Source organism: Patiria miniata, unplaced genomic scaffold, assembly GCF_015706575.1.
Source record: "Patiria miniata isolate m_02_andy unplaced genomic scaffold, ASM1570657v1 HiC_scaffold_1, whole genome shotgun sequence".
Taxonomy (NCBI): Eukaryota; Metazoa; Echinodermata; class Asteroidea; order Valvatida; family Asterinidae; genus Patiria; species Patiria miniata.
The window spans coordinates 770,762-908,372 of NW_024037047.1; the positions used below are offsets into that span (position 1 = coordinate 770,762).

The 137,611-nt window shown below is 41.2% G+C and overlaps 8 protein-coding genes and 1 non-coding gene across 9 annotated transcripts; 6 read left to right on the forward strand and 3 right to left on the reverse strand.

Moving 5' to 3' along the window:
• Positions 1-4,132: 4,132 nt before the first annotated feature.
• LOC119734378 (galanin receptor 2b-like) lies at positions 4,133-5,356 on the reverse strand. The gene has a single exon (XM_038207906.1). It carries the CDS (start codon positions 5,338-5,340, stop codon positions 4,294-4,296), a length of 1,047 nt encoding a protein of 348 aa, XP_038063834.1. The 5' UTR covers positions 5,341-5,356; the 3' UTR covers positions 4,133-4,293.
• An 11,875-nt stretch (positions 5,357-17,231) lies between these two features.
• LOC119734465 lies at positions 17,232-26,458 on the forward strand. Its single transcript, XM_038208021.1, has 3 exons — positions 17,232-17,386; positions 20,313-21,586; positions 22,016-26,458. The coding sequence occupies exons 2-3, from the start codon at positions 20,342-20,344 to the stop codon at positions 25,964-25,966; spliced, it is 5,196 nt and encodes a 1,731-aa protein (XP_038063949.1). The 5' UTR covers positions 17,232-17,386; positions 20,313-20,341; the 3' UTR covers positions 25,967-26,458.
• An 8,656-nt stretch (positions 26,459-35,114) lies between these two features.
• On the forward strand, positions 35,115-45,365 carry LOC119734556. The gene is made up of 3 exons (XM_038208124.1): positions 35,115-35,422; positions 39,366-40,657; positions 40,917-45,365. The coding sequence occupies exons 2-3, from the start codon at positions 39,392-39,394 to the stop codon at positions 44,796-44,798; spliced, it is 5,148 nt and encodes a 1,715-aa protein (XP_038064052.1). The 5' UTR covers positions 35,115-35,422; positions 39,366-39,391; the 3' UTR covers positions 44,799-45,365.
• A 6,961-nt stretch (positions 45,366-52,326) lies between these two features.
• LOC119723457 (cholecystokinin receptor type A-like) lies at positions 52,327-53,842 on the forward strand. The gene has a single exon (XM_038194160.1). The coding sequence runs from the start codon at positions 52,327-52,329 to the stop codon at positions 53,578-53,580; it is 1,254 nt and encodes a 417-aa protein (XP_038050088.1). The 3' UTR covers positions 53,581-53,842.
• Positions 53,843-57,763: 3,921 nt separating this feature from the next.
• Positions 57,764-60,898, forward strand: LOC119723539. Its single transcript, XM_038194283.1, has 2 exons — positions 57,764-58,100; positions 58,663-60,898. The coding sequence occupies exon 2, from the start codon at positions 59,834-59,836 to the stop codon at positions 60,896-60,898; it is 1,065 nt and encodes a 354-aa protein (XP_038050211.1). The 5' UTR covers positions 57,764-58,100; positions 58,663-59,833.
• A 9,246-nt stretch (positions 60,899-70,144) lies between these two features.
• On the reverse strand, positions 70,145-70,890 carry LOC119723619. The gene is made up of 2 exons (XM_038194406.1): positions 70,684-70,890; positions 70,145-70,546 (listed from the first exon to the last, which is right to left on the reverse strand). Exons 1-2 carry the CDS (start codon positions 70,888-70,890, stop codon positions 70,145-70,147), a joined length of 609 nt encoding a protein of 202 aa, XP_038050334.1.
• Positions 70,891-74,307: 3,417 nt separating this feature from the next.
• LOC119723694 (trissin receptor-like) lies at positions 74,308-75,552 on the forward strand. Its single transcript, XM_038194526.1, has one exon. It carries the CDS (start codon positions 74,308-74,310, stop codon positions 75,550-75,552), a length of 1,245 nt encoding a protein of 414 aa, XP_038050454.1.
• Positions 75,553-80,668: 5,116 nt separating this feature from the next.
• On the forward strand, positions 80,669-103,719 carry LOC119734657 (elongator complex protein 4-like). Its single transcript, XM_038208220.1, has 10 exons — positions 80,669-80,850; positions 82,513-82,548; positions 84,354-84,475; positions 86,979-87,110; positions 89,180-89,292; positions 93,025-93,109; positions 93,676-93,867; positions 96,818-96,926; positions 101,044-101,150; positions 102,368-103,719. Exons 1-10 carry the CDS (start codon positions 80,694-80,696, stop codon positions 102,491-102,493), a joined length of 1,179 nt encoding a protein of 392 aa, XP_038064148.1. The 5' UTR covers positions 80,669-80,693; the 3' UTR covers positions 102,494-103,719.
• Positions 88,369-88,441, reverse strand: Trnas-aga. Its single transcript has one exon. It is a non-coding gene; the product is annotated as a tRNA-Ser (tRNA).
• Positions 103,720-137,611: the final 33,892 nt, after the last annotated feature.

A 137,611-nucleotide genomic window follows, 5' to 3' on the forward strand; every position in this document is an offset into this window, starting at 1 on the left:
AATTTGTATGTTTTGTTAAAAAAAAAAAAAAATCCGATTTGGGGCGTCTGCAACCCTCTGAAAAAGGACATCATTTTGCGCAGAAACGAACCGTCATGTTCTCTGGCAGCCAATAATTCGATTTTGGTGACGAAATAGTTCAACAGCTTAACGTCGTTGGATTTGTTTCGTTCAGTGTCTCATTCAAAAGCGAATAACTTTGATATTTAAAACAAAAAAATAGCAATTGAAAACAAAAACAAATCTATTTTCGAGGTGCAACTCTAAAATAGCAGGAGGAATATGCCCTACATCTTTAACAAGTAATGTGTAGCCGCATTAATTACGTTCTGATTGTGGGGCGCTGTGGTGCAATGGTTACGGTGTTCGACTCGTGTGCCTTGGTACACGGGTTCGAATCCTGATCGAATCCTGATCGAATCCACATGGTGCTTGTGCTCTTGAGCAAGGCACTTTACCATTATTGCTTCGTCCTTCGGATGGGACGTAAAGCCGTAGATCTCGTGTGTTGTGTAATGCACGTTAAAGATCCCAGTGTACACATGTCGCTAATAGAAGGGGTTTGCCCCGGTGTTTCTGGCAGTGGCAGCAATATGCGCCGCAGCACCTAGCAAAAAGGTGCTACATAATGGGTCTCATATGTTCATATACTTCATTTACCTGTCTGTGGTTGCATTCTCCCCCAGCGCCTTGTATCTTTGGAAAAGGTGCTATATAAATACGGTTATCATTATTATTTATAACAGTCTTTGCACCACGTGAATCTCAACACAGGTGTAGCATGAAACTGTATCTCAATAGCTCAAAATACACTTGCAGGCTTCAACCAAATATATTAACATTTTACATTCTGGGTGAAATTTTGTCACTCAGTACTGATTCAATTGAAAATGCGTTGCGGCAGTCATCACCTCCGACCATCAACCGTTAACTTGGTTACTACAAGGCTGACCGCTGCACATTTGGGCTATTTTTAAGTTTAATTGTTTTTCCTATAGGCCTACAGACATTCTCGAGTGACTTCAATTAACAAGAGCTATAATAGCCTGCAGTATTCGTAGACGCAAAACCAGCCGTCATTGCCGACGGCAGCATCATCTGGTGCTTTTTCTTCCCCGCTCACATCCATCGATTTGTTCTCAATTTTCCATTCTCGCATTTTGTCGACAACTTTTTAAAAATTGCTTCAGGGAGACTTCATGCTTGATAAACTAACGGGAGACATTTGCTTGAAAGAGACGTACGATGGTTAAATAATATCTTGAGACTGTCTGCCAAAATGTGACGCTCGTTGGTTTATATTTTTTCATCGTTGAAAATTTTTCAGTTATACAAAAGACACGAAATCGCCTATCGCTATAAATTGATTCCATTATAGGCCTACGGTTAAAACCTGGATTAATCGCAGGAAAAAAAGTGTCTTTTGCAACTTTGCTGAAAAAGATCTACAGAGTGTATCAAAAAGAAGTTTTCACTTAGAAAAATGTCCCCAAAATGAAAACTTAACATTTATGGAATATCGCTTCATACATATGGGTAGATAAACCTAGGCTTTAAATGAACCCATGATCACTGTGGCACTTTTATGCATGACTGTCAGGGGTTACATATGAAAAGTTTGTGATTTTTTTACAGGTCTTTGTGATTAAAAAAGTCACATGTTGGATTTGTCTCTTATTGCCTTTGATCCAGTTAAAACACCGCATTTTGTGTGCGCAAGCCGTTTTTCAAAAAGTTTGCAAATGTAGCCCCCGAACAGTCATGCATGAAAGTGCCAGAATGATTATGGTGTCATTTAAATTCTGAAAGGTATATCAACCCATATGTATGGAGCGATATTCCAAAAATAGTTGGTTTTTTTTCATTTTAGGGACATTTTTCTGAGTGTATATTTCTTTTTGATACACCTGTATATAAACAAAAACATAGAAAAAACGAAAGCACATTATAAACACAAAACAAAACAAATTTATTAAAAGAAAAATGTTAAAACAAACCATAGAACAACTCAAATAAATAGACAACTTTGTTTTATTTATTAACAGCATCTTTGATACGGTTACAATGTGCATAATTCCAGAACAGGAGTCGGGTGCATGCGACAAGAAACAAAACTAAAAGCGCCCTCTGGTGTTCTAACGAGTACAATGACCACACTTACCTAAAATATAACTATATTTAAGCTACAATTTTTAATTAATTAATCTGAACTGTCGATTCTAAATCACTCTCAACAAATTAATGCGATTATAAACATTGAAAACACTTGGAATTTCTACAACATGCTTGACAAAATTGAGCCATTTGCATTGACTTGTCTTGGTTGAGGGCGCCCTACAGTTTCACCATAGCCCCAAACAACTCTGCTTTCTACGTACTTGAAATAAATGTACGAGTTTATTGCACTGAAAATGATCAGCCTTACAATTAAAAAAAATTGGCAAAGATTCCACTATATAGTAACTGTCGGGTGCATACCGCAAGACTAAGCACAATAACATACAATTTGACGTTACACTAACAATTTCACGTTACACTAAATCAATGGTAGTAATCCGTTTAGTAGCGTAGAATTTGAATTGTATGCCTTAGTATTGCGCATACCTTAGTACGCCATTTTTTCTTTCAGCTTCCGGACCCCTCCGTGACCCTTCTATGGGCATTTTATACGGGGTTGCTCTTTCTCTTGTTATATTTTAATCACCCCAAGAAACAGTCATGTTGGACTTTTATCTTGGCATTCCACAAGAAAAAATGATGAGAAATCAGCTGGAGATGTGTACAAACGATTTTACTTACGACCTTTCACATCCGGATTTTCGTACCTAGGTCTCCTTGTTCGATCACGTTTGTTTTCACATCGCGTACTTGCATGAAAACGAAAATTATAACGAGTCGAAGATTTACCTACCTACACCCGATGGATTCTAGATTTAGTCAGGCTTGCTTGAATACAGTTCTTATCCACGGTCATTTTAGATTTGTTTGTAATTGAGAGTTAGTCCTTCAAGTTTATTACAAAAAAATTGCGTGTCCCAAAAGACATTTTAGTCTCCTATTTAAGCTTCAGTTTTTACCCAATGACCGCCACAACATTATTTTATAAAGTTTCATCTTTGTACGAGTTCTCCGAGTTCCCCTTTTTTTCATGTAATTTACATTTTCGGAAGTGAGAGGTCAATTTTTGGCACGATATTTCTTTCACGTCATGCGATTGTTCAGCTTCTATAAATTGAGATGCTAGTAACAATGTCACAAAGGCCTTTTCCGAGGGTGCTTTTCTTAAGAAATCATTGTACCAAATATAATTTTTAAAAACTCCGACTTTTACACGCTAATTTTCCTATTCGAGGGGTCCAGAAGCGCGCCACCAGGGAGCAATTTTCAGACTCTATATAAGGACAGTGACAGGTCACGTGTGAGGGTAAGCGTCCATACAAAGTAAAAGTGACCAGAGTCAAAATTTCATGTGACACCATTTACAATTTGCAGTTAATGATAATCTGAACCACTTCGACATATTCTTAAATGTTGTAATGATTTTTCAGAAGCAGTCGGGTCTTTGTCCGTGCGTCGTCTGGGTTGTCATGTCAACGTGCACAGAACACATGCACAAAATCTCCCTGTATGGAACAGTTTTGACTACCTTTGTTCAAAATGTTTAAACTTGTTCTAACCGTTTCTTCAATGTACCCTCTTTATCTATTGTTACCTCCACCAAGGAGGTTATGTTTTCACCGGCGTTGATTTGTTTGTTGGTTGGTTTTTTTTTGTGTGTTAACAAGATAACTCAAAAAGTTATGAACGGATTTTCCTGAATTTTTTTGTAGGGGTGGTCCTTGGTAGAAGTACAAATCGATTAGATTTTGGAAGTGATCCGGATTCGGTCTGGTTGCATGATTTTTTAAAAAGGATTCTTCACCTTTGGGAGATGGGCAAAATTCCTCAATTCTGCTGTCAACTCCACATTAACCCCTTGACGCCGGGATCATAACGCCTCACGGCATACTACGGCTTAAACAACATGCCAGGACGGATTAGCGGAAAGCTGCCAACATTTTCGATAAATTCAGAAAATGTGCTTTTGGGTGTACTGACAATATGGCGGGTAATGGTTCAGCCTTGGCGGAGGTTTGCGCTCTCTGATTACTTTCTAGTTGTCAACAACAAAAAATACGGATCGAAGAAATCGTATTACGAGCAGAGCACATCTTCTGTGTTGTGCTTAGCAAAAACTTTGGTCTTACACTATTTTCTCTGTCCATGGTTTCAGTCAGATAAGGATCTGTGATCTTAGCGCATGACGCTTGGTCCCTCTTGATCCGACCCAGCTTGGGTTCGAGCCGTGACGTCGATGATATTGGAATCGCCCACCCGGTTCCTTCGCAGGACGATCCTCTTCAGTTCCACCTGGAACCGTTCATACTTGAAAGTGTATATGATCGGATTCACGCACATGTTACCAAGCACCAAGGCGGTAAAAATCCGATGTAAGGTGCTTTCGAAGTCGTACTCTCCTCCCAGATTGTACCTGATGTAGGCGATCTCTGTAGGCGTCCAGCAGGCGGTGTAGGACAGAAACACCATGCACAGTGTCAGCGTGACGTTGCGTTTGGCGCGATGGAACGTGTTCGCGTGTGTCGTGCTGTTGCTCTTCTTACGCAGCATGATGACGATACTGGCGTAGCTGAAGGACATGATGGAGAGAGGGATCAGGTACTCGCAGCAGAAGAAGAACACACCGCCGATTTTTTGGATTGTCGGGCTGGGCCAGTAAGGGTAGCATCCTTCGTGGGAGAACGTGTGCAAGGCAGCCCAGTAGGATTGGTAGAGGAATCCGACGATCCAGACGATGACGCGGCCGATGTTAGCGCGACGTGGAGTGAACAGTTTGCGGTGTTTGACGGCGTGACAAATGGCGAAGTATCTCTCCAGGGACACAAAGAGAAGATTGACCGTCGAGGCGACAAACAGAGACCAGATGATGTACTCGGAGAACCATATCCGACAGGCCAACTCGCCCCAAATGTCGTGCTTCTGATCAGACATGTGGGGGCCGAATCGAAGAATGAGAGTCAGGATCGAGTCAACCAAATCAATCATGGACTGGTTCAGGATGAGGAGGTTAGTGGAGGATCCGAACACCTTACGTCTCATCAGGAAAACAGTACACACTAAGCCGTTACCTAGGATACCGAGACATCCAATGATACCATAGACGACATTCAATGCGTACTCATCTGGGGAGCCGTCAGAAATGGTAGACAGGGAGGACTCTGGTTGATCAGTAGTTTCCATGGCGACTGATGTCTCCGTTGAGAAAGTTGTGTTCTCTTCCATGACGTGATCGGTTCAGAGTAACTGGTGATCTAAGAGTATGTTGATGTTCCAACAATATGAAATCAGTTTCAATACGGATTAAAGTTACCACTTAGACGTGTTCGTCACTGCCACCTCTTCAAGTGTTATTAGTAGCGGTAGCTTGCTTATGAATGGAAGTCCTGATAGGTAAGGATTTTTTGGCTAACGTCGTGTTCTTATGTGATCTTTCGAGCTCGTTGTAAATCGCGTGAGTACACGTCTCACAAGGGACACAGTGATGGCTTCTCGTGTATTGGAGATCGGTGCTTCAAAGCGGTGGCCTAATCGAAGTCAGAATCGTTGTACAAAGAGGCGCACTTTGCAGCTGTGTGTGGTGTTAGTCTCGCTTCAAGTAGCACACTGTTTGCGGCGAATTCTCTGAGGAGTCTAGTCTCCACTCCAGCATCATTTAATTTATGATTAGTCCATAGTTGAATTATCAGTCGTAGATTCTGTCTCAGGTGGCACGGGTTTTATTTGATAATGAAACCGCAAAAGGAGATGATGAACGCGAATACATCTTTTTAAAGTTCAGGTTCCGAAGTTAGGAGATTGAAAGAAAGTATCGATTCTTTGAATTTGACTTATTCGTATCTGCTTGAAGGCGGTTTAAAAAAAACAGTCGATTCCGAAGGCTTGTTCGCCGTTTGCGACAATGTTCCCGTCCGCCCTTTGGCTGCCCGGACTTTTGTTCCTGAAATCTGAGTCTAGAACATGCAATAGCGATGTTGGTTCCACTTCTTGGTAGACTAGCCGTGTGATTATTTGGTTCAAGTAGTGCTCGAGTAGTCCAGTCGATCAAGAGGACTCGAATCGATCAATTTAATAGCAGACTGTTCATGCAATTGACAATTGAACGATGACCTTTACGCTCTTAATATATCAGCCATTGTGTTGAACTGAGTGGTGCTGCCAAACACTCAGCGGTGCATCCAGTGAAGTAGCCGTAAAGAAAAGCAGGGTTTTTTTTTACTTAGAAACAATCTAATTTCTGTAACCGGTGTAAAAACCTGTCGCCAATTCACGGTGTGGGATCTTAATTACCAGCTGTTTGTTGAAGGAAAGTTTCTCAATTGACTTGTAGTTGATGCGGAGCTGCTCTTTAATTATTAACGTGGAGTTCGTGCCGTCAATATCCTCATGTATCTGTCAACAACAAAAAATTGGAAAGAAAAAGATTTCTAGACTTAATAACTCTGTGGTGGGTATCCAGGGAATAAGGTCTTAAAATTTAATATCAAAACCCGGTGTTTGCCTCTTATCGAAAAAAGATTCACATTTTTGGTTTCGTGCAGAAGAACAACACTTGTTATGGTCAACTAAAACAACATTAAAGTCACGCTGATGATATTCTTAGTGTACATTTATCAATTAAATTCTGTTATTAACACTGCTTTAATCTTTGTGTCCATTGATGACTATTTCGAAGTTCAACAAAGAATCGACTGGAGCGGGGTTTGAACCTGCGAGTATGGATTACCGTTCCAGTGCTCTATCAACTATCCGGCCTATGTTGGCGGTTCCCCAATTTGTCAATTAGACTTGAAAGCGTTACTTCCAAAACATGAAGGGTTCAATTGATAACTTTGTTTTGAAAGACAATGATGCTGATACACAGTAGCGAGTTTTACCAAAATGGAAAATTACTATCATCGTTCAACTTCGTCATCTTGAAACTGTGGTTCTTTTCGTTCGTTCGTTTGATCATGTTCTTCAGATATTTGGGTTTTTTTTCAGTCGTCATCGTCAAAAGCTAACTTGACTGAAATTACAAAATACAAACATTTTGTTTGTTTGGCCATTTCGACCCTCTGGTTAGACCAACGATGTTATAATTAGTTCATTGGAATTACTAATTGCTGGTTAAACTTGACGGGAAATTTACACGGAAACCCGAGAATAATGTTCGGTTCGTGTAGGACAATACGAGGCTGGCACGTTTACAACTTCAACCGTCGCCAGTGATGGGGTTTTTTGGGGTTGGTTTCTGTTTGCTGTTGCTAAACAGTCTATACGGAAGATACACATTGCAATACCAAGTAAACATTACTGACATTCTCTTATAAAAACTTTACTTAATGTTCGCAATGTGTCGTATCTTCACGTCATCTCATGGCGTGGCAAGACTCATTAGTGGTACTTTTTTTGCGTCGCAGCTCTGGGCACGATGTCGGAGCTGTCAGGAAGTAGGCCTAATATTCGCAAATTAAATTGTCTAGGCCTTTATTGTATGATCTCTCCAAACTCCATCCAATGAAGGTGCAATTGTGTATTTTACAGACAAAATCGAACGTTGCCGGAAATTTGAGACTAATCAAATTTGTTTTTTGGCTTACAATAAACCATTTCAATATTCCAAATGCGCATGCGTACAACAAAATCGACAATGCATTTCTCTTCGGGATAAAGAATCAGATAATTGTATACAGTTCTTTGAATGAAAATGGTTTTCAACTCTGCACTCTGTAATCCGTTTAAATTTTCATGAAACCCAAAACAAGATGGAATTAAAAAGCTTTGCAATTTTTATGTTACTCTCTAAATGCCGAAGAGTGAAAATTCACTCCATTCGAATGAACATTCACCCTCCCAGTTGGAAACTAGGGACTAGACGTTTTAGAGTGAAATTTCTTCAATCGTAAAAATCGGGTTTTTTCATCGGAAATGAGTGTGATTTTTACTCTAAAACGTCTAGTCCCTAATTTCATTGTTTGGAATTTAGAGAGTGGAGCATAAAACGATCTCATTTCTGTCATGTCAGACGTTGTGGGCATCTTTGTCATGGGAACATGTGGAGCCGGCCTGAGTGCCATCACGAGTTTGGACACAAAAAAGTATTTGGGCACAAAATGGACATCATTCTGATGTTAAACTGCATTCTTAAAGATATAGTCCATCATTTGTATTTTGTGCATTTTATTCGTTTGAAGCAACAAAAGTATTCAAAATCTAATGAAAGATACTGAACAAACTAACCTGATGAAGATTCAGCTCAGCTTCAGCTGTATATTCAAAAAAAAAACGCATTCTAGGATCTCAATTTCAAATCAAAGGTTGCTGAATCATGTTTTGAATTGTTTTGAATTGCAGTAGGTGTATACGCGATGTCATGCACTGATCCGACGAATTATAGCAACCGCGCGCGCCTGTGCGTCGTGCCAATGCTTGCGCGCGATGCGCCGAATAACAAAACGAACTACTAATTTAAATTTTCGTACGGTGCGTCTTAAGACGCACCGTTGGAAAGGCCTTCTTTCGTTGATTACTTCAAAATGATAGCTTGCCAGAAAGATTAATTTCACAGGGAGTTTAGTCCACTTAGTATCTTTCAACCAAGTATGTTTTTCAACAATAATACGCCAGTTACTTTTTCGGATGGCTGCAAATGATGGACTATAGCTTTAAATACCTGAGACAGTTTACCCCATAGATATAGAACAAAAAGACTAGATCGGCAGCGCGTCCACACGCGCCCATTCACAGTGCGATAAATCTCCGCCATTGCGATAAATCTCCGCCAATTAACGTAAAGTAATGGAGCTAAATGCACAGATCTATATATAAAGAGATCAGTGGCTAAATGTATCTTTCCTCCAGCACGTGACCTAGCTCAACGCGCGCGAAGCTAGAAATGCGCACCGAGTATTTACGCTAACACGTTGGCGTGCCGCTTTTCATTTCGGCTACGGGATAATTAGTTTACTTTCTGCAAAGTAAACCTGTTTTAAGACAACCAATTTTGCTAAGTAGGCCCTAGTCAAAATCATAAGCATCCATGCTCAAGAGATACTGATTGAAATAAACAAGAGTAGACTGGGGTTTCAACATTATGGGAACGATGTTATCTTATTTTTTCTCTTGTGTATAATTATTAGCATTGAAGGTCTCAAGTAACAGAAAATAAACTCGCAATGTGCGCGTAAACGGCGTTGCGTTCGTCACGTCTAGCGCGCAATTTGTATCTTTCCTCCAGTACGTGACCCTCCAGGCAAGGCCCTGCGCATGCACGCGCTGCCGATCTAGTCTTTTTTATTCTATATATATGGTTTACCCATCAAACACCGCTTCGTTATGCGCTACATCGCGCGCAGTACAAGCCGCGCGCGACAATCTCCATATTATAAGGCAATTTTTAGCACTTCATGGGCGAGGCACATACCATACACTTTGCCAGCGGGATGTTAAAAAAAAACATTTGTAACTTGCGTTGTTGCCTCCAAACCAACGGACTTTGTATACCCGGTGGGCTGGTCATCTTACAATACTGGATGTTCCAGAACATACATCATTATATTATGAAGTAAAATTGTCAAACAAAAGCGTTGGAATGTTGTCATTTTGATGACTTATTTTGACCTATTCACAAAAAAATGTATTCATGAATGGGACGAAATTATGTGCTTGGCCGGTTTTAAACAAGTACGTTTTAAACCGGCTAGCTAGGGGCCTGTACGCGGATATGACCTTCCCACCGGCTCGGGCTATTATCGGCAACTGAGGCCCCTACAGCCAGCTTTAAACGTACTTGTTTAAAACCGGCCAATCACGTATTCCCTTTATTGTTCAATCGAATTTACTATCACTGCATGGCGACGCGTAAAACATGCAACCCCTGGCTCACTCATCAAGACTGACACAGAACATCTTTAAAATTACAGAGAAAGAGAGACAAGGCCAAAACTAAGTGCATTTTTTCCCCTCAGCACCCAAGGAACATTAACGCAAATGTGACTTAAATGTGTTTCCCAAATCTTAATGGCGTGTAATTGGCCGTTAATTTGTCTGCAAACATAACAGTCAGTGCGTGCGTCAGGATATGACCGTGCACGCTGTGTAAATTTGTTCATCACTAATGACATCTATGCCTCTCTGGAATAAATTTACACCGAAAATTGTGGCAAGACAATTTCCAGAGCCGGGAGGCGGTGGTATATGAGTGTCTCTAGCAACACTCCTCAACTAAACAACGTATCAGTGGCGTAACTAAGTTGGCGCATGGGTGCGCGTGTCCACTTTAGGCCCCTCACCTTTGTAAACCACTCCCCGCTCAGAATTTGAGGAAGGCAAACAAAAAAGAGTTGTTTCTTTTATTGTTTAAAACCTATTAAAGGCCCAAATTGCCCCTCCACTTAAATGAGTCTCTTTAATAGTGGCCCCTGTATTAAAGGGATCCCAGTTGCCTCATTCGCTGAACATGGTAAAAATGGGGTCTACCCGATGTTTCTCAATACGGTTACACACCTATGTTCCGACACACCCATGTACCGACACCCCTGTGTTCTGACTTCACATTCATATCCCTAACCTTATAACCCTAACCCTTTAACCCTAACCTAGCCCCATAAATGTGGCCAATTTACTGGACTACCTCCGTCAATAAAGGCCACACTTCCACCATGTACAAAAACATGTCGAACTTTGTCAAATTTAGATTTACACATTTAGGCTTAGTTTGTAGGTTTGGTTTTTTTTGCTTTAGAAGCATACTCACCCTCTTTATAGGCTAATCAGAAAGTGCTGCCTTTTCCAGATGTCTAATTTTCGTGAAAAATTTCCAGATTCGTTTGCACATATTTGCGTATCAACATTTCAACATGAAATTTCACGAAAATTAGACATCTGAAAAAAGGCAGCACTTTCTGATTAGCCTGTTAAGAGGGAGAGTATGCTTCTAAAGCAAAAATAAACTACAAACTAAGCCTAAATGTGAAAATCAAAATTTGACAAAGTTCGACATGTTTTTGTACATGGTGGAAGTGTGGCCTTTATTTACGGAGGTAGTCCAGTAAATTGGCCACATTTATGGGGCTAACCCTAACCCAATCCCTAACCGGGGGTAACACAATCTCATGTGCGGGTTATCGAAACAAAGGGGTGTCCGAACATGGGGGCGTCGGAACATAGAGCAGTCAACCCCAATACGTATGCTCCCTTGATGGTTAGGGTTAGGGTTGGAGAACATAGGTATGCACCCGGTCAAAATACCCCAAACTGATTTTTTTAGTTCTCAATTACTGACTTGAAATCATGTTTCTACGGACATGATTACTCTTCTGCAATCACACGCGTACGAAGCATTGTCCTTGTTTTCGGTAGTGTTCTGTAAATAGCAGAGGCGCAGATACGATCCGACGCAATACAAATTTAATGTATCAGTTCTTAGTATTAAATTGTCCAGCCCACCTGCGCCCCCGTACGCCGATTGTTGTAACTGCGTGTCCCATGAGAATTAAGACTGGCATACCTCTACTTATGTTAGTGATTCTTTCATTGACCAAACTCGCTTTGTTTATTTATTTCGTGAGAATTTAATTTAAGCAATCAAACTGACCACAGTGACTATTTACTGATACTTTTCTTTACCGTCAAACAAAGCATAATGTAAAATAATCTGTATTTGAAACGGTGATCGATGGCTTAACTTTAAAGTTGATCTCTTCATGCTGGTTGCGAGCTTCAACCCCCCCCCCCAAAAAAAAATTCTTTTGAAATTTGCTAATTATTTAGCAATAAGTTATTCACTTTTGAGTGAGATTTCGAGCACAAAAACCCACCCAGATTTAGTTATGGATCAATTATTTTACATATTCCGATTGTTTTGCGGCCCGACAGTGATTCACCCTTTGTGCGCTGTTGGCGCAAAAGTCACCAAAATAAGATCCTTTATCCAGTGGATTTCAAATGTTCAAAAAAGAAGGGAAAAAAAGGAAACTTCGTGAGGAGAGCGAAAATTCAGATATGCTGAACACCACGCGGGTAGAGCAGCTTTGAAGATAACTCCGACAACACCTGTGTTATATCGCACTGACAGATTTGAAGAATTTATTTCCAAAACGCGATAAACTCTCTCTTGGATTCCCAAAAGCAATGTTGTATACTTCAACACAACTTAAAGGTAGAGTACATCATTATTTTGTAGCTATATATAGCTTAATTGGTGTATAGATAGTAATCATGGCACTAAACTGAGTTTGACGGATTTGAACGTCATCTCTGAAATGCGACAAACCTTCCGTAAAATTGATAAAACTATAAATACTTACCACTTTTCTCCTGAAATGTCGCGCAGAATTTTAGCAGATTGTGGTCGTAGACAACATTCAGCCGCAACACCCACATACACGACACGGGAACGAACATCAATGATGTGCCAAGCGTCTTTACGGTGTAGATCGTATCGGCAGGCCAATAAAACAGATACCGATCTGCCAACACACGGCTAATGAAAGTCCAAAGCATCCAGGCGCGCGCTAGCAACTTGGTTTTAAGCGAAGCCGTGTGTCTAGTGGTTTACGATCTTTCCCTCGATACGCCCTCACTTATAAAGCCATTGAGATCAGGTGAATTCCGGGGTCGGGGACCTGTGACAATTACACGCTTTTATATCAGTTCGCTTGGTTGGTTCCCTTTTATGACATTTTTACCACTGGACCATGATGCAATGCTGGGGCTGGTGTTAATTGCATTATTTTGAAGGCTGCGGCACGAACACCAGTCACTGTCCCTATATCAGTGCATTGGCCTATGAATTGATCGTGAAGACACTTATAAAAAAAAATACCAGAATTTCGCATCTGGCAACAAAATGAAATTTGGTACGAAATCACCAGTGCTGATGTGTTTTTTTCTTTTCTTTCCTTTTTTAAAGAATCGTACATTAAAGGGGCATTACGGCCTGAAATCCCCGAAAATTGAATGTTTTGTTACTTTAAGTATCCTATTGCAAAAGTCTGGTTGAAAGGGACAAACCTACTAATGTCTAAACGTTCCCGAGAACAGACAAAAAAAACCTGCTGTTTACATCGGACGCGGCGGACATTTTGTGGCCTAGGTAAACGTATTTACAGCCATGTCCATTCGATGTACGGTACACGTTGTGTGTGTGTGTCACATAATACACACAGCACCAATACACAAATACTGTTTCTCGCACGTCCGCAGAATGCCAAACACTGTGCGGCAGTATTCACAACTAGCACCCCGCAGCTCGATTTGTGAGAGTCAAAATGTTGACCCCCGAAATTCGTTCTCGCATGGTTCTCGAAAGGATAACACAACAACGCCCAGTTTTTAAAGGATGGTTGTGTGGACGTCTATATCCTGCTTTTAAATACTCATCATTTTAACATCATTTCGTTTAAAAGGCGTCTAGTAGCCCAACTTGGCGCATTCTAGGACGTAATCTTTCTTAAAGAACATGATTCGGGGAAGGGTCTTTCTTTGGAAACTCCTACTTGGAATTCGCTCGCCAATAAAACACACACTTTCCTATTGGAAAGAGTAAAGGGCTTTTGATTAGCTAAATTAAAGTCGCGTTCCCCGTGCTTTTCAACATATCGATTTTTGTCTATTAATGCATTTTCAACTTGTATGTTTTATTTTAACCCCCAAAACGTTCATATTTTGACGTCTGAAACCTCTTCAGAAAAGGTTGTATGTTGGGCTTAAACAGATCCGCGTAATTTGCGAGCAGACTGTCCCCCGGTCCGTACATTATCGATACTGATTGTGGGGCGGGAACCAGCCTGACACGCGAGAACGGAATTAGCATGGCAGCTAATTACTCGAAATTAGTCATAATTCAATAACTAAACATGGGCTTATTATTTGTTTTTTTTTGTTTTTTGGTTGATGTCTCATTCAAAAATGATCAGTTTTGTATTGCTTATATCTATTTTGTGGATGCGAAATTAACACAAATAGCTCGGGAACGTAACGTTCAGCCATCTTGAAAGCTTTTGGCCCCCGTATATCGAAACCTTGTGTACGTTCCCGCGCATACACCTGTGGCCAAGTTCATTGATTACTCCACGAATTCGATACGGTCAGTCTACTGTTAAAATGTTGATACAGGGAATTAAAATATGAAAGGCAGCCCTGTTCAAATAAATCGATTGCCCATAGCAAATCGGCCACCGGTGCTGAATTTCACTCTATAGACATTGAAATAACGAAAGGGTTTTTGAATAATATGCTTCATGAAGTGAAATCGAACAATTGAGCAATCATGCACAAAGTTCAAGAAGGTTTGCAAAAGGTCTGTCAGAATTATAAAATTCTAAACCAGAAACTACCGAACGGTTTGTTAATGTGGGAAATTATTCTCGAAATGTGGACTCTGTGAAATACAGATCCGCTGGTAATATTCCCATTTGCGTCGCCAGGATTTTTTTCAGGAGGGGCAAAGTTCTCAAAATCGTTGAACTTTCTCCAGCACATTCTCAATTTATCTCTTTTTTTCGAGGGGGCGAATTGATTCCGTTTTACCCCAATCACCGCATGCAAACACAAACACTGATTTAAAGCACAACCAGACACCAGACTATTCCTAATTTAATTGCATATGCATGTTAAAGGAACATGCAAATGATCCAATACCAGGGTGAAAAAGCAGGTCGTGGCGGGAACGAGGTTGCCCTGGTATACACTGAATCATTTCATGTTAAAAAATCTTGCACACTAAACACACGCACCGCGTTCGATTACTTCCCTCGCGCTTACCCGTACTTTCGTCTTGTGCATAGATGCACATGCGCAATCGAACGGTCTCGGGTTACTCGAGGTCGAGCCATAGCCATCGAACCAGGTCAAGAGGTCATGTGGATGTTAAATACCCTTTGCAAAATGGATTCGATCCGTCAACAGCGAGCCAGAATACGTGCTCTTTAAAAGTGAACAAAAAATGCCGGGTAAAAAAATAACCTTTCTCCAGTGGTCTGGTACTAGTGTGAAGTGAAGCTGAGACATGATTAAATCCCCCGCCGCCGCAGCGTTCGACTTAGCCGACATGTTTTCACATTGTATTGTGGGATACGTTCCCGAGGGGTACACACCGGTGCATAGGCCTAAATCCATCCGCCGAGCTATTTTGCCATGTGGAGTGAGGGATCGTTTTTCAAAATACTCTTCCGCTTTTGGGAAAATATGGGGATCGTCTTCTTTGGGTGAGAATATCTCGAAAAGTCAATGGTTTACACACCAAGAACATGAAAAGAAAATGAAAGGTGACATGTTGATCATCATTTTTCTGTGCAGCTTAAATGCCTGTGAGAGTTCTGAGTATTTTAAAAAGAATTTTGAAGTATGGGCATTTAGCACGGGTGTCTATGGGAATGTTAATACAGTGTGCGCCCCATAGAGACTAACAAAAATGGCCGCGCGCCGTGCATGCGCTATGTCGCGACAGTGGTTTTTCAGTGGGCAGAACCTTATGGGGAGGGGGCAAAAGCTTTTTAAAGCTATCAACAAGGGCTGTTCCGCAACAGATGCTCCCAAATCGTAAGGATGTTGTCGGCCATCAGCCGATTACAGCAAATGCGAATTAAAAAGGGGGTATTTTGAGCTTCAAAGTAGCTGAAACTCGATTTACTGTCGTTGGGGGCGCTCTACAGCTAGCAGGCGCCAAAAAGCCGCACTATTTTCAGGCCCCATATCGACCTCGAATAATGTTTTTCCTTTCTTTTTTTTCATGGAATTTTAATTACCAATACTATCTCTCTTCCCTAAAAAATTTTTTTTTTGGTGGGGGTGGGGGGCATTGCAAATTTTCGAGCCTTTTAAAGGGTGCACATCGGTAAATAGGCCCAAATCCATCCGCCGGCTGAGCTCATGAATACAACTTATACCCTCAAAAATTGTATATTAGAGAGTTCTGAGAGCCATAAAATTGGGGAATTGATGAGATATGGCAATGAACCTCTGGCCCGAACTTGGGGCATCCAGTTCCGAGCATTTTGGTTGCAATTGGGCTCGCAAAAGTGGCGCTATTTTGCCATGTTGTGGAGGGATCGTTTTTCAAGATGGCTACTTTTCCGCTTTGGGGAAAATAGGGGTCGTCTTCTTTTGGTGAGAATATCTCGAAAATTCAATGATCAACACACCAAAATATGAAAAGAAAATGAAAGCGGACGTGTTGATCATCATTTTTCTGTATTTTAAATACCTGTGAAAGTTATGAGTATTTGTAAAGAATTTTAAAGTGCGGGCATTTAGCACTGGTGTCTCTGAGAATTTTAATACAGGGTTACACCCCCTAGTAACCGGCTCATGCAGGGCCAAGTTTGAGTAAGCGCGAGAAGTCACATGAGAGTTAAATCGAACGCAACCGCGCCTGTACGAGTAAGCGCGTGAGAGGTGATCAAACGGGGATTATAATTATTGGTACGGAAGAGTCTGGTGCCTAGCCGTGCTATATTTGTCCTGTTAATGGCGCACAGGCGGAATTAATGCGTCTAGCGTGGGATCAGAAGAAGAAAAAAAGGTGTAATGTGATGACTATAAACCAATCCAACAGTCAGGTCGCCTTCCACTGCTACGACCCGGATTCGAACCCCGCCTGGGCCAATATGTGGATTGACTTTTCAGTCCCTGCCTGATATGCAGTGGTTTTTTCCCAAGAATATCATTCTGGGGTTTTCCTCCCATCTCTAAAACTATAATCTCCTTCCACATTCTACCAAGGGACCTCTGGTCGGCGTTAAGGGGTAATTAAAAACAAACAATGTGTTACTATAAGCAGAATGGAAAAGGGATGGAGGCTTGTTGTTTGTGAGGATTGTTAAAAGACGTAAGTTCTATTTGTTGGAAGTCATAGCACCAAGTACATGATATAAATTGTAATCCGTTGCTGCATGGCTTTTACCGGATCGAATCGGAACACGGGAAGCAAGGTTGCCACCAGGGTCAGGAGGTTGAAAGTAGACCCTGGAATGAGGTATAGGCTACGACCTTGATCAGACCAGGTATATTTAATAATAGCCTTGCTCGTTCCTTTATTCAATCCGGACACGTGATGTCGTACGTGACCGGATTCCCCGGCGCAGATAAGCCCCACCCAAGGATAAGTGGCATTCTTCTTTCACACGAATCCAATAATACTATCAACGCATGAGTGCCCAGATGCGTGTAATAGTACAGCAGCCGCGGACTCAATCCACAGTGTGTGTGTGTCATCACATCACTGCAGACATCCAGTCGATGTGTGGAGGGAATACCACTGAGAATCCATTGGCAGCTTTATAAACAGGTCAGTTATCAGCTCCATAAATGTGGCCAATTTAATTGACTACCTCCGTAAATAAAGGCCACACTTGGAACATGCACCCGAAAATGTAGAACTTTGTCAAGTTTCTATATTCACATTAGACTTTGTTTGTAGTTTACGCCTTAGTAGCATACCACCCCCTTTATAGCGATAGAAATGTAATCCCCCCCCCCCTTTTCAGACATCTAATTTTCGTGTAATCTCCAAGTTTGTTTGCACACGTTTGCGTATCTAAATTCCAAAACCAAATTACACGAAAAGTAGATGTCTGAAAAAAGGAGGAATTAATTTTCTATCGCTATAAATAGGGTGAGTATATGCTTCTAAGCATAAATAAACTATAAACAAAGTCTAAATTTGAAAATAAAAACTTGACAAAGTTCTACAACTCTGGCTACATGTTCCAAGTGTGGCCTTTATTTGCGAAGGTAGTCCGGTACATTGGCCACATGGCTAGTTAGTCATATGAAACCACAACCTAATGTCTTTCCAAACCTTTACAATCTTTTGGAGAAAGATCCACCGTTTCACCTGTTGCTACACCACGTTCTTGATTCATTTAAATAACAGTTTTATCATGCAACAAATATTGTCTCTCGTCTTTGAAGACCATTCCAATTTTGTTGAATTTTACCTCATAAATCTAGCACACCTTGGGAATCCGCCCCCCCCCCCCTCCTCAACTTTTTTTTCGCGATAGCCTTATAAAAAAGGTCGCAACCCGAGCTGACTTTTGAGCCTCAAGCCTTGCGCATCGTTTGATAAAAAAAAAAATCGGACCAGTGCTATGCGCCTTAAATTGAATTTCCCCAGTGTACACAGAGCAAAATTACCATTCGTCCATATGAATAATTAATTAGCCATGTAATTCCCAAACCCTTTCACCTATAGTCGTGAAATTTCTCGGGTATTTTCATGATAAGTAGGCCTAGTTCTATGTGTGAACCACGCCGCCCCCTAAGATCTCGATAGCCGAGATCTTAGGGGGCGGCGCCCCCCCCCCCCCCCCCGGCTGAGAGATGGTCAAAATAATCAGGCACCTTTAGGGTTAAAGGGGTGCAATTGGCAAATGTCCCTCCGCCCACCCTGGAAATATTACTAAATGGAGAACATGCTGAAAAAAGAACAAGAATTTTAGGAAATCATGTGCTTTGCCCCGTCTAGAAAGTTCCTGGCGACGCCCATGCCAGCGCCAGCACTGGTGTTCGACGTGGCAGTTTGTATACTTATGCGAACAATGCCAATTATGCTGGAAGTCTGCGTGTTTATGCTGCCAAGATCCTTGACACGTTTGTGACCAGGATGCGTCTAACTTTAAGCGTATCGTTTTTATAATTTTGATGGTCACAAAATATTATGCGACTAGGTATACAATACATACACGGTATTTGAGACAACAAGGCACAATACCAAGTCACCAGTTACGTGGTGAATGTACACCATACAAAGCTTTATATAGTTTTCTTACATACCAATAATCGATCACTTTGACCTTGTCACAATGTGTGAGTTGGCTGGGTGCGTGCATTTGTGTATTGAGGTCATATAGCTTATTTTACTTGCAAGGCTATTCGCATACGTTTTGATCGCAAACTGGTTTCAGACTAAGGTCACTTGAAGTCGTGCATCGTGTTGTAAGGTTTTGTTTTTCCTTTGTACACCGTGGGCGTGGCCGCCAAAAGGGGGTGTTGTCGCCCTGAAATTGAAAAGCGCCATTATTTCCGTTAGTGTGCAAAATCGTTGGTTTTTGAGCAGCGGCCCAATTGGAAGACGGTCGAAAACTGGTTCCAGACTAACGTCACTTGAAAGCGGGCAATTCGTTGCAAGGGCTTTGGTTGTTTTTTGTTGTTATTGTTGTTGTTGTTGTTTGCACACCGTGGGCGTGGCCAGCAGGGGGAGGGGTAACTTACCCTTCCCCTCCCATAAAAAGTATTATGTTGTAACGACTGCTCTTTTGACTAACAAGTGCCATTTTTTTTTAAACAAGCGCCTCTTTGAAACAAAGAACCTTTTATGTACCAGCGGCCGTTACGAGTGGTTATTGTGAATTTCGCGAGCGTGTCGCCTTGAAAGGCTCTATACATTCTTGGAAGATCATCATCCAAGAAGAATGATCATTGGAAGGTGGTACCAGCCCCCCCCCCCCCTCCTCCCCAAGCCACTCTTTGATTGTACGGAGGCCAAAGAAAACTGTCGACATTTCCGGATGTAACCTTTTCAAGAACTGTTAACCCTCACCAATACAATTGACCTTCCAACGTCCCAATACACGGTGTAGAGCCATAAACAATAGCAGTTTTACTTGGCAGCGTAGCTACAATCCCGGCCAAAATGGTTGGGACACTTCCTGAGCCTGTCACGGTCACCCACTCCCCCGCTCCCCCGGTAAATGTTGTCCTCTCCAGCTGATGGAGCACACACCGCGCAATGAAAGACAACATTGAGTGGGGGCCGGAGGGTTGGGGTCCGGCGAGATTTGGCCAGGATTGTAGGGTCAATCTTCTGGAGGGCACAAGGCGCTGCTTCCATTTCCGGGGTGCACTTTGAGGCAAATGAAACATATCATTGCAACAGTACCGTATTTGTTTTCAATTCAAGAGTCAAAAGGGGTGAGCTGGGTAGGTGGGGGAAAGGACATCCGCTTGGTTGGGGAATGTGCGCCCCCGTCCCGTCCCTTTCCCCCTTCTTAGTTACGTCAGCTGGTTTTACTCGGGACCCTTCTCGATTACAAAAACGTAGCTATGGATAGCAGTAAAATAATGCTTAGTCCTCCACCATATGCATTAACAGTAACATTTTCAATTTAGATTCAGATTTTTATTTCAATATCTCCTTGTCATAAATATTTGGTTTGCCCTCGTGGTTACGCTATTCAAAAGTTAAATTGTTTCCTTGCTTTTATTTTCAGGTTGTCAGTGCATCATCTGTGACTTCAGCATGGATACCGAAATTAGACTAGGCGAGTCGGCCAGCCTTCTCACTGGATACAAGGCTGATATCTACTCCGTGCCCTTCAACAAGTCTTCCAAACCCGCCCTCAACGACGGCCAAGTCATCGTCAAGAACCCTGACTACGATGCCGAGTGGTCCTGGCCGACGATCTCTCTTCATGATGACGCAGAAAACCTGCTGAGTGCTGTCTTTCAGATCAAGCTCAGACCTCTTGAAGATGTTTCAGAAGAGAATGGCGTGGCAGGTATCTGGCCAGCAGGAGCTCTTATCGTAGCTGGGTTGTCTGCCTCATCTCGTTCTGAGGCTCTCAAAAAGCTGTCTGGTCAACTTGGAGTCGATCTTGACAAGGACTGGTCCTATGCTCTGGTCCGCCGTACACGTAAGATAGGCACAGCGATCCATCCCTGCTATGAGAGAGGTGTGTTTGGTCATCCCGACCCTGACACCATCTTGAAACCAGACACCCTGGCAGCTCTGAAATCCTTGGAAAAGATGCAGGCGAATTCTACCAACGTGTCCAAGCGGGGTGCCGAAGGCTACTTGGATTTCTATGACACCTACGGCTCACACTTCGTATCCAGCGTCGACACAGGTGACACCATCTTCCAAGTCTTTGCCTTTGCCTCAACCAATTACCAGAATGTCGTCAGAGTTTACGAAAAAAGTCCAAATGATCTGAGTGGTCCCAAGTCTACCTCCTTTGCTTTGTTCACCACGCCTCGTTCTGGAAGTGGGTATGGTCGCACCGCAGCCATCGGCAACATCTGCATTACCAGCCAAGATCCAGAGATGGAGAAATCCCTGAAAGATGGACTTTGGAAAGATAATAAGTTTGCGGGCACAGACAGCATCTTTGCTCCATTTCTCCGCTCCGATGCTGTCGATGTCAACACAACCTTCAAGAAGGTCGTTGTGATATCCATCGAGCTAGCATCCCTTGACGTCTTTGCCGAGTACTACCGAATGCTGATCTGGCGGCGAGTCTTCAAAGCAGCCATGTACGCCAAGTACCTCACCGGTGTGGGCGTGGCTCCTTATTTCACCAACAACTGTCCCTACGACTTGGATTCCGTGTTCCAGGACTCGGACTCTATCGGCGGAGATGGTCTGCTGTCAACACTCGCCACACCCTCAGTCAACATCTGGCAGGAGAAGCTCAACTTGGGTGATATCGTTCTTCAGTTTCCGGAGTTGGTGAAAGTTTTCAGCGTGTTTGCAAATGCGATCCAGGTACGTTCATAAACCTAGTGGCATGATCATTATCTTAGGAAAAGGTTAAGATGCATTTTATCTTGCACATAAATGAACAGCATGTTCTGCTCTTCTTTGAAGCTCATGGCTTATTGAGCCAACTATTAAACTAAATTACTGTAAAAGTTATGTTCAAGCCCTAAAGTTACATTTCAAAGTAGAATTTCCCTCATTTTTGAGCTTTGGATGCTTGTCTTTACAACAACTTAAAAAATATTTAGAACATCGTACTGTTATCGAAACCCTTTTGCCCATTTCTTTCCGAACTAAGAATTGACACGTTAGTCGCCGATTGTCGATCACATATTCAACGATAAAATCAGTATTGCTGCAGTATTTTTTGTTTGATTTAGTGATTTCTTGTTTTATATAATGTTTTTTTGTTTTGTTATTTAATTTATTTTTTAGATGCCAGTCACTTCCTCCCATGAGAAAACGACCATCGATATTCCTGGTTCCAATACGGTGTCCCTTCTAGGGCACGTTATCACATCTGGACGGACAGGCCCTACTCCTCCAAATCTACGCCTGAGTGACCCCGCTTTGAAAGAGATTAAAAGCCGCCTCTTTTGTGGTGAGTTTTACGGCGGGTTACAAATAAGTAGCTCTAGTGACAGTAAAGGTGTTGTGATTATGAATGGCTTAATGTTCCAAGAAGTCAAAGGTCAAGTCTCGGTTGTGTGTGATGTGCGTGAGACTCCAAATATGGCAATACTCACCGAGCGGTTGACTGATATTCAATTTGCTCTAGTAGCGGCAGAAGCTCGCCTTAACTTCTTGCTCTCAAACGCCGCGTCTCAGGGTCAAAGCCTTGAGCTTTTGAAGCGGTTCTTGTTGTGGCTTGCTGGAGTAGCAGGTAGCAATTACCAGTATCAAGATGACCAGTTGGCTACACTTCAGGCAAGAGCAATGTATCTTGCATCTGTGGTGGCCGCTGACCAAGGGGCTGGCGTTCCCGTGCCGTACTTACGATACGAAGCCTACAAAGACGTAGTCGAAAATGTCCAGAATGCTTTGAGAACAGCATCCGATCACCTGACGGACTACCAGAACCAGATCAGGGTAAGAAAAGCTGAAGAGCGCCAGGTGCAGAGAGACACAGCTCTGAACGAAAACATCGTCAACTCGGGCAAGCTTCTTCAAGATTACATCGGTGCTCAGGCGAGCTATCAACAAAGCCTGGAAGACATGTTCTCCAGCGTCTTTCAGGAAAAGATGGATGAGCTGGAGAAGGCCAATAAACGAGCAGACCAACTGAGTGCCAGTCTAACCGAGCAGCGAGTAGTTGTCAACGACGCCATTGAGGAATACAAAGACGCTGTTGCTGAATATATAGAGGAGCAGACCATCAAGGCAGCCATTGACATCGCTTCGAGTCTCTTCTCTCTCGGCTTCGCATTTGCTGCGCCTGCATCCTCGATCAAGGCTCTTGCTGATCTCGGTTTGACGGTCCAGAGAATTCAAAAGGCTGTTAAAGTCTTTGATGCTGTTATCAAGACGTACAGAGCCATAAAGGCTGTACCTTCTAATCCAAAAAAGGTGGTCGATTCCCTGGCGGACCTGGGTCCTAGTGGTCTAGATATGCCGTCTTCGCTCGAGTGGGATGAGATGAAAGTCAACTTCAGTGCCACCCTGGCTTCTGGTCCAGCCATAGGAGTTAAGAACACTCTCTCAGCAGCTTTTGGTGTACTGGTATTAAGAGGCAAAGCACTTCTTCAAACGCAGGGAAAAATTCAAGGGATCGTTGCTGATCTTTCGGCTGCTCAGCAACGAATCAGTCTCCACGAAGACCAGAAGAAACGACTAGATGAGCTGAAAATCAACCTGAATGCAAAGCCGGAGGATCTGAATGTCGAGAAGGTTGATCTGATTGGGCTGTCTGGTCAGTTGATTTTCTTTGAGCGCCAGATGCTGATGACGTTGGCTTCCACTGTAGTTATTCAGGACAGAGCTTTACATTACGAGTACTTACGACCACCCACTCCTATTGGGTCCTTCACGATGCTGAACCTGCAGCTAGCCATTCTGAATCAATCTCAGAGTATCAATCAGGGTCTGACAGTTCAGCCTCAACCAAAAAGCCAGAAGCATCCGATCATCTATGAAATTCACGGCGTCAGACCAGAAAGCATCACTAACAACCAGCGCTACACTTTCAACATCAGCCTTAACAAACGTGAGTTTTCCTCGTACAACTACGTCCGCATAGAGGGTATCCACGTCGAGATTGGTGGCATAACTTCAACTAAAAGTGGCAAGTATTACACGGAGCTAGTGTTCAATGGAAATCCGTTCTTTGACCGTGGCTTTGATGGTCAACCCTTGGAGTTCCAGACGACCTCACGGATCTTCACCGGTCTTCACGACGTAAGCACCAGCAGTCATGTGGTATATGATGACGGAAATGTCGTTCAGAACCCAGAAGCTGTACTAGCAACAACTGGCCAAGATCCATTCGGTGCTAAAACTTCCAGCATCACTCCGTTCTCAAGCTGGCAGGTTTCACTGCCCAAGACTCAGAGTAACGAAGGTATCGAGTTTGACGATTATTCTCGAGGTGTGACCGTCCGTCTTATCTTCCGCATCTATGCCCAGTTGAAGGAATCTACCGTGACTCCCTCGGAGATGAACTTTACAGCTCGGCGTCTTCTTACTCGTGAAGATTACGTCAAACCCGCTTCTAAGAGTAAAACCAAGAAGCTCCGAAGTGTCAAGCTTGGCGGCAAAAGTGAAGGAGTGGTCACTAAGACAGTAGCACCGATAGCTCTTACAGCCAAACCATCCATGGCACGTTCCTTGGCGTCCGATGGCTCTGCAACAACAACATCCGTGTCTCGTAATGACGTCCTTCTTGCCATGAAAGGAACATCTGTCTGTGCTGGCTGGGATGCAGTGTTCTCTATGACAGCTGAACAGGTGAATGACCAGTTATACGGGCAGTATACCAATCGCTTAGACAATCCAGTCTTTATTAGGGAAACCGGCAAATTTGAAAACGAAGTCCAGACATCGGAGGGCAAGACACTGAAGACGGTGTTCAATTTCACCTTCAATGCTCCTCGGCTCCAGTTTCTCTTGAATAACTCCAATTCTGCTCAGGTTTTTATGCCAATCATATCTGGGACCTATGAGTACTCTGTGTTAGTCAACGACACCTGGATTGAACTGGAGAAGGCTGAGGTGAAGAAGTCTGATGGGGCTTTCATCCAAGGAGATGTTCTTCTGTCGATCGTTCCAGGATCAGTCTCCACACAACACAACGTTGCTATCAAGCTCAAGGGTGGATCTTTCTCTGCCCGCAATTTTGAAGCTGGCAACACCAATCCAACTTTTGGATTTGCTCTGACCAACTACTTCACCAGCCTTAAGGACGGCTACGAGGTGTACAACCTCGGCACTCTTGATCTGAGAGGAATTACGATCCTGGATTCTCTAAACCCCAAGGACTTCCTGTTCAATGTTTACCATACTCCTAGCAACCGGGATCTTCTTCAGCTCTTCATAGCCACTACTGGCAGACTACAGTCAGCAACATCGCTGTATATCCAAGAGCCCATTCCATCAACGTATGATAGCTCCTTGATCATCAACTCTAAGATCTTCTTCCAGGATGTGGTGCCAACTTCTCTTGGCGATGGTGGTATTGGCCTCACCTTAGAAGGTATCGAGCCATCAGACGATGCTAATACTAACACTGCCTGGTCCGCTGAAGCAACAAGCGGTTCAGTGTCAGCGCCTTTTCCTGTTACCAAGGTTGGTTCCAACACCACAAGCAATGAATTTTCGACCACTAAGTCCGAATACTACGTCAAAGTCGGCAACGACACGGCAGTTGTCGATCTCACCGGAATGCAGTTCCTCCCAGGAGACGAGACGTCAGGTTGGGATGCCAAGATGGTGTACTCCCCAGGCAGCAGGAAATACTCCTTCAAATATGGGGACAGATCAAAGAATTGTGGTCTGTTTGGTTGTGGCAAATGGAGCAAAATCAGCTACAGTAACCATTCTCTTGGTGTGACGATTGATATGGGAACCACTTTACCACTAAGTGTTACAGGTGACGGTCAGAATCAATCCATAGGATTCGCTGCCACTGAGTCCAGTGTAAGCTTGACAGGTAACCTCAAACCACCCGGCGGAGCCTGTGAGTGCAATGACAGAGACTTGCAGAAGAAGTTCCTCTCAAATCTGCAGAAGTCTTTGCCTACAGAGCTGGTGGGTGTCTTCAACAAGTCATTTGACACTGTGTCTCTCTTTGCCCTGAAGAATCTGTTGTTCCCGGCAAAGAATTTGATCACAATGGAGGAAGGAGCGGTGCCAGGTGACTTGATTATCTTCGGAAATTTCACTCCGGTTTAGAGAGAGGTTGTTAATTGGCAGCTGCTTACCATGTTGAAACTAGTGTCTGTACTGTGCTCAGTGAGTTTACTTTACCCCACAGTCCATACTTGCAAAACCATTTATCAATCTTTTGCTATCCAGACGCTTCCGTTTTAGGATGTAATCATTTTAGGAAGGGACAATCCTACAAAAACTACAAACAGTTTGCACTTTCTTGATATTTTCATGCTTTTTAAGTACCTTGTTCGATTTTTTTGAGGGGGGGGGGTTGATAGGTAAAGCAGTTAGCAGGATTTTAAAGGTCGCATTTTGTATGATTATGATCTTAAAATAGGTGGTGTTTACTTTTTGTGTGTACTTTATCTGGAACAAGTTAAGGTTTGTTTTCTCTGTAGAAGTATTTCTTGACATTTCATGGTGATTATGACAGAGCATTTAATGTGACACTGAATATCGTAAGGCATAAATAACACATCACTATAGTTGAATTATAATTATATATTTTTATATATTATACAAATAACGAATGTTTGTGTGTGCAATGGTAAGAATAATTTCATGAGGTGACAGATTGAATGTTCTATTCCACGAGGCGAAGCCGAGAGGAATAGAACATTCAATCTGTCACCGAATGAAATTATTCTTTCCATCGCACGAACGTAAAACATTCGTTATTTGTTTTATACAACACCTGAATAAATTCTCGTCATTTGATTGGTAAATTATAAACTACAATTTATTTTGATTTTAAAAATGTTGAACTACCCCTTCACGAAAATGTTTGAACCCAACGCTGTAGCGCTGGCTCTTTGGAACAATACGCGCTACGCTGAACGCGCACACCAGCATGCATTTTGCACGCAAATACTGCGTCATGGAACAAGCGCAAAGTGAAACGGTATAACGCATGGGTATAACGCATGGTCGCACCGTGAATTATACCGAATAATAATATGTCACGTGATCTACAATTCACCAATCAGATGACGGGGATTTATTCAGGTGTTGTATAAATTATAATAATATATATAAATATAGTATTTAATTATATCAGGCTTTCAGCGGTAAAAATAAATCACCGTATTGTATGATTTGTAAAACGAACCTGGATGACAGCAATATTGTCAGTAAAAGTACACGGATTGCGGCAATATTACTTTTGAAAATGTCCGGCATGCCTTCACCCAGGCATTTTTGATGGTTCCCGCACGAGCAAGAGCGTAGTTGAGACAGTCAACCAATCATCAGCGCGCAGCGCGCAGCGCGCAGCAGGCCAGATATACGCGCACTTATGTCAATAATCACAGTTGCAGCTTCAAATAGTTTGACAAATAGGAGAAATGAAGACAGTGTCTTGAAATGTATTTCTTGCGAATCAAGTCAGCCTAGCTTATATGAATACAAATAATGATATCAGATGGCATTTTTTCCCGGGGGATACAAGAATATATTGCACTTCCTATGACAATATTTTACTCGTCTTCGACTTGTGCAATATTGTCATAGCCATTCATTATTATGTAAGTAGTAGTCATAGAGCTATCAGTTTGTATGTAATAGTACATTTGTGATACCACTTTTTTTCCCTTATGCATTTTCGAAGCATGAGTATAATTCAAAACTGTTCTTTTGATTGAAGTGATGTTAAAAACAATAATTACGTAACGGGAACTGTAGTATTCGAGTTTTTGCTGTATACAGAATGAGAGCTATTTTCTTACTAAATGTTAAACAAAAATCGTTTATGTCATTACCTTGGCAAGGGTAGTACAATTAACCTTATGAGAAAAAGCATCATTAGAATAGACTGAAATGTCTACTTTTCTTTAAAAAGAATGAAAAAAAAAGAGTCGGCACGTTCTACAATTAAGATTAATTCCATGATATATCTTTTTCTTTTAATTTATTCCAAGTGTTTTGGCGAATACTGATGGAATATCAAAAAATTAATTTTGAGTATTTTCAACACTTGATTTAGGATTTTGTTTGCAAAAAGAGAGTATGGTAAAATTATAAAACTCTAAAATCCAAAGTACCGAGACTCATTGGTTGTACAGGGTGAGTCAAAAAAAGTTGCCCAAATTAATTATTTTTCATAAGTTTTGTATCTTAAAAAGCAATCCAATTTGAAACAACAATTATTTATTTCTGAAAAAAAGCATCGTCTTTCACTCGTCTCCAAAAAAAAACACTGATATTGATCCATACTATCAGGAGTTATCAACCTTTTACTAATAGCTGTCCATGGAATGCCATTAAAAGCTATTGAGCTGGGTGAATATTACAGATTAAACGTCCATGTTTCATTGTACTCATAATAGGCATGCATCGGTTCGTAGAACGGTAAATGATCAGCGGTGGGCAGCCGAGTTTTATGGGGGTTTTTTTATTGAAAAAGACATAACTTGGGAATAGAGTATGACAATTTCGTGAAGTGTTCACAGTTAGAAGCCAATAAGATGTACTTGATCCTTTTTTGTGTTTGTAAAATGGAGCAAGCCGAATATGTTTTAAAATATTTTTCAAATTGGGTAACTTTCGTTTTGACTCGCCCTGTATTGCACGTCATAGTGAAAAATAGGAACAGTGAAAGGTCACGTGTGAGGTTTTGAGGCTATAGGGTAAATAGAATATGTTTCATAGAAGTCCAATTTTTCATATGACACCGGCTTATAATAGAGATTTGAGATATGGTGGACACAAAAAGATGGCGCTATAGTCGGACACAATAGGAGAGCGCTATTTCGACATAATAAATCGCTCCTTCTTATTGTGCCCACCATACTTCAAAATGGCTAAGGGAAAGTAAATTGACGAATTTACAGATATCAATGTGAATCGGAAAAAATAATCCAGGCGCTCGATACTTATTTTGTTGGAATGTGCACTCCATACACTTTGGTTGCACAAATGTATACAATTGTATACAATAGGGCCGTGAGCAGACGTGAGCCATTGTCAGCTCGTGAACTGCACGCAAAGCACGCACGTAACATGCATGGTGGCTGACGGTCTGAGCTTCTGCTTTACAAGCTTTGGAAAGACAGCTATATCTGTATCCTTAATTAAAGAACTGATACTGGGGTCGGTGTCTTCGTGTAATTAATTATTTAAAATGTAAATCTTAGATCTGAAAATGTCACAGAAAATTGTGTGTAATGGTGCTCTCGTTACTAATTATAATTTTTCAGGGTCTTAGTTGAGTCTTACTCTTCTAGAGGTCTCACTGATGTTATACCAGTTTTATCTGGGTTTGCACTTCCTTGTCTTCTGGGGAACAATAAATTTCGGAGATCGAAAGAAAGTAGGTGTTGGAGTTTGTCATGTCATACCTATAAAAAACGGCAAGGCCTGCTGAAGAGGCGACCCGTGATTAGTGGCTTCACCGCAACATCAATAACCAACCCAAGTTTTGACCATCCCTAGCGCACTGTTACCTACAAATTAAGCAACTCCCCCCCCCCCCCAACGGATTGTCTTACCAATATATATATACCCAGTAGCTGGCACAATAATGCTTGTGCCGTTGAAGATAATCTCGTGAGTGTACAGTGATATCTTACTGGTGGGATTGGACTATGCAGATGATATCAGATACTTCCAATATCATTCATAAATTTCCATACATGTAACTCTATGTTTTTGCGATCCGGTTCTCACTAAAGTTTGATCAATTTGAAATTTCCAGCCTTTCCTAGTTTCCTTACATGCATAAGAATGTCAGAGGTATTGCTTACAAAAGTGGAAAGGCCCAGAGATGTAAAAAAAAAAAAAAAAAAAAAAATGGCTCGCACCATGCTGGCTACACATCCTCGTCCCCACGGCGTTGAATAATTCGCTCCCGCTAGCTGTTCTCCCACCCAGGGACCTATTTCGTGGCACTGCTCAGCACACTAATGACTACGTGCACATTGTGACTACGGTAAGGGAAAAGTCTGGTGCCTGGCCATGATTTTCAAATCAACTTTGTGGTTGAGGTGTTCAGGGTACGGACGGATCAATTCCTCGTAGCGAGAGATCAGAAAACACATTTGTTTTTTCTTCAAAGTTTGAAATCTTACCAATGCTGCCTGCGGTATATATCACTCAATGTGATAATAAGCAAAATGGGAAAGGGGGGATTGTTTCTTGAATTAGGTTGGACGTCATAATTCAAAACACATACAATACACGTTCAGATCACCAAGTACGTGATATATTATATCCGTTTGCAATTACGGGATGGAATAAGAAAGCAGGACGTACGTTTCCTACCAGGGTCAGGAGGATGTAAGTAGGCACTGGATTGAGGTTGGCTGGCTGTTGACAATGACCCCAGCTTGTTCTTGCTCGATCATTCAACCCGGACACAACCTGTGAATTCCACGTGACCGGATTTGACTCTGGCGCAGCTAGTTAACTGTACTATGGATTATCACCTTGCACAGCAAGGGCCTATAATATGCGAGCATCCTTTTGCCATGTTTGTTTTTGTGTTTGTTTAATTCAACAGGTGAGTACTATATGTATCATCATCACGGGAAAAAAAAACCTAAATGAAGTCACAGTCTGTGAGGACAAAAATTACTTTACGGTGACGACAACATTTGATTGTCTTTAAAACTTCATGGGCTTGTTTTACCAGTCATGACCAATCACCAGGCGAAATTTCAATCCAGTGCAATGGCTGATTTCACGAAACTCGTCTTATCCTTGCGACTCATATTTAGGACTTGAGACGAGTCCCCGCTCTAAGATCGATTTTAGTTAAGATGCGTCCTATGACTAAACCCATCTTAAGCAAGACGCATCAAAACTACCAATTTGATGGCTGTTTCATGTTTGTTTTTACCGCTTGCCGAAACAGCCGTTGCAAAGAAAAAGAACTTGAGCCAGAAAAAAAATCTGTTTTCATTTAAACAAATTGTAGACTATTGTGCAGGCGAAGTTGACAGCCAATCGGTATTTTGGTTCTGTATGAATAAGCCATTGAAAAATGATGACGTCAAATAACACGTGATGACGTCATCATGACGACACTTGCCTCAATGCACACATTTGCTGTGTGGTCTTGGTCTGAGCCGCGTTTGGAGTCGATATCTGATCAAATACCCTCAAATTCTGTATGTAGAATAAGATCTTTAAATTCATTTGAAATCGGCCGATGACGTCATCGTGACGTTATTTCAGATTATGTTTTTTCTGCAACTATGCGGAAAAGCCAAAAATCAGAAGAGAAAGAAAGGTTTTTCCGCAAATAAGAAAAACCAACTAGTGTTTTCTGGTACGGTGGAAGCTGACATCCATCTCTTACCTGATTTTGTTCCTTTATTTTACCTTCATCATGTTGCCTGACATCATTTGATCATTATACGAGAATATTGAACAAAGCTTCTGGAAGTCATTGAAATCCGTGAACTTTGTGAACTAAACTGTGTGCACATGTACAGATATAAGCTACTGTGAATAACATTCTCCTTGACTGTTGCATTTTTTTTTTACTTTGTACATACAAAATGAACTGTGGATATCGTAACCGCCTCGTCTGTTCAGAAATACTAAGAAATAAACGGCAGATAATAATCAGTGTGTGCTCACCGTTCCTATAACCACAGCGAGTGAAAACTGTGTAGAGATTTACAACTCAAACGTGATGGAATCTCCGTTAACATGATAACTTGGACAGACATAAATCGGAGCAATGACCGAGATGGAGCAGACTGATGCGTAATTACATTTTAAGTACCGTCGCTCAACGACCCTTGACCTTAAAGGGACATTGCGGCCTGAAATGTACCCAATTGTGCTACAAACCATGTGCTAAACAAGGTTATATTAAGTAGAAAGAACATTTAAAAGTAGAATATAGGTCCACACTACCATCCTTTACAAACTGGGATTTTGTTGGTTATTTTTGCGAGAACCATACAACAACGAATATTTTGGGGGTCACAATTTTGTCTCCGAAAAATAGAGCTCAGTGATAGTTGTGATCCAGCCACATAGTGTTTCGCACTCTGCGGACGTGTAAGAAACAACATTTGTGTATTGGTACCACGCGCACAACGTGTACGGTGCATTGAATGTACACGACTTTGTATGCCACACAAGTCCACAACCGATTTTTTGTTTGTCTTTTTTCGGGAACGGTAAGACATAACGTTTGTTTCTCCTTTCAATCAGACCTTTGTAATAAGATAAGTGCAATCCAAAACATGAAACTTTCGGGGATTTCAGGCTGTAATTGCCCTTTAATTTTCCTGGAAGCCAAGCGAATACAACGCAGCTTTCGATTAGCCTCATTTTGTGGTTTCCTCGAATGTCAACCCGGTGTACACACGTGGAAGCTAATCGAACGCACCCTAGGTAGGGTCATATAAAGACTGGTCCCCGCTTGTAAATACAAATGCATTCCGAATGATAGTGGAGAGTCGGAAGCAGCCTATATGTATGAACTGGTTCCCACCCTCATAATTTCCGAGCGACCATGAAGAAGCTGTCCGCGATTACCGTTGGGCACTTATACTTCCGTGTAACATCAGCGCATGGACGATCACTGTGCGCCATTTAAACGAATCGGGAGTTTAACGTGTCCACGTCACAAAGGCGAGATGAGCTCTCGAAAAGAACGGCACATTTTCACATTCATTCCGAATCGTAAGTTACCTTATTTATTTAAGCCCTACGCACTGGGCTGTAATTTGACATGGCGGCGAGCCAGTCACAACATGCTTGAATATTCTTATTGCTTTCAAAACAAAATGCATGTAGGCCTGTCAATGTACGATATTTTTAGACATGTTTATTATATAATGTACGAATAACTCGACGCTCAGGAATACGATGGTGTATATAAACGTGTTCAGCGATATGTATTTCGGGAGATATTTGGAATCCAATTCGAAAGACAACTACTGGTGAAGCGACATCTTGCTTTTTTTTAGCCGGGGTAGCAGCAGGGCTGTAATGGCGACAGTAATTAGATGTTAAAAGAGAGCCAAATTACAGCCCTTTTTGTAGAGCTACCTTAGAACTATCATCTTAAACATTCGATCTGTATTGGATCCGGAGGTGGCCTATTTCTGGTAGTGTGGGTATGTTTTGAGGCAAATTTTGGCTGTGTTGCACTTGCAGGTAAATCATATCGGAAAATGTTTAAGCCAGCATCTAACTCATTAGTCATTAGTCCATTGTTTGGTTGAAAAATTTAATATCAATTTCAGCCCTTCTGGTATGATCTGTACTGCTGGGTTAAATCATCAACTCCAGTCTGCATCTGATAATTCTAAATTTTCGTCAGATGGTTAATATGGTTACTTGTTGCAAATCTTCCGACCACATTCATGGGTCTACTTCGGATAGTTAAGTGCAGAAAAACGTGCAAAACCAATTTAAACTGTCCTCAAACTTAGTACCAGACAAGAGTTTCCATAATTTTTATGACGCAAAGACAAGATCCTAAGTATTTCATCAGCCAAAATTGAAGTCGCGAATCAAATTTCAAGGAGAGTTTTCTTCAATATTTTTCATCTGAGAGTGATTTCAATTTGAATCCTATAGAGACTAGACTGGGGTACAAGTCCAACTATTTGGAAAAAAAGACTGATCTTTAGTAGTCTGGTGGCAGACTATGGAGAGATGTGTAGAAATAGACACCGGTACTAGATGTTTCTTTTGACACAGTTGATTGATGCAGTACTAAAGGGGTGTTGGACCGGTTGTTTCATGCGCCATTCTATTTTGTTGCATGTTTTCGGTACATTGATTTTTAAGACTCTCGATAATACACAGTCCCACATTTTCAGACTAGGTCTGCTCTAAGTCGAATTCACTGGGACTCACATGAATATTTGCTGACTTACGTATTAAGACCCTTAACATGGCGGTTAAAACCGTCATGCCATACGCATGCGTAGTAGCCGGGTTTAGACAGCGATGTTTTATGAGCACCTACATGTTTTGTGTGTAAATTGACGCTCGCACAGGATCTGTCATTCCCAGTACATTTGAGAAACAAATTGAGCCCGCTACGAACGTGTACACTTTTTGCGGAAAAGCCAAAAATCAGAAGAGAAAGAAAGGTTTTTTCCGCAAATAAGAAAAACCAGCTAGTGTTTTCTGGTACAGTGGAAGCTGACATCCATCTCTTACCTGATTTTGTTCCTTTATTTTACCTTTATCATGTTGCCTGACATCATTTGATCATTATACGAGAATATTGAACAAAGCTTCTGGAAGTCATTGAAATCCGTGAACTTTGTGAACTAAACTGTGTACACATGTACAGATATAAGCTACTGTGAATAACATTCTCCTTGACTGTTGCATTTTTTTTTCAACTGTGTACATACAAAATGAACTGTGGATATCGTAACCGCCTCGTCTGTTCAGAAATACTAAGAAATAAACGGCAGATAATAATCAGTGTGTGTTCACCGTTCCGATAACCACAGCGAGTGAAAACTATGCAGAGCTTCATAACTCAAACGTGATGGAATCTCCGTTAACATGATAACTTGGACGGACATAATTCAGACCAATGATCGAGATGGAGCAGACTGATGCGTAATTACATTTTAAGTACCGTCGCTCAACGACCCTTGACCTTAAAGGGACATTGCGGCCTGAAATGTACCCAATTGTGCTACAAACCATGTGCTAAACAAGGTTATATTAAGTAGAAAGAACATTTAAAAGTAGAATATAGGTCCACACTACCATCCTTTACAAACTGGGATTTTGTTTGTTATTTTTGCGAGAACCATACAACAACGAATATTTTGGGGGTCACAATTTTGTCTCCGAAAAATAGAGCTCAGTGATAGTTGTGATCCAGCCACATAGTGTTTCGCACTCTGCGGACGTGTAAGAAACAACATTTGTGTATTGGTACCACGCGCACAACGTGTACGGTGCATTGAATGTACACGACTTTGTATGCCACACAAGTCCACAACCGATTTTTTGTTTGTCTTTTTTCGGGAACGGTAAGACATAACGTTTGTTTCTCCTTTCAATCAGACCTTTGTAATAAGATAAGTGCAATCCAAAACATGAAACTTTCGGGGATTTCAGGCTGTAATTCCCCTTTAATTTTCCTGGAAGCCAAGCGAATACAACGCAGCTTTCGATTAGCCTCATTTTGTGGTTTCCTCGAATGTCAACCCGGTGTACACACGTGGAAGCTAATCGAACGCACCCTAGGTAGGGTCATATAAAGACTGGTCCCCGCTTGTAAATACAAATGCATTCCGAATGATAGTGGAGAGTCGGAAGCAGCCTATATGCATGAACTGGTTCCCACCCTCATAATTTCCGAGCGACCATGAAGAAGCTGTCCGCGATTACCGTTGGGCACTTATACTTCCGTGTCACATCAGAGCATGGACGATCACTGTGCGCCATTTAAACGAATCGGGAGTTTAACGTGTCCACGTCACGAAGGCGAGATGAGCTCTCGAAAAGAACGGCACATTTTCACATTCATTCCGAATCGTAAGTTACCTTATTTATTTAAGCCCTACGCACTGGGCTGTAATTTGACATGGCGGCGAGCCAGTCACAACATGCTTGAATATTCTTATTGCTTTCAAAACAAAATGCATGTAGGCCTGTCAATGTACGATATTTTTAGACATGTTTATTATATAATGTACGAATAACTCGACGCTCAGGAATACGATGGTGTATATAAACGTGTTCAGCGATATGTATTTCGGGAGATATTTGGAATCCAATTCGAAAGACAACTACTGGTGAAGCGACATCTTGCTTTTTTTTAGCCGGGGTAGCAGCAGGGCTGTAATGGCGACAGTAATTAGATGTTAAAAGAGAGCCAAATTACAGCCCTTTTTGTAGAGCTACCTTAGAACTATCATCTTAAACATTCGATCTGTATTGGATCCGGAGGTGGCCTATTTCTGGTAGTGTGGGTATGTTTTGAGGCAAATTTTGGCTGTGTTGCACTTGCAGGTAAATCATATCGGAAAATGTTTAAGCCAGCATCTAACTCATTAGTCATTAGTCCATTGTTTGGTTGGAAAATTTAATATCAATTTCAGCCCTTCTGGTATGATCTGTACTGCTGGGTTAAATCATCAACTCCAGTCTGCATCTGATAATTCTAAATTTTCGTCAGATGGTTAATATGGTTACTTGTTGCAAATCTTCCGACCACATTCATGGGTCTACTTCGGATAGTTAAGTGCAGAAAAACGTGCAAAACCAATTTAAACTGTCCTCAAACTTAGTACCAGACAAGAGTTTCCATAATTTTTATGACGCAAAGACAAGATCCTAAGTATTTCATCAGCCAAAATTGAAGTCTCGAATCAAATTTCAAGGAGAGTTTTCCTCAATATTTTCATCTGAGAGTGATTTCAATGTGAATCCTATAGAGACTAAACTGGGGTACAAGTCCAAATATTTGGAAAAATAGACTGATCTTTAGTAGTCTGGTGGCAGACTATGGAGAGATGTGTAGAAATAGACACCGGTACTAGATGTTTCTTTTGACACGGTTGATTGATGCAGTACTAAAGGGGTGTTGGACCGGGTGTTCCATGCGCCATTCTATTTTGTTGCATGTTTTCGGTACATTGATTTTTGGGACTCTCGATAAGGCCAAAAAAAAAAAGTCTCCGGTTTCTGGTATGCGCGCGCGTCGCCGTAGCCATGCGCGTCAGCAAAATGAAAAAAGTTTTTTTCAATGAAAGATGATGTCTCAAAACCGCCAAACTCACTGGTTTGACTGGAATCCTGCTGCTGCACAATTTTTAACGTGTTTTTAGATGGGGTTATGATCGAGAGTAAGCTTTATGTGGCCTATCTGGACTCCCATATATTTTCACTACGTTTAGTCGGGCACCACTTGCAGTCATCAGCCGACATTTGAAGCAAAAAAGTCGGGTAAAAAAAAAAAGCCGCGTCGCCGCACCACTTTTTGGACAAGCTCCATACCAGAAACCGGAGACTTTTTTTTTTGGCCTAATACACAGTCCCACATGTTCAGACTAGGTCTACTCTAAGTCGAATTCACTGGGACTCACATGAATATTTGCTGACTTACGTATTAAGACCCTTAACATGGCGGTTAAAACCGTCATGCCATACGCATGCGTAGTAGCCGGGTTTAGACAGCGATGTTTTATGAGCACCTACATGTTTTTTTTGTGTAAATTGACGCTCGCACAGGATCTGTCATTCCCAGTACATTTGAGAAACAAATTGAGCCCGCTACGAACGTGTACACTTTTTGGTTTATCGGAATTTTTGAAAGGTCACGCGCGGTACCCAGAATATTGTACGTAATTATTTAATTAATTATTTAAACCAGATTGGACATGTCAACCGATGATTCACTGATATTAATATGATTATTGTTACATGAGAGAAAATACCCAGTCGTTGTTGGTGAGACTGTATTGAGCAATGGTTCACAAAGGGGAGTAAAGCTCTAAAATAATATGGTGTGATGAGTCGTCCTGGAATGGGCGTACGTGCACGACCGTCCTTTTTGGATCGGCTTTTGCTGTGTGAGTCACCTTCAAGAATAGTGCATGTCCCAAATTAAGTTTGAGATGCTACATTGTAGGATCTATTGCTCTATTAAAATTTCATGTTTTCACATTATTGTCGCTTTTACTATTGCACAATTAGTGTTCAGTTCATGTGTTGATTGGGGAAAAGAGTACTTTGGAGTTAATTTGTTACCTTGATCCGTAGTTAACATTCACCTGTGAATCACATGGTCGTACACAATGACTGCTTCATGTCGTTTTTTTATATTACGGCTGTCGTATGTCTCAACTTGGATTTGCTTTCTGTGCCCCATAGAATATTTTGCTTGGTAGATTGGCGATTCTGATGCCATACCATAACACCTCGGCGTTCCGGGAATTTAAGGATTTTGGATCTTTAGAAGTTGAATTTTAAATGTAAAAGTTCAACTATTAGAGTTGTTTGGGAATTACACATTCAAAGTAGTTAGAAACTTGCAATAGGAGTTTGTTCATCAAGATAGACATAAGTCTGTAACATATCCATGTTACAGTGTATAGTGTTTTATTTGTACTAGAGTGTGTGAGTTGACCCAGAGAACGTACGAGAGTTTGCGAGAAATATAACTTAGTGTAAAGCGAGTAGTTTTCTTGATATAGTTTTGTTTTGACGACGTTCTTTTCACTGAAAGGTAGATAAATAAAAATTAAACATATATTTTTTCAATTCAGTTTACAAAATGTAAACGATATATCAAATTAGGGAAAAGGAGAGCGAAAAGGTGTAGATACGTCATACGTACGTCATTCGCCATTGTTCTAGTTCACGGCGCCGGTCTCTCCAAAGCGTAGACCATTATGCAGTGTAAGACGATCGTCGCATATAATTTATGTACATAAATATAATTTATGTAACAACCCCCCCCCCCCATGTTTTCATATACAGGGATTTTGGGGACCGGGCTTTCCCATCCCGACAATGAGCCAATCACGTTGCAACCTGGTGCTCAGGGTTTTTTCTGCTTTCTTCAATAATTTGGACAGCATGAAAGTTTTCATATATTGTCAAATTCATTTTGAATTTATCATCCATAATTGTGGCCGTTTCATGGTTCAGATCTTTGTAAAAACAAAGTGTTATAGAAAACAACATAAACCACACGTAAAAGTCCAATACACCGCAGCCCGGAAATTCAATCGTAACCTTTATGTGCGAGACTTACACGGTCTATACTTACCAGTGGGGGAACTCATGCTTGTCATTCATTCATTCTATCTTGCTTAAATGAAATCATTCATTAAAATATTTTTCGTACCAAATTGAGAATTGAAACTATCTGCTCCTGTCTCCCTTCAGTTTTGTTCTACTTTAAATTACTGTTTCAGTTACTGTCTCCACGACTTTCTTTCGCGACTCACGATGCACATAAAGCTGCCCCGTGATCATCTGCGACAGTAAATGATAATTGAAAATATATATTTATCCAAACGTTACTCTAGGTGACTGCTCTATGTTCCGACACCCCTATGTTCCGACAACCTAGATTGTGTTACTCCCGGTTAGGGTTAGGGTTAGGGTTAGGAATAGGAATATGTGCAGTCGGAACATAGGGGTGTCGGAACATAGAGGTGTAACCTTACTTTAGATTCATATATCTTGGAATAGCAGTTTGCCAGCTGTCTGGTCTGCAGAATCTCTTATCCTAGCTTGGGTGTCTTGGCCCTTGCAGTAAAACATCAATAGGAAAAGTACTAACTTCTTTTAGGTAAAGGTTAATCATGTTATGGTTAACAACCCCCCCCCCCCAAAAAAAAAAAAACATCAACAACAAGAAAAAAACAAACAAACAAATAAACAAAAGAGAGAGAGCAGCACCGGGATTTCCAAAAACAATAACCTTTTGCAGCAGTGAAATTGTTTTGACTGCTTATATTTTCAGGCTGTCGGTGCATCATTTAAATTGACATGGACATGGATACCGTGATGAGGCCATATCTAGGCCAATCGGCCAACCTTCTGACTGGATACAAGGCTGACATCTACTCCGTGCCCTTCAACAAGTCTTCCAAACCCGCCCTCAACGACGGCCAAGTCATCGTTAGGAACCCTGACTACGATGCCGAGTGGTCCTGGCCAACGATCTCTCTTCATGACAAGGCTGAGGACCTGCTGAGTGCCGTCCTCCAAATCAAGCTCAGACCTCTTGAAGATGTCTCTGATGAGAATGGCATGGCAGGGGTTTGGCCTGCTGGAGCTCTTATCCTAGCTGGGCTGTCTAGGCCTACATCAGCTCGCTCCAGGGCGCTGAAAAAGCTTTCCCATCAACTTGGAGTCAATCTCAAACAGCAGGACTGGTCCTATGCTCTAGTCCGCCGTACACGTAAGATAGGCACAGCCATCCATCCCTGCTACGAAAGAGGGGTGTTTGGTCATCCATACCCTGAAACAATCCTGAAACCAGACACCCTGGCAGCTCTGAAATCCTTGGAGAAGATGCGGGCGAATTCTACCAACGTGTCCAAGCGGGGTGCCGAGGGCTACTTGGACTTCTATGAGACCTTCGGTTCACACTTCGTATCCAGCGTCGACACCGGTGACACCATCTTCCAAGTCTTTGCCTTTGCCTCGACCGATTACCAGAATATTGTCAGGGTTTACGAGAAAAGTCCAAATGATCTGAGTGGTCCCAAGTCTACCTCCTTTGCTTTGTTCACCACGCCTCGTTCTGGAAGTGGGTATGGTTACACCGCAGCCATCGGCAAAATCTGCATAACCAGCCAAGATCCAGAGATGGTGAACTCTCTAAAACATGGTCTTTGGAAGGATGAGAAGTATGCATGTACCAACAGCATCTTTGCTCCGTTTCTCCGCTCTGATGCCATCAATGCCAACACAACCTTCAAGAAGGTCGTCGTGATATCCATCGAGCTAGCATCCCTTGACGTCTTTGCCGAGTACTTCCGAATGCTGATCTGGCGGCGAGTCTTCAAAGCAGCCATGTACGCCAAGTACCTTACCGGTGTAGGTGTGGCTCCTTATTTCACCAACAACTGTCCTTACGACTTGGATTCCATGTTCCAGGACTCAGACCCTATCGTTGGAGATGGTCTGCTGTCAACACTCGCCACATCCTCCGTCAACATCTGGCAGGAGAAGCTCAACCTGGGTGATATTGCTCTCCAATTTCCAGAGTTGGTGAAGGTTTTCAGCGTGTTTGCAAATGCGATCCAGGTACGTTAAACCCAGTAGCATGATCAGCACATTACACAAAGCTTTAGATGCAATTTCATCTTGTACATAAACGGAAAGCAATTTCTGCTCTCATTTGAAGCCATTGCGCTCTTAAAAATATAAACAGAAATAAAATAAAACCGACGTTAAATGTTATTATTTGAAGTTATAAATATTTCCTGCGCTTGCTAATGAGATCTATATGATTTGGTGATTTTTGTTTGTACATATTCAATGAATTCTACAATTAACTTTATAGATACCAGCAACTTCCTCTAATGAGAAGACGGTCATCCATGTTCCCGGTTCAAGTACGGTTTCCCTTCTTGGACACGTTATCACATCTGGAGGGACTGGCCCTAGACCTCCAAATCTACGCCTCAGTGATCCTGCTTTAAAAGAGATCAAAAGTCGCCTCTTTTTTGGTGAGTTTTACGGCGGGTTACAAATCAGTAGCTCTAGTGATACTAAAGGTTTTCTGATCATGAATGGCTTAATATTCAAAGAAGTCAAAGGTCAAGTCTCAGTTGTGCGTGATGTGCGTGAGACTCTCAATGTGGCAATTCTCACCGAGCGCTTGACTGATATTCAATTTGCTCTAGTAGCTGCAGAAGCTCGCCTTAACTTCCTGCTCTCAAACGCCGTGCCTCAGGGTCAAAGCCTGAAGCTTTTGAAGCGGTTCTTGTTGTGGCTTGCTGGAGTAGCAGGTAGCAATTACCAGTATCAAGATGACCAGCTGGCTACACTGCAGGCAAGAGCAATGTATCTTGTGTCTGTGGTAGCCGCTGACCAAGGGGCTGGCGTTCCCGTGCCGTACTTACGATACGAAGCCTACAAAGACGTTGTCGAAAATGTCCAGCATGTTTTGAGAACTGCCTCCAGTCAGTTGATGGATTACCAGAAGCAGATCAGAGCAAGAAAAGCTGAAGAGCGTCAGGTGCAGAGAGACACAGCCCTAAACAAAAACATTGTTAACTCGGGCAAGATTCTTCAAAACTACATCGGTGCTCAGGCGAGCTATCAACAAAGCCTGGAAGACATGTTCTCCAGCGTATATCAGGAAAAGATGGATGAGCTGGAGAAGGCTAATAAAAGAGCAGACCAACTGAGTGCCAGACTATCCGAGCAGCGAGTAGTTGTCAACGACGCGATCGAGGAATACAAGGAAGCTGTTGGTAGGTGGATAACGGAACAGAACATCAAGGCAGCCATTGACATCGCCTCAAGTCTCTTCTCTCTTGGCTTCACTTTCGCAGCACCTGCTTCCTCCATCGGAGCTCTTAGTGATCTCGGTTTGACGGTCCAAAGAATTCAGAAGGCTGTAGAAGTATTTGATGCTGTTATTATGACGTATAGAACCATTAAGGCCATACCATCTAATCCTAAAAAGGTTGTTGACTCCCTCCAGGATATTGGTCTCAGTGGACTAGAGTTGCCGTCTTCGCTTGAATGGGATGAGATGAAAGTCAACTTCGAGGCCACCCTAGCTTCCGGTCCAGCCATTGAAGCAAAAAACACTCTCTCGGCAGTTTTTGCCGTCATGGTCCTACGCGGTAAAGATCTTCTTCAAACGCAGAGCACCATCCAAGGAATTGTTGCCGATCTATCTGCTAATCAGCAACGTATCAGTCTTCACAAATGCCAGAAAAAACGACTTGATGAGCTGAAAGTGAACCTGAATGCAAAGCCAGAGAATTTGGATGTTGAAAAGGTAGATCTGATTGGTCTGTCTGGCAAGCTGAATTTCTTTCAGCGCCAGATGCTGATGACGTTGGCTTCCACTATGGTCATTCAGGACAGAGCTTTACAGTACGAGTACCTACGACCACCCACTCGTATTGAGTCTTTCACGATGCTGAATCTCCAGCTTGCAATCCTAAATCAATCACAGAATATTAATTATGGCCTAACAGTTCAGCCTCAACCAAAATTCCAGAACTATCCAATCATCTATGAAATTCACGGCGTGACACCAGATAGTATCACAAACAACCAGCGCTACACTTTCAACATCAGCCTTAACAAACGTGAGTTTTCTTCGTACAACTACGTCCGCATAGAGGGTATCCACGTCGAGATTGGCGGCATAACGTTCACTAATAGTGGCAAGTATTACACGGAGCTCGTCTTTGATGGAAATCCGTTCTTTGACCGTGGTTTTGATGGCGAACCCTTGGAGTTCCAGACGACATCACGTATCTTCACCGGTCTTCATGACGTAAGCACCAGCAGTCATGTGGTATATGATCACGGAAATGTTCAGAACCCAGACGTTGTACTGGCAACAACTGGGCAAGATCATTTCGGTGCTAAAACTTCCAGTATCACTCCGTTCTCAAGCTGGCAGGTTTCACTGCCCAAGACTCAGAGCAACGAAGGTATCGAGTTTGACGATTACTCTCGAGGTGTAACCGTCCGTCTCATCTTCCGCATCTATGCCCAGTTGAAGGAATCTACCATGACTCCCTCAGAGATGAACTCTGCAGCTCGGCGCCTTCTTACTCGCCAAGATTACGTCAAGCCCATTGAGTCGGTTTTACCGATGGCTCTCGCAGGTAAACTACCTACGGCACGTCCCTCGACATCTGATGGGGCTACAACCACAACATCCGTGTCTCGTGATGACGTCCTCCGTGCCATGAAGGGAACATCTGTCTGTGCAGGTTGGGATGTTGTGTTCTCTATGACAGCTAAACGGGTGAATGACCAGTTATACGGGCAATATGCCAATCGCAAAGACAACCCAGTCTTTATCAGAGAAACCGGCAACATTGAGAAAGAATACAAGACATCGGAGGGCAAAACACTTAAGACGGTGTTCAATTTCACCTTCAATGCTCCCCGTCTCCAGTTTCTGCTGAATAACTCCAACTCTGCTCAGGTTTTTATGCCAATCATATCTGGGACCTATGAGTACTCTGTCTTAGTCAACGACACCTGGATTGAACTGGAGAAGGCTGAGGTGAAGAAAACTGATGGGGCTTTCATCCAAGGAGATGTTCCTCTGTCGATCGTTCCAGGATCAGTCTCGACACAGCACAATGTGGCCATCAAGCTCAATGGTGGATCTTTTTCGGCCCGGAATTTCAAAGCTGGCAACACCAATCCAACTTTTGGATTTGCTCTGACCAACTACTTCACCAGCCTGAAGGACGGCTACGAAGTCTACAACCTCGGCACTCTTGATCTTAAAGGAATTACGATCCTGGATTCTCTTAACCCCAATGACTTCCAGTTCAATGTCTACCATACTCCTAGCAACCGGGATCTCCTTCAGCTTTTCATAGCCACTACTGGCAGACTACAGTCAGCAACTTCGCTGTATATCCAAGAGCCCATTCCATCAACGTATGATAGCTCCTTGATCATCAACTCTAAGATCTTCTTCCAGGATGTGATGCCAACTGCTCTTGGCGATGGTGGTATTGGCCTCGCCTTAGAAGCTATCGAGCCACCAGACGATGCTAATACTAACACTGCCTGGTCCGCTAAAGCAACAAGCGGTTCAGTGTCAGCGCCTTTTCCTGTGACCAAGGTTGATTCCGACGCCACAAGCAATAAAGGTTCGACCACACACTTCGAATACTTCGTCAAAGTCGGCAACGACACGGCAGTTGTCGATCTCACCGGAATGCAGTTCCTCCCAGGAGACGAGACGTCAGGTTGGGTAGCCAAAGTGGTCTACTCTCCAGGCTGCAGGAAATACTCCTTCAAATATGGGTCCAGATGGAAAATTTGTACTTTGTTTGGGTGTGACGAATGGAGCAAAATCGACTACAGTAACCATTCTCTTGGTGTGACGATTGATATGGAAACCACTTTACCACTGAGTGTTACAGGTGACGGTCAGAACCAATCCATAGGATTCGCTGCCACTGAGTCCAGTGTTAGCTTGACAGGTAACCTCAAACCACCCGGCGGAGTCTGTAAGTGTAATGACCGAGACTTGCAGAAGAAGTTCCTCGACAACCTGAAGAAGATTCTGCCTAAAGAACTGGTGGGTGTCTTCAACAAGTCCTTTGACGCTGTGTCTCTCTTTGCCCTGAAGAATCTGCTGTTCCCGGCAAAGAATTTGATCACACTGGAGGAAGGGGCGGTGCCCGGTGACTTGATTGTCTTCGGGAATTTCACTCCGGTTTAGAGGCAGAAAGCAATCTTATTCATGTGCAATTTCTTACCAGGTTGAAGCTGGTGCCTGTACGTACGTACGTACATCAGTGAGTTCACTTTTCCCAACAGTTTAAACTTGCAAAACCATCAATCAAGTTTTAGGTATACCGACGCCTCCCGTTTTAGGATGTAATTATTTTAGGAAGGGGAAATCCTACAAAAACTAAAAAAACACTTTAGATCTTCTTGATATTTTCATGTTTTTAAGTACTGCTTGTTCGATTTATTTTGGGATTTGATAAGTAAAGCACTTGGCAGGATTTTGAATGTGGCGTTCGGTTTGATTATGATCTTAAAAATAGGTAGTGTTTATTTGTGAGCACTTTATCTGTCACAAGTTTCGATTTGTTTTCTTTGTAGAAGTATTGCTTGACATTTCATGGTGATATGACAAAGCATCAAATGTGACACCAAATGTGATGCGAGCGAGCTAAATGAATCATTTGTAGACCCTGGTCATTTATTTTTACAATTTGAAAAGAGCACAATCTCAGCATTACTGCTGTGAAAACCGCATGCTGATACCATCTTAAGTTTAAAAAAAATATGGAAGGCGAAACACCAAGAGATGTGATGAAGTGATGTGTTAAAGTGGCCCTATTTTGGCCTGGATCTCCAAACGAACATTCCCGACAAACGATTCATTTAGATTGATCGCATCACAAATATCGTAAGGTATAAATAACAGCAATACTTATACAATATTGGATGGCTTTGAGGGGGATACAAGAATATATACCACGAGCTTTAACAATATTGCACGAGTCGAAGACAAGTGCAATATTGTCGTAGCGAGTGCAGTATATGCCTGCGTTTATCCTCCGGAAAAAAAAATCCTCCAATATTATTACAATTTATATCAGGCTGACTTTATTCGCAAGAAATACATTTCAGGACACTGTCTTCATTTTCTCCTATTTCGTCAAACTATTTGAAGCTGCCATTCTGCGCGCTGCGTGGGCGTCCATGCTCGACGGTACCGCGCGCAACGCTCTTCAACTGTTAGATTCTACCATTGATCTCCATCAGGAAGACGCTCTAGATCGTGCGGGAACAAGCGCAAATGCCTGGGTGAGGGCGCGCCGGGCAATATCAAAAGTAATATTGTCCGCAATCCAGGTACTTTAACTATCAATTTTGCTGTCATCTGGATACGTTTTACGAAAACATACAACACGCAGATTTATTTTTTTTTACCGCTGGAAGCCTGATAGAAATAATAATGTCATATATAATTATGTGAATTAGAATATTGCAACTAAAATAAAAGCGTTGAGTATAAGCACACATGTTATTAGCGATACCGTTTATTCCCTTATGCATTTCGAAGCATGAGATATTCGATATTGTGACATGGACCACTGATCTTTATTATACTGGTCACTACTATACTACTGTCATTATAATAGAGATCAGTGACATGGACCCAGTCTTTAACAAAATTACAATTAATTAACTTAAAACGAGTTACAATTAAGTCATAATTGCTTGTGCTTATGCAACACTGTTCTTTTAACTGAAGTGATGTTAAACAAATATTAATTACGTAATGGGAACTGTAGTATTAGAGTTTTTGCTGTGTACACAATGAGAGCTATTTTCTGTCTAGACGTTTAGCAAAATCGTTTATGCCCTTAACTTGGCACGGATTGTAAAATGAATATTATATAAAAAGAAAGAAAACACGTTGACACGTTCTACAGTGGAGATTAAATTCCTTATTATATCTTTGTTGTTTAATGTATACAAAGTGTTTTTTAGCGAATACTAGCTGATGGAATATCCAACAACAAATATTGAGTGTTGTCAACACTTAATTAAGGATTAATTAATAATTGCAAAAAGAGATTATAGTAAATTTATCAAACTCTAAAGTCCAAAGTACTGAACGGTTCATGAGTGTGGTACATGTCCACTATTCTTGCAATTTGGACAATGTGAAAAACAGACTCATTGGTTGTACAGGGTGAGTCAAAAAGAAAGTAACCCGAATGATTTTTTTTGTTTATCTTAAAGAGCAATCAAATTTGAAACATCAATTAAGGATATGTGCAAAGAGCATCGTCTTTCACTCGTCTCAAAAAAGAATTACTGAAATTGATCTAGAGGAGTTATGACATTAACTAAAAGCTGTCCGTGGAATGCCATTAAAAGCTATTGAGCTGGATGAATATTACAGATTAAACAGATTAAACGTCCACGTTTCATAATAGGCATGCATCGGTTCGTAGAACGGTAAATGATCAGTGGTGGACAGCCAAGTTTTATAATCTTTTTATTGAAATAGACATAAATTGGGAATAGAGTATGCAAATCACGTGAAATGTTAACAGTTAAAAGCTAATAGGATGTACTTTATCCCTATGTTTTTTTGGGGGGGGGTTGAAATGGAGCAAGCCAATTTTTTTTTTTTTTTTTTATTAAATTGTGTAACTTTCCTTTTGACCTGTATTGAACATCTTAGTGAATATAAACGGAACAGTGAACGGTCACGTGCGAGGTTTTGAGACCATAATAAAGAGGCCCGATTTCATAGTAGAAAATTCGTTTTATATGACACCGGCTTGAAGAATATAGAGACAATGCATAATGTTTTTTCTTACTCCTTGTTAATATACCTGTATTGCAGTTGAACGGAGTCATCCTTTTTGAGATATATTGTTTACATGAAGGAGAGCGCTATATTTGGACACAATATGACATTTGCTATTTCGACATATTAGGTAGCTCCTTCTTATTGTGTCCACCATACATGTCCTTCAAAATGGCTAACGGAAAGTAAATTGATGAATTTTCAGGTAATAATTTGGGTAATCGGAGAAAATAATCCAGGCGCTCCATACTTATTTTGTTGGAATTTGCACTCAATACATTTTGGTTGCACAAATGTATACAATTGTATACAATAGGGCCGTGAGCAGACGTGTGCCATAGCCAGCTCGTGGACTGCACGAAAAGCACGCACGTATACATGGTGGCTGACGGTCTTGGCTTTCTGCTTTACAAGCTTTTGGAAGGCAGCTATATCTGTATCCTTAATTGAAGAGCTGATACTGGGATAGGTGTCTTTGTGTAATTAATTATTTGAAATGTAAATTAGAAAAATGTGTGTAATGGTGCCCTCATTACTCATTATAGTTTTTTCAGGGTCTAAGCTGAGTCTTACTGAGTTCTAGTGGTATGACTGATCTTACACCGGTAAAGGTCCTCCATTCTTACAATATATTATTTTTTTAATCAGGGTTTGTACCTCTTTGTCTTTTTGGGCACAATAAAGTTCCGAGATCGAAAGAGATTGAGTATTGGAGTGTCATGTCGTAATGGAATAACATTAAGGCGAGGCCTCAGGCGCGGTTCTAGGGGGGCTGTAGCCCCCCAAAAATTTTGTCTAGCCCCCCCAAAATAAATTCCGTAAAAAAAAAATTGCATTAGCAAAAAGAAGGATTGTGATGTACATGCGAACGGTCTCCCCCTAAAAGAAGAAATAGCCGTGACAAGGGTGCATTAGTTAATATAGTGTGAATGATTGTAGGATTTTATTGGTGCTCCCCATTGAAAATATGGCATGAGCCCCCCCCCCCCCCCCCCCCCCCTATTGATTTTCGGTGGCCTAAGTGTCTGGAAAAAATAACTGGTCAACATTTCAGCCCGCCTCCCTGAAAAAATTCTGGATCCACCGTGCTAGCCCCCCCCCCCAAAAAAATGTTGGTTCTAGAACCGCGCCTTCGAGGCCTGCTGACGAGGCGACCCATGATTAGTGGCTTCACCGCTCCATCAATAACCAACCCAGTATAGACCATCCCTAGCATGATGTTACCTACTAATTAAGCAACTCCCTCCCCCCCCCCCCCCGCCCTTCCCCGACGGGTTATCTTACTAATATACCCAGTAGATGGCGCAATATGCTTTCGGCGTTGAAGCTTGTACAGTGGTACCTTAATCGTAGGTTTGGACTATGAAGATATTATCGGATACTTCGCATATTATTCATCTGAATGTCTAATGAAAATAGATGAAATTTCCATGTGAATCTATGTTTTCGCAATCCGGTTCTCTTTAAAGTTTGATCAGTTTGAATTTTCAAACGTTTCCTCACATGCATAAGAAAGTCATAAGTATTGCTTAAAAAAAGCGGAAAGGCCCAGAGATGTTAAAAGACCCCATGGCTCGCACCATGCTAACTACGCATCCTCGTCCCTATGGCGTTGAATACTACGATCCCACTAGCTGTTCTCTTACCCGGGGCCCTATTTCATGGCACTGCTAGCAGTAACAGAGCCTCCGTCTATTTCATGGAAGCAGTTAGCCCAGCAAAAGTGGGCTTACCTCAGAGGAACATTTGCTTAACTGACGTATCAATAGAAATCGCCATGCGCGCACGACCGTTAGCACATCCACACCACACCGTGAAATAGTGCTTAAGCTAGGTTAGCACAATTTTCTGCTATAAAGTAAGCACAATTTTTCTGCTAACTGCATCATGTTAAGCAGCACCATGTAATTGGGCCCTGGTACTGATCGTAAAACAAATCTTGCACATTGTGACTACGGTACGGGAAATGTCTGGTGCCTGGCCATGATTTAAAACTCAGCTTTATGGTTGAGGTATTCAGGGTACAGACGGATTCCTCATAGTGAGAGATCGGAAAACACATTTGTTTTTTTCTTCTTCAGTTTTAAATCTTACCAATGCTGCCTGCGGTATATATCACTCAATGCGATTATTAGCCAAATGGAAAAGGGAGGATGATTTTGAGGAGGATGAACTTCATAATTCAAAACACATACAATATCGTTCAAAGCACCAAGTACATGATATTTTATATCCGTTACTAGCTATTACAGATGGAATCAGAATGCAGAAAGTAAGTTTCCAACCAGGATCAGGAGGATGTAAGTAGGCACTGGGATTAAGGTTGGCTGGCTGTGAACAATGCCCTGGTGCTTGCCCGATCCGTTCAACCCGGACACAACTTGTGATTTCCGCGTAACCGGATTTGACTCTGGCGCAGCAAGTTAAAATACAACACGGAATCTCCTTGCACATCAAGGACCCGTATTATGCGAACATCCATATGCCATGTTTGCTTTAATTTTCATTTTGCTATTTTTGCGAAAACCATACGAGAACTAATGTTGGGGGTCACAATTTTGTCTTCGAAAAAATTGAGCTTATAGTGAAAGTTGTGATACTAGCGGTTCGCACTGTGCGGACGTGTAAGAACATTTGTGAATTGGTACCACGCACGCAACATGTACGGTGCATTGAATATACACGACTTCAAATAAGTATGGATATACCACACAATGTCCACAACCAGCTTTTTTCGTCTTCCGTAAGACATAACGCTGATTTCCTTTCAATCAGACCTTTGTAATAGGATAAGTACACAATCCAAAACATGAAACTTTCGGGGATTTCAGGTTGTAATTCCACTTTTAATTTTCCTGGAAGCCAAGCGAATACAACGCAGCTTTCGATTAGCCTCATTTTGTGGTTGCCTCGAATGTCAACCCAGCAGTATGCAAACCCGAAGCTAATCGAACGCACCCTAGGGTCATATAAAGACTGGTCCCCGCTTGTAAATACAAATGCGTTCCGAATGATAGTAGAGAGTCGGAATCAGGCTATGCATGTGAACTGGTTCCCACCCTCATTATTTTCGACCACGAAGAAGCTGTCCGCGATCATTGTAAGCACTTACATTTCCGCGTCACATCAGCGCTGGGACGAAACAGGTTTTAGGGTCATTGCGTTTGAATGGTGAATTTTTTTTTTAACGAATTGAGGAATTTCAGAATTGTTTCATCACAAAGTAGCCTATATGAAATTGGCTTTCCCTGTTTGGTGCTACATATTTTTTTTTTAAATATGAAATATTTTAAGGGTTTGGGTTCCGCTTTGTTGGTTCACCCTGTTGGCCTACGTTTAATGTACCTTCAATGTACTTTAACTAGACACCTGATGGCGTCATGATGACGAAAATCCTCGTGGACTATCTTCGGATGCTCGTATAAGTGTCTGCCAAGTTTGAAGTCGATCGGACTTTATATGAAAGTGCCAACGTGCCTGGTTGGGGAAAAAAACGTAGACAAATCCTATGACGAAGAGTCTTAAATGGAAAGGAAAGAAATATTAACAAAAACAAGAGTTGTCTCGGCGGATTTAACAGCTTATAAAGAGTTTGTTTTTCATCGAGAAAGCTGATTACGAGGTTACACACAGTCGTTCGTTCCTACGGGACGAGGGATTACGGCAAACAAATCCAAACAGCGCGTACTTACAGCTGTCTTCTGTAGAATAATACGTCACCGTTTTACCGAAGAGCGACATAATATGTCAACAATTACCTTTTTTTTTCGATTTCGATTTTTTTTTTCTCAATATTTTGCTTTAAAACATTGTACTTAACCATTTTGACATGTTTCTGTAAGCAAAACATCATTAATTTCAAAATTACATTAATGATGCAAGTGGCAGAAATCCCAATAATTCCATTTTGCGTTTTCACGAAGAGCCACATACATTTTGGCCATTATGGAAAAACGCATTGAACAGATTAAGGGCCAAAATCTAGGAAACTTGAATTTTTTTTCACGAAGAGACGCATATCTTTACTAGTTAATTTTCACTATTAACTACTGTATTAAGTCTAATTACTTGGTTCACGTAAAAATTCAGCTCTCATAAAACCATGTGAAGGTTTATTACTGCACAAATTTTCTGCAAAGTAGTATATTTTGCAGTTTTAAAATAGAAGAAACTTGTTTGCAATTATCTCCAAAACGCTTTTTCTTCAAAATCCACACATGTGGCTGTTCGTAAAAACGGTGACAAATAGGCATTACACTTTCTCCTTTTTTTCTTATAAGTTATCCGTCCGCGTAAAAATAAACAGAAACTAAGCAACAAGATTTATTATTAACCTCCAGCACACACTGTTATGCAAGTAACCTCTCGAGGATTGGCTCTGTACATTGATGAATGGCGCTGCCTATTTTGCCGCAAGTAACGAGATAATTATCCGGTTGAAATATATCATATTAAGTACACAACGCAAATCTGCTGTGCATTGACGTCCGCGGAGTCCTACCTCAAGCACATAATCGTCAGACCACCCACGTTCAAGATAAACAATCAGCAACGACGTATTGGTCCATGGACATAGAGCATGCCCAGTCTTGTCAGGAACCGTCACGCGCACATTCTAACCAACTTCAATTTGTGCACTGACGTTTGTTGTTCACTAGACTACACCTATGCTCTATAACACATTTAAACAAAAGTCTAAAGTCGGAAAACATCATTTTGCTTTTTACCAGGCTATCAAAGAACGATCAATCTTGTCTTTCGCTTACAGTGTAACAACTAAACAGTATAGCTGTTGAGCTACCAGGTAGCTGTTGAGCTACCAGGTAGCTGTTGAGCTACCTGTCAACACTTGTTGTAGAAGTGCCTCGTGTTGAACAGATACAAGACTTTTAGCAAGACAGTGAAAATGGCAGATACTAATGGGTCGTCTGTGACTTGGCCGTTCATTAGTAAGTTGGAGGTAACACGATGGGCAGAGTTTACGTTATGGCTAACCACGTTCTGCCTGGGTGTGCCCGCTAACCTTATGATCCTAGGTGTATGCTGCTCTCGAAGGCTCCGTACAACCACACAGATCTTCATCGCAGCACTGGCTACGGCCGATCTACTCATCTGTCTGCTTCGGCTTGTAGACGCGATAGCCATAGCCTCTGTGTCTCATTACCTCGACTTCGACTCGGAAAGTGTCGTTTACTTCCTCAGTATGGGCTTGCTCTACACAACGGCCTTACTGATCACGGCTATAGCGTTCGATCGCTTCGATACCGTCTGCCGCTCCCTCAATCGCCTTGTGACAATCAGACGAGCTAAGATCATCGCCGCTGCCTGCTTCGTGGCTGGGTATATCGGAGTCATACCCGAAGCTGCTTACAAACTGCACCAAGGCTTAGCCCTGCATCACCACGAAATTGACACGTTCCATCGCGCACTCTTGAAGTTCCTCCCGATTTGTATGTACATTCTGTCACTCACTGCGGTAACCATCCTGTACTCGGCCATTTTTATCTTTCTCCACAAACGCCAAAAGAACGTAGAACCAGAACTTACTCAACATCGTCTCCGTATCTGCGCCATCAGTGATCAAATACAACGCGAGGTTGCTCCATCAACCTCAGCTCCCCTCGGCACTATTGAGGAACGTCAGCATGATTCTACTAGTACTGGCGCTGGCGGATCTGAAGGAGTCAAGAATGCCGCAAGATGTGCTTCGGGTTACCCATCCACAAGCACCAGCCGAGTTGGTGTTATCCAGGTAGGCACTGATGCACAGTCAATGGATAGTACCAGCTCACGCGCGAATAATCAGGAAGCTAAGAGGTTTAGGAAACCAGAAGCTGGTATCCACCATCCCACCGCACAGGGTAGACCACAACGTCGCAACATAGCCCAGTCTCGTATTACCAGGATGCTTTTCATAGCTACCTTCATGCTCTTCATACTTTGGCTGCCTTACTTAACCCTCAGGATCTACGCCTTAGGGAGCCTGTACGTAGACTTCCTCAAGTCCTCCCACCACGCAAGTGTAGTAGCTGCAATGCTTGTTTTCCGTGACGTCGTATATCTCAACAGCGTCATTAACGTGTTTGTCTATGGTTTGGCAAATAAGCGCTTTCGTGAGGATTGCAACGTGATTGTTCGAAAGTTACGACAGCGATTTTAAAGGTAGAGCATAAAGACCATTTGCGTCTATCCAAAAAGTATTCCTTCTAATATGCTGTCATTTTGAAAAAAAAAATATTACGATCTTTCCTAAAGATATGTCAATTGACACATTTCTGGAAAGTTGCGTTGGCGGTTTGTTTTATAATTGGGCGAATCTGTGAATGGGTGGGATGGAGCGCGTTTACATAGCACACGCGCGCGCGGTTGATATTATGAGCGAGAATCGTCAGTTCAGTGTGTGACATCCATTGAGTTGTGAAATCACTTGAGTTTTATTCTTAAATCATTCAAAAATGAAATTCATGTAAAAGTATTTTTTTTAATCACATGATTCGCTCCTAGGTAAGAGTTTTCAAAAGGATTTTGACCCAACTTTAATAGACTGATGTTATCTTGTGGTGTATTCGATGAAGTATGCTCTCCTGACAGTTGATGTGTTCAGGTTGGCTACACTGTGATCAAATTCCCAATGGGTGCTGTATGCAAATTGTTGATCCATGCATAGATGCAAAGTGTGTTACATAGCCTATTCCTAAAAAGGGTTTAAAGAAGAGGTGTCCAGACAGTCATCTAGTTACATGACAGGGGTGAGTCAAAAAGCGAAACCCAGATGTCGGGACCATTTTTAGTGAAGATCTGCATATAGCACTTTCTAAATCAATGTAAATTGTTTTCGTTTCGCTGAAAGAACACTTAGCTTTTTTGTAATCTGTGAACAGAACTCCAAAAGGTGTTTGTGTTTAAAATTCCGTAACTTGAAAAGTACGCGAGTGATTTGAATGACTCTTGTACTAAAAGAAAGCTTATGAATTGGACTTTCTAATAATTTTCATTATTTTAGGTATGGAAAGTGCTTCATGCAGAACTTACTTTAAAATGGTCCCAATATTTTGGTTTCTTTTTTTTTAATCAGCCTGTACAAATAGCAAACTTCTCTGAACAGAAATAACACTTCAACAGACCAACAAACTTAGTGGTTCCTTCACTCAGTTTCAGTGCTTCACAATTTCATAAATCCCTCGAATAAAGTAAAGCTATAGTATAACGGCTGATTTCTCTCTTCTTAGGAACAGGTAATTTAATTAAACGAAATCTTTGGGAGTAGAGAGCTGATACATGAAAGGAACATATTTCTACAATCGGAAAACGTATGACTGGTAATGGCCCTCCGCGCGAATATGAAAAATACGATGATAATACTCGCACTTCTATCCTTAATACTCCTGGTGATGAATGCCTAGTACTTAACATTACAGAAGAGTTCATTAAAAGCAATTATCAATTTCAGTTGGGAAAATAACAGGTCTGGATGGCATTAGTGTAAAATAAATAAAAAGACCTGTCGTATATTACCAAATGTTTACTCCATATACTTGAAGGGAAGATACATCATTTGCTTTTGCCGTAATTTTCAGAAATGGATGGAATTGGGGGGTTGGAAATATATAGCAAATATAGTTACACTGACTTTGTTGAGGTTTTGGGTTCGAAAATGCTATAAAAACCAAGAAAAACAATCATTTTCTGTAGTCTGGTTCCCTGACTCCATATAAGAAGAAACAGAGCAGTTTACATATATTGGGGAATTGTAAGGTCAGGGAACCAGTCTAGCTGGCTTGTACCCGTTCATAGGTGTGTAATCGATTGCAAACAAGTGCGATGGTCAATTGGGGCCAGTATTTGAAAAAAAAGCCGGTTTTTTCCAACGCTGGTCGGCGTTGGAAATTGATACAAACATACCACTTTTCTTGAAAATGACAGTATATCAGGTGCCATGATTTTACAGGATGCTTTACACTGTCATTCACTAACAGTCCAGCAAGGTATTTCAAAATGATTTGGTAGTTTTATTTTTTGATGTTTGCAAATGTTGTATTTTCCCTTTAACCTCTCCATAAGATGTGAGCAATATCTTAAAAACTAGAAACACGATTTGGTAACACCAATTCACAAGGGAGGAGGCAAACGTAGTACATCAAGTAATTATCGACCTATTTCTATACTGTCAGTTGTCTGTAGGGTTTTAGAAAGATCGGTGCGCTCAGCAGCATATACTTACTTTGATGAAAACAATGTGATCCCAAGTTGACAATCAGGATATTTGCACTCAACACTGAGCACACTAAACGAGTGTTTTCATGCGCTAAATATGTCAACTTGATTTATCAGTTAATTTAAGTAAAACATAGGTGGTCGTTCTGCGTCTGTAAATATTTCTGATCTTAGGCACACTTTATTAATTATTCCAGTGATTTGCCATCTTTTATCCCCCCAAAATGTAGTGTATGTGCAGATGACTCCACTTTAACGTGCTCCTCCAATGTTTATGAAATAGAAATGAACCTAGATGATTCAGCTGAATACAGCTCTTGATAGAATTCACAATCGGTGCGTAAGAAACAAATTTATATAAGATGTCATAAAAAATGCACATGCATGGTTATTGGTTCAGGTTGGAAAATTGAACTAAACGTGTACATTGCTGATAGTCCAATTGTGGAAACGAGATCTTGTAAACGCTTTCGAGTTGATGTTCAAGTTAAACATAAAGTTCGGGCACACTCGTGAAACACGTTAAAAAAAGTTTCGTCTAAATTGGGTGTGTTAAACCTAATTCGCGATTGTATTCCCCAAAGTAGCCTGCACACACTGTTTTGTATATAAGCTTAGTTATGCCAAATAAAGTGACGTTATGATGACGTCATCTCATGTCATGTCATGTCATGTGATGTCAAATTAAAGATGCATTTTAAGGCTCACAGTTTAAGAACTATTCGATGATTTGGTTGTGACTTGGAATGTGCGCAAAACGGGATGTGTTGGAGATTAAAGTTTAAGTGACGTCATGGGATTTCACCACATGTCATGTGGTGTCACATAAAAGGTGCGTTTTCAAAGGTCTATATCTACGGAACTATTACGTGCAATTTGTTTCTAAAGGTTCCATTTATTTAAATATATTTATATGTTAATGCCTGGTGTCACTGACGCAACATTGATGTTGTATTTCAACATTGTGCTATCTTCCGAACTACACATCTGACCACGAAGCGAGGTGGCGCAGAACGCAGCTGTGCCGTTGTATTCTGAATTCAGGATAACGAAATACTGACTCACTGGTGGTTTTGCGCGTGCCGATGTGAGGCTTTGAACGTTCAACCAATAAAGCGGTAAAAGGCGCCGAATTTCATAGGAGTCCAAATTTGGTGTGACACTGGAAAAGTGTGTAAGGCCAGCCAGCCGGTCTTCATCAACCGTTTTAAATCGGCCACAATGACGGGCTCTCGACCAATAGGAATGGGTAAACTGTCTTAGGTATTTATGAACTTATTATATTGTAAATTATACATGTAGTGATCAGATCTGTATGCAGGGCCCCAACGGAAACCAGCGTTAAACTATTTGGGCATACCATGGGTTAGGAAATGTAAATAGATGAATTGGCATAAACCAAAAAAACCACCAATACAATTGACAATAATGAAGATTTAAAAGTTGCATTTGTTGCAGGTGTGCATTTTTGAGGAATGAGGTAATATAAAATATCAACCCCTGTTAATTATACATAGAAGTGCAATGTATTGTTAGTCGGTTGTATTTGGTCGCTGTAAAAAATGTAATATAAAAGAACGTGTTCATGCTATTGTAATTAAAATGTGTTGAAAAGCGTAAAATAACTATGAATGCCCAAATTTAATTTAGTATAACGGATATATCCAATAACTTATATAAGATTTCAGTAACATTTGTTCAAAATTGGCACTGCATGCGTGATTAAATACCAATTAATTCACCAGCAAATTGACTGTAAAGTTAGTTTTCATTGTGACATGTTTATTGTCATATTAGTTTTCATTGTGACATGTTTATTGTCATATTTGATATCTGAGGATTGGGCAGACTGACACACCCAACATCACTTTTTGAACCCCCTTCCCCGATCTTTTTCTCAGTTTCTTTTAATAAACACTCTTTCGTATTTCCTTCAAACATGACGGCCATACAACAAAGAAGCAAAAGTAATCAAGAAAACTGTGAAAAATGAGAGATCAACCATTTTGGACTTTGGGCTTCGAATTCCAATGTCTGGTTATATATGGAGGCAGGGTAGGCCGGGGTGGGGTGGCCAAGGATGTCTGAAAAAAAGAGGGTTCGAGTATTTGTTTTGTTTATGTAGGGGCACGACATTTTATAATAGCACACCCAAGGTCAGCCGGTTAATTAGTGGGACTGGCAAGGTTATTTGTGACACCTATCTGGGGTCGTATATCTACGCCTCACTAGTTAGTTCCAAGTTATTGGTTAAGAATGCATTATTGGATTCTTCCCAGGGACAAACTTTGTCGAGAAGCTTGTTTATATCATTCAAAAGACACACTTGTGTTAATTGGTAGTACCTGAGAGATAAAGTCGATAGGCGACGGATATTTTGTGAATGGCGGAATAATTACGTTTCGGGCCGATTCACCCAGGCACGTCGTTGCGGCCTCTTGCCGTGCGTGCTTCTTGCTGTCGCAGGTGAGACTTTCTCTCCTCAAATGTGTCCATTTTACAACTGCTTCTCGATATTGTTTCATTGTCTCAATATGTTAAACTGGTGCATTATTATGTGCAGATAACTTTCATAGGGGCAATAGACATGAATATGTGTGATTTTAGGGATGCTGTACTCGCAACAAAGTTTATAACTTTTGGCCAGTGGGCGCGCAGCGGGTCATAATAATATGCATGTAGTGTATTGCGCAATGGCGCCCATGTGTCGTTACTGTACATGTACAATGTCGCTTCTTGCTGTTGTGTGTACAACGTACGTGTGTTGTTGGGGCACTGCGCTGTGTGTTACTGAACGCGTGCTAGCTTCAGCGCGATGGCGCTGTATTATTGGGGCACTGCGCTGCGTGTGGCAAGGCTCACTAACTATTTTAGGCGCTTAATTACACAGATTGGGTGAATCTCTTTTTCCCTTTTATTGTATTGGTCTTTACACACTCCACTGTAAACTTGTGTATAGAGCATTGTTATTAGTGTCATTTTATAAATACACTCATGTTGAATTTGACATGTACCTTGCATTTTATAGACCTTGCCGACTACTCATAGATTTCGAGCAGTGTCTTCATAATATTATGTCATGGGCTCCGTCTAAACCTCATTGGACACTGTAGCTATACTACCTTGAGCACTACTCGTCACATTATTCACCATTATTCACCACCCCATCTTATATCAGGGTAAGCTTGTGAATTCTAGGTGTCGATTTATATTGCATAATTTCCAGCCTTTTTGAGGAGGAAATAGGAATTATATTATTCATGAGTACATGTATTGCATGTATAATCACTGTTTTACTTGGCAATGTCATCGCGTCTAGTAGCCAACAAGCTAAATTGCGCGGTGGATTTATACAGCTCTGTTATACACACATCCATTTGAAAGTGTATTGTACATTGTTTATTTTTGGAAAATGTATAATCGACAAACTGGTGAGACTGAGTGTATAGTTTTGACAAACAACTGACGCTTATTGTTTATTCTATCTTTTATTAACAGGGTTTTTTTTATTGGGATTGTATATCATTGACGTACATCAGATGGAATAAAATTTAATCAAGCATTGTATATAAGAGTGCTGCGTCCAAGTTTCTTCGGGCTCCCTATCCACCTCATCGTAGATGGACCACCAGCCTTGGATTGTCCCAGGGTCGACCATACTACTACAGAAAATGGCGTCGTAGACAGGATACAGGGGCTCTAGTCGACGCAAGAGCATCAAGATAACATTGTTTATATTTGGAACAAAAAAACCTCTGATATATATAAATTTATCAGTCTCAGTGGTGTAAAAAAAAAAAAATTGGTTGGTGCTCAGATTTAGCTGTCTATTTCAAAGGCATTGTATGACATCATTCGAATTCTATGTTTATGTAAATGATTTATAGTGTTGCAGGTCACTTATGTAGTTTGGAGTAGTGAATAAAAGAACACCTTTATACAAGTATAATAATTAGGTGTATTTGAACAAAGCAGGATCTGGGGAGTTTATCATTAGGTGCATCCAGATTCTAACGCTCGAAATAAGTGAGTCAATTCTGTTCCTGTTGAGAAAAAAAAAACAGCAGGTCAGGTGTAAAGTTTTGTCGAGTAGCCACTATTTGCTCCTGGTGTCACTGGTGGAGGTTACCCTGTGATTGGGATTTCTAAATTTTTGATTGTATAGCCTGAATATTTTTCTGTCGAGTCTGGTTCTTACCATGGCAATGCCGGAAGGTTTGGCTGACGTCATTGCTCAGTCCAACAAGGCCTTGGCCGAAACGTTGGCAGGAGCTTTTCAAAACCTAAGATATCAGCGGGCTCCGACCATCAGATTAGCTAAATTCAATGGAGTGCCGCGCAAATCGGGTGATCAGACATTAAGGGAGTGGCTCGGTGATTTAGATACCTACGCGAGACAACTAGGTCTCTCGGGAAAAGAGTTGGTTAGCACGGCTATAGACCACCTGGGGGGTGAGGCCAAGGAGGAGGTCCTCTGCTGTCCTGCAACAGAAAAAGAGAATTTTGAAGGACTCTCGGCGCTACTGTTGCGTAGGTTTGGCTCTCCGGAGTCTGTTCAGTCACTTAATGCTTCCTTTTACAGTCGTGTCCAGGAAGATGGTGAAACCTTGGCGGAGTATAGCAGGGCTCTTATGCGTCTGTATGGCAAAATAGAGTCGACCGCTGAGGGATCCCATGAAAAGGGAGCTGTTGTCCAGTTGAAGGAGAAGGCCCTGAGGGAACAACTAATTCGAGGTGTTCGAGATGTTTCAGTACGGAGAGAGCTTCGGAAGTTGACCTTGGACCGTCCAGATGTCTCTTTCTATGATTTGCGAGAATTGGCTCTGAGTCTGCTTGCTGATGCCGACGAGGTTCCTGAGGAAGTAGACCTGCGCGCAGTCGAAAAGGGGCGAAGCCGAAACCCAGGTGGAGCAACAGGGTCTACGTCTACCCATAATTCTGGTGTAGATAATCAAAAGTTGCTGTCAGAGCTACTGGAAGGACAGAAACAACTTCAGACAGCTGTCCAGTTACTGGTCCAGCAGCAGACTCAGATGAGTACTCAGCTGCAGAGTGTTTCAAACTCACTGCAGTCCTGCGTCATCAAGTCTCAGGCCCAGGAGCGAAGGAAGAACAACCGGAACCCAGTGACTTGCACCTTCTGCCACAAACAAGGGCACTCAGAAGAGAAATGCTACGCTAAAAAGCGAGCCCAAGACGCCAGCAACAAAGAAGTAACATCGGGGCAGGCTTCCCCATCGGGAAACGCCCTGCCTCCGTCTTAAAGGGCACTATGGCGGAGGACTTAGTTGTGCCCACCAGTCACAGAAATTCCGAGCCACGAAGTACCAATTGTGATGATGATGATGACTTTTCCTTGGATGTTGATAGGATGATGAATAGGGACGACCACAGGAAGCTCCTCTCGAGCAGCCCTACTGCCAAAATTTGCATTCATGGAGTTCCAGTTTGCTGTGTATTAGACACGGGTGCAGAAACGTCCTTGATTTCGTCCAAATTTTATCACAGTCGGTTAGCTTCAAAGGTGGGGAAATTAAATGAGGTGGGCACATACATCAATTTGCTGGGAGCAAATGGTCTACGTATTCCAGTGGAAGGGTTTCTTGAGGCCCCCATTAAGGTGTTGGGACATGAGTTTACAGCCAGCTTCTTAGTTACTAGACAGGAAGCTTCGGACTCTGGTGGTAGGCGGGATAAATATCCTGTCCTATTGGGTTGCAATATTTTGAGAATGTTGTCTGCTGGGCTTCCGCATCACAACATTCGCTCACTGGGCTCAGATTGGGATTTCGCCCTACGTTGGTTCAGGTCGTTTGACTGCAGTCGTGACAAAGTCACGAAGGAAGTCGTTTCAAGTCCCCAAGTCGCAGAAGTTTGGACTCATAAGTGTGAGTCGGTACCCCCAGCTTGCGCTAAGCTGATCCGTTGTGAGATTGGCACGCCTTGCGCTGATTTTGAAGGGAAAACTGTTCTGCTCAGACCGCTTCAACACGATGTTGACGGAGATGATTTGGGGAATGACAACACAGTCTCTTTATGGCCTGTTGTAGAGGGCATCCAAGAAGTAGAAGGAACTACAATCCCGGTCCTGGTGGCGAATACTGGCTCGAAGCAACTGATTATTCCGGCTCTCACCAGGGTGGCAACTGCCTCAACAGCATTGATGGAGGATCAGGTCATTACTGATATCCATGACGACAGCATTGTTGTGTCCACCCATGAAGTTGTAATTGATAATTTGGAAGAAACATCAGGTTGTCCTGCTCCACGGGTGGAGAGCTCTAAAGATGAACAGGAGCGAGAACCTTTCGCTCTTCCTGATGGTTCTACCTACTTATTGCCTCCAGGTATTAGTGTGCGAGGCATGACTGGTGACGAAGCACTGGCAGTGGTTTCCTTGATAAGGAAGCACGAAGGAGCTTTTTCATTAGGGCCTTATGATTTAGGTTTCTGTGATTTGATCCCTCATGAGATCAAGTTGGCTGACGACAAGCCTGTGAACTTGCCCTATAGGCGAGTAATTCCAAGCCGCATGGCTGAAGTCAAGAAAATGTTGCAAGACTTGCTTGACCAAAATATCATCAGAAAATCGGTTAGTCCATACGCAAGCCCCATCGTCCTGGTCAAGAAGAAAAATGGGCAACTTCGTCTGTGCATCGATTATAGACGACTCAACGAGAAGACCACGAAGGATTCCTTCCCTCTTCCACGGATAGAGGAGACCCTCGAGTCAATGGATGGGGCAAGGTTATTCTCCTCCCTGGATTTAGCCCATGGCTACTTCCAGGTGGCTGTTCACCCGGACTCGATGGCCAAGACTGCTTTTAGAGTCCCGTGGGGTCTGTACGAGTTCTTACGCCTTCCACAAGGGCTTGTGAACAGCCCAAGCACGTTTCAGCGTATTATGGAGTCAATATTCGGCGATCTGAACCTTTCTCAACTTGTCCTTTATTTGGATGATGTCTTGGTTTTCTCACGCACATTTGAGGATCACTTAGATAGGCTAGAAGCTGTCCTCACGAGATTGAAGTGTTACGGTCTGAAATTGAATGGGAGCAAGTGCAAGTTTTTCCAATCTTCGGTGTGCCACCTTGGGCACATAGTGAGTAACAAAGGAGTAGCTGTAGACCCTCAGAAGGTAGACCGCATCAAGCAGTGGCCAACTCCTACTAGCACAGAGCAGGTTAGGTCGTTCCTCGGATTGGCCTCCTACTATCGGAGGTATGTGAAGAATTTTGCAGAGATTGCTGGGCCTTTACATGCCCTTACAGGCAAGGCAGGCATAAAAGCAGGGAAGGGATCCCTTCCCTTTACTTGGTCCATCGAGGCAGAGAAATCCTTTAAGGTTTTGAAGGCTGCTTTGTGCGAGACACCAGTGCTAGCATACCCAAAGTTCGATCAAGACTTTGTCTTGGAAATTGACGCGTCCCTGAGAGGCTTGGGAGCTTGCTTGTCTCAGTACAATGAGTCGGGAAGGCTTCACCCAGTTGCCTTTGCAAGCCGGGGATTGCGTGGTGCTGAGAAAACCTATCCGGACTTGTCAAGCTTCAAATTAGAACTGCTGGCCCTGAAATGGGCAGTTTCTGACAAATTTAGAGAGTATCTGTTGGGTCGTCACACGGTTGTTTGGACCGACAATAACCCCCTCGCCCACCTACTTACTGCAAAGTTGGGCGCCACAGAGCAAAGGTGGGTGGCCCAGCTGGCGGCTTTTGACCTGGACATCAGGTACCGGTCGGGGCGGTCCAATAAGTGCGCCGATGCTCTGAGTCGCCATCCATCCAATGAGCAGGCAGACTCCTCGGTTGTTCTCAGAACTATCACGCAGTGCACCCCAGTGCCAGATGAACTACGATCAGCTGGAGAGGTCCCATCTTTGACAGAGGACAGCGGTGGTCAGTCGGAAGAGTTGATGTCGTCGTTGCTTCCGTCATACTCCTTGCAGGAAATAGCATCCATGCAAAAGGAGGACGAAGCACTTGGTGGGGTTTGGACACGTTGGTCTTGTAAGTGGAAACCAGGCCAGGACTATCCGACTTCAGAGGTCAACCCCAAAAATACTGCTGGTTGGCTACGAGAGTGGCCACGAATCACTGAAAAATGTGGTGTTTTGTACAGGGTTACAGAGGACCCTAGCGTTGGCCAAGTTTATCAACTCCTTGTGCCAAGACAGCTGCAAACCAAGGTAATACAGGCTGCTCATGACCAGTGGGGGCATCAGGGTGTTGGAAGGACTTTGGGTCTCATCAAAGACCGGTGTTTCTGGCCGGGCATGAATAAGCATGTGCGTGACCACATTCGTGGCTGCTTCGCGTGTGTTGTAGCGAAAGCTCCATCTCCGGTTGTCCGTCCCCCTATGCGGCACCTTCTTGCCTTTCAACCGTTGGAATGCCTTGCGATAGACTTCTTGAAGCTGGATCAAGGGTTAGGCCACTGTGAGGATGTTTTAGTAATGACGGATAGTTTTACCAAGTTCGCCATGGCTATCCCATGTAAAGATCAGACAGCCCCTCGCGTGGCCCGGGCTCTTCATGAAAGTTGGTTTGTCCACTACGGCATTCCTGCACAAATTCATTCTGACCAGGGCAGGAATTTCGAGAGCCGGTTGGTTGGTGAGTTCTGTGACATATATGGCATCAAGAAAACTAGAACTAGCCCTTACCACCCGCAGGGGAACGGACAGACCGAACGCTTCAACAGAACACTCTGTGGGCTAATCAAGTCAGTGACCCAGAAAGACCGGAACAGGTGGCCCCAACTCCTTCCACACCTCACTTTCATCTACAATTCCACTCCGCATAGTGTGACAGGGTATACACCTTATACCCTGATGTTCGGCAGGGAGCCCAGGATTCCCATTGATCACCTTCTCAGTCGTTTACCCCGTGCTTGCCACGAGGATGTGGTCGAACGTCAAGCAAAGCTACTCCAGAGGGCCCACGCAATTGCCAAGCACAGAATGATTAAAGCAGCAGAAGCTAACAAGAGGCGATATGACAAGCATGCAAAAGCTTGCCCACTACCTGTAGGGAGTCGGGTCTTGGTGAAGCAAAGCGGTTTCACCGAGCGCCACAAGTTGGCTGATAATTTCAGCAGTGAGCAGCATGTTGTGGTCAGGTCAAACCCAGAACATGACCTGTATGTGGTCAGACCAGCTGTTGGAGGCCCTGAAAAACGGCTGAATAGAAAGAGATTAATACTCGATCCTAGGGGTGAGTTGGACTTTCCCAGAGAGCCTAGAATGGGTCACCAGCCTGATGCTATTAATGGTACTCTTTCAGGTGGTTCCAACTCTGGCGCAGAAAGTTCTGGAGACGAATGGGTGCTCACAGGGCCACCAAGCTCCCAGGCACCGAAGGTCAGAGTCCGGAAGCCCGTCCCCGATGTGAAGGTTCCTTCCAGCGGCACTAGTGGTACCCCGTCACTGTTTGAGAGACCACTCCGTCGTTCTGAACGTCTGAAGAAGCGTGGTGCTGGACCGTGGCCAAACGCGGTAACCTAATCATATTTCAAGTTTGATGGTTGTTGCGGTAGGAGGTTGCTCGCCCATTCATTTGGTGGTGCGAGACATGGTTTTACCACCTCTGAGTCCACAGTCTCTACCCCGAGTCGTCGTAATCACGCTTGTATGATTTAACACCAGCGTTTTGTATTGTTGTTCTTAACGTAAAAGTTGTCCACCTTTTCGACAAATTCCGTCCTTGAAAAATTTGATTTTTAGTCAAGGTTGATTTTTGTATTATATTTGTGGCTTAAACTTGTACGCTTTATAAAAAAAAAACTTACCTTTTCTTCACAGATGTCTGAGAAGACATCAGCTTTGCTGTTCGGCCATTCTTTTCCCAAGAGATTGCTTAGAGAGACATGCAGATCCAGAAGATCAGTGGAACAGTATATTGGTCTTCCCGAAAATATTAGTTTGGGTATTATTGGATATTCAGGTTTGACGTATGACAGGGTGCTTAGCGATCCTGATCGGTATCTAAGCAAACTTAAGGAAGAGCCCGCTGATATCTTGTGTATTGACATTGGGACCAATGACCTGTGTAGTGAGGAGAATTCCCCGAGTGTTGTGGTACAGAAGACCTTGAGAGTCTTAAATTTGTTCTCTAGTGAGGGAATCAGGCCTCGACAGATTGTGATTTTCTCGGTTATACAAAGATCTGTTTTAAACAGACCAGGCCAGGTGTCTCTGTCTCAGTTTAACCATCGAGCTAAGCGCTTTAATTCCATGCTCACGCGGGCGTTGGAAGCTGGATACCCTAACGTATGTGTGTACGCCCAAAGACGTATCAATTTCCCCAAGTACTTGTCTGACGGTTGTCATCTCAACCGAGAGGGTACTCGACGCTATTGCAGGGGTATCAAAGATGCTCTGGTTAAGTTCCAGTCTTAACCATATGTTCATGTTCATGTTCATGTAGTAATTTACAATAGTGTTGTCTGCTCTACCTAGAAAAAAATGGGCACCTCTCACACCAATGGTTACTGATATTCCATTGCCTTACTGTAATCTGTTTATTACATGTAGTGTAATGTTTTTGTGACACCTTACTGATTTAAGCATAAATGTTTGCTTGGAGGTTAAAAAGATGTGTTTCCACTAAAAAAAAAAACAACAACAACACATGGAAGATTATTCGTTCTTTGTAATAAGCTATAGCAAGAGTTAGATGGGACTCTTATCATATACCAATCTCTATTTTAGGGTGAGCTAAATGTTATCTTCGTGTCCTGTTATGTATCAGGTCCATATATCAACTAATTAGCCTTGGACTTGCCAATTGTAGATGTGTAAGTAACACATGTCACTGCTATTTTTCTACCCATAGTTGATGTACATGTTTATTGCATAAGTTAATTTGCATTATTGCATTAGTTTGTGATTTGACGTGCTTGCTCTCTCTGAGAGACAGGGTGTTACCCGCACTGACGATTACCTTTAAATCCTTTTGAATACCTTTTCCAACCCGAGGTAGCTTACCTGATTTAGTTCAGAAGGTGTTGATATAACCATACTCTGCGTATATCTTGGTGTGCTGAGATTGTACAGTAAGCAGTTTGTTCGACTTACAAAAGTGTTTTCTTGTTATCCAGTGTTTGACATTTTATGGTGATTACAGCATAATTATGGATATTGATTACATATATGAATCTTGTTCCTATTCTGGCACCATTCGAGGGCGAAGGTGTTAAAGCAGGGAAGTTGTAGGGGCACGACATTTTATAATAGCACACCCAAGGTCAGCCGGTTAATTAGTGGGACTGGCAAGGTTATTTGTGACACCTATCTGGGGTCGTATATCTACGCCTCACTAGTTAGTTCCAAGTTATTGGTTAAGAATGCATTATTGGATTCTTCCCAGGGACAAACTTTGTCGAGAAGCTTGTTTATATCATTCAAAAGACACACTTGTGTTAATTGGTAGTACCTGAGAGATAAAGTCGATAGGCGACGGATATTTTGTGAATGGCGGAATAATTACGTTTCGGGCCGATTCACCCAGGCACGTCGTTGCGGCCTCTTGCCGTGCGTGCTTCTTGCTGTCGCAGGTGAGACTTTCTCTCCTCAAATGTGTCCATTTTACAACTGCTTCTCGATATTGTTTCATTGTCTCAATATGTTAAACTGGTGCATTATTATGTGCAGATAACTTTCATAGGGGCAATAGACATGAATATGTGTGATTTTAGGGATGCTGTACTCGCAACAAAGTTTATAACTTTTGGCCAGTGGGCGCGCAGCGGGTCATAATAATATGCATGTAGTGTATTGCGCAATGGCGCCCATGTGTCGTTACTGTACATGTACAATGTCGCTTCTTGCTGTTGTGTGTACAACGTACGTGTGTTGTTGGGGCACTGCGCTGTGTGTTACTGAACGCGTGCTAGCTTCAGCGCGATGGCGCTGTATTATTGGGGCACTGCGCTGCGTGTGGCAAGGCTCACTAACTATTTTAGGCGCTTAATTACACAGATTGGGTGAATCTCTTTTTCCCTTTTATTGTATTGGTCTTTACACACTCCACTGTAAACTTGTGTATAGAGCATTGTTATTAGTGTCATTTTATAAATACACTCATGTTGAATTTGACATGTACCTTGCATTTTATAGACCTTGCCGACTACTCATAGATTTCGAGCAGTGTCTTCATAATATTATGTCATGGGCTCCGTCTAAACCTCATTGGACACTGTAGCTATACTACCTTGAGCACTACTCGTCACATTATTCACCATTATTCACCACCCCATCTTATATCAGGGTAAGCTTGTGAATTCTAGGTGTCGATTTATATTGCATAATTTCCAGCCTTTTTGAGGAGGAAATAGGAATTATATTATTCATGAGTACATGTATTGCATGTATAATCACTGTTTTACTTGGCAATGTCATCGCGTCTAGTAGCCAACAAGCTAAATTGCGCGGTGGATTTATACAGCTCTGTTATACACACATCCATTTGAAAGTGTATTGTACATTGTTTATTTTTGGAAAATGTATAATCGACAAACTGGTGAGACTGAGTGTATAGTTTTGACAAACAACTGACGCTTATTGTTTATTCTATCTTTTATTAACAGGGTTTTTTTTATTGGGATTGTATATCATTGACGTACATCAGATGGAATAAAATTTAATCAAGCATTGTATATAAGAGTGCTGCGTCCAAGTTTCTTCGGGCTCCCTATCCACCTCATCGTAGATGGACCACCAGCCTTGGATTGTCCCAGGGTCGACCATACTACTACATTTATTCAAAAAGGGGATGAAGGTGATTAAGTTTATAGTATCGTGAGCTATTTTCCCATTGTTGTATTGCAACTGTCAAATTTCAAACAAAAAGTGGTCCTCACTACTTTGATAATAAAACAGATCGTTGGGGGCATTGCCCCGGCCCGCTCCCCCCCCCCCCCCGATCTACCATGGGGTGGACGCAAGTAACACTAGTTGTATTAAAATGGAATTGAAATATGTTGATTGGAAGTGACGTCTTAATCCAATTCATGTATAATGACAACAGGAAATTTGAATCTGTAAATTGAATACAAGCAAAACCATTGAGTGTGGTCGGCGCGAAATATGCAATCCGAATTCGAATCAACTTTAACTGAAGGGAAAGACATACAATCTCAAAAATACCTGATGTATTAAATGAAACTTTCGTCTGTTGATTTGTAGTGATGGCTGTGTGATGACAAAATTACAAGAGGAAATGTCAAACAGCAAATGTAATAAATAATTGAGTGTGGTCTTCGTGAAATATGCAATCTGTTTTTTAGTCAACTTTAATTGAAGAAAAACAACAGATGCGTTTTCCAGAAAATAACTTTAAAAATGCATGATAACCTCGCGGCAACTAAGGGGCGCACGCGTAAGGCCGAAATTACTACTTTGTTTAACTACGTCAACATCTTTCAGTCAATTGAGCTGATTTTTTGTCATCTATCATTCAGTTGACCCTTGCTAAAAAGAGTGGCTGAACTGTTTTCACCCTAGAGTTCATTCACCGGGGGGCCGAGCCTTACAAATAATGGTCTCCCCCAACAGCCATTGACTTGTGCACAAAAACTTTAGTGCATACCTCTATATGGTAAAATGGTATTGCCCCTTTGCTTATCTCTATAACTATCAATATTCCTTTGTCTGGCCCTGGGATTAAATTTAAACAACATCTAGAGTCAATCCTGACCCATCCTCGTCCCCAGTACCTACTTTATTTTTAACCTCGTTTCCAATAGTAAGCCCTGGATAGGAAACTAGTTTTTTTTTCTGTATCCTGATTCGGTACTGCAATTTGCTAGTAATGGATTTATATCGTGAAGTTGGTGTTGTTATTTCCAATGTGCATTTACGTGTGTTCACAATTATTGTTATTATAACGTCCACGCCTTCTCAAAAATACTCCTTTCCTTTCCAATTTGCTCGTATTAATATGAAATGTGATACTGCATATTGGCGGGCCAGACTGTAACATTTTAACTTTAAAAAACGTGTTTTCATAACTCACAGCGCGACGATTCGATGCTGTTTTTACCCCACAAACCGCATACAAAAACAAACGCTAATGTAACGCACAGGCAGGCACCAGACTATTCCTCATTTGCATACGTGTTCAAAAATCTTGCACATGCAAATGATCGAATACCTAGGTGATAGAGCAGGTAGTGGTGGGCACGTACGGCTCGACACCCTGGGGACGAGGTTGATCCTGACCCAGAAAAACCCTCAGGGTAATTATAGGTGGCCTGGTTTGTGGGGTATTTTTTTTCACCCTGCGGCTGTTTTGTGTCGGTGCTTGTATTGCAGTGCTTAGCCGGTGCAATTCTAGAGCTTTGTTTTGGCCCATGATACATGCATCCCCATCGTCCGGCTTCTTCCTCAAACCTCTAGAGTGAGACAGGCCATTGGTCGGGTTTTTCTTAGAACATGGCGGCGTCATCGACATAGTCCAGGTCTATGAAGGACTTATCTCCCACTGTTATTCCAAGATCTGACTGACAGCGGTTTAATATCCAGTCGATCGCACAGCAGAATAGAGATGGGACGAGAATGCAGCCCTGACGGACGCCTGGGGTGGTGGGAAAGGGGGTTGCGATGTCGTCTCAGACATGCACAGAGGAAGTACTATACCCTCATGCATGGCCTGGATCAGGTGAAGCAGGAATGGTGGGACTCCGGTAGCTTTCAGGGTACGCCACAGAGCTTTCCATTCTACCGAGTCGAAGGCTGCCTTGATGTCTACATAGGCAACATGGAGAGGTATCTTGACCTCACGGTGTAGGTCCGACAGAATTCGTAGGGCGAGCATTGCATCCATAGTTGACTGGCGCCCTGCAAAGCCGGACTGCTGGCATGGGGGCGACGGTGACGGGTAAGTAGTGGTTCCAAGCAAGACAGCAGGACATGGCTGAAAACCATTCCGGGAACTGACAGCAGATTGATGGGCCTGTAGCTGCTGCATTGGTTTCAATGACCCTTTCCTTTATACAGGCAGATGATGATGCCATCCCTCCATTCGGCAGGGACCCTACATGAGGACCATACTCTGAGGAAGAGATCACGGAGGGCCGCGCTGTTTGGGGCCGCTGCACACTTGAGCAGTTCAGGGGGAATACCATCAGGTCCTGCAGCACGTCCGTTCTTGGGTTTTCTAACAGCGCGGCGTACCTCAGCCAGGGTTGGAGCGTCTGAGGAAACATCTGTAGCAGGGCTAGCAGCTGAAGCCTGTGCGATGAGGTCGGGGCAGTGCATGGCGGGGGTGGTTGAGCATGGAGTTGTAGTGATCTCACCAGCGGGCCAACGTCTCCTCGATCATCTTGTATGGGGTGCCGTCAGTCTTAGTTATTGGCAAGGTGCTGCATCCCTGTTGTGGGGAGTCACGCATACGCTTGATGACCTGAAAGGATGGGCGCAGGTTGCTTCTATACGTAACCCTCCTTCAGCGTCGTCAGCGAGATTGCCATATATTTCCTTAAGGTCGCCCTTGGCTTTGGCTTTGAAGACGCCTTTTAGTCTGCGTGCTTCGAATGTGTTACCACGCAGACGTACATTGCGTTTCTGGTCGAGGATATCCATCGTTTCAGCGGTCAGCCAGGGGCGTCTCTGGTGCCTGCAGGTGCCGATAGTTTCTGTAGCGTCGGATAGAATAGATGAACAGATGATGGACCGAGCAGACCCAGGGTCTTCCTCGAGGGCACCTTGGGCTTCAAATTTGTTGCTGACAGCGATGTTGTAATTGGTGGCAACACTAATGTTGTCCAAGAGGGATCTGATATCAAGCTGCTTTGTGTTTGGTTTAGGCGGTTTGCGGTAGGCCTGAATTTTGACTGCCCCAACAACTAGTTTGGTGATCCGTGTTTGCTGGGGCCTCCGCACCCCTGAATATCCGGTAAGAGCAGAAGAGTAAATGATCTCTGGTCAACATGTGGTCGATCTCCTTCCTGGTGTGGCCATCATTGGATAACCATGTCCAGCGGTGGATTCCCTTCCGTCTGAAGAAGGAGCCAGCAATAGACAGGTTGGCAAGGGAACACATGTTGAGGAGGAGTACCGAGTTGTCTTTAGGTTGTCCAGAGCCGAGGTTCCCAACAACACTTTTGTAGCATATGCGCTCTTTCCCACTGACAGAATTCAGGTCTCCTATGACTACGAGTTCATCATGAGGTGGAGTAGAATGGATGAACGGTTCCAGATGGTTATAAAAGTCATTCTTGTCGGCAACAGAGGCTAACTCAGTCGGTGCATAGACCACGATGATGGTAAACGAGAACCATGTCTGTGGCAGAGCCAAGCGCGGAGGATCCGGTTTGAGACTGGTGTCCATTGAACAAGGGAATGGCTAACCTTGTTGTTAAGGAGCAAGGCAACTCCCTCCCTGCGGCCTAGGCTACCTGAATGATACATCGTATCCTGGGCCCAATTTCATAGCACTGCTTAACAGTAAGCAGAAAAGTTATGCTTACTATAGCAGAAAATCATGCTGCTGCTAAAGCACTATTTCATGCCGTGAATGTGCTTACAGTTGCACGCACATGGAGATTTATATTGTTACGTCACTGATTTAAGCAAAGTTTTCTTCTGAGGTTAAGCCTGCTTTTATTGTGCTTACTGCTTAACGGTCCCTATGAAATAGATGGAGGCTCGGTAAGCACAAAGTCGGCTGTTAAGCAGCGCTATGAAATTGGGCCCTGGTCGACACGACGTTCACCGCTTCCTGGGATGCGAGCTTCGGTGCGGCCAGCGATGCTTATCTAGTAGCGCGACAGTTGACATCAATCATTATGCATAATATTACACATCGTGACAAATCACTGGAGGCAATTTCAATGTAATGCGCATGTCGTATTACTAGAGTTATTTCTTTTTGGTTTTCAAAAGTGAAGCGTCTGTGTTGATGCTACGTTAGTAGCGGTAACCACTATCTATGTGGTGCGCCCTCTATTGAGTTTCTTTTAAAGTAGACCATTATAGGCGCGCTTGTCTTCTTGCGACCACTAAAGCCGGCGCCCTTTTGGACAGAAAGTTTAGGTCACAAAAGTGTGCGGATAAAATTCCCTTGCAAAAAACTGAAACAAACGAACTTCTAACTAAGTGAAACAGGTGTTTCTTCTTTGCAAAAGGAATGTGTTGCTTTTGTTCCATGAACAGTGACTATTAAAACGTAAAACAATATAATGTTTCAGTCATGCATATTATTTGTATTGTTTGATTTTTTGAGATGGTTTCTCATGGAATTGAATCTCCTCACGTTTCACATTTCTGACAAAACACTGGACGAAGATCATTTAATACACTTGGGTTTTTTTTAGTTATTGCCAAAACAACGAGTGTATTGATCATTTTGTTCAATGTGGTCCCTTGCTGTGCTGATACGAAACAGCGCAGAATCGAATACACAGAGCGCCGCCTTGCGACGCTCAGGAACAAGGTGGTAATATTTTGTTTTGGGTTTTCACTGAATATTGAAGATAACGACCTCCAGGACAATTATCTTTTCAATTTTACCCAAAGATACCCGTGTCGTTGTTTTAATATTCCCCTCTCCCAAAACCACTTTCGAAAGCTTTGCCAATCAGTGGACCCGGGTCTAAGTGTACCAGCCCACCCCCCCCCCCCTTCCCGTCTCCATGCGAAATAACTCCACAAGGTATGGTGGGAGGGGGGGTTCGAACAAAATCGCCCGAGTTTGAAGCCACAAGCCACAATTACTTGATCTATATTAATACTCCAACAATCAATCCCAATTTAATTTTAAGGCCGCAATGATCTCTTTATCAGTCGGATAGTTGCCATATGTTGCACTTTTCTCCTTTTTCTTATAAGTAAATCTGTTAACGTAAAAGGCATTTAGTTGTTTTGTTTTGTTTTCAATAGAAACTAAGACACAATTTATTATTTTGTAAGAATGTTGACTGTTGCTACTGCAAGTAACAACTCGGGGATTGACTCTATACGTGTACATTGATGAATCACGCTGCCTATTTCGCCGCTAGAAACGAGACAATTGTCCAGATTTACATTATATTAAATACATCATGCAAATCTGCAGTACATTTACGTCCGTGGAGTCCTACCTCAGGTAAATGAGCTCCAGAAAAAAAACAGGCAGTAACGACGAAACAGGTAGGGCGTATGGACATGCGCAGTCTGGAAGAAACGGTCACGCGCACGTTCTAACCAACTTTGTGCACCGACGGTTGTTGATCGCTAGACTACACCTTTGCTCTACGACACATTTAGGGTGCGTTCAGCGTGTTATTCTTGCTACTCCCGAGTGCAGGAAATTGTTGCGTGCCGCATTACTCTCGGTGCAGGTGTATACTTCCGGTATGACGGAGAGCATACTCTTGCTAACCCCCGGATCGTACTTCTGCCGTTTGTGCGCTCAGGAGTATACTCGTGTTAACACGAGTAGCACGCTCGAACGCACCCTTAAACAAAAGTCTAAAGTCGGAAAACATTTTGCTTTTTACCTGTCAAAGAACGATCAGTATATCAGTGTTCACTCGGAAGAGAGTGATGTAGACATTTTTTTTTTTTGCTCTTACATTGAAGAGAAGAGGTATATGTAGCTGTTGACCAAGCTAACGACATACACTCGTTGAAGAAGCGCCACGTGTAAACCAGATCGAAGACTTACCTTTAGCAACTTTTAGCAAGACAGTGTCAATGGCAGATACTAATGGGTCGTCTGTGACCTGGCCGTTCATTAGTAAGTTGGAGGTAACACGATGGGCAGGGTTTACATTATGGCTGACCACTTTCTGCCTGGGTGTGCCCGCTAACCTTATGATCCTAGGTGTATGCTGCTCTAGAAGGATCCGTACAACCACACAGATCTTCATCGCAGCACTGGCTACGGCCGATCTACTCATCTGTCTGCTTCGGCTTGTAGACGCGATAGCCATAGCCTCTGTGTCTCAATACCTCGACTACGACTCGGAAAGTGTCGTTTATTTCCTCAGTATAGGCTTGCTCTACACGACGGCCTTACTGAGTACAGCTATGGCTTTTGACCGCTTTGATACTGTCTGTCGCTCCCTCAATCGCCTTGTGACAATCAAACGAGCTAAGTTCATCGCCGCTGCCTGCTTCGTGGCTGGGTATATCGGAGTCATACCCGAAGCTGCTTACAAAGTGCAGCAAGGCTTAGCCCTGCATCACCACAAAATTGAAAGGTTTCATCTCGCACTCTTGAAGTTCCTCCCGATTTGTATGTACATTCTGTCACTCACTGCGGTAACCATCCTGTACTCGGCCATTTTTATCTTCCTCCACAAACGCGAAAAGACCGTAGCACCAGAACTTACTCAACATCGTCGCCGTGTTCGCGCCATCAGTGATCGCATGCAACGCGAGGTTGCTCCATCAACCTCAGCTCCCCTCGGTACCTTTCATGAAGGTCACTCTGATTCTACCGACGCTAGCGGATCTGAAGGAGTCAAGAATGGCGCCAGAGGTGCTTTGGGTTACCTATCAACAAATACCAGCCGAGTTGGTGTCATCCAGGTAGGCACCAATACGCAGCCATTGGCGAGTAGCTCACGCGCGAATCATCAAGAAGCTAGGAGGTTCAGCAGACCAGGAGCTGGTATCCACCACCCCACCGCACAGGGTAGAGCACAACGTCCCAACAGAGACCAGTCTCGTATTACCAGGATGCTTCTCATAACTACCTTCATGCTCTTCATCCTTTGGCTGCCTATCTTAATCATCAAGATCTACGCGTTAGGGAGCCTGTACGTAGACTTCTTCAAGTCCTCCCACCACGCAAACGTTATAGCTGCGATGCTTTTTTTCCGTGACGTCGTGTATCTCAACAGCGTCATTAACGTGTTTGTCTATGGTTTGGCAAATAAGCGCTTTCGTGAGGATTGCAACGCGATTGTGCGAAAGTTACGGCAGCGATTTTAAAAGTTAGTATATATACCAATTGCGTCTATCCAAAATGTGACCGACCAATGTATTATTGTTATAAAAGGTTTACTTAGTTTAAAGATAATAATGACACTTAACCCCCCGCAAAATTATTCCTTCGGATACGTTGTCATTTTTAAGAAAACAATAAAATAAAAGTCATTCCCAAAGATATGTGAAGTGACACATTCCTGGAAATTTCCGTTTGCATTTGGTTTGTAATTGGGCGGAATCCATGAATGGGCGCGAGAGCATTGACACGACGCACACGCGCTATTATTAGCAAGAAATGGCGGTTCTGTGAGTGACATCACGAAGTAACAATCGCCTGAATGAGAATCATGTCCCGAATGCCGATTTCGGGATTGTGTCATGACTCAGCAAGTTTTGAATTGAAGTCGGGAATATTGAGTTTTCTCAATATGTGCAGCTTTCACAGAGCTAATGCTTCATCAGGTTAGTTGTTAATACACCTGTCTTTAGACCTGAGTACTTTTGTTGCTTCAAACCAAACAAAAAATGCACACATGACAAATGCTCTACTCTACCTTAAAGTAATTGGGGGTCAGGATTGTTTGATTTAAATCATTTGATTGCAGAAAGTTGTCAATGTTTCTATTTTTGGAACGTTTTGTCAATTCTACGGGGTTTTTTTTTATACCAAAAAGGTATTTATGAATGGGTTGGAGTCTGGACGCTGATACTCACCCTCGCCTTCGGCTTGGGTAATTATCAGAATCCTGAGACTCCAACCCTTGTCTTAAACACAGTGTTTATTAACGGCAAACTACATATGTATTACCTTAATAAAAACCTTAATGTATGTTTATTGGTTCAAGGTGGAAAATCTTATCTAAACGTGTACATTGCTGACGGTCTTTGTATGAAAGCGAGATCTTGTAAATGCTTGGGAGTTAATGTTATTGTCAAAACGGCCAGTTAGGGCCCACACGCGTTGAAAACGTAAGGAAAACAGTTTCGTCTAAATTGGGTCTGTTATACATCATTTGCGATTATGTTCCCCAAAGTAGCTTGCATATACTTTTTGTAAGCTTAGTTTTGCCAACTGTAGACTACAGTAACTGTCATGTCACGTTACATTAAAGGTGATTTTTTTTTCGAAAGCCTATATCTCTATAACCTCCAGTCCGAGTTAACTTGGTATGAACCTGGACCAGGATGTGTTATAGACGAAAAATGAAGTGACGTTATGATGACGTCATCTCATCTCATGTGATGTCACATTAAAGATGCATTTTAAGGCCTATATTTTAAGAACTAGTAGTTGATTTGATTGTAACTTGGAATGTACCTAGAACGGGATGTGTTGTAGATGAAAGTTTGAGTGACGTCATAAGATGTAACCACATGTGTGATGTCACATAAAAGGTGCGTTATAAAAGGCCTATATCTACGGAACTATAAAAGTGCAATTTGTTTCCAAAGGTTCAATTTTCAAGTTCCGCTTATTTTAATGCCTTTTGTCACTACGACGCAACGACAATAATTGTAGCCCAATTGGGGATATTCCAGGACGTAATGTCCCTTTAATATGCCCAAAGCATCACATTATCGTTAACGATATCCCCTAGCAACAGATATCGTTAACGCTAGCTTAGCTAAATTTGAAACTGTCTGGAAAAACCGTAATTTTAAACATTGAAAGTGCACTAAATCTATATTCCTTGACAAATTTGAATATAAGTATCGGTGAATTGGACAATGTTTAATTTCGTCTATTGTCAGACAAATTCAAATTAGTCCAAGCAAATTAGAACAATGAGTACACGTTTTCGACCCGGTGTATTCCATTTCGTCTCGTCCACGCCGAATCGTGTTATTCAGAAATCAAAGTCGTCTAATTGATTTATATGAGACGAATTTGATCTGTGAATGCTGCCATTCTACAACAGCTTAGACGAATTTGATCTGTAATGACGAATATTCTCGACCCGGTGACTAAAGAGGACGACCAAACTTTTGAAATTGAAATGGTTAATGACTAAATTTGTTTGGTTAAAAGCGTGTGAAATTTGTTGTGGACGAAATTAAATGATAGAGTTGGTGAATTTGAGTGAAAAAAATCTCTTAAAATAGCCGGGAAAACCTGAGTATCATGTGCTATTTTCACAAAGTATTATTAAAACTTAAAGGTAGGTGTAGCTGACACACGGCAACGTTTTATTTTTTTTTTATTCTGAAAATTCAAAACAAAAAGGGGTCCTCATCACCCCTCTTTTATGGCATTGCCCCCGTTGCCCCCCCCCTCCCCCTCCCCCTCCCCCTCCCCCTCCCCCTCCCCCTCCCAATTCCATCCATTATGCTCTTTTGGCAGTTGAAAGGTTCTGGTTGGCTACACTGTGATCAATGTTGAATGCAAATTGTTGAGTCATGCATGGATGCAAGGCACGTTGCATATTCCAACAGATGGTTTAAAGAAGTAGTATCAGATAGTACATTATAAAAGTTACATGTACAATCAGTATACTTCGTTGCTTGAAGAGAAATAACACTAAAGGCCAAAAAAGTCTCCGGTTTCTGGTCTGCGCGCGCATCGCCGTAGCCATGCGCGTCGGCAAAATTAAAAAGTATTTTTTTTTTTCAATGTAAGATGATGTCTCAAAACCGCCAAACTCACTGGTTTGACTGGAATCCTGCTGCTGCACAATTTTAACGTGTGTTTAGATGGGGTTGCGATCCAGTATTAGCTTTATGTGGCCTCTCTGGGCTCTTGCACTAAATTTAGTCGGGCTCCATTAAATTTTGCAGACGGTGTTGCCAGAATTTTGGACATTTTGATGTCCAGTAAACTTTGTTTTATTTAGTGATTCGCTGTTGTGTATCACACCAGTATCAGCCAACTTCAAACTTTTCTCACAAATGTTTTCCATGAGCAAATTTTTGGGTTCGCACTCGGACAAATATGAACAGTGTCTTACTGAAATGTCATCAGAAAGCGCCCTCATGTCAGGAAAAGCATGGACAAATTGTAAATGTTTAAAGAAGTGCACTTTTCAGTAGAATTAACCAAAAGGGGATGTCATTTAGTTTTTATACACTTAAGAGGATTAGAAAGTAGCAAAAAAATAAGTTCCTATGAAATATTCACCTCATGGGCCCTTTAAAAAAGTGCTTTCGTCCCGTGGGCACGAGGCCTAAAGAAATCAGCAGGGCTCATTCCGCACGAGTGCCAAGAAATAACTGTGTGCTTCAGGGGTATCGGCGCCAGCACAAATGATTTCACCGTGCAACGGACAGTCACGTTGACCGGGGATTGTACTACAAGCCCGGGCCGTCCCACGCGAAAATCACGCTGCACTATTTCGGTCAGTGTCAAACAGTGCAACATTCTCGTCAAGACTGCTTGTACTTCAAAGATAGCGACAGCAATATTTTCAATTCTCGATAATTATTAATTTATAAATACGGAAGCCGGTTCGTGCCAGGGAAAAAGCGAAACTAAAACTACGGCAATAGTTTTGTGAAATAACGCAATAGTCTGGCGAAACAATGCAGTAATTTTGCGAAATAAACATGAATAAAAAAAACCGGCCGAAACAGCCATGTGTTTGTCACCTACAAACACACGTCTAGTTTTATCTAAATTTGTGGTGATCCACGGAGTTGATGAACTTTGTTGCCACTAGGATCTGAATGTGAAGTTCCCGTGTTTTCTTCCAACCGGGGTTTTTCACGGGGTTTTCGCCCCTCCCGTCATCAGCATTAAACATTTAATTGCACAAAATATACACATTCTTTGTGATCACTTAGCTCACTTGCATAATGCTTGTTTGGCGATGCTGTTTAATAGCTGTAATAGTTTAACAATAGTTATAATAGTTGTGTAACCATTATGCATTAATGCCTTATGCTATATTTGTATAACTGTATGAAGGCCTATTCATTAGAAGTGTATGCAGGCAATGGAAAAAAAAAACTGTTCGGGTATCCCCGGGTAAACAAATGTAAGATAAATGATTTGGCATCAACCAAAAAAAGCTATCAGAACAATTGACACAGTGGTGCATATTGTTAAGGACTGCAGTAAAAAAAAAATCCGTTTACGATTTTGAATGAAAAATGTTGAAAGTAGCCGGGAAAACCTAGAAATAAACAGTTAGGCTATGCGCCACCATGTGTAATGGCTGCCACTTATGCGAAATCGGATAAAGTATAGATTACTGTAAAAAAAAAAATATGTTAAAAATTGGCACTGCATGCAAGATTAAAAAAAAATCACAAAGATGGTGTTTTCATTGTGATATTTTTATTGTGATAGGCTACTTGATATTGTGTAATGTGATGTTATTAATTCTGGGGATTGGGAAGATTACCCCCCCCCCCCCCTCCCCAACCATCTCTTTTTGAACCCCCCCCCCCCCCTTGCCAATTATTGTTGACGAAGTCGCCCAAACACTCTTCATTATACTTTCAACATGACGACCATAACTGAAAAGGTCACGCAGAAAACGGTTTTTAAACAGAAAGGAAAAATCATCCAATACTAAAGTCACGTTTTTGTCATGGTAGTGCAATACCACTATTTTGTTTAGCGCGCCCCTTTTCGACTGAAATTGTTAGATGACAAAAATATGCGGGTAAAATGCCCTTGCAAAAAAAAATAATAGTGAAACAAAGAACTTCCAATCCAATAAATTTATTTTTAGGGTCATTTTGTTTTAAATGTTTGACGGTTTCTCACGAAATTGATTTCCTAATGTACCACCAAGACCGATCAGTGGACGAAATTGCAACTTATTACAACTAGTATCTCTGTGGTCATTTGCCCAGACTACGAGTGTAGATTATTGTATCAAAATATCATCATGGCAAAATAGTGGAGGGATCGTTTTTCAAGATGGCTACTTTTCCGGTTTGGAAAAATAGGGGTCTTCTTTGGGAGAACATTTCTCGAAAAGTCAATGGTCAACCCACCAAAAACTGAAAAGAATATGCAAGATGACATGTTGATCATCAGTTTTTTGTGCAGCTTAAATACCTGTGGGGGTTTTGAGTATTTTTAAAGAATTTTTGAAATATGGGCATTTAGCACTGCCGGAGTTCTAATGCAGGGGTGCCTCCATGAACCGCATGCACGAACTTACATGTGAACAGCGCCACCTAGTGTCAAGTGACTTATGCTAAAGATGGCGGCGCCCATGAATACGACAACGAGTACAAGTTTCCAGAAGAAAACAAGGGGGAAAGTAGCGCAAATACCAGGGGCCCGCCCTTCATTGCAGAATGGACAGCTACTCGTTTCAACCGGGGTGCCGTCCCTAGATTTTCTTGTGGGTAAGTCGCATCGTTAAACAATTTGTGTAAAAATATTGGTAATTAATCCTTACCATTTTAGGACCCCTTTCGATCATCATGATCATGTCTATTGAGTATTGTATTACTATTATAAGGTTAAAAGACTCGCCAAAACAGCTGACTAAATGACCCTCAAAAGTGACATTCTGATATTTCTTGGCACATTTGAACATTTGGCATTGACACCTCTTGAACATCAGCAGGTTTAATTTTGTAGAAAGAGGACAGGGCTTTGATTTATGAGTCAATATGAGGGTAAAAGACGGCAAAGACAAACAGAAAATACATTAAAAAAGCAAGATGGCGAACTGCAAAAAAAGGTTAGGAAAGTCACATTTTCTTCGAAAGTGCTTTCAAAATTACAACTAAGGCCAAAAAAAAATAAGTCGGTCTCTGGTCAGTGCGCGCTTCGATTTTAGTCATGCGCGTCGATCTTTTTTTTTTCCAAAATGTTCCGAGGTAGCTCCAACAGCGCCCTCTATTTCCGCACCTCCTCAATTTTTTTTTACCAAAGAGCACCAAGGAATGGGAAATTGCACCAAGGCAAATGATCGAAAGCATCAAGGTTAATTATGGAGGGCACCAATGTACATGAGGACACCAAAAAAGCAAAATAGTACCCACCTTGTACGTACATTTCAAGCTTGAAGAAAAAAAAAACAGCAAAAAAAAAAAAAAAAAGCCGGGTGGTCGCGTCAATTCCGGAACTTTGGTCTGACCAGAGACCGAATATTTTTTTTTTTGGCCTAACATAAGTTTATCTGAAGTAAAAAGACTGCTCTAGCCTGCAAAAGTCACTTTGGTACTGGACAGTCATCTGCAAAAGTCAGATTTGAACAGAACTCGTACAAAATAGAGGTGTCCTAAAAGTAAGGATTACCAGAATATTGCTCTCTCTCTCTCTCTAGACTCTGAGCTGGCATGTCATTAGCTTGAGTAACTCCAGCTGACATGCTCATATTCATTCACATGAAGCGCTGGAGACATAACCTAGTCCATTTTCACCTCTAATGTCCCATCCCAGATTTCATTTACATACCTCATAATTTTTATATATTCAGCAGTCATTCACGAAGCTAATGATCGACTTGAAACAGACCACACACAAACAATTGTGAAAAATCTTGACGATTTCGGTGGATTGTCCGTAAAAAAACGCCAGTTCCAACAGCTGTCGTCCATTTTGTTTTGTTAATTATGTAAATGCATGCATCACGTGATGACATCGAAAAAAAATCTGCGCGCGCGATGTATGTGGGTACCACACTGCTTTCAGGCGTCGCAAGTGGGTTCAGTTTTCGTCTGGTGCATTGTCGCGGAAAGCAAGACAACAAGAATGCTTTCCACGACAACGCACCAGACGAAAAAGCTGTGGGCACAGTTGTGGGCACAGCTGGCTTATCAATCGCCCCCAGCCAAAGCATAGCTGTTTCAAGTTACATATAAACAGTCACTGCCAGTCAATCCCGCTTTGTGTAGGCTGGAAGTTCTTAACTGTTGAAAACAGTCACTAAGTGACTGATTTTGACTGAAAGGACTACATGTAGGCCTACTTGGCACAGAATATAGGCCTATGTTTGCATAAGAGGGTTAATAAAATTGTTTTTGCGTTTTTTTGTTTCCTGTATTGTTTATGTGTAGGAGGAGGTCTTGCTGTTGGAACAGTTCTGCTTATTGGTAAGGTATAGCGCCCTCTATCAGCCATGTCTTTGTTTCAGCACATCAATTGTGCTTCAGAACATCAATTGTTACAAATGAAAAATAAGATTATAATTTTTCAGCGAAGTACATTTTACATTGGTGGTCCAGTGAAACATTTCCTCAGGCTTTCAAGTATTCCCATATTTGAAAAATCAAACACTTTCGATCTCAGGCTGTGCTCCGTGGTCATATACATTGTATGGGTCGATGTGGCCGGCAGCCATAGGTGCCTTAATTTACGTGCCAGCGGCCCGACCACATTGTAGCCGCGTCCTTCGCAATTCAGCATACCAGCTGCGAGTAAGGATGATTAGCCTCCCAAATTATTATTATTATTATATTATTTCCCTATCCGGTTCATTAGTGACTTCGTCGTACACACGCATGCACCACTGAATACAAGCGCCCAATGACGTCACACTAACGAACCAGATTTTGTTTTTACCTTGTTCCTACGTTTCCTACTTTTTCCTTGAAATTCCTACATTTTCCTACTATTTTGTCCCACAACTCCGAAAAAATGAAATCTCATTGAATATTTGTCATAAATGTGTTACACACTGTCATGTGTAAATCACACAATGAAGGGCTTGGGCGCAGGAGCACTGCAACTGTACTTCCGAAGTTTAGTTGATGGAGGACAAGTTTTGTGAGTAAAAAACATGCCAAAAGAGGCTTATGATGCTGTGGACATGGGCGAGCATCAACGAACACTACTCCTGAAAGTCCGCAAAAGACCTACTTTTATCCTGATTTTGTCCTCCAAAGGCCTACTTTTTTCCAGTGGTTTTGTTTTTTGGTTTTTTTATCCTACTGTTCTCCATTTTCACCTGGGACTGCTTGAAAGCCTGCAGTGCTGATAAAATTGATTAATTTGCCAGTAATTAGATTAATGCATTTTTACAACCAACCCATATCATGGACAAAATGAACATACTCAGTCATGAAAGCATTTTGTTTTTTTACAGTAAACTCCGGCTAAACCGACACCGTACAACTCGTCAAATCGCTCAAGTCGGCCGTCTGACTAAAGTCCCGATTGTCCGTATTGCATTTCCATTGATTTTTTTGTTTCTAAGGTCGGCTTTTATAAGTCGCCATTTCGCTCAAGTTGTCGTGTTACTCTCGGTCCCCTTTCCATAAAAAGCATTACAAAATCCTTGTGTAAGTCGGCATTAATTAATTAATTAACAAATCAGGCATTGGCATCGACTTCCTGCACTGCGGTTGGTAAAGTGTCGAGTGAAAAGTGGTTTTGCACAGCTCGTGATCGCTGCATGCATCTGTGTCGAAAAAGGGTGTCCTACTGCATATATCGCATATATATGCATCGTGAGCATATCAATACCAGCACCCCTCTAGGCTGTACGCATGCGCTCTGACCATTTTGGGGGCCGTGTTATTGAATGACTACTGCTGCAGTCAATGCGTGGGTGGTAGGCCTATACACCGGACCACGCACTCATTTAATTTGTTACTGTGCACGTACATGTGTATCGTGGTCTCCACTATCAGTACCCCAACGTGATGATACAGTTCGAGGATTAATTTTGCTGGATTCAACTCAAGCATTAAGGAGATAATCCAGGGTAAATCGAAGCCAATTAGTGCAATGAATCATGTGCGCAAAAGACCATTCATGTAAGTCCCCAAAATGACGACTTATAGCATATATCGGCATTTGCGTAAGTCATCACAAATTCTCGGGTCCCGAGAGTGCCGGTTTAGCCGGAGTTTACTGTATTTGATGTTTCAACTTCTTCATTTCTTTTCCTTTGAAGAGGAGGACACGTATGGCAGTTATGCTCAGCTGCTGTTGAGATACTTCTTAGCTGAAGGCGTCATGACTGGCCACAGTTTGTTTGTAGCAAGCGCCGACGATAAACCACAGACAATATTAAAGGTATGTGTACCGGTACATGGAACTCTACAAGAGCTAGATTAACACTGTAGAGACCTTTATCTAGCCCGACTGCGTCTGGCCGTACAGTACTATCGCAAGCTCTGTAGTACGGCCAGACGCCCAATGCTTCCACAGAGACTGAATTTTTTTGGCCGCTGATGTAGCGATTTTGCTACATCTTTCGATCGAGATTATCTTTTCATCCATCTTTTCAGCCAGTGTCCGACAAATGTCATAAACTATGATGCATATTCATTATCTTGCCCAAGCGCGCTCGCATAATGCATACATTACAGCTCGGCCGCCATTTTGAAATTGCATGGAGAGCATTTTCGGGACGATATTTGTGGAAGATGAGGACTGAAAGTCGTCTTTTGGCCAGATGGATGAAAATATTGAGACCAAAGAACGTTTTTTCGAAAAGGTATGAGTTGCTCTACGACTAGGAACCTTAACTTTGGAAATTTGTGTCCTGGATGAAAAGATAATCTCGATCGAAAGATGGAGCAACATCGCTACATCAGCGGCCAAAAAAATTCAGTCTCTGTGGAAGCATCGGGCGTCTGGCCTTACTACAGAGCTTGCGATAGTACTGTACGGCCAGACGCAGTCGGGCTAACCTTTATCATGCTGCCACCATTTCAGTCATGTTCCCTGTATCCAATAACAGTACTGAATAACACTATTTTTTGTGCAAAAAGGAACCAGACTATTTTTTTCCTTCCAGCCTCGCTTTGGTTACGTTGATTTGAATGGGAAAGAATCAAGATGGCCGCCACATGATAATGGTCTATTGACCTTAACAAGCATTTGCATACTATCACGACCAACCAATATCACCCACAAACCGGTCAGGAACAACGTCTAGGGAAATTCGTAAAATCTCCTCCCGAAAAATGGGGGAAACCAGTGCGCATGCGCTTCATCTGCAGGCAATTACGGTCCATTTTCAGTCCCACACACACGACACACCACAAACGAGCTGACCAGCGAAATTGCACAAAAGGCTTGCTGCATTTTTTTGTACCACTGGAAGAAATGTAAGAGTTGGTTCGGAACTACGATGAAGTGTTTTGAATGCGCGCTGCATATATTAGGCCAAACAGGTGAGCGCGCATTACACAACCGCTATTTCCGTAAACGTTGTTTCTGACAGTCTGACAGGTTCATGGGTGATATTGATTGGTCGTGATAGCGCCCTCTCGCGCTGGCGGGTTATCGCGGTGCCGGGTTATCACAGTGGCTGGTTATTGCGTATCAAACCATAACAACGTCTAGCCCCTAGACTACAGGCCACGAGGCCATGGCACTCAACGGTAATGAAGTAAACTCATTACTGGACCAAGCCCAGTCTAATGTGGCTTTCGTGAACCCGGGATGCCCGGGTTCGTATTCATGAGCCCCCTATTAAGATAATGGCTATTTAACCAGTTGACGACCATAAATATGTTCGCACATACTAATAAAACAGGTGGGAGTGCAGTGGTTTGTCCTTGATAAACAGTCAGGCTATCCCCAGTGTATGTGCGTCTGTTGTCTAGAGCCAGCCTGCCTCCCATCAGAATTTGAGTGACGAGTGATGAGCCAGTTAAGTGCTGGAAAGCTACCTACAGCTAAGAAAGCCACATTAGACTGGGCTTGGTCCAGTAATGTGCTCTGATCATTGTCAACAGTAAAGTCCAGCATTTGTGATTTGTGCATTTTGTTCATTTGAAGCAACAAGAGTGCTCAAGATCTAAAGAAGGGTGCTGAACAACTAACCTGATGAAGTTTCAGCTCAGATTTAGCTCAGATTTTCAAATCAAAAGTTGCCTGAATCATGTTTTGAATCGGGCCTGAATTCATCGTCCGAGACACGTTCTCACTGAGCCAATATTGCAGCTACGCGATATCGCGCACTGATCCAACGAATTATAGCAACCGCATGCGCGTGTGTGTCGTGTCAACGCTTGCGCGCACTTCGCCGAATAACAAAACAAACTACCAATTTGAATTTCATATGGTGCTTCTTAAGAAGCACTGTTAAAGGCCTTCTTTTGTTGATTTCTTGAAAATGACAGCTTGCCAGAAAGAATAATTTCACAGGGAGTTTAACCCTTACCCTACTAGACCCTCCAACGCATGCCAATATGTGCCTCAAGAAAATCTCCTATGTTTTTTGCATGGCCCTCCAATATCTGCCATGTCATTTCAAGGGTAACTGGACAGGCACTCCAATACATGCCACAGAGAACAATGAGAGTCCTCTGATAACAAAGTGAGTGCCCCCAGCTGGTCAGTATCAGGCACCCTCCAGGGCCTCCAACTCCTGCCAATTGGAGCCTTCACTGTTAAGACAAACTATCTGCCAATAAACTGCAGCTGGAGGGCATTGGCATAACCAACTGACATGCAGTAAACTACCCTCAGAGAGTAAGGGTTAATTACGGCAGCTACTTTTTGGATAGCTGCAAATGATGGACTCTGGCTTTAAAAATAAAAGCTAGTTTGTTTGTCATTTCAGAATCTTCCATGTCCAGTTGAGGATGACCCAGTCAAAAAGTCGGCTGAGGCAATCAAGAGCAATGAGGGCGCTATGAGCGCTGAGGATAGGATGAAGATAGCCTGGCGATATGAGCATCTGCCCAAACACCAGGTGAGTCAGCGCTGGTACTGCTAATACAGGCAGTGTTCTCCAGACTGTAAAAATAACCTGGTGCCCCGCCAAGCTTTCTGAGGCACCTGCCAAACCTTCTGAGGCACCCGCCAAGCTTCAAAAGCTGCCGCCAAGCTTAAAGAGTTGCCTGCCATGCTTAAAGGGAATATACATCATTTGCTTTTGCTGTAATTTTCAGAAATGGATGGAATTGGGGGGCTGGAAATATATAGCAAATATAGTTACACTGACTTTTTTTGAGGTTTTGGGTTCGAAAATGCTATAAAAACCAAGAAAAACAATCATTTTCCTGTAGTCTGGTTCCCTGACTCCATATAAGGAGAAACAGAGCAGTTAATTAACATACATTGGGGAATTGTAAGGTCAGGGAACCAGTCTAGCTGGCTTGTACCCGTTCATAGGTGTGTAAGCGATTGCAAACAAGTGCGATGGTCAATTGGGGCCAGTATTTGAAAAAAAGCCAGTTTTTTTTCCAACGCTGGTCGGCCGACCAGCGTTGGAAATTGATACAAAAATACCACTTTTCTTGAAAATGACAGTATACCAGGTGCCATGATTTTACAGGATGCTTTACACTGTCATTCACTAACAATCCAGCAAGGTATTTCAAAATGATTTGGTAGCTTTATTTTTTGATGTTTGCAAATGTTGTATTTTCCCTTTAATATTTCAATAAATTGTAACGCCTTTAATTACCCTCCTATGCAAACATACATTCTGTGCAAAGTTGTCCTTTCAGTCAAAATCAGTCAAGTGACTGCCTTTAACAGTTAAGAGCACCCAGCCTACATTAAGCAGGATTGACTGGCTGTGACTGTTTATGTGACTTGATGCTGCGATGCTTTGACTGTTGGTGATTGATAAGCCGGCTGTGCCTTACGCTTGCCTGCTTTTGTCCGTTGACTGAATTTGACTGGTCAGAGCACTTGTTGGAAATGTGATCTTAGCTTTGGTGACTAGCCTGTGAAAAAGGCATGGCAGGGGAAGAGGATTGATTCATTGACTGTCTGCGACTGTTTAGACAGCAGGAGGGTTCATATTTCCAACTCCAAAAAACAATTAAATTGCTTTTATACATGCGGAAATTCCTGATGTCAAACATTTCTGCAAAAAAATAGTTTTCATAAGATGGAATTTTGCGTCGCGATGGTGTAAATCAAATTAGGTTTTGCCCTTCACCGACGTATAAACACTGTATACTCAGTGTGTTACCTTCCGAGTGAAACTTGGAAAAAAATCACTCGGGTGGGGCTCGAACCCACGACCTCCTGCTTTCTAGGGCAGATGTCTTACCACTCGACCACTGAGCTAACGGCATCAGTTGGCTGGTTCGAATCTGATGTACATAGCAGCGGGTACCGCATAAACTATTATAAGATGGAATTTTTGGGTCGGGGTGATATCAATCAAATTAGGTTTTTGCCCTTCACCGACGTTTAAACACTGTATACTCAGTGTGTTACCTTCCGAGTGAAAGTTGGAAAAAAATCGTTCGGGTGGGGCACGAACCCACGACCTCCTGCTTTCTAGTGCAGATGTCTTACCACTCGACCACCGAGCTAACGGGATCGGTTGGCTGGTTCGAATCTGATGTACATAGCAGCGGGTAGCGCATTAACTATTCTTAAGATGGAATTTTGCGTCGGGGTGATGTAAATCAAATTAGGTTTGGCCCTTCAAAATAGTTTGTTGTTAAAATGTTCTGCTTTCATCAGAAGACATACGATTTCGTACCTGCTTAGGAGATTTCTGGAATTTGCATTTGCAGTTTGGTACCTACAGGTGAAGGGTTGCCGTTACGGTGACTGCTCTATGTTCCGACACCCCTATGTTCCGACAACCTAGATTGTGTTACTCCCGGTTAGGGTTAGGGTTAGGGTTAGGAATAGGAATATGTGCAGTCGGAACATAGGGGTGTTGGAACATAGAGGTGTAAACGCCGTTACAAAACACAAATCTGTCTAAAAGGAATTAATTGCATAACTGTGATGTTTTCAACTGTATCATATTGAACAATTTTTGGTTTGTTTGGTGTTTTTTTCTTGTAGTCTACCCCATCGACACATCGATTCGGCCATTTCTATGATCTCAGTAAATCAATGCCTGATGACCGATTGTCCAATGTGGCCTGTCATTGTCTTCATATGACTGACGAGTCTTGGTAAGATTGGCCTGTCTGTTTGTCAGTCTCTGCACTTATCTATATCCATACTTATTCCATTACTTTCGTCCTTTGCTGGTCCCAGAGTGCCAGCCTACTGTCCTCTCTGTGTGCCTATCTCACTGACTGACTTTTTAACTGACTGAAGCCTGGGGCACGTTTTGGCGCTGTGACCGTAAACATGTTTCTGGTTCGCGGCCGTTTTGGCGCTTCGGTTACACTAAAATGACGTCATTGTTTCGACCAAAGTTGAACCGAAGTTTCCGGTCGGTTCACTTATGTTTCAAGATGGCGGAAAGGTATACAAGCTTAGCAGACGACGTTACTTTTTACCATAAATGGGGTTTAAATAGTGGGTTTTTACCTTCAATTGGTACGAAAGTTGATACAGAATATCAGGCCTACTCTTTTTAGAACTTTAGGGAAACGCTATAAAAAAAAACTCCCACTTTTGCTTTGAATGTTATTGTTAATCATGTCCGGTCGCCGCGTGATTTTTTTGGGTTGTGTGCAGTCACGTAGGCAGTAACATGACGTCATGAATAATTTTCTGGTCAGTCGTTTTCGCGGTGCACAAGAAACATGTTTCAGGTCACGGCTGTGATGTCAGAAACATGTTCCAGTTCAAGGGCCGCCAAAACGTGCTCCTGGTTCATACTGAATGCGAATGCGAAACGAATTTGACCTCATGAAATATTTGCTGTGAAATTTGCCCGAGTTGAAACATGTTGAATGAAAGGTTTGCGGAAACACCATGTGCGAATGATTTCTCAACTAAGAGAATGGTTCTGAAAAGAACCAGAGGTATAAACTCGACGTTCCGGTCATTATGCTCTGACCGTCTTCAGTCGAGTTTTAACCCTGGGTCTTTTCATAACCATTCTCTTAGTTGAGAAATCATTTGCACATGGTGTTTCCGCAAACCTTTCATTCATTAGTTTCTCCACCATGCAAAGCCTCAAATCTTTTTGAAATATGTCAAATTTATGTTGAGTGGTGTCAAATTTATGTGGAGTGCTGTGGCCTCGTGGTTAAGGGCATTGGATTTGTGGTCTGTGGGTAAAGCTGCGGGTTGTGGGTTCGAGTCCAGCCTGGGGTCATGGTGCGTGTGCCCTTGACCAAGGAACTTTGTCACTCATTGCTTCTCTCCACCCAAGAGTAAATGGGTACCTGTGAGGGCAGAGATGGTTATTGTGATTGAATTAGCTTCCTTGCGCCTAACAGGCAGCATCGAGCTGTATACTCCCCAGGGAGCTGAGATGGTATTTGGAATGTTTAATTGGCCCAATGATCAGGGGTAATAATAATACTGTAAGCGCTGGGATTTAGTTTACTAATAAGAGCGTTCTTAAATGCCAATTATTATTATAATATGTTCAACCGTTACGAATTTGCAGTGCGAATACTCCTCATGACGTCACATATTCGTGTTCGCGTTCGCTTTCACGCTGAGCATAATCCAGCCTTGACTGTCTGACTACCATTTGTGAATTAGACTTGCCTAAGCCTCACCTTGGCCCACAAACTTGACTTTGCTGGTCTAGTGGCCAGCCTACAGCCCTGTTTGTACAATGTACCTATCTCACTGACTGACAAACACTAGGTTCAGACAGGCGTTCCAGAGTCGCGCCGAACCAAATGAAAGTCTAAGTGCGTCAAAAGTCCGACGTCTGAAACAATTTGAAGCGACTTGATGCGCTCGTTGGCGAAAGATCGACTGTTAGAGTCGTTAGAACGACTCAGGAGCGACTTGGTTTCAGACGTCCCTCTGGTCATGAGCCGAACTCAATGCAAATGTATGTAAATAAGTAGTGACCTTCAAAAATATGGACTACACGCGATGTGTTTACCGTGCTTATAATTTAAAAGTTTTCTTTTTGCAGATTTCGATGTCGTGTTACAGAGCAAAAACTTACAATAAATGTACGTCCCACTGTCGCCCCAATACAACGCAAGATACATTTTTTTTAAGCGGAAAACCGAGACTTCCAGTATCCATGTTGTACAGGCACGGCGCAGTCTTGAAATACAAATTGTTCCTACGTGGCGTGATGTGCAAGAGATAACGCGAGCGCACATGGTGTACCCGCTAGCTGTCTTCTTCGATACGCGCGCACTTCGCGCAGTAGGCTCTCATTCAGCGTCGATGCATTGATTACGTATTACACGTACAGGCACGGTGCAATCTTGAAATACAAATTTTTCGTACGTGGCGTGACGTGCAAGAGATAACGCGAGTGCACATGGCGTACCTGCTAGCTGTCTTCTTCGATACGCGCGCACTTCGCGCAGTAGGCTCTCAATCAGCGTCGATGCATTGATTACGTATTACAAGTACAGGCACGGTGCAGTCTTGAAATACAAATTTTTCGTACGTGGCGTGACGTGCAAGAGATAACGCGAGCGCACATGGTGTACCCGCTAGCTGTCTTCTTCGATACGCGCGCACCTCGCGCAGTAGGCTCTCAATCAGCGTCGATGCATTGATTACGTATTACACGTACAGGCACGGTGCAGTCTTGAAATACAAATTTTTCGTACGTGGCGTGACGTGCAAGAGATAACGCGAGCGCACATGGCGTACCCGCTAGCTGTCTTCTTCGATACGCGCGCACCTCGCGCAGTAGGCTCTCATTCAGCGTCAATGCATTGATTACGTATTATACGGCCAGGCGTTTGCGTAGTGAAGGAACGCGCACGCAGCCCATGCATCGACGCTGCACAATGCCGGTTGGTTGCTAAGATCCCGTGTTTGTTGCTTTGTACACAATACTCCAATGTATTAACTCTTTCGCTACGGCAAGCCGCTGGCAGCGGCTCGGTGACGTCGCTGTGAATAAACAGGGTATCCCCATGACGTGTGCCTTATCTACATAATTTATATCGCATAACCTCTGACCCTGGTTTGAGCCGCTGCCAGCGGCTCTCCGTCTCGCCGGGGTCTGCTGCACGTTATTGTGAGCAGTTTGTTTACAGAGAGACAATGCAAGATGGCGGCGTCCACATCGGCGGAATTTCCAGCGGTTTATTACGTCCAAACGGGGAAAAATCGGTAAATTAAATTCCGTAGCAAAAGAGTTAAGTTCGCCTGTCTGAAACCAAAATTCTAATAAGGTCAACCTGTACTCCTAGAACTATGAGGCTCCACGTAGTGGCCCGTGGAGCCTCATAGTTCTAGGAGTAGTCAACCTGGAATCGCTCCTAATCTATTTGGTTCAACTCTGGAACGCTTTTTGGAACTGCGGGCGACTGACTGAATTACTGAATTAGACTTGTGTAATCCTCACCCCGCTAAAGGTAATATACAACATTTGCCGTTGCTGTAAATTTCAGAAATGGATGGATTTGAGGGGGGAGGTGCGTATTTTACAGCAAATATTGTTAGACTGACTTGTTTAAAGTTTTGTGGCCGTAGATGCTGGAAAAACCAAGAAAAACGATCATGTTCCTGTAGTCTGGTTCCTGACCCCACTTAAATTGAAATATAGCAATTTATAGATGTCAGGGAATTGTAAGGTCAGGAAACTAGCTTAGTTGGTTTGTACTCGTTCATAGATGAGTAATCGCTTGCAATACTCCCTTTAAGTGGTCCCAAAATGTGGCCATACATCTAGTAACTTTTTTGACAATGTAAACAAGGCAATAGTTCTGTTGCCTTTCAATAAAAACAATTTGTCAAAATTGATAACTTTGTTAAGTTATTTTTGTTATCGTTTGGATTTTCTTTTCCAGTGTTTCTTCTCCACCATACCGGCGGTTATTTCAGCAGATGGAAAAGCAGATTTTGGATGGAGGCTTTAGTTTATTACAAAAACAGGTGGGTTGAAATAAATATACTGACCAAAACTACCATGTTGTTGTGGAATTTTGAACACCAACACCAAGTTCTGTCCACGCATCACAAAACAATTATGCGTTCTTTCAGCAAAACGAAAACAATTCACATATCCCTATGTGAATTGTTTTCGTTTTGCTGAAGGAACACTTACCTTTTTTGTGATCTGTGGACAGAACTTGAAAACGGCGTTAGTGTTCAAAATTCTGTAACTTGAAAAGAACGTGAATGATTTGAATGATTCTTGTACTAAACGAAAGATTATCAATTTGGCTTTCATGTTCTAGATTTTGAAAGTGCTACAGGCAAAACGTCATTCAAGTATTGGTCCTACCATTTGGGTTTCGTTTTTTTTTGTTACTCACCCTGTAGTATTTATCTAACTGTAATGGCTGGTAGGGGTTTTGCCATCAAGGTTTGAGGCAAAGGTTTTGTGGGCATATTTTGGATCCCCTTGGATTTTCAAATATTGTAGGAATCCTTGGTGGCCATAAGTAGAGAAGAACCGCAAAAAGTGACCTCTAATTTTTGTCATTATTTTTTTTTAGTCCAGTAATAGAAACATCTTAAGACTAGCCGTGCACTCTTTGGGTTCACCCCTTTGGGGGGAGGAGCTATCCACAACACAGCATGATAGACATCAGGGGGCGGAGTTATGTCAGTTCCTACATGCGCTACGCGCCTTGATCCGAAACTCACTAGCCGTGTGTGTCATCACTATGCCAACACATTTATTTACTGTGAGTATTGGTTGCTGTTGCCATTTAAAGCTACAGTCCATCATTTGCAGCTATCCAAAAAGTAACCGTCGTACATGTAATTATTGTTGAAAAGCATACTGGTTGAAAGATAGTAAGGGGACTAAACTCCCTGTGAAATGATTCTTTCTGGCAAGCTGTCATTTTGAAGAAATCAACAAAAGAAGGCCATTCCAACGATGTGTCTCAAGACGCATCGTAGGAAATTTCCGTTAGGCCAAAAAAAAAAAATATTCGGTCTCTGGTCAGACCAAAGTTCCGGAATTGACGCGGCCACGCGGCTTTTTTTTTTTTTTGCTTTTTTTTGTTTTTCTTCAAGCTTGGATTGTACAGACAAGGTAGGTATTATTTTGCTTTTTTGGTGTCCTCATGTACATTGGTGTCCTCCATAATTTGCCTTGGTGCTTTCGATCATTTGCCTTGGTGCAATTTCCCATTCCTTGGTGCTCTTTGGTTAAAAAAACTTGAGGAGGTGCGGAAATAGAGGGCGCTGTTGGAGCTACCGCGGAACATTTTGGAGAAAAAAAAAGATCGACGCGCATGATTAAAATCGACGCGCGCGCTGACCAGAGACCGACTTATTTTTTTTTTGGCCTTAGTAGTTCTTTTTTTTTATTCCGCAAAGTGCAAGCAAGGCATTGACACGATGCACACGTGTGCACGGTTGCTATAATTAGTCGGATCGGTGCACCACATCACGTAGCTGCAATCGGCTGAATGAGAACGTACGTGTCTCAAACGCTGAATTCAGGCCCAATTCAAAACATGATTCAGCAACTTTTGATTTGAAATCGAGATCCTAGAATGCTGTTTTGCTCGGAATATACAGCTGAAGCTGAGCTGAAAAATCATCAGGTTAGTTGTTCAGCACCCTTTAGATTTTGAGCACTTTTGTTGCTTCAAACAAAAAAAATGCACAAATTCCAAATGATGGACTGTACCTTTAAACCGGTCACGTCAGTTTGAATATGGCATCAGTTTATTATTTCTGTCAGTTATAGAGTCTGAGAACCGTGAGCACATGGTTGTCCTCTTGACCTTTGACATGAGGTCAACTCAATTACATGTATATAGCCACATGCGAACCAATAGATCTATATTCAACAGCCGATTTCACAAAACGCTACACAATGGCATAAGTCCACTTGCGCCACAATTTATTGCGCAAGTTGAGCAACATTTCACGCTGCGCAACATTTCAGTTATGACAATTTCAAGAAAGTTTCATTGTCATATTTGCGCTACAAATTATGGTGTAGCTTGTGCAATCATTTTAAGTGGCATAAGTTGTGGGCGTAGCGACTGAGCTGAAAGGACCCATTATTACCAGTAAATCATTAACCTCATGGAGCCTGTTTATGTGTTATTACACAACTTATCAAGGTTGATACAAGAGAACAAGACACTCACAGCTTTTTTGTTTGAAGTAAGCGAATTTGCTATTTTGAATTGTGACCAAGTTTTTAGAGTTGCCCCGTGATTCCAAAGAAAGTCAGACAAAAATATTTTCAAAATGGCGGGCCTAGATGATTCAACGACTGTTTCATGGACTAACAAAATCATACTCAAACAGCCATTGTAAATGTTGTTGTTATCCTCGTCCAAGATGTTTAGATTATTTAAACCGTCGCGCAGCTTCGCCAAGTTTTGTGAAATCGATCGTAAGTTTATTGTGCAGTTGTTGCGTTAGTCCCACGCATGTCGTAAGTTACGTACCGTTTTGTGAAATCGGCTGCTCATAGACACGTACTTGTGAACTACGCCGATAAGACTACAGTGAAGGAAGATTCAGCATGACGCATTTAAACCAATAGAATTTCAGAAAGTTTAAAGCTACAGTCCATCATTTGCAGCTATCCAAAAAGTAACTGACGTAACTATTGTTTAAAAGCATACTGGGTTTGAAGATAGTACATGTAATGGGACTAAACACCCTGTGAAATTATTATAATTCGGCGAAGCGGGCACAAGTATTGACTTGACACACACGTGCGCGCAGTTGCTATAATTCGTCGGTACGCGACAGTCGCGACATATCTTAGCTGCAATCGGCTCAGTGAGAACGTGTCTCGGATGCTGAATTCAGGCCCAATTCAAGACATGGCTCAGCAACTTTTGATTTGAAATCAAGATCCTAGAATATTGTCTCGGAATATACGGCATTCATCACAGTGCTAAAATTTCATCAGGTTAGTTGTTAAGCACCCTTCTATAAATTTTGAGCACTTTTGTTGCTTCAAACGAACATAATGCACAAAATACAAATGATGGACTGTACCTTTAAAGGGAATATACATCATTTGCTTTTGCTGTAATTTTCAGAAATGGATGGAATTGGGGGGTTGGAAATATATAGCAAATATAGTTACACTGACTTTTTTGAGGTTTTGGGTTCGAAAATGCTATAAAAACTAAGAAAAACAATCATTTTCCTGTAGTCTGGTTCCCTGACTCCATATGAGAAGAAACAGCAGTTTACATACATTGGGGAATTGTAAGGTCAGGGAATCAGTCTAGCTGGCTTGTACCCGTTCATAGGTGTGTAATCGATTGCAAACAAGTGCGATGGTCAATTGGGGCCAGTATTTGAAAAAAAGCCAGTTGTTTCCAACGCTGATCGGCCGACCAGCGTTGGAAATTGATACAAAAATACCACTTTTCTTGAAAATGACAGTATACCAGGTGCCATGATTTTACAGGATGCTTCACACTGGCATTCACTAACAGTCCAGCAAGGTATTTCAAAATGATTTGGTAGTTTTATTTTTTTGATGTTTGCAAATGTTGTATTTTCCCTTTAAGGGTGTACGTTGTCTGTTGTCAAATGCATGTATGATATAAGGTCATGTTTCCAGCGTAAATGGGCCATGTTGATAACACAGATGACGAAGATTGCTGTCATTATTGATTTGTTTATTTCTATTTCTTGCAGGATGTAGCTGTGACAAGAAGATTGGAGAGGTTGTGCGACACGGCCATCGAGCTGGAATCATTCGCTGGATCAGAGAAGGAAAAGAATCCTGTATACAAGGAGTATCATGGTGAGGAACGGGTGCTAGCTCATGGGTGGAAGGGTGGCATAGGGGGCAAGCTCGTGGGTGGAGGGGTAGCATTGGGGTTAAATAAGGGGTTGAGGGGTGTCACAGGGATGCAAGTTCAGGGCATGAGGGTTTTCATATGGGTGTAAGTTTATGGTTTGAGGGGTGTCATAGGTGGTGTAAGTTCATGGTTTAAGGGGTGTCATAGGGGTGCAAGTTCAGGGGTTAAGGGTTTTCATAGGGGTGTAAGTTCATGGTTTAAGGGGTGTCATAGGGGTGCAAGTTCAGGGGTTAAGAGTTTTCATATGGGTGTAAGTTCATGGTTTGAGGGGTGTCATACGGTGCAAGTTCAGGGCATGAGGGTTTTCAGAGGGGTGTAAGTTCATGGTTTGAGGGGTGTCATAGCGGTGCAAGTTCAGGGCATGAGGGTTTTCATAGGGTGTAAGTTCATGGTTTGAGGGGTGTCATCGGGGTCTAAGTTCAGGGAATAAGGGGTTTTCATAGGGTGTAAGTTCATGGTTTGAGGGGTGTCATAGGGGTGCAAATTCAGGGCATGAGGGTTTTCATAGGGGTGTAAGTTCATGGTTTGAGGGGTGTCATTGGGGTGCAAGTTTAGGGCATGAGGGTTTTCATAGGGGTGTAAGTTCATGGTTTGAGGGGTGTCATAGGGGTGCAAGTTCAGGGCATGAGGGTTTTCATAGGGGTGTAAGTTCATGGTTTGAGGGGTGTCATTGGGGTGCAAGTTCAGGGCATGAGGGTTTTCATAGGGGTGTAAGTTCATGGTTTGAGGGGTGTCATAGCGGTGCAAGTTCAGGGCATGAGGGTTTTCATAGGGTGTAAGTTCATGGTTTGAGGGGTGTCATCGGGGTCTAAGTTCAGGGAATAAGGGGTTTTCATAGGGTGTAAGTTCATGGTTTGAGGGGTGTCATAGGGGTGCAAATTCAGGGCATGAGGGTTTTCATAGGGGTGTAAGTTCATGGTTTGAGGGGTGTCATTCATGTCATTGGGGTGCAAGTTTAGGGCATGAGGGTTTTCATAGGGGTGTAAGTTCATGGTTTGAGGGGTGTCATAGGGGTGCAAGTTCAGGGCATGAGGGTTTTCATAGGGGTGTAAGTTCATGGTTTGAGGGGTGTCATTGGGGTGCAAGTTCAGGGCATGAGGGTTTTCATAGGGGTGTAAGTTCATGGTTTGAGGGGTGTCATAGCGGTGCAAGTTCAGGGCATGAGGGTTTTCATAGGGTGTAAGTTCATGGTTTGAGGGGTGTCATCGGGGTCTAAGTTCAGGGAATAAGGGGTTTTCATAGGGTGTAAGTTCATGGTTTGAGGGGTGTCATAGGGGTGCAAATTCAGGGCATGAGGGTTTTCATAGGGGTGTAAGTTCATGGTTTGAGGGGTGTCATTGGGGTGCAAGTTTAGGGCATGAGGGTTTTCATAGGGGTGTAAGTTCATGGTTTGAGGGGTGTCATAGGGGTGCAAGTTCAGGGCATGAGGGTTTTCATAGGGGTGTAAGTTCATGGTTTGAGGGGTGTCATTGGGGTGCAAGTTCAGGGCATGAGGGTTTTCATAGGGGTGTAAGTTCATGGTTTGAGGGGTGTCATACGGTGCAAGTTCAGGGCATGAGGGTTTTCATAGGGGTGTAAGTTCATGGTTTGAGGGGTGTCATAGGCGTGCAAGTTCAGGGCATGAGGGTTTTCATAGGGGTGTAAGTTCATGGTTTGAGGGGTGTCATAGGCGTGCAAGTTCAGGGCATGAGGGTTTTCATAGGGGTGTAAAAGTTCATGGTTTGAGGGGTGTCATAGGGGGTGCAAGTTCAGGGCATGAGGGTTTTCATAAGGGTGTAAGTTCGTGCTTTGGGGTGTGATAAGGGTTGAGGGTGCATATAGGGGTGTTTTTTTAGAGGTGCAAGTTGAGGGGCTAATTAGGGGTGTTAATGAGGTGCAAATCGGGAGGTGGTGGTGCCATTGGGGTGCATTAATAGGGATTTAGGGGTGTCATATGGGTGCAAGTTCAGTGGTTGAAGGGTGTGATAGGGGTGGAAGTTTGGGTAATAAATGGGTAGTCATGAACATAGGTTTGCAAAGTCAAGAGTGGAGGTTATAGGCATGTCAGGGTGCAAGTTCAGGGTCATAGCAGTGCAGGGTCAGGGGTTGCAGTGTGTCAGAGGTGCCAATTTAGGAGTTGAGGGGTCGAAGGGATGCAAGGATAGGGGGTGAAGAGTGTTGGGAGTGCAAGTTATATTAGGGGTGCAGATTTAAGGGTTGAGTGGTGTCATAGGGGTACAAGTTTGGGAGATGAGGGGTGCATTGTTACTGGGCTTCCGGGTGTCATATATTCGCAGGTCCAGGGCTTGACGAGTGTCATAGAGGTGCAGGCTTAGCGGTGGAGGGGTGTCTTAAAAGTGCTAGTTCAGGGTTTGACTGGTTTCATAGGGGTGCCATTTCATTGGTTGTGGGGTGCCATAGTGGGTTCAACTTTGAAGGGGTATCGCATGGGGACAAGATCATCAGGGTGTAGAGGTGTTAACCCCTTAAGCATGGGTTATAATGGGGACATTCCTCCACACATAGAGCAAGTGGCCCGCATGACTGCACAGCCTTTGTGTGGTAGCGGGACTGCACAAAAGCAGCAGCTGTGGAACTACCCACTAGCCGTGTGCCACGGCATACCACAGCTGGCAACTGCATTCCAATGAGGATTAGCGGCCGCGGCCATGACCGCTTCCCGGGCCCATGGGGTTAAACAGGCATGCAACTTTTCCTCAGACCAGCTGATTTCCTCGTTTTTCACTTCACACTTACGCCATTAAAAATGTAAAACCACTGCACGAGGTCTTGTATAGATCGGAGTTTCCTCTTCTTTTGTTACTTATCAGTTGCATGCCTGGTTAAAGTATGCTTACGGGTATCATCAATCATAAGGGTATGATGCAAGTTTAGCGGATGAGTGATGTCATGGGTGCACGTTCAGGTGGTTGATGGATGTCATTTGGGTTCAAGTTTTTAAAGAGGTTGTGGAATGCTCGAAGACATTTCCGTCATTTTTCGGGTATATGTAGCCTAAGGTGTGATGAAATAAAAACGACTATTGTTTCTGTCATGAAATGAGTAGAAACGGTACTTTTGAGAGCTGTTTCTCAAGTCCTGTCATGCCTGTTTCGACCCGAACGTGGAATTTGTGTAAAAGTCGTCGTTGCGGGCAGCAAACAAAACACAGTAAATCGTGACGTAATAAACAGGACTCCCGATGCAGAGTAGCATAAACGAGTCCTGTTTATTACGTCACGATTTATTGTGTTTTGTTTGCTGCTCGCAACGACGACTTTTACACAAATTGCACGTTCGTGTCGAAACAGGACCTGAAAAATAGCTCTCAAAAGTACCCTTTGTACTCATTTCATGACAGACACAATAGTTGTTTTTATTTCATCACACCTTAGGCTACATATACCCAAAAATGACGGAAATGACTTCGAGTATTCCACATATTCTCTTTAATAAGGGAATAAATGTGTGCTACGGAGGTTTTTATCACTCGAGGGTAATTATCAGCACCCAGACTCTAAGCAGTCTTAAACAGAGTGATAAATACCGACCGAGCACACATTTATTCCCATTCATAAGTACCTTTTCGGTAAAAAAAAATCAAATAATTCATTCAAAAAATCCCGAGTTTGTTCAACAAGTTAACTTCATGCTTTTTGAAACATCCCTCTAGTAGCAAAATAATGGAGTGTTCAGCTGGCGAGTAAGATGTAAACAACCCTTTTATGGAGATTGACGCGCACGTAGCATGTTCTGCGCGATGTCGCGCAGAACGCACCTGGGGCGTTGCGTTTTGAATTTAGAACTATAAAATTCTGACTCGCTGGTAGTGTTGCGCATGCCTACGTGAGGATTGTGAATGTTCAACCAATGAAACGGTAAGAGGCACTGGATTTTTAGGAGTCCACATTTTATTGTGACACTGGAAAAGTGTTTAAGACCAGCTCGCCATGTCTTTATCATCCGTTTAAGACCGTCCACGTGACAGGCTCTCGACCAATAGGAATGGCTTAACTGTCTCAGGTATTTATGAATAGCGGTTTGGGTTAATGAAACTTGTCAAACCGTTGGTTTGTGCAGGCTTATTTCACATCAAACAGCTGCCCAGGTTGAACTCACTGACTGGTCACATGCCTGACACTATGGACCTTGCCTTCAAGTTGAAGAGGAAGAAACTAACTATTGAGGTGAGTAGACCAGTGGCCAATTCTATGGAGCCAAAAACGACCTTTGTTACAACTGATAATGTTGTGTCCGTGCAACAAGGGCGTATCTCCTAAAACGGGCCGTACGTGAAACGTGAGTTTCAGAATGTCAAAAGTTCGTATCTCACTTAAAAAAACCAGGATGTACATACGAAGTCAGTAGATCGACGTCGAGATACGACCTTGTTGCACAGAGCATTGGCGGATCCAGGGGGGTACTACGGGGGCGTGCCCCCCCCCCCCCCCCCCCCCCCCCCCCCCCCCGCAGTGACCAAAATTTTGTAAAATTTAGGCCCTTTTTCACTCGAATGAGCCGTTGCGCCCCCCGGCACGAACCTCTCTGGATCCGCCACTGCAGAGTGTACGTATTCGCGCAAGAAACCGCTTTGTTGCAGGATGGATATGACCTTGTTGCACTGACGCAACGATGTAGTAACCAACGGATAACCTATACTAACCAATAATGTCACAAAGTGTAGTAAGTGTTACTACACTATCAGTCAATTTTTGTTACATTATCTGTATCTGTATCAGCTGCTCCAGCGAAATGGTAGAACCCGCATCCCGCTAGAGTTAATTGTTACATTATCGGTTAGGACCAATATTGTAACAACTAACACTTGACTGATAGTGTTCTTGACTGATTTTACTACTTTTTGTACACTATCGGTCAATTTCGGTTGCATTATGTTAGTGATACAGTACCATTAATTTTTTGTGACATTATCGACTGGTGATACGTTATCCGTTTGTTACTACGGCAGTTGCAATTCAGGCGATTCCCAATGCAGTGCGCCACCAAGAGTTTGCAACGGAGAGTTCATTTTTCCCAGTGCATTGTGGGAGATGGTCGACAAATTCGCAGCACGGGACATTTGAAATTGTTAGTTTTTCTGGCCAGAAAGTTCTGCTCTTTTCTTGTCTTTTTATCGATATGGAGGGTTTTTTTGTAAGGCGGCAGAACGCTTTGCCCCAATCTATAACATATTAGCTCATGTTTTCTACTGACACTCGTTCAAATGGGCCATGTTTTGTCGACCGTAAACTTGACAAAAACGAACTCTCCGTGGCAAACTCTTGGTGGCGCACTGCATTGTGAATCGCCGGAATTTGTAACACCCTCACATTTGTATATTACAAGTCAGTGACTCGGTAAACAGCAACTTTCAACTTTAGAATATTTTTTTTTTTTATGACAGAAATTACATCTACCTCCAGAGTTGCCGGAAACAGTCAGCAGGACGCAGGAGGATCCAGTTCCGAGAGCAATAGCGCCCTCTATCGGCTGCGGGTCACTAGGCGGTCGGAGTAAACTGGATTTCTGAATCTGAACTGATCCATGTGATGACCTTCACGGTGTTGAATTGCATTAGGTCTTTGGGCTGACTCTAGTGTGGTTACGTGCTTTGCATCTGAGAATTTGTTATGGCGTCTTGACACTGACTTCATGTATAGCTTCCGATGCACACTGGTAAATAGGCCTGAATCCATCCGTCGAGCTCGTGAATAAAAGTTATACCCTCCAAAATTCTATATTAGAGAGTTCTGAGGGCCATAAAATTGGGGAATTGAAGAGATATGGCAATGAACCTCTGGCCCGGACTTGGGGCTTCCAATTCTGAGCATTTTGGATGCAATTGGGCTCCAAAGTAGCGCTATTTTTCCATGTTGTGGGGGGAGCTTTTTTCTGCCTTTCCACTTTGGGGAAACTAGGGGTTGTCTTCTTTGGGTGGGAATTAATATCTCGAAAAGTCAATGGTCAACCCACCAAAAAATGAAAAGAAAATGAAAGATGACATGTTGATCATCATTTTTCTGTGAAGCTTAAATACCTGTGAGAGTTCTGAGTATGGACATTAATTAGCACTGGTGTCTATGGGAATTTTAATGCAGGGTTGCACCCTTCAAGATCAGCAAAGTGACTGTATGACTAGGTCAAAGGTCAATGACCTCTGAAGTGGTATAGGTAAAACAAACAGTTCTTTAAGTTGCCGGCCGAAGGAAACAAAAAAAACAGTTGTGTGTTGAATCTCTTCTTTTTCAAGTGAAGAAGCTTCAGAGATACAAGTCGGGCATTAGTCTCTGGTCGAACGATATGCCTCCAACAACAGAGGGCGCTGTTCACTATCCAAAATTGCCGATTTAGTTTTCACGTCCAAACATGATTCTGTGCTCCTTATTCGCATGGGCGGGTGCAGGGTAGGAGTGCACACCCCTCCATTATCCATTGTTTCGGGCAAAATCCTCCCGTCGGCAAAATCGTGTGTCTGCAGTGTCGGCAAATAAATGCAGCAACGAATAACGCTACGGCCTCGTGGATTGTGGGACATAGGTGCACTACATTATTCTCTGTTCCACTTGCAATAGAGAGATATTACTATATCTCCAGTAAATGTTGGTCTGCTTGATATTTATGATATAAGTACATCGTATGTACCGGTACCTCAAGTTTCCATTTGTAGTTTACGCCTAGGAGGTTATGTTTTCATCAGGGTTGGTTGGTTGGTTTGTCTGAACCCCATGCGTACGGGAAGCGGTCATGGCCGCGGCCGCTAATCCTCATTGGAATACAGTTGCCAGCTGTGGTATGCCGTGGCACACGGCTAGTGGGTAGTTCCACAGCTGCTGCTTTTGTGCAGTCCCGCTACCACACAAAGGCTGTGCAGTCATGCGGGCCACTTGCTCTATGTGTGGAGGAATGTCCCCATTACACCCCGTCCTTAAGGGGTTAACAGATGTAACTCAAAATGTTATGGACGGATTTGCATGAAGATATTTTTAGGGGTGGTCCTTGGTACAAGTGCAAATCAATTCGATTTTGGAAGTGATCCAGGTCTTGGTCTGGATCCAGGAAATTGTGTCATGATTCTTCACCATTTGGTGTACTGACAATATGGCGGGAATTGTTTAGCCTTGGTGGTGTGCGCTCTCTGGGTGCTTTCTAGTTTGCTGATGTTTTCACTCTGCTCTGTCCCTTTTTAGCAAATGAGCTCTCTTCTAAAATAATGTGTTTTACAAACCTCTAATCAAAAACATGTCCCATAGAAGTAACTGTATGGAAATATATGCCATATCCTTTTGAGAATAAAAAGAAGTGTATACGTAGATTCGAACGTTTTATAATGATTTCAAGGGCGGATCCAGAGAGGTGGGGGGATGCCCCCTCCATTCCACCACCCCACCCCACCCCCCCACCCCGGTCCGCCACTGAATTCCAAATGAGTGTCACGGAAAAGGCATCAAATTTTATTGTCTTAAAGTTGTAGGAACCCTGCAATTAGAATTGCGAAAAAAATATTCCCCTGCGCCTTATAATTTATATTGACCTATCGCCGTTTGCGAGCTAGCCACGCCCCTTAGACAACCCTACGGAGTTTGTGTACACTAACTTTTGTTTGTCCAAGATTTTGCGCGTTCCGCGTCCATTTGTATACATGTATCATGTAATTGGACAATAGTTCGCAAGTTACTTCATCCGTTGTCGCATACCAGATACCGGAGACTCTTTTTTTTTGGCCTAAAGCAGAGATCTCTTGATTCCAATTTATTTCTAATGACAACTTTGTTTGTAATTTTCAACAGTTTCTTGAGGTAGAAATAGACCAAGTAACTTATTTTGGACCTACTTTAAACTTGTCGCCTTTTTTAACACGATTTTGATATCTGGCGGTAGTAGATAGAATGTTACTTTTGTTAGACATGGCGTTTGGAGTAATCACCAACCCAACCATTTGCCAACAAACATCATATTTCACCCTCAAAACAGCCACAAAATTACTAAATACGCCACCTGAGGTACAAGTAGTAGGTACTAAGGCTTACTTGCGATCCGGATGAAAAGTGAAATGCTGGTCATGTGACAATGTAGAATGTATGGATCTTTAGTGACGACAACTTAATTTGCAGCAAAACAAATCATTCTGAGATAACCACTTTTGAAGTTAGCCATATTGAACATTTCATTTCAACCTTTTTTTTATGACAACGGCATTTCACATTTGTGATACTTTCCGAAAGCTTACATTTTACTTGATTGAAATGTGTCACTGACAGTGGTCGAGTCAAAAAAATCAATTAATGATTACGTAATTCACCATCAGAGACATTTTGCACTTCGTGAAAATTCATAGACATCGGAGGTCGTCAATATTTTGTACACAGTTTGCAATGCATTGAAGATTTTGTCATTTCGAAAAAATACAAAAGACGGAGCTAGGGCTCATATTTTTAGCAGCAGTTTAACTGTGTTACTTCGTTAAAAACATACAGGTGCTTAATTAGGGTTCTATTATTCTACATCCCAAGCAAGGCAATATGTAAATATGTATTTTATTGCAGTCCTTCGAATATTTCACTGAATTATATATTTCGATGGCTTTGATCCCTGGATCCCACGCGCGCCAAACATATGGCCGTGCAGTGCGCATAATCTCCATTGGTAATTAGGTCAAACGACAGTAGAAGTGAGATATAAGTGGACTAATTGGAAGCTTAGGAGTTTCTAATTAGAAGCTAAGGATTATATATTTCGATGGTTTTGATCCCAGGATTAGGCCTAAGCCTACGCGCGCCAAACATATGGCCGTGCAGTGTGGTAGTTAGGTGAAACGACAGTAGAAATAAGATATAAGTGGACTATTTGGAAGCTTTGGATACCACTTATTCATCAGCTGCTTGCTACATTGTGACGAATCTTCGTACGTGTTACCGACAGGGAGTCCATCATCAAACTAGTCGTTGATAAAAAGTCCAGCTGTTGAGGATGAATCGCTGTACGTTGTTAATCTGCGTGGCGGCCATAGGTAAAGAACTGTATTAAATAAATTTACCAGAGCTGTAGGCCTATAATTTGGTTATTCCGGAGACTTGTTAAATTTTGCGAGAAACTAAAAGACAGTAATATAAGGCGTGTTTGTTTGTTTGTTTGTTTGTTTGTTTGTTTGTTTGTTTGTTTGGGTTTGTTTTGCTCAGTGATTGGATGTGCTGTTTTATTCTATGATGAACTGGACTGATGATTATTATTGTTTCAAACAAGCAACTGTTGATTATAATGCGGGGAAAAACAGTATGTCGCAACAAATACATTTCGATGCTTGCCCTCTTTTCACTTCACCCGCTCGTGTGGTTATGAAAAGAAGTATTTTGATCAATCTCAACTTGAAACAAGAACCAACAAGAAGCATGTATTTAAACCTGCGCAGCGTTTACAAAAAAACTTTGCAACAACTCGTCAACTGCTGCCCTTTGGGCAGCAGGTACTTTCCCGCACTACACAAGACCCTAGTCATAGCAATACAACAAAAAGCCACGTGCCAGACAGTGTCCAGACAGTTGCCAGACAGTGCGCTGGAAAGATAATTGACTGGCGGCTGTGGTATGCAGTTAGGAAGGGAGATGACTGTGTCAAGTTACAGGTCTTTGTTGATGTTTCAATGAGACTTGGCAGGTGGCCTGGTCGAAAGTTTGTTGACACGGCCTGGGTGTAGCTCTGGTTGCAAAGTTCATTAAACCAGCTTATTTGGCAAGGGTCGAATGAGGATTAGATGGAAGGTGACCGTCATTGGCCCTCATTTTTTTTTCTTCAAAAAATTCGTTTACCCCGGGCCCAAAGGGCAGCAGGTCACTCTGCGCAAGGTTAAACCGATCAGAATTGAAATAGCTCTGACTGCGAATGTGTGCTTAACTCACATAACTCACTTAACTCACATAAAGAATACATGACTTTCAAATACTTGAAGCTTGTCTCGGACAGGTTGACTAAAATGGATAATGTACTGCTTGCTAAAATCTTGTTCGATTTGTTTGGTTATTTGCAGTTGTGGCTTTCACATGCGAGTCAGGGGAAGCGGGACAGGTGAGTATTATGTTCTGGGCATATTACCGAAGCTTGTCTTGTCATTTGAACTAATTCACACACCTATGAAGCCTTTGTACAACGTTAGTACGGCTACGTTTAAATCATAGCTCGTGACCGCATGCATTCATGACAGTCATACGGCCGGAAGCAACTATACAGGGTGACCCAAAAAATGCAACCCTAAAACATTTGCCTTTAAAAAAAAAAAAAGGATCGATAATTCTTATGTTTTGGGTATCAGATTAAAACTCAGAGCTTTTTCCTTCAAATACTGAAAAAAAATGATGAAAATAGCATTTTGGGTTGCTGAAAAAAATGCCATTTATGTTCAAGTTGTCATTTTTCATCCTGTACACACACAAAAATACCACAGAAAGGGATTTTTATACGGTACCTATTTTTTGTGCATGTCCTAATCCTTACAAACACGGCACGTAATATAGGTTTTCCCGGCCAATTTCCTAAATTGTTTATTCAAATCGGTCATTCTTTTTCGTCTTATTTTGAATGCGCGTCTTTAATCCCATTTCAATTCAACGAAAGTTCAATCGTTTTCATTGTCCGAGCATTCGGTTTTGAGAAACAGACGGCCAATTACGTTACCTGTGCATTCATTTACGCGAGCATACCTTTTCGCGCAGAGTTCTGGCACACAATTTCGTGAATATGCAATCACGAAAAGTACGTTTTTCTCATTTAAAATAGCAGATTGCATCACATAGCATTAAGCTAAAAGTGAAATAGAATGCCAATGTTTGAAATCGCCCTCTAAAAGCGAAAAGAAAGTCTTGTAAACGAATCTGAATGAACATAAGCGAAATGTGCTGCTCAATCACTTAATTGATTGAACTGAAATGGAATCGCATGTCCTGGTAGCGAAAAAGAAACGAGTGTTCAGAGAGATTCTCAAATTCACACGAAAATGAATGACCGATTTTCAGAAGTGAATGAACATTTTAGGAAAGTGGCCGGGAAAACCTATATTACAAGAGTACAAATGAATTTGATGGGAATACCTTTTATTTTCCACCTGTATCTCATCCTTTGTAGTCCTATTTTAAACCCTTTTAGCATCATAAATATGTCAAAAAACTAAAGAAATTGCACAAACGAAGGATACTTGCACATTAGGGCTTACAGTAAAATGTTTCACTGTTTGAAGTAATTGTGTAAAGGATGAAAAATGACTACTTTTACATAATTGGCATTTACTCAGCAACCCAAAGTGCTACATTCATGATATCTTCAGTATTTGAAAGAAAAAGCTCTCAGCTTTAATCTCATCACCAAAACATAAAAAATCACCGATCATTTTTTTTAATAGGCAATGTTTTAGGGTTGCATTTTTTTTAGGGGGGGGGGGGTTAGAGGTGTTTCCACCCTGTATACAGAACACAAATTAACGTAGTGCGTCTCCGTCCTATATGTCAAGTTGCAGAAGTCAAATTATGATAACATGGATTGTCGGATAGGTCGCGAGTTTAGGTGAAATTATAGGTTTTCCCGGCTATTTTAAAAGATATGTCTTTCAAATTCACCAACTGTATCATTCAATTTCATCCACCAAAAATTTCACATGCTATTACAAAACCGTTTTGGTCAGTTACCATTCAAGTTTAATGTTTGGTCACCCTGTTTAGTCACTGGGTCGAGAATATTCGTCATTACAGATCAAATCCGTCTAATTTGTTATTGAATGGCTACATTCAGAGATCGAATTCGTCTTCATATGTAAAATCGATTAGACGAACTTGATTTTGGAATAACAAGGTTTGGCGTAGACGAAACGAGATCAAATACTCCGGGACGATTACGTGTTCACATTGTTTGAATTTGCTTGAACTGAATTTGAAATTGTCAGACAAAAGACGAAATTAAACATTGGAAGTGCACTAAATCGATGGTGCTGGACAAAATTGAATGTTAGAATTAGTGAATTTGATTGATTTTTTTTTTAAATAGCCAGGAAAACCTAGAGTACAGGTAAATCTTCCAATAAATTAAAATAGGTTGGCATGCTCTTTTTTCATTGTTTGATGGTTTCTCATGAAATTCAATCTCATAATGTAATTAAGTCAAATTTTGCCCAGTTTTGATACAAATAGCAAGGCTATCCCCTTAGTTTTGTTAATTTTCGAAAAGAAGGCATATGCTCAAATTTAATAAAAATGCAAGGCTTACCGCTTACTTTTGTTAATTTTGGAAAAAAAGTCAAATTTTGCCCAATTTTGATAAAATTGCAAGGCTTACCCCTTACTTTTGTTAATTTTTGAAGAAAAAAAAAATTATGCCCAATTTTGAAAAAAATGTAAGTCTTACCCCTTACTTTTGTTAGGCCTACTTTTCGAAAAAAAGACTAATTTTCCCGATTTAGATAAAAATGCAAGGCTGACCCCTTGCTTTTGTTAATTTTCGAAAAGAGACAAATTAAACCCAATTTCGTTAAAAAAGCAAGACTAACCCCTTACTTTTGTTTATTTTCGAAAAAAGGGATGGCGAAGTTGAAACGCGTAGTTCAATTTTTACCACTCAGACGAGCTATATATTTAAATAACTCAAGAAAAACACGTTACATAAAAATGAATTTTTGTGCACTCATTTGTCATGATGTTTAACATGAACAGATTTAATTTCAGAAGAAAAGGTCAAACAATCAAGCCATTATGACCGTAACAATACAGGGTTTTAATCGCGACAAATACAATCCTAATGGAAGTCAACGTGGATTTCTAGCTTTTCAAACACTAGATTGTTACGATCATATTATATTTATAGCGCCACAGTTTCTCACGCCATTCAAACCACTTCTGCTACACATCGTGAAAACTAATTGTACCAAATTTCAATTGAATCCGTTTCGTATTTCTTGAGTAGTTCATCGGAAACGAGTTTGTTCTTTTTGTTGAATTTTCCAGCATCCATGTTGATGCGTTGTTGAGACCATTATTTATGTGGCGCGCCCTCTATTGAACGAAACCTAAAATATTCTACGGCGTGCGGATGTATTATGTCTTGGCGGTGCGAGACCACTTGTTTTATTCAGCGCGACCTTTCTCGAAAGATTTTTTTTAGTTGTTTGACGGTTTCTCACGACATTTATTCTCCTCATGTAAGACATCAAGACCGATCACTTGCTGAACTTACAACTTAATATAGCCTGACCTGGTGAGCTCGGGTTATTGCTCAAACAACGAGTGCATTATTATTTTTCCATGGGCCTTGACTTTCCATTTTTCATCGGGTTTGTATTTTTCACGTTTAAAATACTATATTTGTTTGGGGTATGCTCTTTTTTCATTGTTTGATGGTTTCTCATGAAATTCAATCTCATAATGTAATTAAGTCAAATTTTGCCCAGTTTTGATACAAATAGCAAGGCTATCCCCTTAGTTTCGTTAATTTTCGAAAAGAAGGCAAATTATTCTCAAATTTAATAAAAATCCAAGGCTTACCGCTTACTTTTGTTAATTTTGGAAAAAAAGTCAAATTGTGCCCAATTTTGAAAAAATTGCAAGGCTTACCCCTTACTTTTGTTAATTTTTGAAAAAAAAAAAATTATGCCCAATTTTGAAAAAAATGTAAGTCTTACCCCTTATATACTTTTGTTAATTTTCGAAAAAAAGACTAATTTTCCCGATTGAGATAAAAATGCAAGGCTTACCCCTTGCTTTTGTTAATTTTCGAAAAGAGACAATTTAAACCCAATTTCGATAAAAAAGCAAGACTAACCCCTTACTTTGGTTTATTTTCGAAAAAAGGGATGGCGAAGTTGAAACGCGTACTTCAATTTTTACCACTCGGACGAGCTATATATTCAAATAACTCAAGAAAAACACGTTACATAAAAATGAATTTTTGTGCACTCATTTGTCATGATGTTTAACATGAACAGATTTAATTTCAGAAGAATAGGTCAAACAATCAAGCCATTATGACCGTAACAATACAGGGTTTTAATCGCGACAAATACAATCCTAATGGAAGTCAACGTGGATTTCTAGCTTTTCAAACACTAGATTGTTACGATCATATTATATTTATAGCGCCACAGTTTCTCACGCCATTCACACCACTTCTGCTACACATCGTGAAAACTAATTGTACCAAATTTCAATTGAATCCGTTTCGTATTTCTTGGGTAGTTCATCGGAAACGAGTTTGTTCTTTTTGTTGAATTTTCCAGCATCCATGTTGATGCGTTGTTGAGACCACTATTTATGTGGCGCGCCCTCTATTGAACGAAACCTAAAATATTCTACGGCGTGCGGATGTATTATGTCTTGGCGGTGCGAGACCACTTGTTTTATTCAGCGCGCCCTTTCTCGAAAGTTTTTTTTTAGTTGTTTGACGGTTTCTCACGACATTTATTCTCCTCATGTAAGACATCAAGACTGATCACTTGCTGAACTTACAACTTAATATAGCCTGACCGTGTGAGCTCGGGTTATTGCTCAAACAACGAGTGTATTATTATTTGTCCATGGGCCTTGACTTTCCATTTTTCATCGGGTTTGTATTTTTCACGTTTCAAATACTATATTTGTTTGGGGTATGCTCTTTTTTCATTGTTTGATGGTTTCTCATGAAATTCAATCTCATAATGTAATTAAGTCAAATTTTGCCCAGTTTTGATACAAATAGCAAGGCTATCCCCTTAGTTTTGTTAATTTTCGAAAAGAAGGCAAATTATTCTCAAATTTAATAAAAATGCAAGGCTTACCGCTTACTTTTGTTAATTTTCGAAAAAAAGACTAATTTTCCCGATTGAGATAAAAATGCAAGGCTTCCGCTTACTTTTGTTAATTTTGGAAAAAAAGTCAAATTTTGCCCAACTTTGATAAAATTGCAAGGCTTACCCCTTACTTTTGTTAATTTTTGAAGAAAAAAAAAATTATGCCCAATTTTGAAAAAAATGTAAGTCTTACCCCTTACTTTTGTTAATTTTCGAAAAAAAAGACTAATTTTCCCGATTGAGATAAAAATGCAAGGCTTACCCCTTGCTTTTGTTAATTTTCGAAAAGAGACAAATTAAACCCAATTTCGATAAAAAAAAAAAAAGCAAGACTAACCCCTTACTTTTGTTTATTTTCCAAAAAGGGATGGCGAAGTTGAAACGCGTACTTCAATTTTTACCACTCAGACGAGCTATATATTTAATAACTCAAGAAAAACACGTTACATAAAAATGAATTTTTGTGCACTCATTTGTCATGATGTTTAACATGAACAGATTTAATTTCAGAAGAAAAGGTCAAACAATCAAGCCATTATGACCGTAACAATACAGGGTTTTAATCGCGACAAATACAATCCTAATGGAAGTCAACGTGGATTTCTAGCATTTCAAACACTAGATTGTTACGATCATATTATATTTATAGCGCCACAGTTTCTCACGCCATTCAAACCACTTCTGCTACACATCGTGAAAACTAATTGTACCAAATTTCAATTGAATCCGTTTCGCATTTCTTGAGTAGTTCATCGGAAACGAGTTTGTTCTTTTTGTTGAATTTTCCAGAATCCATGTTGATGCGTTGTTGAGACCACTATTTATGTGGCGCGCCCTCTTTGAACGAAACTTAAAATATTCTACGGCGTGCGGATGTATTATGTCTTGGCGGTGCGAGACCACTTGTTTTATTCAGCGCGACCTTTCTCGAAAGATTTTTTTTAGTTGTTTAACGGTTTCTCACGAAATTTAATCTCCTCATGTAAGACATCAAGACCGATCACTTGCTGAACTTATAACTTAATATAGCCTGACCTGGTGAGCTCGGGTTATTGCTCAAACAACGAGTGTATTATTATTTGTCCATGGGCCTTGACTTTCCATTTTTCATCGGGTTTGTATTTTTCACGTTTAAAATACTATATTTGTTCAGGGTATGCTCTTTTTTCATTGTTTGATGGTTTGTCATGAAATTCAATCTCATAATGTAATTAAGTCAAATTTCATGAAAAATAGACAAACTAGACAGAAGATTTAGACAAAATATTGTTTTTCTCTCTCTCAACAGTGTCTTGTGTCAACACGGAGAAAAACTGGGCGAGAGTATGCAGTCCCAGTCCAAACAGACCATTTTCCACACATTTTCCTCGAAAACGATAGTCCTGGTCGACAAACTATCTCAAAAATTAAGTAATGCATTAAATTGCACGGTGACCAGGTGATTTATCATGAAAAATAGACAAACTAGACAGAAGATTTAGACAAAATATTGTTGTTTTCTCCCTCAACAGTGTCTTGTGTAAACGCGGAGAAAAACTGGGCGAGAGTGCAGTTCCAGTCCAGACAGACCATTTTCCACACATTTTCCTCGAAAACGATAGTCATGGACGACAAACTATCTCCAAAATTAAGTAATGCATTAAATTGAACGTTAGGCAGGTAATTTATCATGAAAAATAGACAAACTAGACAGAAGATTTAGACAAAATATTGTTTTTCTCTCTCTCAACAGTGTCTTGTGTCAACACGGAGAAAAACTGGGCGAGAGTATGCAGTCCCAGTCCAAACAGACCATTTTCAACACTTTTTGCTCGGAAACGATAGTCATGGACGACAAACTATCTCCAAAATTAAGTAATGCATTAAATTGAACGGTGGCCAGGTAATTTATCATGAAAAATAGACAAACTAGACAGAAGATTTAGACAAAATATTGTTTTTCTCTCTCTCAACAGTGTCTTGTGTCAACACGGAGAAAAACTGGGCGAGAGTATGCAGTCCCAGTCCAAACAGACCATTTTCAACACTTTTTGCTCGGAAACGATAGTCATGGACGACAAACTATCTCCAAAATTAAGTAATGCATTAAATTGAACGGTGGCCAGGTAATTTATCATGAAATATAGACAAACTAGACAGAAGATTTAGACAAAATATTGTTTTTCTCTCTCTCAACAGTGTCTTGTGTCAACACGGAGAAAAACTGGGCGAGAGTATGCAGTCCCAGTCCAAACAGACCATTTTCCACACTTTTTGCTCGGAAACGATAGTCATGGACGACAAACTATCTAAAAAATTAAGTAATGCATTAAATTGAACGTTAGGCAGGTAATTTATCATGAAAAATAGACAAACTCGACAGAAGATTTAGACAAAATATTGTTGTTTTCTCCCTTAACAGTGTCTTGTGTAAACGCGGAGAAAAACTGGGCGAGAGTGCAGTCCCAGTCCAAACAGACCATTTTCCACACATTTTCCTCGAAAACGATAGTCATGGACGACAAACTATCTCAAAAATTAAGTATTGCATTTAATTGAACGTTAGGCAGGTAATTTATCATGAAAAATAGACAAACTAGACAGAAGATTTAGACAAAATATTGTTTTTCTCTCTCTCAACAGTGTCTTGTGTCAACACGGAGAAAAACTGGGCGAGAGTATGCAGTCCCAGTCCAAACAGACCATTTTCCACACATTTTGCTCGAAAACGATAGTCATGGACGACAAACTATCTCAAAAATTAAGTAATGCATTAAATTGAACGTTAGGCAGGTAATTTATCATGAAGAATAAACAAACTAGACAGAAAATTTAGACAAAATATTGTTTTTCTCTCCCTCAACAGTGTCTTGTGTAAAGGCGGAGAAAAACTGGGCGAGATGCAGTCCCAGTCCAAAAAGACCATTTTCCACACATTTTCCTCGAAAACGATAGTCCTGGTCGACAAACTATCTCAAAAATTAAGTAATGCATTAAATTTGAACGTTAGCCAGGTGAATTATCATGAAAAATAGACAAACTAGACAGAAGATTTAGACAAAATATTGTTGTTTTCTCCCTCAGCAGTGTCTTGTGTAAACGCGGAGGAAAACTGGGCGAGAGTGCAGTCCCAGTCCAAACAGACCATTTTCCACACACTTTCCTCGGAAACGATAGTCATGCACAACAAACTATCTCAAAAATTAAGTAATGCATTAAATTGAACATTAGTCAGCTGATTTATCATGAAAAATAGACAAACTAGACAGAAGATTTAGACAAAATATTGTTTTTCTCTCTCTCAACAGTGTCTTGTGTCAACACGGAGAAAAACTGGGCGAGAGTATGCAGTCCCAGTCCAAACAGACCATTTTCCACACATTTTCCTCGAAAACGATAGTCATGGACGACAAACTATCTCAAAAATTAAGTAATGCATTAAATTGAACGTTAGGCAGGTAATTTATCATGAAAAATAGACAAACTAGACAGAAAATTTAGACAAAATATTGTTTTTCTCTCCCTCAACAGTGTCTTGTGTAAAGGCGGAGAAAAACTGGGCGAGAGTGCAGTCCCAGTCCAAAACAGACCATTTTCCACACATTTTCCTCGAAAACGATAGTCCTGGTCGACAAACTATCTCAAAAATTAAGTAATGCATTAAATTTGAACGTTAGCCAGGTGAATTATCATGAAAAATAGACAAACTAGACAGAAGATTTAGACAAAATATTGTTGTTTTCTCCCTCAACAGTGTCTTGTGTAAACGCAGAGGAAAACTGGGCGAGAGTGCAGTCCCAGTCCAAACAAACCATTTTCCACACACTTTCCTCGGAAACGATAGTCATGCACAACAAACTATCTCAAAAATTAAGTAATGCATTAAATTGAACATTAGTCAGCTGATTTATCATGAAAAATAGACAAACTAGACAGAAGATTTAGACAAAATATTGTTTTTCTCTCTCTCAACAGTGTCTTGTGTCAACACGGAGAAAAACTGGGCGAGAGTATGCAGTCCCAGTCCAAACAGACCATTTTCAACACGTTTTGCTCGGAAACGATTGTCCTGGTGGACAAACTATCTCAAAAATAAAGTAATGCATTAAATTGCACGTTGGCTAGGTGATTTATCATGGCAAATAGACAAATTAGACAGAAGATTTAGGCAAAATATTTTTGTTCTCTCCCTCAACAGTGTCTTGTGTAAACGCCGAGGAAAACTGGGCGAGAGTGCAGTCCCAGTCCAAACAGACCATTTCCCACACATTTTCCTCGAAAACGATAGTCCTTGTCGACAAACTATCTCAAAAATTAAGTAATGCATTAAATTGAACGGTGGCCAGGTAATTTATCATGAAAAATAGACAATTTAGACAGAAAATTTAGACAAAATATTATTTTTCTCTCCCTCAACAGTGTCTTGTGTAAAGGCGGAGAAAAAACTGGGCGAGAGTGCAGTCCCAGTCCAAACAGACCATTTTCCACACATTTTCCTCGAAAACGATAGTCCTGGTCGACAAACTATCTCAAAAATTAAGTAATGCATTAAATTGCACGGTGACCAGGTGATTTATCATGAAAAATAGACAAACTAGACAGAAGATTTAGACAAAATATTGTTGTTTTCTCCCTCAACAGTGTCTTGTGTAAACGCGGAGAAAAACTGGGCGAGAGTGCAGTTCCAGTCCAGACAGACCATTTTCCACACATTTTCCTCGAAAACGATAGTCATGGACGACAAACTATCTCCAAAATTAAGTAATGCATTAAATTGAACGTTAGGCAGGTAATTTATCATGAAAAATAGACAAACTAGACAGAAGATTTAGACAAAATATTGTTTTTCTCTCTCTCAACAGTGTCTTGTGTCAACACGGAGAAAAACTGGGCGAGAGTATGCAGTCCCAGTCCAAACAGACCATTTTCAACACTTTTTGCTCGGAAACGATAGTCATGGACGACAAACTATCTCCAAAATTAAGTAATGCATTAAATTGAACGGTGGCCAGGTAATTTATCATGAAATATAGACAAACTAGACAGAAGATTTAGACAAAATATTGTTTTTCTCTCTCTCAACAGTGTCTTGTGTCAACACGGAGAAAAACTGGGCGAGAGTATGCAGTCCCAGTCCAAACAGACCATTTTCAACACTTTTTGCTCGGAAACGATAGTCATGGACGACAAACTATCTCCAAAATTAAGTAATGCATTAAATTGAACGGTGGCCAGGTAATTTATCATGAAATATAGACAAACTAGACAGAAGATTTAGACAAAATATTGTTTTTCTCTCTCTCAACAGTGTCTTGTGTCAACACGGAGAAAAACTGGGCGAGAGTATGCAGTCCCAGTCCAAACAGACCATTTTCCACACTTTTTGCTCGGAAACGATAGTCATGGACGACAAACTATCTAAAAAATTAAGTAATGCATTAAATTGAACGTTAGGCAGGTAATTTATCATGAAAAATAGACAAACTCGACAGAAGATTTAGACAAAATATTGTTGTTTTCTCCCTCAACAGTGTCTTGTGTAAACGCGGAGAAAAACTGGGCGAGAGTGCAGTCCCAGTCCAAACAGACCATTTTCCACACATTTTCCTCGAAAACGATAGTCATGGACGACAAACTATCTCAAAAATTAAGTATTGCATTTAATTGAACGTTAGGCAGGTAATTTATCATGAAAAATAGACAAACTAGACAGAAGATTTAGACAAAATATTGTTTTTCTCTCTCTCAACAGTGTCTTGTGTCAACACGGAGAAAAACTGGGCGAGAGTATGCAGTCCCAGTCCAAACAGACCATTTTCCACACATTTTGCTCGAAAACGATAGTCATGGACGACAAACTATCTCAAAAATTAAGTAATGCATTAAATTGAACGTTAGGCAGGTAATTTATCATGAAGAATAGACAAACTAGACAGAAAATTTAGACAAAATATTGTTTTTCTCTCCCTCAACAGTGTCTTGTGTAAAGGCGGAGAAAAACTGGGCGAGATGCAGTCCCAGTCCAAACAGACCATTTTCCACACATTTTCCTCGAAAACGATAGTCCTGGTCGACAAACTATCTCAAAAATTAAGTAATGCATTAAATTTGAACGTTAGCCAGGTGAATTATCATGAAAAATAGACAAACTAGACAGAAGATTTAGACAAAATATTGTTTTTCTCTCTCTCAACAGTGTCTTGTGTCAACACGGAGAAAAACTGGGCGAGAGTATGCAGTCCCAGTCCAAACAGACCATTTTCAACACTTTTTGCTCGGAAACGATAGTCATGGACGACAAACTATCTCCAAAATTAAGTAATGCATTAAATTGAACGGTGGCCAGGTAGTTTATCATGAAATATAGACAAACTAGACAGAAGATTTAGACAAAATATTGTTTTTCTCTCTCTCAACAGTGTCTTGTGTCAACACGGAGAAAACTGGGCGAGAGTATGCAGTCCCAGTCCAAACAGACCATTTTCCACACGTTTTGCTCGGAAACGATTGTCCTGGTGGACAAACTATCTCAAAAATAAAGTAATGCATTAAATTGCACGTTGGCTAGGTGATTTATCATGGCAAATAGACAAATTAGACAGAAAATTTAGGCAAAATATTTTTGTTCTCTCCCTCAACAGTGTCTTGTGTAAACGCAGAGGAAAACTGGGCAAAAGTGCAGTCCCAGTCCAAACAGACCATTTCCCACACATTTTCCTCGAAAACGATAGTCCTTGTCGACAAACTATCTCAAAAATTAAGTAATGCATTAAATTGAACGGTGGCCAGGTAATTTATCATGAAAAATAGACAATTTAGACAGAAAATTTAGACAAAATATTATTTTTCTCTCCCTCAACAGTGTCTTGTGTAAAGGCGGAGAAAAACTGGGCGAGAGTGCAGTCCCAGTCCAAACAGACCATTTTCCACACATTTTCCTCGAAAACGATAGTCCTGGTCGACAAACTATCTCAAAAATTAAGTAATGCATTAAATTGCACGGTGACCAGGTGATTTATCATGAAAAATAGACAAACTAGACAGAAGATTTAGACAAAATATTGTTGTTTTCTCCCTCAACAGTGTCTTGTGTAAACGCGGAGAAAAACTGGGCGAGAGTGCAGTCCCAGTCCAGACAGACCATTTTCCACACATTTTCCTCGAAAACGATAGTCATGGACGACAAACTATCTCAAAAATTAAGTAATGCATTAAATTGAACGTTAGGCAGGTAATTTATCATGAAAAATAGACAAACTAGACAGAAGATTTAGACAAAATATTGTTGTTTTCTCCCTCAACAGTGTCTTGTGTAAACGCGGAGAAAAACTGGGCGAGAGTGCAGTCCCAGTCCAAACAGACCATTTTCCACACATTTTCCTCGAAAACGATAGTCCTGGTCGACAAACTATCTCAAAAATTAAGTAATGCATTAAATTTGAACGTTAGCCAGGTGAATTATCATGAAAAATAGACAAACTAGACAGAAGATTTAGACAAAATATTGTTGTTTTCTCCCTCAACAGTGTCTTGTGTAAACGCAGAGGAAAACTGGGCGAGAGTGCAGTCCCAGTCCAAACAAACCATTTTCCACACACTTTCCTCGAAACGATAGTCCTGGTCGACAAACTATCTCAAAAATTAAGTAATGCATTAAATTGAACATTAGTCAGCTGATTTATCATGAAAAATAGACAAACTAGACAGAAGATTTAGACAAAATATTGTTTTTCTCTCTCTCAACAGTGTCTTGTGTCAACACGGAGAAAAACTGGGCGAGAGTATGCAGTCCCAGTCCAAACAGACCATTTTCAACACGTTTTGCTCGGAAACGATTGTCCTGGTGGACAAACTATCTCAAAAATAAAGTAATGCATTAAATTGCACGTTGGCTAGGTGATTTATCATGGCAAATAGACAAATTAGACAGAAGATTTAGGCAAAATATTTTTTGTTCTCTCCCTCAACAGTGTCTTGTGTAAACGCCGAGGAAAACTGGGCGAGAGTGCAGTCCCAGTCCAAACAGACCATTTCCCACACATTTTCCTCGAAAACGATAGTCCTTGTCGACAAACTATCTCAAAAATTAAGTAATGCATTAAATTGAACGGTGGCCAGGTAATTTATCATGAAAAATAGACAATTTAGACAGAAAATTTAGACAAAATATTGTTGTTTTCTCCCTCAACAGTGTCTTGTGTAAACGCAGAGGAAAACTGGGCGAGAGTGCAGTCCCAGTCCAAACAAACCATTTTCCACACACTTTCCTCGGAAACGATAGTCATGCACAACAAACTATCTCAAAAATTAAGTAATGCATTAAATTGAACATTAGTCAGCTGATTTATCATGAAAAATAGACAAACTAGACAGAAGATTTAGACAAAATATTGTTTTTCTCTCTCTCAACAGTGTCTTGTGTCAACACGGAGAAAAACTGGGCGAGAGTATGCAGTCCCAGTCCAAACAGACCATTTTCCACACGTTTTGCTCGAAAACGATAGTCATGGACGACAAACTATCTCAAAAATTAAGTAATGCATTAATTGAACGTTAGGCAGGTAATTTATCATGAAAAATAGACAAACTAGACAGAAGATTTAGACAAAATATTGTTTTTCTCTCTCTCAACAGTGTCTTGTGTCAACACGGAGAAAAACTGGGCGAGAGTATGCAGTCCCAGTCCAAACAGACCATTTTCACACTTTTTGTTCGAAAACGATAGTCATGGACGACAAACTATCTCAAAAATTAAGTAATGCATTAAATTGAACGTTAGGCAGGTAATTTATCATGAAGAATAGACAAACTAGACAGAAAATTTAGACAAAATATTGTTTTTCTCTCCCTCAACAGTGTCTTGTGTAAACGCGGAGAAAAACTGGGCGAGAGTGCAGTCCCAGTCCAAACAGACCATTTTCCACACATTTTCCTCGAAAACGATAGTCCTGGTCGACAAACTATCTCAAAAATTAAGTAATGCATTAAATTGCACGGTGACCAGGTGATTTATCATGAAAAATAGACAAACTAGACAGAAGATTTAGACAAAATATTGTTGTTTTCTCCCTCAACAGTGTCTTGTGTAAACGCGGAGAAAAACTGGGCGAGAGTGCAGTCCCAGTCCAGACAGACCATTTTCCACACATTTTCCTCGAAAACGATAGTCATGGACGACAAACTATCTCAAAAATTAAGTAATGCATTAAATTGAACGTTAGGCAGGTAATTTATCATGAAAAATAGACAAACTAGACAGAAGATTTAGACAAAATATTGTTTTTCTCTCTCTCAACAGTGTCTTGTGTCAACACGGAGAAAAACTGGGCGAGAGTATGCAGTCCCAGTCCAAACAGACCATTTTCCACACTTTTTGCTCGGAAACGATAGTCATGCACGACAAACTATCTCAAAAATTAAGTATTGCAATAAATTGCACGTTAGCCAGGTGATTTATCATGAAAAATAAACAAACTAGACAGAAGATTTAGACAAAATATTGTTTTTCTCTCTCTCAACAGTGTCTTGTGTCAACACGGAGAAAAACTTGGCGAGAGTATGCAGTCCCAGTCCAAACAGACCATTTTCAACACTTTTTGCTCGGAAACGATAGTCATGGACGACAAACTATCTCCAAAATTAAGTAATGCATTAAATTGAACGGTGGCCAGGGAATTTATCATGAAATATAGACAAACTAGACAGAAGATTTAGACAAAATATTGTTTTTCTCTCTCTCAACAGTGTCTTGTGTCAACACGGAGAAAAACTGGGCGAGAGTATGCAGTCCCAGTCCAAACAGACCATTTTCAACACTTTTTGCTCGGAAACGATAGTCATGGACGACAAACTATCTCAAAAATTAAGTAATGCATTTAATTGAACGTTAGGCAGGTAATTTATCATGAAAAATAGACAAACTAGACAGAAGATTTAGACAAAATATTGTTTTTCTCTCTCTCAACAGTGTCTTGTGTCAACACGGAGAAAAACTGGGCGAGAGTATGCAGTCCCAGTCCAAACAGACCATTTTCAACACTTTTTGCTCGAAAACGATAGTCATGGACGACAAACTATCTCAAAAATTAAGTAATGCATTAAATTGAACGTTTGGCAGGTAATTTATCATGAAAAATAGACAAACTAGACAGAAAATTTAGACAAAATATTGTTTTTCTCTCCCTCAACAGTGTCTTGTGTAAACGCGGAGAAAAACTGGGCGAGAGTGCAGTCCCAGTCCAAACAGACCATTTTCCACACATTTTCCTCGAAAACGATAGTCCTGGTCGACAAACTATCTCAAAAATTAAGTAATGCATTAAATTTGAACGTTAGCCAGGTGAATTATCATGAAAAATAGACAAACTAGACAGAAGATTTAGACAAAATATTGTTGTTTTCTCCCTCAGCAGTGTCTTGTGTAAACGCGGAGGAAAACTGGGCGAGAGTGCAGTCCCAGTCCAAACAGACCATTTTCCACACACTTTCCTCGGAAACGATAGTCATGCACAACAAACTATCTCAAAAATTAAGTAATGCATTAAATTGAACATTAGTCAGCTGATTTATCATGAAAAATAGACAAACTAGACAGAAGATTTAGACAAAATATTGTTTTTCTCTCTCTCAACAGTGTCTTGTGTCAACACGGAGAAAAACTGGGCGAGAGTATGCAGTCCCAGTCCAAACAGACCATTTTCCACACGTTTTGCTCGGAAACGATTGTCCTGGTGGACAAACTATCTCAAAAATAAAGTAATGCATTAAATTGCACGGTGGCTAGGTGATTTATCATGGCAAATAGACAAATTAGACAGAAGATTTAGGCAAAATATTTTGTTCTCTCCCTCAACAGTGTCTTGTGTAAACGCCGAGGAAAACTGGGCGAGAGTGCAGTCCCAGTCCAAACAGACCATTTCCCACACATTTTCCTCGAAAACGATAGTCCTTGTCGACAAACTATCTCAAAAATTAAGTAATGCATTAAATTGAACGGTGGCCAGGTAATTTATCATGAAAAATAGACAATTTAGACAGAAGATTTAGACAAAATATTATTTTTCTCTCCCTCAACAGTGTCTTGTGTAAAGGCGGAGAAAAACTGGGCGAGAGTGCAGTCCCAGTCCAAACAGACCATTTCCCACACATTTTCCTCGAAAACGATAGTCCTGGTCGACAAACTATCTCAAAAATTAAGTAATGCATTAAATTGAACATAAGTCAGCAGATTTATCATGAAAAATAGACAAACTAGACAGAAGATTTAGACAAAATATTGTTTTTCTCTCTCTCAACAGTGTCTTGTGTCAACACGGAGAAAAACTGGGCGAGAGTATGCAGTCCCAGTCCAAACAGACCATTTTCCACACTTTTTGCTCGGAAACGATAGTCATGCACGACAAACGATTTCAAAAATTAAGTATTGCAATAAATTGCACGTTAGCCAGGTGATTTATCATGAAAAATAAACAAACTAGACAGAAGATTTAGACAAAATATTGTTTTTCTCTCTCTCAACAGTGTCTTGTGTCAACACGGAGAAAAACTGGGCGAGAGTATGCAGTCCCAGTCCAAACAGACCATTTTCCACACATTTTGCTCGAAAACGATAGTCATGGACGACAAACTATCTCAAAAATTAAGTAATGCATTAAATTGAACGTTAGGCAGGTAATTTATCATGAAGAATAGACAAACTAGACAGAAATTTAGACAAAATATTGTTTTTCTCTCCCTCAACAGTGTCTTGTGTAAAGGCGGAGAAAAACTGGGCGAGATGCAGTCCCAGTCCAAACAGACCATTTTCCACACATTTTCCTCGAAAACGATAGTCCTGGTCGACAAACTATCTCAAAAATTAAGTAATGCATTAAATTGAACGTTAGCCAGGTGATTATCATGAAAAATAGACAAACTAGACAGAAGATTTAGACAAAATATTGTTGTTTTCTCCCTCAACAGTGTCTTGTGTCAACACGGAGAAAAACTGGGCGAGAGTATGCAGTCCCAGTCCAAACAGACCATTTTCCACACTTTTTGCTCGGAAACGATAGTCATGGACGACAAACTATCTAAAAAATTAAGTAATGCATTAAATTGAACGTTAGGCAGGTAATTTATCATGAAAAATAGACAAACTAGACAGAAGATTTAGACAAAATATTGTTGTTTTCTCCCTCAACAGTGTCTTGTGTAAACGCGGAGAAAAACTGGGCGAGAGTGCAGTCCCAGTCCAAACAGACCATTTTCCACACATTTTCCTCGAAAACGATAGTCATGGACGACAAACTATCTCAAAAATTAAGTATTGCATTAAATTGAACGTTAGGCAGGTGATTTATCATGAAAAATAGACAAACTAGACAGAAGATTTAGACAAAATATTGTTTTTCTCTCTCTCAACAGTGTCTTGTGTCAACACGGAGAAAAACTGGGCGAGAGTATGCAGTCCCAGTCCAAACAGACCATTTTCCACACATTTTGCTCGAAAACGATAGTCATGGACGACAAACTATCTCAAAAATTAAGTAATGCATTAAATTGAACGTTAGGCAGGTAATTTATCATGAAAAATAGACAAACTAGACAGAAAATTTAGACAAAATATTGTTTTTCTCTCCCTCAACAGTGTCTTGTGTAAAGGCGGAGAAAAACTGGGCGAGATGCAGTCCCAGTCCAAACAGACCATTTTCCACACATTTTCCTCGAAAACGATAGTCCTGGTCGACAAACTATCTCAAAAATTAAGTAATGCATTAAATTGAACGTTAGCCAGGTGAATTATCATGAAAAATAGACAAACTAGACAGAAGATTTAGACAAAATATTGTTGTTTTCTCCCTCAACAGTGTCTTGTGTAAACGCGGAGGAAAACTGGGCGAGAGTGCAGTCCCAGTCCAAACAGACCATTTTCCACACACTTTCCTCGGAAACGATAGTCATGCACAACAAACTATCTCAAAAATTAAGTAATGCATTAAATTGAACATTAGTCAGCTGATTTATCATGAAAAATAGACAAACTAGACAGAAGATTTAGACAAAATATTGTTTTTCTCTCTCTCAACAGTGTCTTGTGTCAACACGGAGAAAAACTGGGCGAGAGTATGCAGTCCCAGTCCAAACAGACCATTTTCCACACTTTTTGCTCGGAAACGATTGTCCTGGTGGACAAACTATCTCAAAAATAAAGTAATGCATTAAATTGCACGTTGGCTAGGTGATTTATCATGGCAAATAGACAAATTAGACAGAAAATTTAGGCAAAATATTTTTGTTCTCTCCCTCAACAGTGTCTTGTGTAAACGCAGAGGAAAACTGGGCGAGAGTGCAGTCCCAGTCCAAACAGACCATTTCCCACACATTTTCCTCGAAAACGATAGTCCTTGTCGACAAACTATCTCAAAAATTAAGTAATGCATTAAATTGAACGGTGGCCAGGTAATTTATCATGAAAAATAGACAATTTAGACAGAAAATTTAGACAAAATATTATTTTTCTCTCCCTCAACAGTGTCTTGTGTAAAGGCGGAGAAAAACTGGGCGAGAGTGCAGTCCCAGTCCAAACAGACCATTTTCCACACATTTTCCTCGAAAACGATAGTCCTGGTCGACAAACTATCTCAAAAATTAAGTAATGCATTAAATTGCACGGTGACCAGGTGATTTATCATGAAAAATAGACAAACTAGACAGAAGATTTAGACAAAATATTGTTGTTTTCTCCCTCAACAGTGTCTTGTGTAAACGCGGAGAAAAACTGGGCGAGAGTGCAGTCCCAGTCCAGACAGACCATTTTCCACACATTTTCCTCGAAAACGATAGTCATGGACGACAAACTATCTCAAAAATTAAGTAATGCATTAAATTGAACGTTAGGCAGGTAATTTATCATGAAAAATAGACAAACTAGACAGAAGATTTAGACAAAATATTGTTGTTTTCTCCCTCAACAGTGTCTTGTGTAAACGCGGAGAAAAACTGGGCGAGAGTGCAGTCCCAGTCCAAACAGACCATTTTCCACACATTTTCCTCGAAAACGATAGTCCTGGTCGACAAACTATCTCAAAAATTAAGTAATGCATTAAATTGAACATTAGTCAGCTGATTTATCATGAAAAATAGACAAACTAGACAGAAGATTTAGACAAAATATTGTTTTTCTCTCTCTCAACAGTGTCTTGTGTCAACACGGAGAAAAACTGGGCGAGAGTATGCAGTCCCAGTCCAAACAGACCATTTTCAACACGTTTTGCTCGGAAACGATAGTCCTGGTGGACAAACTATCTCAAAAATAAAGTAATGCATTAAATTGCACGTTGGCTAGGTGATTTATCATGAAAAATAGACAAATTAGACAGAAGATTTAGACAAAATATTTTTGTTCTCTCCCTCAACAGTGTCTTGTGTAAACGCCGAGGAAAACTGGGCGAGAGTGCAGTCCCAGTCCAAACAGACCATTTCCCACACATTTTCCTCGAAAACGATAGTCCTTGTCGACAAACTATCTCAAAAATTAAGTAATGCATTAAATTGAACGGTGGCCAGGTAATTTATCATGAAAAATAGACAATTTAGACAGAAAATTTAGACAAAATATTGTTGTTTTCTCCCTCAACAGTGTCTTGTGTAAACGCAGAGGAAAACTGGGCGAGAGTGCAGTCCCAGTCCAAACAAACCATTTTCCACACACTTTCCTCGGAAACGATAGTCATGCACAACAAACTATCTCAAAAATTAAGTAATGCATTAAATTGAACATTAGTCAGCTGATTTATCATGAAAAATAGACAAACTAGACAGAAGATTTAGACAAAATATTGTTTTTCTCTCTCTCAACAGTGTCTTGTGTCAACACGGAGAAAAACTGGGCGAGAGTATGCAGTCCCAGTCCAAACAGACCATTTTCCACACGTTTTGCTCGAAAACGATAGTCATGGACGACAAACTATCTCAAAAATTAAGTAATGCATTTAATTGAACGTTAGGCAGGTAATTTATCATGAAAAATAGACAAACTAGACAGAAGATTTAGACAAAATATTGTTTTTCTCTCTCTCAACAGTGTCTTGTGTCAACACGGAGAAAAACTGGGCGAGAGTATGCAGTCCCAGTCCAAACAGACCATTTTCAACACTTTTTGTTCGAAAACGATAGTCATGGACGACAAACTATCTCAAAAATTAAGTAATGCATTAAATTGAACGTTAGGCAGGTAATTTATCATGAAAAATAGACAAACTAGACAGAAAATTTAGACAAAATATTGTTTTTCTCTCCCTCAACAGTGTCTTGTGTAAACGCGGAGAAAAACTGGGCGAGAGTGCAGTCCCAGTCCAAACAGACCATTTTCCACACATTTTCCTCGAAAACGATAGTCCTGGTCGACAAACTATCTCAAAAATTAAGTAATGCATTAAATTGCACGGTGACCAGGTGATTTATCATGAAAAATAGACAAACTAGACAGAAGATTTAGACAAAATATTGTTGTTTTCTCCCTCAACAGTGTCTTGTGTAAACGCGGAGAAAAACTGGGCGAGAGTGCAGTCCCAGTCCAGACAGACCATTTTCCACACATTTTCCTCGAAAACGATAGTCATGGACGACAAACTATCTCAAAAATTAAGTAATGCATTAAATTGAACGTTAGGCAGGTAATTTATCATGAAAAATAGACAAACTAGACAGAAGATTTAGACAAAATATTGTTTTTCTCTCTCTCAACAGTGTCTTGTGTCAACACGGAGAAAAACTGGGCGAGAGTATGCAGTCCCAGTCCAAACAGACCATTTTCCACACGTTTTGCTCGGAAACGATTGTCCTGGTGGACAAACTATCTCAAAAATAAGTAATGCATTAAATTGCACGTTGGCTAGGTGATTTATCATGGCAAATAGACAAATTAGACAGAAAATTTAGACAAAATATTTTTGTTCTCTCCCTCAACAGTGTCTTGTGTAAACGCAGAGGAAAACTGGGCAAAGTGCAGTCCCAGTCCAAACAGACCATTTCCCACACATTTTCCTCGAAAACGATAGTCCTTGTCGACAAACTATCTCAAAAATTAAGTAATGCATTAAATTGAACGGTGGCCAGGTAATTTATCATGAAAAATAGACAATTTAGACAGAAAATTTAGACAAAATATTATTTTTCTCTCCCTCAACAGTGTCTTGTGTAAAGGCGGAGAAAAACTGGGCGAGAGTGCAGTCCCAGTCCAAACAGACCATTTTCCACACATTTTCCTCGAAAACGATAGTCCTGGTCGACAAACTATCTCAAAAATTAAGTAATGCATTAAATTGCACGGTGACCAGGTGATTTATCATGAAAAATAGACAAACTAGACAGAAGATTTAGACAAAATATTGTTGTTTTCTCCCTCAACAGTGTCTTGTGTAAACGCGGAGAAAAACTGGGCGAGAGTGCAGTCCCAGTCCAAACAGACCATTTTCCACACATTTTCCTCGAAAACGATAGTCATGGACGACAAACTATCTCAAAAATTAAGTAATGCATTAAATTGAACGTTAGGCAGGTAATTTATCATGAAAAATAGACAAACTAGACAGAAGATTTAGACAAAATATTGTTGTTTTCTCCCTCAACAGTGTCTTGTGTAAACGCGGAGAAAAACTGGGCGAGAGTGCAGTCCCAGTCCAAACAGACCATTTTCCACACATTTTCCTCGAAAACGATAGTCCTGGTCGACAAACTATCTCAAAAATTAAGTAATGCATTAAATTGAACATTAGTCAGCTGATTTATCATGAAAAATAGACAAACTAGACAGAAGATTTAGACAAAATATTGTTTTTCTCTCTCTCAACAGTGTCTTGTGTCAACACGGAGAAAAACTGGGCGAGAGTATGCAGTCCCAGTCCAAACAGACCATTTTCAACACGTTTTGCTCGGAAACGATTGTCCTGGTGGACAAACTATCTCAAAAATAAAGTAATGCATTAAATTGCACGTTGGCTAGGTGATTTATCATGGCAAATAGACAAATTAGACAGAAGATTTAGGCAAAATATTTTTGTTCTCTCCCTCAACAGTGTCTTGTGTAAACGCCGAGGAAAACTGGGCGAGAGTGCAGTCCCAGTCCAAACAGACCATTTCCCACACATTTTCCTCGAAAACGATAGTCCTTGTCGACAAACTATCTCAAAAATTAAGTAATGCATTAAATTGAACGGTGGCCAGGTAATTTATCATGAAAAATAGACAATTTAGACAGAAAATTTAGACAAAATATTGTTGTTTTCTCCCTCAACAGTGTCTTGTGTAAACGCAGAGGAAAACTGGGCGAGAGTGCAGTCCCAGTCCAAACAAACCATTTTCCACACACTTTCCTCGGAAACGATAGTCATGCACAACAAACTATCTCAAAAATTAAGTAATGCATTAAATTGAACATTAGTCAGCTGATTTATCATGAAAAATAGACAAACTAGACAGAAGATTTAGACAAAATATTGTTTTTCTCTCTCTCAACAGTGTCTTGTGTCAACACGGAGAAAAACTGGGCGAGAGTATGCAGTCCCAGTCCAAACAGACCATTTTCCACACGTTTTGCTCGAAAACGATAGTCATGGACGACAAACTATCTCAAAAATTAAGTAATGCATTTAATTGAACGTTAGGCAGGTAATTTATCATGAAAAATAGACAAACTAGACAGAAGATTTAGACAAAATATTGTTTTTCTCTCTCTCAACAGTGTCTTGTGTCAACACGGAGAAAAACTGGGCGAGAGTATGCAGTCCCAGTCCAAACAGACCATTTTCAACACTTTTTGTTCGAAAACGATAGTCATGGACGACAAACTATCTCAAAAATTAAGTAATGCATTAAATTGAACGTTAGGCAGGTAATTTATCATGAAGAATAGACAAACTAGACAGAAAATTTAGACAAAATATTGTTTTTCTCTCCCTCAACAGTGTCTTGTGTAAACGCGGAGAAAAACTGGGCGAGAGTGCAGTCCCAGTCCAAACAGACCATTTTCCACACATTTTCCTCGAAAACGATAGTCCTGGTCGACAAACTATCTCAAAAATTAAGTAATGCATTAAATTGCACGGTGACCAGGTGATTTATCATGAAAAATAGACAAACTAGACAGAAGATTTAGACAAAATATTGTTGTTTTCTCCCTCAACAGTGTCTTGTGTAAACGCGGAGAAAAACTGGGCGAGAGTGCAGTCCCAGTCCAGACAGACCATTTTCCACACATTTTCCTCGAAAACGATAGTCATGGACGACAAACTATCTCAAAAATTAAGTAATGCATTAAATTGAACGTTAGGCAGGTAATTTATCATGAAAAATAGACAAACTAGACAGAAGATTTAGACAAAATATTGTTTTTCTCTCTCTCAACAGTGTCTTGTGTCAACACGGAGAAAAACTGGGCGAGAGTATGCAGTCCCAGTCCAAACAGACCATTTTCCACACTTTTTGCTCGGAAACTATAGTCATGCACGACAAACGATCTCAAAAATTAAGTATTGCAATAAATTGCACGTTAGCCAGGTGATTTATCATGAAAAATAAACAAACTAGACAGAAGATTTAGACAAAATATTGTTTTTCTCTCTCTCAACAGTGTCTTGTGTCAACACGGAGAAAAACTTGGCGAGAGTATGCAGTCCCAGTCCAAACAGACCATTTTCAACACTTTTTGCTCGGAAACGATAGTCATGGACGACAAACTATCTCCAAAATTAAGTAATGCATTAAATTGAACGGTGGCCAGGTAATTTATCATGAAATATAGACAAACTAGACAGAAGATTTAGACAAAATATTGTTTTTCTCTCTCTCAACAGTGTCTTGTGTCAACACGGAGAAAAACTGGGCGAGAGTATGCAGTCCCAGTCCAAACAGACCATTTTCAACACTTTTTGCTCGGAAACGATAGTCATGGACGACAAACTATCTCAAAAATTAAGTAATGCATTTAATTGAACGTTAGGCAGGTAATTTATCATGAAAAATAGACAAACTAGACAGAAGATTTAGACAAAATATTGTTTTTCTCTCTCTCAACAGTGTCTTGTGTCAACACGGAGAAAAACTGGGCGAGAGTATGCAGTCCCAGTCCAAATAGACCATTTTCAACACTTTTTGCTCGAAAACGATAGTCATGGACGACAAACTATCTCAAAAATTAAGTAATGCATTAAATTGAACGTTAGGCAGGTAATTTATCATGAAGAATAGACAAACTAGACAGAAAATTTAGACAAAATATTGTTTTTCTCTCCCTCAACAGTGTCTTGTGTAAACGCGGAGAAAAACTGGGCGAGAGTGCAGTCCCAGTCCAAACAGACCATTTTCCACACATTTTCCTCGAAAACGATAGTCCTGGTCGACAAACTATCTCAAAAATTAAGTAATGCATTAAATTTGAACGTTAGCCAGGTGAATTATCATGAAAAATAGACAAACTAGACAGAAGATTTAGACAAAATATTGTTGTTTTCTCCCTCAGCAGTGTCTTGTGTAAACGCGGAGGAAAACTGGGCGAGAGTGCAGTCCCAGTCCAAACAGACCATTTTCCACACACTTTCCTCGGAAACGATAGTCATGCACAACAAACTATCTCAAAAATTAAGTAATGCATTAAATTGAACATTAGTCAGCTGATTTATCATGAAAAATAGACAAACTAGACAGAAGATTTAGACAAAATATTGTTTTTCTCTCTCTCAACAGTGTCTTGTGTCAACACGGAGAAAAACTGGGCGAGAGTATGCAGTCCCAGTCCAAACAGACCATTTTCCACACGTTTTGCTCGGAAACGATTGTCCTGGTGGACAAACTATCTCAAAAATAAAGGAATGCATTAAATTGCACGGTGGCTAGGTGATTTATCATGGCAAATAGACAAATTAGACAGAAGATTTAGGCAAAATATTTTGTTCTCTCCCTCAACAGTGTCTTGTGTAAACGCCGAGGAAAACTGGGCGAGAGTGCAGTCCCAGTCCAAACAGACCATTTCCCACACATTTTCCTCGAAAACGATAGTCCTTGTCGACAAACTATCTCAAAAATTAAGTAATGCATTAAATTGAACGGTGGCCAGGTAATTTATCATGAAAAATAGACAATTTAGACAGAAGATTTAGACAAAATATTATTTTTCTCTCCCTCAACAGTGTCTTGTGTAAAGGCGGAGAAAAACTGGGCGAGAGTGCAGTCCCAGTCCAAACAGACCATTTCCCACACATTTTCCTCGAAAACGATAGTCCTGGTCGACAAACTATCTCAAAAATTAAGTAATGCATTAAATTGAACATAAGTCAGCAGATTTATCATGAAAAATAGACAAACTAGACAGAAGATTTAGACAAAATATTGTTTTTCTCTCTCTCAACAGTGTCTTGTGTCAACACGGAGAAAAACTGGGCGAGAGTATGCAGTCCCAGTCCAAACAGACCATTTTCCACACTTTTTGCTCGGAAACTATAGTCATGCACGACAAACGATTTCAAAAATTAAGTATTGCAATAAATTGCACGTTAGCCAGGTGATTTATCATGAAAAATAAACAAACTAGACAGAAGATTTAGACAAAATATTGTTTTTCTCTCTCTCAACAGTGTCTTGTGTCAACACGGAGAAAAACTTGGCGAGAGTATGCAGTCCCAGTCCAAACAGACCATTTTCAACACTTTTTGCTCGAAAATGATAGTCATGGACGACAAACTATCTCAAAAATTAAGTAATGCATTTAATTGAACGTTAGGCAGGTAATTTATCATGAAAAATAGACAAACTAGACAGAAGATTTAGACAAAATATTGTTTTTCTCTCCCTCAACAGTGTCTTGTGTCAACACGGAGAAAAACTGGGCGAGAGTATGCAGTCCCAGTCCAAACAGACCATTTTCAACACTTTTTGCTCGAAAACGATAGTCATGGACGACAAACTATCTCAAAAATTAAGTAATGCATTAAATTGCACGTTAGGCAGGTAATTTATCATGAAGAATAGACAAACTAGACAGAAAATTTAGACAAAATATTGTTTTTCTCTCCCTCAACAGTGTCTTGTGTAAAGGCGGAGAAAAACTGGGCGAGAGTGCAGTCCCAGTCCAAACAGACCATTTTCCACACATTTTCCTCGAAAACGATAGTCCTGGTCGACAAACTATCTCAAAAATTAAGTAATGCATTACATTTGAACGTTAGCCAGGTGAATTATCATGAAAAATAGACAAACTAGACAGAAGATTTAGACAAAATATTGTTGTTTTCTCCCTCAACAGTGTCTTGTGTAAACGCGGAGGAAAACTGGGCGAGAGTGCAGTCCCAGTCCAAACAGACCATTTTCCACACACTTTCCTCGGAAACGATAGTCATGCACAACAAACTATCTCAAAAATTAAGTAATGCATTAAATTGAACATTAGTCAGCTGATTTATCATGAAAAATAGACAAACTAGACAGAAGATTTAGACAAAATATTGTTTTTCTCTCTCTCAACAGTGTCTTGTGTCAACACGGAGAAAAACTGGGCGAGAGTATGCAGTCCCAGTCCAAACAGACCATTTTCCACACTTTTTGCTCGGAAACTATAGTCATGGACGACAAACTATCTCAAAAATTAAGTATTGCAATAAATTGCACGTTAGCCAGGTGATTTATCATGAAAAATAAACAAACTAGACAGAAGATTTAGACAAAATATTGTTTTTCTCTCTCTCAACAGTGTCTTGTGTCAACACGGAGAAAAACTTGGCGAGAGTATGCAGTCCCAGTCCAAACAGACCATTTTCAACACTTTTTGCTCGGAAACGATAGTCATGGACGACAAACTATCTCCAAAATTAAGTAATGCATTAAATTGAACGGTGGCCAGGTAATTTATCATGAAATATAGACAAACTAGACAGAAGATTTAGACAAAATATTGTTTTTCTCTCTCTCAACAGTGTCTTGTGTCAACACGGAGAAAAACTGGGCGAGAGTATGCAGTCCCAGTCCAAACAGACCATTTTCAACACTTTTTGCTCGGAAACGATAGTCATGGACGACAAACTATCTCAAAAATTAAGTAATGCATTAAATTGAACGTTAGGCAGGTAATTTATCATGAAAAATAGACAAACTAGACAGAAGATTTAGACAAAATATTGTTGTTTTCTCCCTCAACAGTGTCTTGTGTAAACGCGGAGAAAAACTGGGCGAGAGTGCAGTCCCAGTCCAAACAGACCATTTTCCACACATTTTCCTCGAAAACGATAGTCATGGACGACAAACTATCTCAAAAATTAAGTATTGCATTTAATTGAACGTTAGGCAGGTAATTTATCATGAAAAATAGACAAACTAGACAGAAGATTTAGACAAAATATTGTTTTTCTCTCTCTCAACAGTGTCTTGTGTCAACACGGAGAAAAACTGGGCGAGAGTATGCAGTCCCAGTCCAAACAGACCATTTTCCACACTTTTTGCTCGAAAACGATAGTCATGGACGACAAACTATCTCAAAAATTAAGTAATGCATTAAATTGAACGTTAGGCAGGTAATTTATCATGAAGAATAGACAAACTAGACAGAAAATTTTGACAAAATATTGTTTTTCTCTCCCTCAACAGTGTCTTGTGTAAAGGCGGAGAAAAACTGGGCGAGAGTGCAGTCCCAGTCCAAACAGACCATTTTCCACACATTTTCCTCGAAAACGATAGTCCTGGTCGACAAACTATCTCAAAAATTAAGTAATGCATTAAATTGAACGTTAGCCAGGTGAATTATCATGAAAAATAGACAAACTAGACAGAAGATTTAGACAAAATATTGTTGTTTTCTCCCTCAGCAGTGTCTTGTGTAAACGCGGAGGAAAACTGGGCGAGAGTGCAGTCCCAGTCCAAACAGACCATTTTCCACACACTTTCCTCGGAAACGATAGTCATGCACAACAAACTATCTCAAAAATTAAGTAATGCATTAAATTGAACATTAGTCAGCTGATTTATCATGAAAAATAGACAAACTAGACAGAAGATTTAGACAAAATATTGTTTTTCTCTCTCTCAACAGTGTCTTGTGTCAACACGGAGAAAAACTGGGCGAGAGTATGCAGTCCCAGTCCAAACAGACCATTTTCCACACGTTTTGCTCGGAAACGATTGTCCTGGTGGACAAACTATCTCAAAAATAAAGGAATGCATTAAATTGCACGGTGGCTAGGTGATTTATCATGGCAAATAGACAAATTAGACAGAAGATTTAGGCAAAATATTTTGTTCTCTCCCTCAACAGTGTCTTGTGTAAACGCCGAGGAAAACTGGGCGAGAGTGCAGTCCCAGTCCAAACAGACCATTTCCCACACATTTTCCTCGAAAACGATAGTCCTTGTCGACAAACTATCTCAAAAATTAAGTAATGCATTAAATTGAACGGTGGCCAGGTAATTTATCATGAAAAATAGACAATTTAGACAGAAAATTTAGACAAAATATTATTTTTCTCTCCCTCAACAGTGTCTTGTGTAAAGGCGGAGAAAAACTGGGCGAGAGTGCAGTCCCAGTCCAAACAGACCATTTTCCACACATTTTCCTCGAAAACGATAGTCCTGGTCGACAAACTATCTCAAAAATTAAGTAATGCATTAAATTGAACATTAGTCAGCTGATTTATCATGAAAAATAGACAAACTAGACAGAAGATTTAGACAAAATATTGTTTTTCTCTCTCTCAACAGTGTCTTGTGTCAACACGGAGAAAAACTGGGCGAGAGTATGCAGTCCCAGTCCAAACAGACCATTTTCCACACTTTTTGCTCGGAAACTATAGTCATGCACGACAAACGATCTCAAAAATTAAGTATTGCAATAAATTGCACGTTAGCCAGGTGATTTATCATGAAAAATAAACAAACTAGACAGAAGATTTAGACAAAATATTGTTTTTCTCTCTCTCAACAGTGTCTTGTGTCAACACGGAGAAAAACTTGGCGAGAGTATGCAGTCCCAGTCCAAACAGACCATTTTCAACACTTTTTGCTCGAAACGATAGTCATGGACGACAAACTATCTCCAAAATTAAGTAATGCATTAAATTGAACGGTGGCCAGGTAATTTATCATGAAATATAGACAAACTAGACAGAAGATTTAGACAAAATATTGTTTTTCTCTCTCTCAACAGTGTCTTGTGTCAACACGGAGAAAAACTGGGCGAGAGTATGCAGTCCCAGTCCAAACAGACCATTTTCAACACTTTTTGCTCGGAAACGATAGTCATGGACGACAAACTATCTCCAAAATTAAGTAATGCATTAAATTGAACGTTAGGCAGGTAATTTATCATGAAAAATAGACAAACTCGACAGAAGATTTAGACAAAATATTGTTGTTTTCTCCCTCAACAGTGTCTTGTGTAAACGCGGAGAAAAACTGGGCGAGAGTGCAGTCCCAGTCCAAACAGACCATTTTCCACACATTTTCCTCGAAAACGATAGTCATGGACGACAAACTATCTCAAAAATTAAGTATTGCATTTAATTGAACGTTAGGCAGGTAATTTATCATGAAAAATAGACAAACTAGACAGAAGATTTAGACAAAATATTGTTTTTCTCTCTCTCAACAGTGTCTTGTGTCAACACGGAGAAAAACTGGGCGAGAGTATGCAGTCCCAGTCCAAACAGACCATTTTCCACACTTTTTGCTCGGAAACGATTGTCCTGGTGGACAAACTATCTCAAAAATAAAGTAATGCATTAAATTGCACGTTGGCTAGGTGATTTATCATGGCAAATAGACAAATTAGACAGAAGATTTAGGCAAAATATTTTTGTTCTCTCCCTCAACAGTGTCTTGTGTAAACGCCGAGGAAAACTGGGCGAGAGTGCAGTCCCAGTCCAAACAGACCATTTCCCACACATTTTCCTCGAAAACGATAGTCCTTGTCGACAAACTATCTCAAAAATTAAGTAATGCATTAAATTGAACGGTGGCCAGGTAATTTATCATGAAAAATAGACAAACTAGACAGAAGATTAAGACAAAATATTGTTGTTCTCTTCCTCAACAGTCTGTGCTAAAACGTATCGATAGACTTACGTTTCCACTTGCTCTGTCGATGCGGCCGCACCGTTAGGGTCCAAGTCAATCGGACTAGAACATGGTCCTAAACTAAAAAAAATCTATATATTAAAGGTTTTCCCGGCCAATTTTCGAATTGTTCTGGTCATTTTCATTATCAGCCATATTCGATTTCGCGTGAGTTTTAAATCTCTGATCACATTGGGGTGACTGCTATGTTCCGACCACCCGTATGTTCCGACACACTTATGTTCCATTTCTAACACCCTATTTCAACACCCCCGTGTACGACAACATGCGCATAAGATGGTGTTACTCTCGGTGAGGGTTAGGGTTAGGTTTAGGGTTAGGGTTAGGGATAAGAATATGTGCAGTCGGAACATTATGTCGGAACATAAAGTATCAAAACATAGGTTGAGTTGTCGGAACATAGGGGTGTCGGAACATAGGGGTGTAAGAACATGGAGGTGTATTTGGGTTTCTCTTTCATTGTTGAGGCATTCAATTTCCATTTTTCGGCACCCGAGATTTTGATATTAACTCCCTTTTCGTTTTAGGGCATTCTATTTCGTTTAGGGGCATTTTTTTATTTTTGGTGCATTCAAGACTTCTTTTTTTTATTGTGCAATTCCAATCCTAACCTTTATATTTTAATTCCAACTATATCAAGCAGGAAGAGCGCGATGGCCTAGTAGTAGGCACCCTAGCGCTTAACCGAGAGGTTGTGGGTTCGAATCCCACCGAGTTCCCAGTATTACTTTTTACTTATATTTATTGACATTAAAAAGAGTAAAATTCAATTTTATTTTATTTT

Coding starts and splice junctions, on each gene's coding strand:
- LOC119723457 (XM_038194160.1), top strand. CDS start 52,327: ATGGCAGATACTAATGGGTCGTCTGTGACTTGGCCGTTCATTAGTAAG.
- LOC119734556 (XM_038208124.1), top strand. CDS start 39,392: ATGGACATGGATACCGTGATGAGGCCATATCTAGGCCAATCGGCCAAC. Junction 40,658..40,916: donor TGTTTGCAAATGCGATCCAG/GTACGTTAAACC, acceptor TTAACTTTATAG/ATACCAGCAACTTCCTCTAA.
- LOC119734465 (XM_038208021.1), top strand. CDS start 20,342: ATGGATACCGAAATTAGACTAGGCGAGTCGGCCAGCCTTCTCACTGGA. Junction 21,587..22,015: donor TGTTTGCAAATGCGATCCAG/GTACGTTCATAA, acceptor TTTATTTTTTAG/ATGCCAGTCACTTCCTCCCA.
- LOC119734657 (XM_038208220.1), top strand. CDS start 80,694: ATGCTAAAGATGGCGGCGCCCATGAATACGACAACGAGTACAAGTTTC. Junction 87,111..89,179: donor AGCATCTGCCCAAACACCAG/GTGAGTCAGCGC, acceptor TTTTTCTTGTAG/TCTACCCCATCGACACATCG. Junction 101,151..102,367: donor GGAAGAAACTAACTATTGAG/GTGAGTAGACCA, acceptor TTTTTATGACAG/AAATTACATCTACCTCCAGA.
- LOC119723619 (XM_038194406.1), bottom strand. CDS start 70,890: ATGCACTGCCCCGACCTCATCGCACAGGCTTCAGCTGCTAGCCCTGCT. Junction 70,547..70,683: donor TCCGTGATCTCTTCCTCAGA/GTATGGTCCTCA, acceptor AATGGTTTTCAG/CCATGTCCTGCTGTCTTGCT.
- LOC119734378 (XM_038207906.1), bottom strand. CDS start 5,340: ATGGAAGAGAACACAACTTTCTCAACGGAGACATCAGTCGCCATGGAA.
- LOC119723694 (XM_038194526.1), top strand. CDS start 74,308: ATGGCAGATACTAATGGGTCGTCTGTGACCTGGCCGTTCATTAGTAAG.
- LOC119723539 (XM_038194283.1), top strand. CDS start 59,834: ATGGCAATGCCGGAAGGTTTGGCTGACGTCATTGCTCAGTCCAACAAG.